We start from the raw sequence: 144,179 nt of genomic DNA, 5'->3' as shown, positions 1-144,179 counted from the left end.
ACACCAGGCAAGACTCCAGGTGCAGGCTATGTAAAGATGCCCCTGAGACAATCCAGCACATAACAGCAGGATGTAAGATGTTAGCAGGCAAGGCATACATGGAACGCCATAACCAAGTGGCCGGCATAGTGTACAGGAACATCTGTGCCGAATACGGCCTGGAAGTCCTGAGGTCAAAATGGGAGATGCACCCAAGGGTGGTGGAGAATGACCGAGCTAAGATCCTGTGGGACTTCCAGATACAGACGGACAAAATGGTGGTGGCTAACCAACCGGACATAGTGGTGGTAGACAAACAGAAGAAGACGGCCGTAGTGATCGATGTACCGGTTCCAAATGGCAGCAACATCAAGAAGAAAGAACATGAGAAACTTGAGAAATACCAAGGGCTCAGAGAAGAGCTCGAGAAAATGTGGAGGGTGAAGGTAACGTTGGTCCCCGTGGTAATCTGAGCACTAGGTGCGGTGACTCCCAAACTAGGCAAGTGGCTCCAGGAGATCCCAGGAACAACATCCAAGATCTCTGTATCTGGAAGTCCCACAGGATCTTAGCTCGGTCATTCTCCACCACCCTTGGGGGCGTCTCCCATTTTGACCTCGGGACTTCCAGGTTATACTTTGCACAGATGTTCCTGTATACTATGCCGGCCACTTGGTTATATACAAAGACCAGGGTGCATCTGTGGTTCACCATAAACCTGCAACAGACAACCTTGAACATGCATTTTTTTATGTAGCAATTATTTGATATTTCATACACATTTCTTTCCAACATAAGGTCTAAGATGGAAAAAGCTTATCATGTAAAAAGATTGATTTCTTTGTCAGGTTATGATTCAAGTTCTTTTTTCTCTTGATGAGCTGTATTGACCAGAAAATTACACTGCAAATCAAGTTCTTCCACATTTATTGATCTCAGCGTGTATTTACAAGAGTGAACGCTATTCCTACTCATGAGGAGAATCCGAAAACAGCACCAAGGTGTGTTTAAATTGGGTTTGTGAAGAGGCTGCATTGATTGGTGATGTCACTGAGCTGAAAAGAAACCTTCTCAGAATCTCTAAATATGTTTGTTGTGAGGTTTGGGTTCAAACCTGTTTTTCACAGGGCCTCTATGACACCTGTTTATGGTTGTGTAATGCCATTTAGGAAGCTAACAGAAGCTAACCCTTTACTTATGTTAAATTAGCATAACTTCGATCTTTCTACTGGGCTGTTTTTTATTTGTTTGCTTATTTTTTGTTTGTCACAGACTCATGATGTATTTTGTTTTGCACCTTTTTTGCACCTTCCCCTTTAAGGATTTTTATTGATCAGGGATGGCAACAACTGCCTGCTGTCTTTCCTTATTGGTAGAGTTTTAATTGCCTATATTTCCTGAAGTTGTATAATGAGAAACACGACAAAATATTAATATCAGAAATGTCTTTTAATAGTTTAGGAGTTAAATTTATTGTGTAATAAGTCACTAAGTCTGTAATAATCCCTGTTTTCACAGCATCGGTTTTTACAGCAGAGAATGTGAAATAATTATATAATTCACTCTCATTTTTCTTGGGTGTAACCTGGTTGTTATTATTGCTGATTACACGAGAATCAGAACTCTGAGCTGAGTAATAAACACGCAGTTCTCTAATATTTCTTATAGCCTTTGATAAAACGTAGTCAAATAGATTTTTGTCATCTTCAAATATTTCTTTGACCATCAGTCAGCCAGTCAGTACTTTAAGCCACACTTCTTCTGATTGAGTTTTCTGTTCACCTACTGTCACTTCAGAAGAATAACTCTCACCTGTGACTGTGACATCACCTTAAATTTCCTGATAATCAGTCCCTGCAGCAGATCTGTGCATTCTTTCTTCTTATTTTCTTGTTTTCTGTTCATCCTTCCCTGCACCTCTACCTTTGCCTGCTCTCTGTGTTTTGTGACCATGAACTTGATTTTTGTGAGTAAAGCTTACTTTTGCTTTCACAAACTGCCTCTCAGGTCCTCTCAGGTCCTCTCAACTAAACTCTGATACACTTTCCAAAAAGCTTCAGTGCTTTTAGCGGATTGATGCTTTTAAACTGGACTGAGCACTTGTTTGCAAAACCACGGTGAGAAATTAACATATAAAAATAAAAAACATAATGCCTTGCATTCATGGTCTTTGTTTTGAGTAAGTGAACAATTTACAGCCTCCAGTGGCTCACTGCCTCTGCAGGAGATAAATTGGCTTAATTTTGTCCATTGCCCAGCCTGCATGGCTCCATTGTAGACTCCAGAAAAAACATAAAACAAGCTACTAGCACACAGATGCCAGTAACTCTTCCTCTATGATACATGAACAATAAAGGAGGATACCAGTAAGTTCCCTTTTTTACTACTTGCTTTATTTAACTTTCAAATCTCAGTAAAGCTTTAGATCACAGCCTGCAATGTACAACATAATTACCCCGGTGTTATGTAGTAATCTTTTGTTCAAACTGTCTACATATGGGAGAAGATGTGAAGGTAACAATTCAGAATTTAACAAAGAACCTACATGGATTTTATGGCTTTTTCCTCTTTTTTTCCTGAATGAGCATTCAGTTATGTACAGTCACAGCAAAATAAGAAAGTACACACTCTTTAACGTCTAAGATTTTTTGCAGCAGGGCGTATGAAAAATAATCTGTTCTTAGCAGGTCTTAACATTAGATAAATGCAACATCAGATGAACAAAAAACATTTTACCCTGTTGTCATTATTTTATGGAAAGAAGCAATGTGTGAAAAACTAAGTACAACCTTACTACTTCCATCAAGAGTATAAGTAACAGACAGGTGCTGCTAAGCAAATGCGCTTGATTAACTGGTCATCAGCAAGTGTGACTACACCGCTCTACAAAAGCAGAGGTTTGGGCAGTTTGCTGAACTGGAACATTCAGGTCCATGTGAGCACAATGCCAAGGACGACATACATCAGTGATGAATTTAGAGGAAAAAGTTGCCACCCATCAATCTGGGAGGGGTTAAGAGGCCATTTCCAAACAATCAGAAGTTCATCATTCTATCCTTAGAAAGATTATTCACAAGTGGAAAACATTCAAGAGAGTTGTGAATCTCCCCAGAGGTTGAAATCCCAGCAAATCCCTCCAAGGTCAGACTGTACAATGCTCAGAGAAACTAATAAGAGCTACGTCTCAGACCCTACAGGCCTCAGCATATTAAATGTTAAAGTTCATGACAATTAGAAAAAAGCTGAACATATATGACCGTTTTGGAAAAGCTACCAGAGAAAGAAAGTGGAGAAAGAACAACAAAAGAACAAAAACAAATAGCTTAGCTTAGCTTGCAAAGTTGTGCCTGAACAAACCACAACAATTCTGGAGGAATGTGCTTTGAACGGATGACACCAAAGTGAGAGATGTTTAGCTGTAATGGCCCGCACTGCGATTGGACAAAACCAAACACAGCATATAAGCACAAATCAAATGTCAAGCATGGTGTTGGAGGACTGATGAGGCTTGTTTTGCAACCACAGGACATGTCACCTTGCTGTCACCTTGAGTCATCCATGAACTCTGTGTATATACCAGAGTATTTTAGAGTCCAGTGTGAGGTCATCTGTCTGATGGCTTGATCAAAACTGGAATGACAATGACAATGACCACATTGCTGGGATCATTGTCAAGGTGTTGCAATGGCCCAGAAAACTTCTTCAACCTGATTGACATGCTGTGGTGGGATCTCATGAGAGCTGTGCATAAATAAATGACCTGAAGCAATCCAGTTAAGAAGACTGGGCCAAAATGACTCCACTGTGATCTGAGAGATTATTATTTCAAATTATTGTCTCTAAAGGCGGTCTTAAAGACTATCAAATCATTATTTGGTGTTCTTAATTCATCACACATTGCTTCTGTATTCTAGAAATAGTTTTTCTTTAATTAATTTTATGGCCTGCTATTATGTCGTAATAGGTAAAACTTTAGAACAAGCAGAGGATTTATGCTGTTTTTAGTGCAACCAAGCAATGATGTGAACGCTGGGAGTAAGCTAGAAATAAATTTGTATCGTACTCATTAATTTTACAAGTGGTTGCCAGTCAGTACCATTACAGACAACAATATGACCATAAAACAGACCCAGCTGTGAAGATTGACTTCTCATCTCACCGATGATCATCAAGAGGCAGACCGCATTATTCGTTTATATTGCCAGGATACTTAAAATAATTTTAATAATTTAAAGTATACAGTATATTCATTTCCAACAAAGGTCCAGGGGAAACTATATTTTCATGCATCTTGTCGGCTGCTGAAGACTGCCTTAGCTTTTTTCAACACATTACTTCATTACAATTCCTCATGGCAGATTACACCCACCCTCGATAAGATGTTTTCGGTGTAATTAAAAACTATTTTCAAGTGTTTTCAGTATTGAACATTTTTCCACAACTCTTATAGTCAGCCAGCATTAAAGTTCCTAAAGCTGTAATTTCCCCTTGTTTTATCTCTGTGCACAGCCCCGTTTATCAAGGTGAATCAATTTAAATATATCAAGATAAAACAGAAGGTTTGGATAACAACACATATGTATGATTAATATACTTCTGTAAGAGAAAAGTGTGTAGTTTGTTTACTTTGTTCCTTGATGCCAGCAAAATCAAAACCTTTTCTAGTTATAGAAGAGATCTCAGATGTTGTTCGTGGGTTCTGCTGGAGCCACTCGCCTAATATATAACTCTCTATATGTATGTAGATCTCTAGTTTTATGTAGTCTTCTTGTTACATTACATATAGCTTAATTTACTTCTCTCTCTCCAATTGGTATCTTAAAACTTACAACATTTTTTTAGATACCTGCTCATGAGATTAGCTACTGTTGTAACTAATTGTCTTGTACTGTTACTGATTCAAGCATTCCTTTCTACTCAGAAACAAATATTAGCTTAATGACAGCCTTCTTTTAATGCACTCCTAGCACTAAAGCCTGCTATGACACTAGCTGTTACACATATATTTATATATGCCACCACATATATTCTAAATGGTGTAGCAAGGTTATTTATCAGATCATTAAGACAATCACTGATCTAAAGTCTTTTACATCACTATGATTTTTGAAAAAAAATAAGGAAGGAGTAAAAAACACACAATGAACTTAATTACAGAACATTTTTAATGGACACGGAAATCATCTGACCTTTATGAATCATCATGGACGCTGTTTACTTGGAAATACAGTGGGAGAAATAATTCTTTGATCCCCTGCTGAATTTGAAAGTTTGCTCACTTACAAATAAATTAACCGTCTTTAATTTTTTTGGTAGTTTAATTTTAATGGAGAAAGACAGAATAGCAACCAAAAATCCAGAAGGAAAATCCACATTTAATCATCCATCTATTAAAATAAAACTATCATAAAAATTAGAATCTTAAGTTTTTTTGTAAGTGAACAAACCTACAAATAGTAATTCTCAAAGTCTGTATGTTTGTTGCAGATTGTCTCTAAACAGATACCGAAGTTCCTTTTTGATATCTGTTTATATACAAGAAATGTATTATTAATTAATTAAGCACAAGTTTTTCTTTAAACAATGAACCCTGGAGGATGTTCTGCATTATTGATTATTTCTTAAATGCTTGTGGTGTGGTCTTGGAGAAGGCATTTGACCATGTCCCTCGGGGAGTCCTGTGGGAGGTGCTGCAGGAGTATGGGGTGTCTGGCTCATTGCTACGGGCCATTCGATCCCTATACAACCGTTGCAAGAGCTTGGTTCGCATTGCCGGCAATAAGTCGGACTCGTTCCCGGTGGGTGATGGGCTCCGCCAGGGCTGCCCTTTGTCACCGATTCTGTTCATAATTTTTATGGACAGGATTTCTAGGCGCAGCCAAGTGGCGGAGGGTTTTCACTTTGGTGGCCTCAGAATCTCGTCTCTGCTTTTGGCGGATGATGTGGTTCTGTTGGCTTCATCGGGTGATGACCACCAGCTCGCACAGGAACGGTTCGCAGCCGAGTGTGAAGCAGCGGGAATGAGGATCAGCACCTCCAAATCTGAGGCCATGGTTCTCAGCCGGAAAAGGGTGGAGTGCCCACTCCGGGTCGGGGATGAGTTCCTGCCTCAAGTGGAGGAGTTCAAGTATCTCGGGGTCTTGTTCGCGAGTGATGGGAGAAGGGAGCCGGAGATCGACAGATGGATTGGTTCTGCGGCCGCAGTGATGCGAAGCTCTCAATTTACCGGTCGATCTACGTCCCTACCTTCACCTATGGCCACGAGCTGTGGGTAGTGACCGAAAGGACGAGATCGCGGATACAAGCGGCTATTAAAGGGCCAAGAAAGAGTGCAGTATTAGATCTTACTGGAATAATACAGATATAAGTACCCTTTGTGACAGTTTAAAGTTGATTGATGATCATACAAAATAATCTAAAGCCACAAATAGACGTCGTTAATACCGTTTTTTTATTTTATCCAAAAACTGATGATCATCACTGATCACTGATTAACACATCAAAACAACTGTTGTGTGATTGATTGTTGTTGTCATTTGGCGCTATATAAAAAATAAAAATTGAACTGAATTGAATTTGTGAGTCTTTTATTTATAAACCAAAAATAAGAGGTCTTATACACATAAACAGACATGAGCACAACATAAAATCACAGGAAAGGTCGAGAACGGTTGCTTTCCTCCTTCATACTTGGTTCATGTTGTAGCAATCATTTTTAGTTTGGAGCTAATAAGCTGTTTAGAACTTACTAAGCTGGTTAGTACAGCTTTAGGGTGTTTTATTATGTGAATATACTTCAGTATAATAAGATGCCAAATAAAATAATTAGTCTGTCACAATATGTGACCTGGATAAAAAAAAACTATTTAGAAAATTGCAGAAAAAATACTCATCTACACTGAAAATTAAAATTATAATTACAAGCTAAAACCTCAGATAACTGTAATGTAATTAAGAGGGAAAGGTTATCTCAGGTCACCAAACCTCCATCCAAGTATGTAAAAAGTCTATTATAACAGAGCTTGCTCTTGGTTATAATGGACATTATGAGCACAGGCGGAGGTTTTTTAATTGTTCTTTTGACCTTTTTAGATTAAAACTGATCCTGCTTTTTTTTCCTGGCAGCTTTTTTGTAGATATAATCAACCTTTTGTCCTAATGTCAACATTATGTTTAATAAAAAGAAGAGCAGTATTACAAGTGAGGTAATGCTCAACAGTGCAAAATAAAAATCATGGGAAAAATTAAACACAAATAATAAGTGATAATGAAAAAGAAAACATTAAAGTCGGTAAATAAAAAGCAAAGTGATAAAGATTACACTGACTTGCACAAAAAACTGTGCTGTGGTATAATATTGATTATAAAAGGTTCGTTTTGAGTAACAGCTAACATAAACATCACAATTCATGCTGAAAACTTGGGTTGGCTTGTGGTGTAAAGTATAGTTGTGTTTATATATCATAAATTAAAGTATGGTTTAGTTTTACATAGATACTTATATACTCTATATGGGCAAAAGTATCAGGTCACACCTCTTAATCTTTGAGTTCGGGGGTTTTTGTTCCCTTTGTCACAGCTTTATAAAATCAAGCAGCTAGCTGTGCACGCTGCAGGTGGGCCGTTGTAAAGCAGGAATGTCAAACTCATTTTACATTGTGGGCCACATATTTCAGTTCAATTCAGTTTTGTTTATATAGTGCCAAATCACACTATATGTGATTTGGCACATATATAGTGCCAAATCACAACAACAGTCGCCTCCACGCGATCTTAAATGGGCCGGAACAGTAAAACTACATGATATATTAGTGTGTGTGTAAAATAAAATTTTTGCTAGTTTACTGTGGACACATGAATTAACAGTAACTTTAAGTCATTTGATTGTTTTTCTATTAGGTAATTTCTTTTATGTCGTATGAAAGGCAGTGAGGGTGGCAGTCTTTATCAACAGGAAAACCTGTAAAAATTAAAAGTTCAAAATCTATCTGTACACTCCTTCACCTTTCTATAGCTGTCCAGTTCAAGTCTTTAGCATCATAAATAGTTTACAGAAGCTCAAGTGTGATACTGTAACATAATGCCACCATTTCAAGAGGTTAATCTGTTTTGTCAAATCTTTATATTCCACAATCAGTGACAGATTGTGTAAACTTACAGAGTACAGAGGAGCTCAGGGCATTAAAGATTTAATAAATGCAGAGCTCCAAACCTCCCCTGGCATTAACATCTGCACAAACACTGTGTGCTGGCAGCTTCGTGTATGGGTTTCCGTGCCTGAGCAACTCCTGTAGATGCAACTCATAGGTGGTCCAGGACTTTTGTTCATACAGTGGATACAATTCAAAAACCAACTTGTAGTGTTGATATATTGAATAAAATAATATTAGATCTTCCCTGTAACGGATGGTTATTTCATCATTTATATGTAATTCATGTTGCAAAACTAATAACAGGGTGAGGAGTAAATATTTGTTGTTACTGTTACAAATACTTACAAATGCTGTTGTGGGCCTGACAGGGAGAACCTTAGGTAATGTTAAAAATGACGGATAGTGATAAATATGGGCTTATAGTATTTACTTGATATGGATTTACTCATATATATTTTACAATTAGATCCAGTTGCTTGCCTCTGTGATCTGATGAATGCTGGACAAGAGCCGTCAGTGCTGCACTCTCTAAACCTAACAAATGTTCCCCCAACAGAAGGCTAGTAATATTTGTTTTGATTTTGTCAATAAGACAGAGCAGTCTGTCTTCTCCAAACACATTCGTTGTCAGAGTAATGCAGTGCTAACATTTCTCCCTTAATTTCCTTGAGCAATATGAGGAGAACAGCTTCAAAACAAGACATTTTGTTTAAATGGCCACCAAGTTACCACTGCTGACAAAGGTGCAATCCATCAGCACTGAAAAACTGCATAAACACATCTGTCACCCTTTTTCATGAACGTGTCGCTATTAATCACATTCCCTCGCCGTATTGTGGACGATGTAATCAATTATTACTGCTATATATTATCATTAATGGACACTTTAAAAAAAAAACTTGCATGAAATTAGTCTTTTTCCAGAAGGAGAGATATAAGTGCGAGAATGGTTTGAAGAATAACTGAATTAATTTGACATGGTGCGGACAATAAGTCGAAAAAATCATTGATAAAACTTCACAGTAAGCGTTCATTAGAAATATGAGCATGATGTGGTCTGAATACTGATAGAGGAAAAAATGTGAAGAGCTATATCAGACAATAAGGCACATGGAGTGGATACAGTGATGACCTTGGTTGAGGTACCAGTAGTTCTGAAAAAAGCTGAAGCTAAATGGATCGGAAGGTAAAGAAGTGACACTGAATCGTTTCACACAGTCTTCATCAGGGAATAGTTTGCTTAGTAGATGTTCAAATTTATTTTCTGTCCCTCTCACTCTTCAGATTTTTCCATCATATGGCAGCTTAAAAGTTCATTCTTGATCAGAGACATTACAGTGCTGCTTTAGGTCATTGTCTATCTATTTATTTAATTTTGTCACGATCCTGGGTCTCTGAGCCAGCGTTTTCAGTTTACGTGTTGAGTTCTTAAGTTATTCCTTTATTATGTTGAGTAATTGGATTATATTTTGGTTGCCTTTAGTTTCATTATGTTTCACTTAGGTCTTCTATGTTAGTCTGTCATATTTCTTGTCTTCTTGTCAATGTTGTGAAGTTGTATTGTCATTTCTGCTTTGCATTCTGTTTCCTGTTTTATTTTGAAGGTCTGTGTCCTATGTCAGTGTAGTCAGCTTTGCTTCCTTTGTCTCCTTATGTCAGATTAGTGTCAGCTGTTTCCCCATGTGTTTCCACTTCCCCCTAATCACCCTTGTGTGTATTTAGTCTGTGTGTTTCTGTTCATTCTTTGTCGGGTTGTCTGTTGTTCATGTCATGTTCCCCATGCCATCTAAGGCTATGGCCACACGTACCCGGGTATTTTTGAAAATGGAGATTTTCCGTTTTTGTTTTTAAAAAACATCCCGTCCACACGTGCAGTTTTGAAAAAATATCTCCGTCCACATGTAAACGCCAAAAACGAAGGCAAACGCTGTTATGAACATGCCAAAGCAACAGGCGGCGATATAATCCGAACCGTGTGGAAATGTTGGCCAATCAGAATTCTAGAAGCCAGGGCGGGAAAGAGTACAGAAAGATGGCGAATAGAAGTAAGACTGAGTCGTACGTGTGGACAGACCATGAGGTGGAATTATTCCTCGACCTAACACTGGAAATACGGGGAAATACGCTGACATTCACGCTCTTTTTTTTTAGAGCAGTACCCCTGTGAAAAGTCACAAGAATTTCCTCATCGCACGGAGGATATAACCAGGGCCATCATCACCACCAAGCTGAAGGCAATAAGGGGGAAGTATAGGCAAGGCATGCCTTACTATATTTTGGTAGCCCAATTATAGATGCCTTTAGCACATTTCAAGTTTGACCTAGTAAAGACGCAGCTTAGCTTAATTTCATGTTGGTGTTGAATCCCTACTTCAAAAATGTTGTGGCGTTGAAAGCAGAGGGAAAGAAAACACCTAACTTAAAATATTTAAGTACAGCACTTAAGTAAATATTAATCTTGTTGTTCCACCACTGATCTATTGTGGTTAATTTGTTTTTCATTATTTTATTCTACCTTTTGTCAAGGCAAAACTCAAGGGCCACAGACAGGACAGACTTAAAAGAAGACTTTCAACTGAGACACAGCTGCTGAATGTTGCTGAGGTGGACATACAGATGAAGAAAAGAATTCTGGATATAATGGAGACATCTGAGAGGCGAGCGTCTGAACATTACAGTAAATTATCAGTCACTCTTGAGAGACTTACAAGTTCAATTGCAGATGGATTTTCACTGCTAAGACAAGCCATGCATCCACCACCACTACCTTTCAACATGCCACCACTACCTCTCCTGACTCTCTCCCCTTCTGATGTCATGCAGTCAGCTCTGTGGTAAGTCTGTGTGGCTGGCTGGTTGTCCTTGTCCTGCTGAATTACTTCAGTGACTGTATTCTCATCCATCATGTCTTTGTTGGCCTCACAGTAGTTATGGAGCACAAAACAAGCATAAATAACAAGGGGAAGTTCATTTAGATTAATGTCCATTGGCCTCCGCAATGCTCCAAACCGTGCTTTCAGTCTGCCAAAAGCACATTCAATGACCATTCGAGCTCGACATAAGCATAGTCCAAAATACTGTTCCTGAGCAGTGCTTCCCCCGTTGGCGTACTCTTTCATTAGGTAAGGAAGCAATGGATATGCTGGATCCCCAATAAGAAAAACTGGAATTGCCTCCTCATGTTCCACAATTTGTTTTTTTGAAGAGGGAATCCTGCCAGTCTTCAAATGTGTGTTCAGTGTGGAATTTGCGTCATGTACACTGCCTGGCCATTTCACCACAACATCAATAAATGAATAACTATGGTCACAGGTGGCTTGTATGTGCAGAGAAAACCTCCCCTTCCTGTTAACATAGTCCATAGAATTCGTGGATGGTTGCTTTATTTCCACAGGGGTCCCATCCACAGCACCAATACACTGAGGAATTCCATAGGCTCGGTAAAAACCTGCTACAAGTTCCTCTACTTTGGACTCTGTGAGTGGTAACTGTATAAACACAGGCCCCAAGTGAACAGTAATTGTCGTGCAAACTTGTCATATTATTTTCGACACCACTTGCCTTGATAGCCCGAAAGCGTTTGCAGTCTTTCGTAACCTCCCCTCATCAGCCAAATAATACAGTGTGCATGCCACCTTTTTTACAACGCTAACGGGCCGTGACCGAAATATTTTGGGTCCTCTTTACAAATTCCTACAGTGTGCTTCCACATACTGTGACAAATTTGGTATATCTTCAAGACAAAAGGTGTTAAGATATGCATATAGAGTGAATTTCTACTTATATTTTTAAGTAAATCTACAAAAAAAATAAAAGTCTTGAGATATCAACCCTGATAAGTATATCAAATAAAATAATCTGCGTCATTTTTGGCCAGTTTATACGATACTTATGTGTTTGCTAGATCAGTTTCACAGCTGATAGTCAATGTAAATCCAAACCAAAATGCACTCTTTAAGAACCTAAGTGACATCATTAAATTATTTATTTATTGGTCTTTGTTACAATGAGCTTTTAGTGGATTCAAAGATTGTAAAGTGACTAAAAAACGCTCCCCAGAACGACATCCTCGTGAATGGGGTTGTGTTACTGTTATATGGGGCAACTGGCACGTACAGCAGCAGATTATATGATATCATTGACTGAAACTATAGTGTCATCTTCCGGTATGCACCGTATGGCTTGTCTCCTTTCGATTTTTTGAAGGACACCAGGCCAGCTGTAGGAAATGTGAATCCCTAACATAAATAAACAAATAAAATAAAATAATGTGGTGTTAAGATATTTTAATTAAAACACAGAAATATGAGATGGTAAATTTATCAAAAGGGCAGAAATTTCAAACTTTACTGAACTTCAGAAATAAATGTTCTCATTTTAAATTTAATGTCATTTACATTTCTAGTCTCATTTTGATCATGTAAACTAAGTTATAAAAGCTGTGAGAGCCCTGGTAAAGATTGGCTTAATTATTCCCTACCGCATGTCTTTAATTAAACTGGGCCACCTGACCCTCTGTTTCTAGCGTGAGTGTTGATATAATGTAGAACATAAAGTACCGAGGGAGATTGTGGGGTGATGCACAGAAACATTTAGTCCATTAAGAGCTTGATAATGTTTCTGTTAGTCCATTACAGGTTTGCCCATGTGTATATGTGGAAAAAGTCAAAGCTTCATGTGGGACCAAAATCTGTTGTGATTTAATGCCACTGCAGCTTGCACCATCCCACATCAGCACTCGTTTCCGCATACTTGTTCTCACTGCGTCACTTTTTTAAAAGGACAAAATGTCCTTGCAGAAGCACAAGTGTCCATGTCCCTGTTTTAATTATAGATTAATGTAGTGCCTCTGCACAAGCCCGAGTTTGGATAATACAAAAAACTTGAATGGAAGTGTAAGACTTTGTTCCAGGCTCACAAAAGTACACACACAGACACGGTCCTAGTTAGGGTTTGAGAAGAGTTTCGAAAGGTGGCAAAAACAACGGTTGAATGAAAATGTGTGACCGGGGTTGTTAGCAGGTGCAAATCTCTGCAAATCTGTTTTTGTGCACCTGGCAGAGGCTGATAATGGTCGGCCTCTTTAGAGCATTTTAATCTGTGTTCCTGAGAAATTACTACTTGCCTGTCATCAGCACACTGTGTACTTAGGCCACCTGTGTGGTCATCAAAATGTTTCAATGAGAAAGTTTAAACTAAACTCTTTAAAGGTAAAGTATATATGAAAAGGCAACAAATCCAAATGCCATGAAAATTTCTACACACATCCACTGTTCCGAGATAACGACTCCTAATGTCTTTTCCCTCACTGTGTCACCGTAAGATAAACAAATACAATTTCTTAATCAGAAACTTTGATTTATGACTAAATAAAAATGTCAACATTGCCGCTGTGACGTTCTTTGCATGCTGGTGTTTTTGATAAAAGCCAAGAACTAGAGCCTCAAAAAGTCCCCGAGTCCTGTTAAAAGAGATTCTTTATGTGCAACATCCGTGATTAGAGCCAACCGAGGCTACAAAAATGCAACAAAAGAAAAGACGTTACTTAGGTCAAAATGTGATATGAGTGAGTCACTGTAGATTTTTCCCCATTTGCTCTGTCACTGGTGCAGCCTTTTATCAGCCTCCGGAAATACTTTGGCTGGCGCTTTCATGCCAGTCTCTGCTGCCTTCTGCATTTCACTGGGGACAAGTTGTAGATCAAATTTCTGCTTACTCTGGACAATCAATCTTCAGCAGCAAGTAGGGATCCTTTCTTATCTCACTGAGCTTAGTAATGAAAAAAAGACTAGTCAGTGCTGATAGAGTAGCCTATGTATAATTTCTACAGTGCTGTGGTGTTCCCCCTATTTCTGACTACCTTCACAAGCTTCTGTCTTCCCATTTATCTCTGGTGTTGTTTTAATTTAGATGCTAGTGGTTGTTTTCCTTTCATGGAGTCTAATTCTCTTTTAATAAGGTTAAAACACTTGAGCGACGTCACGGATGCTTGATCTTGAAGAGCTCTCATCAATCTGCAACAACGACTTTCCAAATGTTCAGAAACTTTTCACAAGGCAAAGAAAACATGACTGATTTCTTCCAGTGGTAAAACAACAAAACTACAAGCTTCGCTTTGCATATATGTACACAATTTGATTAATATGGTTACGAGGCTGCCTCCTCCACTCCATGTATTTGCAAAAGCTGCTTTGTGTACGTGTCCAGTTGTTAAATCCAGCTCGGCTTACTGGTCTGTACAGCCGTGATGCGATCGATATCACTGACTCTACAAAGGTGCTTTTCCTGTGTCTCTGCTTACTTGTCCACTATCTCCAAACATAATTGCCGGATTTGCAAGAGTGACTGTGTAAAGCCACATTTATACTGTGCTGTCCAAACAGTCCGTCTGATACAGCTACACATATTTGTTCCTGTTGTTTGTATTGAGCTGTTTGCCAGGACACAAGCATACTGAATCTGAGTAAACAGCAGAACTCCAGCTAAAAAATGATGATGAAAACAGACTGTGACTGTGGAGCTGCGCTACAATCAAAGTGTTCATGTAACAACTTCGCCAAGGAAATAATCAAGGCAGTAAAGTGCAGCAGACAATGTCAAACAGCTCCATGATGTTAAAAAAAGGCTGTACATTTAGTAATTCTGCATGAGTCTGTAAATTCTCATGCAGGGCAGGCATCTTTATTGGTCTAGTGGTCTGAGTACTCAGTGCCCTCTACAGCTACCCGTCTGAAAAAATACCTTCTGCCAGATAATGTTAAGCATGAAATTGCTATCTGCTTTGAAAGAGTCATCTTTTCTGACTTTCTGAGTTGCAGTAAATGAAATTGAGTGATGAAGCCATATGGATACATGTTTTTTGTCCTAATATGTGATTGGCTGGACAAAGTTTACAAGTTTATGAAATGTATCTGTATATAAAATATTAAATAACATCTTTGACAGCACAAATCTTCTGTGATGTTTCATCGTCGGGTAGAAGACCTATAATTTTTATGTCATTAAAATATCTAATCAAAACATGTCCTTTGTGTTTTGTTAGGTAACACACTGGTGCCTGTTAAATCTTTTTGACATCTGATTAAAAATTCTTCCTGCAGTTTTAAGGTGTCATACACTGTAAAAAAAATCTGAGCAAAAGTTATTAAAAGCAAAGTTTCTATAAAGCTTCTACAGCTGCCATTTAGTATACTTTATAAAGTACTACAGAGCACAGGAGGTGACATAGAGAAAGAAAAACAATATTCAAGGACATGGTTTACTACATTAAGTGCATGCAGTAGCAATTTGTGTGCTCAATGTAGTGAAGCATGAAAATGTTATTGCTTAGGAAAATTATTCATAGGTTTAAACCTCTCAGACAAAACCTAATATGCAAAAAACTGTTAAAATCTCAGTAAGAGGAATGTGTCTAGGGTTTGCAGGGGATGGTCCAAAAAAGAGAAAACTGTCCAGTGAGTGGCAGTTCTCTGGGTGAAGATGCCGTGTTGATGTCACAGGTCAGAGGAGAAATGGCTTTGATCTGATAGTAAGGCAATAATAACTCAAATAACCATCCGTTACAACCCAGATATGCAAAAGAACATCTGTGAATGTGCAGGATACCGAACCTTGAAGCAGGAGAAGAAGACCACACAGAATACCAATCCTGTCAGCTAAGAGCACCGAGACTTCAAATTGCACAGGTTCACCAAAATTCATTCAACAGAACGAGTCTTGATTTCAGTAGGATTCAGAATTTGGCCTAAACAGCATGAAAGTGTGGATCCAACCTGTGTAGCATTTCTGGTCCAGTTTGGTGGTGATGGTGTAATGGTGCAGGGGATTTTCTGGTACACTTTGGACCTTTAATACCAACTGAGCATCATTTAAACATCACAGCCCACCCAAGTATTGTTTCCGACCATGTCTTTAATATGACAGTGTATGATCTTCTGATGGCATCTTCCAGCAGGCTGACACACCATTTCACAACTCAAACCATCTGAAACTGGTTTCTTGAATGTGACAATGAGTTCAACTTATATGGCCTCCACAGTCACCAGATCTCAATAAAATGGAGTACCTTTGGGATGCGGTGGAACAGGAGATTCATGGATCTGCGGCAATTACGTGAAAATCTCTGACGAGTGTTTTCAGCACTTTGTGAAATCTATGCCACAACGAATAATGGCAGTTCTGAAGACAAAATAAGGTCAACCTGATATGAGCAAGGTGTATCTGATGAAGTGACCTTGAGTCTATTTAGAGTGTATATAATATAAGTTTGCACTCATATAGTATAGTGCTATTTTACATGTCAATAATCTGAACAAACATGTAAATTCTTTTAAAAATAGACACTGTATGTCTTTTATTTATTCAACTGATTGAGTAAATAAAGTTTCATTATTAGAATTAATTTTGTTTTAGAAGCCCTTTGTTTGTGAACATAGGTTATACAATATAACAGTAGACCTCTGGTAAGTGAATTAAATGACATTACAAAGGTTATTGAAACTTTTCCCAATTAAAATTATGCTAAAATCCTCCAAAACAAAATATTATAATAACAGACAGGAGGCTTTGATGTGTCATGTGATGTGATTTTGGTGACATTACATTGTGAGACTAAAGTTGCATATTTTCATAAATTCAGATTTGCACTTTGTTGCACTTGGTAGCTGATTCCTGCACACTTGTCTCAAAAACAGGTGAAGATTTACCGTTACTACAAATTTTATTTGTCAAACCCGCAGGCTGGCTCATCCTGATAAAAACTAAGTGGTTGCTTGTGGTTCGAAAAAGGTGTTGTGTTTGAATAATGTTTTCCTTATGAGTTATTGATCTGAGAAGTTCAAACATATGAGTGTGTTTCCCATAGGTGCAGTGTGCTTCAGGCTTTGAGGAAAAAGACTGGTTTGTTATGCCGCCTCTCTGTATTTACACTTATTAGCTCAAATGTACCAAAATGTGGCAACAAGGTGTTTTTTTTCTCAGGCAGAATCTTATGTTGTAGAGTCATATTAACATCAGACAGATTTAGTGCCTCCCAACAACAAATATTCTTCTCTCTTTAGACAGTATTTGGCAGAGTAAGTTATTTAACTTGGATGCAGTGTAATTATTTATTTAATAAGTATATGCAGTTTAATACCATTTGACAGGCAGGTTGTTTAAGGTGAGGAAGTCACACTGACAAAGCAGAAGCCACCTGGGACAAAGCTGACCCTCAGTCAGAAAGATCACCAGCATAAACACTCAGAAACCTGCTGTGAATAATAAAACTTCAGGACAGAAACTTTTTCCTCACTAGCAGAAAGGTTAAAAAAATTGAAGGTTAAACATCATTAGCTTCTAAGAAGAGGTTAGACACCTCTGCTTAGTGAGCCAAGAATCTCAGCTAAGTTAGGCCAGAAACCAACGTGTATTTCTGTCTTTGAAAAAAAGAAAGACAGAACGAAAAACAAAAAGTACTAGCATTAGTGAAGTCGAATAGCTAGAACACTAGTTATTAGTTATGTATTTGTTGTAATTTCTTTGACTTGAATTTAGGCCTTTATTTCACACGGTAATATTAGGGTTGATCTGAAATTCATACTGACCCAAACACACAGCCAGAATCATAAAAAACTATCTTTAGACTCCCACAACAGATGGTAGGACTCCTCTGGGATTACGTGAAGAGCCCGAGGACACTGACACAGCCTAAATCCACAGACAGACTGTGGCAGGTCCTCTTAGATCCTCAGAACAACCTGCCTGTGAAGTTCACTGTAGAAGTCTGTGCGAGAGTATCTGAGAAGTGGTGACAGAACAAATAGTCGGTCTCTGCAAAATACTGACTGAATATGATTTCTTTTATTTTCTGTTCTATTTTTTCTGTTACTGCATCTTATACAAATGATCAATACAAATAATCAATGGCATTTAATATAATTGACTTAAACATTATTCTGAATAAATTTCTGTTGTCTGGAGTGGATTACTGTTACTGACAGACAGAAGGACAGGTGAAACAAGGCAATGATACCAAGGTTTTTATCAGCTTATGATGCTACTTCTTTTCTTTGCTTCTTTTGTTTTTACAGATATCGTTGCCAAAGCTTAGCGTTAAAAGGCTGTGTGATGTGTCTCCAGCAGCTGAAAAATCCATCCCTAAACTTCGGTCTATTATACTCCCTCTGGCACAAACAGACCTCCACCTACGCTTTGCTTCATATCAACGTGCCTGACATTTTGCAGTGTTTGACTGACGCTTTATCTCTGCCGCAGACTTTGTCTGAAGGGATGGTGTCAAGATTATGCCAATTTCCCATCTTATGTCAGGACAGTGAGATGTGGAATAAATTCTAACTAAGGAACTAAATGAAAATAAAGTCTATTGTTTACCGACTGGAAAAAAGTTTGCGTACATTTACTGGCAGAGATTTAGATTTATGGAAGCACTTAAAAAACATCCACCGTAAGTAGAAAGCTTTTCCCCACTGCAAGCATTCATCAAATAATGATGCAAAAGTGATGGTTCTTTATTGTCTTGTTAAACTGAGATAAACATTACCAGTAATAAAGAAATTGGGGTTTCGCAGCTACAATATCAAACTGTGGGTATATTAAAGGTATTGGTGTCTAAGAGCACATTAAGATTCAAGCAGTCACTTCAGAATGCTTTGAATACCTTTGATCATCTGTTCACATATGAATACAAAATATTAGCAGATCTTGTGATGCCATAAACTTTGTGAGAGAGAAACACAGCATTCATTTTTGTTTTACTTTATTTTGATTTATCACTGCCAGTGTTACAACCATGTTTCCATGGGCTTTGGTATAAATCTGGTATAAATAGACAGTTGTTGCTTTGGATGTAGGCTGGGGCAGCTGTGGTTTAGGTAAATGGGATGGTTTGAAATCTGGCTCCACTAGTCTGCATGTATCCTTGGGCAAGATGCTGAATCCTGAGTTTCAGCTATTGAAGTGTGTGTATGAATGTTAGGCAAAACACTTAGGCGTAGAAAAATGTACTTTTATAAATGTATGTGAGTGAGACTTGTAGTAAGAAACTACTTTGAGTGATGAGATTGAGTAGAAAAGCGCTATATTAGTACAAATGGTTTACTACTTATTTCAGGTTACTTTCACACCTCTTACAGCATTAATTTTTATGAATGATTTTATGAAAACTGAGAAAAAGATCTGCATCTGAAACATGAAGTTATGAAGAGACTCTAATGTCTCAGTGCCTTTTCTTTTCTCTTATTCTGTTCCATTTAAAGATGCAATAGACATGTCCAGTCAAAACAATATTTTAAAAGCAAAGTTTTTTATGCCATGCAAATTAATTTAATGCACATATATTGTATATAATCAAAATGACCGTGAAATTATTTATTATTTTTGAAGGATTTCCTTATTTTGCGATTCCTCTGAGGGCATTTTTTTTAATGTAATGTCAGTGTAACTGGAAATCGAATATTTTTAATATGCACATTTAAAGAAACCCTAGCACTCAGACAGTAATATGCAATTTCGCCCAGTTATTGGTTTGAACATAGTATTCCTGAATTAGATACCCAATACAGCAGAAACATATCAAATAAATTAGAAATGGGAATGGCATGTAACAAAGTGTCCCTGTCTGACATGAACCTATCTAAAACTCCATCTCCATTGGATCTCCCATCTCAGCTTGGAGAAGATGTAAAAATGATTTGGTTGCAGGTTTTTTGTTTTTTTTGTTTTTAACAGAACACAGATGTGTTTTTCATGCTGCTCTCTCTTGTACTTAAGACGTTGTGAGGACTCAAAATGCTGGGGAAAATAAGTTATATTAAAAATTTGGACATTGACAATAAAAAATCTGGACCCACCCTATGTTCTAGGGCAGAGGTCGGTAACCTTTACTAACACCAGAGACATTTGCATTAGAAATTGTTTTATGAAGCCACAAAACATATTTTACCTTTACAATGAACATGACACAGCCCATTAACTGTAATTTAGCCATTTAACATAACTAATAGTTGGAACTATTTGCTTACCACATGTCACCACTCTGCAGTGGGCAAATTGTGATTATTTGGTACTTTAATATTTCTTAACATTTAACATTTTATTTTTCTTGGAGCTGTTTTGTTGCATTTTTGAATTCATAACCCCAAAATATTGAAATATTGTTTTCTAACTATTTACTTATTTTTTTTACAAACAACAACAAAAGAAAATACAAAAGAGTAGCTTTAAAGCTATTAAGCCCATTTTGTGTTTGTGCAAATGGATCACAATAAGTAAACATATAGTGGTAAGTAAGTAAGTAAGTAAATTTTTATTTATATGGCACATTTCTAGATAAAAAGATCACAAAGTGCTTCACAAAGTATAAAATAAAAACAGACAAAAGTTAACCAATCTCCCTTGGTTTTCAGCCTTGTATGCTGAAAAACAAGTAGGCCCTGATCACATGACCTCAGGGACCTCCTAGGGACATAGGGCTGTAAAAGTTCAATGATGTAGGCTGGTGCTTGTCCTTGAAGAGCTTTAAAGGTCAGAACCAATATCTTAAAATGGACTCTGAATTCAACGGGGAGCCAGTGCAGCTGTATAAGCAACGGTGTTACATGAGAGTACTCAGATGTTTTTGTTACAAGCCTTGCTGCAGCATTTTGGACAATCTGCAGACGCTTCAGGGAGTTTCTGTTTAGACATGTAAACAGTGAATTACAGTAGTCCAATCATGATGAAATGAATGCATGAATAACAATCTCCAGTTCAGTATAAGATACTATAGGGCTCAATTTAGACGTGAAGATTTGACGTGAACATCCAGAGTAAGAGCAGAATCAAAGGTTACCCTGAGGTTCCTGATAGACAATTTCACAAATGTTGAAAGAGGACCAAGAGCATTCATTATGTTAGGTACATGTCTGTCCGGAGCACATACAAGGACTTCAGTCTTTTCTTCATTAAGTTGGAGGAAGTTGTCAGCCATCCAACCTTTGATGGATTCTAAGCACTCGTTTAGAGTCTGCAGCTTAGAAACATCTTAAGATAAGATAAGATAGGATAAGATAGAACTTTATTAATCCCTCGGGTGGGTTCCTCTGGGAAATTCGATTTCCAAAAAGCACAGCACCGACAGAAGTTACAGTTACAGAATATTATATATATATATATATATATATATATATATATATATATATATATATATATATATATATATATATATTAGGGGTGCAACGATATTCGTATCGATATTGAACCGTTCGATATAGTGCTTTCGGTTCGGTACGCATATGTATCGAACAATACAACATTTGTAATTTATTTTATCAATTTTCCTTCTGACGATGCTGTCTGTGTGGAGCGCTCAGTGAATCTGTGTTCGACTACTCCGCCTAGGCTGCACTGTCCAGCGCAGATCCACTGAGCGCTCAACACAGACAGCATAGTCAGAAGGAAGAGCGCAGGGCAAGCTAGCGAGATAGAAGTTAAGCTCTCCTTGCAACAGGCAAGTTGAACCTCATTCAGATCTGGCGTTTGGAATTATTTTGGTTTTCATGTGACGTATGACCCTGAAGGTAAGCGAGTCATGGACTAAAGTAAAACAGTATGTTGGATGTGCCATGCAATGCTCAATTACATTGGTGTGAACTAGTGTGCTAGCGCAGTTAGCTCGTTAACGTGTTGGCCGTCTAGCCCCATGCACAGAGCGATCGGCGGTAGCTCGTTAACGGAGATTTGCCGTGTTGTGGCGTTAAGGTCATTTCAACGAGATTAACCTGAAAGCACTAGTGGGAACACGACGAATATGACTGCACATTTACGCCGACATCATCCTAGTGCAAAGACAAGTGGAAGCAGACAAAAAAAAGCAAGCATGCTACTAACTTTAGCCGAGTCATTTAGACAGCTGTTAGCACATGATTCTCCTTATGCTGCTGAGAATATAGCCCAGAAGAAGCGGATAGTATAGCTCTTATTTTGGAAAGAGCCATTTCTCTGTAATAAACTCTCTTTTCCAAAGATGAGTGATTCCTCAATCAGATACAGGGCTTGCAATATCGCTAGCCCGACGTCCCGGAGCTAGCGATTTTTTCAGTCGGGCTACCAAAATCTATCTCTTCCCTGCCCGTCGGGCTATTGTAGGAAAAATATATGTCAATGCTTTTGCATTCTTTCAGAAATGTAGCTGGGTAATTATGTCATTGGCATCGGTGAGCCACTGTCAATATGTGACATATTGAAATCGCGTTTGAATTTGCGCTTGTTTTTTTGCTTTCACTTTGCAATCGTGCGAACTGTGTATAGAGAGCGACAGTACTGATCTGTGAGTGATGATCATTTGTGCACCAATTCCTCTGACATGGTCTTATTAATCGTTAGCTTACTATGCAAACATGACAAGTGAAATCTCCCGCAGCAAGCTTAAACATGTGAGAGGTTGATCGCGCAGAGAATCGCTGAGCTTATGTGAGTGAGTGTGTAAAAGCATTTCAGTTCTGCTGAGCCAAATAAGACAGGTCAGGGTGAAGAAGTGACAGCCAAAGAAAAGCTTACCACAAAACGGAGAAGTTATGACAAATCAACCCGTTCTCACTCCCAAAGCGTAACATTTTACGCTAGGTGACAAATCGTCACCATATTACGTTTTCGGCTACCCACCACGTTCCTAAATGACGACCTCGGAAAAAGAGGGAATATGAGAACCGTCTGGACTGAACCTACACATGTTCGCTCTTTTTCTTCAAATCGCTTAGAAACACGCTATTTAACATCATTAAAGTCCTGGTTAAGGTCAGGAATAAGGTTATGGTCAGGGCTAGGGATAAGGTTAGGTTTAGGGCTGGAATACAGGGCTGGAACGTCTATTACCGCGGGAGCGTCATTGCACTGGATTCCAGCCATAACCCGCCGCGTACCATAAGAACGCCGAAGGTCTCCTTTCGTGTTCCTCAGGAACGCCGCGGGACGTGACAAAACGTCGACATGTTACGCCTCGGGAGTGAGAACGCTCTGGACAAATCAGACTATAAGGCAAAAAGAAAGTGCAGCTTTATGGTTTCATGGACAAAAGAATTTCTGTGGCTGCAATATGATGAGCTAAATAACCAGGGCTGCACATAAGTGGTCCGCAGGTGCGCATTCGCTGTCAAAATAAAAAACACGCACAAGGGTTAGGGTTAAATTTAAAAACTGTACTTTTGAGTTAAAATATATATTTATAATTTTAATAAATGACAAATTAAAAATGCATGAACATTTTTTTGTATCGAAAAAATATCGAACCGTGACACCAAAGTATCGAACCGAACCGAACCGTGAATTTTGTGTATCGTTGCACCCCTAATATATATATATATATATATATATATATACACACACACACATACACAAACATATATAAATACAGAGACTAATATAAATAAAATGTACGAAGGGGATAAATAGAATAAATAGGAATAAATAGGAATAAGGTTTAAAATTCAGGAATTCAGGTTTAAAAGAAATATATAACTGGATGTCAGGTCATGAACAATAAAACAAACAAAATCAAGTTTTAATTAAATTTTGATTAAAAGTGCAGCCACAGATAAAGAATACCAATGAAATGAAAGGAAAAAAACTGTCTCTCATTGTTAATTTGGAGATTCAGAATATGAGGGAAATATCTGTATGCAAATCCTTAGAACAGGTTTAAAACCTCTAGGTCCTGTAACTCACAGAGTGAAGGTGACCATACCTTCAGTAAATATACTACTACTATACTACTAATGTATCTTATTTGAAGGGGGTCCAGTGAGAAGATGTGACTGAATTTTCAAGGAAGGAACCAAAACTCTGATGTGTACCTCCATTTTTTTTTGTAAATTCATATCCTAGAATTCTCTTCCAAGCTGGAAAAGTGGTACGGACGGCATGGTGTTCGGAAAGATGTGCTTCACCTGTAAGTTTTTGCTGAATGTGTGCTGGCTGCCATCATTTAAATGACAGTCTCGCAAAGCACTATAGCAGACGCTGCAGGTGGAGGAGGCATTCGGCTCTCAGCTCAATATTCCTTGAAAAACACAGAATTGTGCCGAATAATTATAATTTTGTTTAGATTTATGTCACAATCGTCACTTAGAACCATTTCAGGTGCATCATTTCTATTTATGACTGTTTTTGTATATAACTCTAGCTGTGTATGTCACACTGGTTTAGATTTGTTTTAGATATACGTTACCAAACTTCCAGGATATTCCTGCAAACACTTTGGTATACCAGGTAAACACTTCCCATCCAAAGGTAACAGGATTGGTTTTTCTGTGGCATTTGATGCTAACCTTTCTGAATTAGCCCTAAGATCAGTGTCATGTGATTATATGGTCTTGAGTTCATCTCATCTGTTGTATGTTTTGCTTTTTAGAAACACGCTGTGCTTCCTGGATCTGAACTGAATCAAATCATGCCTGAAAAATTTCCTAAAGAACAGGCTATGATGTTCCTTTGACTATAATAAGAAGCTGGCTCATCTCCTTGGATTTTCTTCCTGACCTTGATCCTGTCTGAAGGATCTTTGTTTAGTTTCTTTTAAACTTTACTAAGATTTGGAAAACAAAGACACTTTTTTTGCTGGGTAATTTTTTAGTAGATACAGTCTCTTAGAAGATTATATAATTGCCAACAAAATTAATGTGAAAATAATCATGCTGCACTTAGTTTCCAGCCAGAATCTGGATCAGTCTGGAGAATCCAAAATAGAGAGAAATATTAAATAGAAAAATTAAATATTCCATGTCAAATATATATATATTCTATACGTTCTTAGGACTTGGTGCCCAATCTTATAGTGTTGATCTGATGATGATCACTCCCCCCTTGCCATTGCATTTATGTTGTACCTCAGTAATCTCTAGTTGTAATAGCAACTACCAAGACAGGTGTTGCAGGTAATATTTATTAAGTGAGTTTCAGAATAATTGTGTGAAAGTTAGATGCTTAAATTCTTAGAACCTGGGTAAAATAGTGGAAAATGAAACACTGAATTCCAGGTCTGATCTGTAAATATAAAGACATCTGGTATCTTTAATTAAAAAGGAAAAAAAAAGTTAGAGTTATAAAAGTTATAAAAATATCTATCTGGCCAGTGTCTAATATCAATGTCAGTAAAGTGTGTGTGTGTGTGTGTGTGTGTGTGTGTGTGTGTGTGTGTGTGTGTGTGTGTGTGTGTGTGTGTGTGTGTGTGTGTGTGTGTGTGTGTTATTGGGTTTCACCATGGATACAGCAGATATTGTTCCAGTGGCTGTGAATCATTCTGTCAGACTAAATGAGCTGTCTGATAATTAGGGTTACTACATCAGCATGCAGTCATTGTTCAGACAGCTCCATCTCTCAGCTTTCTGTCTCTTTCCCATTCCACTCTCCTTCCACATTCACACAAGTTGTTAATTAAATTTCTTTATTTAGGTTGCCCATTGTTTCACTAATACGAATTTCAGGGTTTGATAAGGTATCGTGTGCCGACCAATTCATGACCAATCTCATGTCCACTGACGACAGCAAGTTTAACTACCCCCAAGTCCAAGAAAAGAAGTCAACAGCATCAACAGCAGACGTGCACAGCAGAATGAGCCAAGTGGCAATTGCAAATACATCACTTTTGTGGTGCCTTTATAAGAAGTCTAACAATAGTACAAAGGCCAGTTTCCATCACTTTCAAACAGCGATCCTAACCATGCTCGTTCATGGCCACGAAACCTTGGCCTTAATGAAACAAGATCCTTCAGTGTTTCAGAAATGGCTGCAGATTGGGGGGAAATCTACTACACTGATTTCTGTGGAGCCAACAGTCTGCTTATTGGTGTGTCAAATGAAACACACCAAAGAAAACATGGACCAATTAGATCAGGGATGACTTGAAGTGCCGATAATTCGATCTCAGCACACTAGAACTAATACCATTAATAGAAAGGCTTGGAAGACTGGGAGCCACAGTGGTGTCCTAACTATGTGGTCAACCACCTGGACCAGTTGCTTGCTAGAGCTGTGGCAGAGAAGAAGACACAGTATTGTAGCATTAAAATATGATGTATGACATGTGTATAAAGGAAAAAAATATGCCATTGGTTTCAGAGGTTGGAAGTAAGTAGAAAAAAAAATACTTTGTTACTCTACTTAAGTACAGTTTTCAATTATCTGTACTTTACTTGAGTAGGTTTTGTTTCTGACTACTTTTTACTTTTACTCTCTACATTTTTAAACAAATATCTTTACTCTCTACTCCTTAAATTCAAATTCAAAACAGGCTCTTTACTTTTTCTTTAATGCATTTGAGAGAAGTTATTATTTCACCTCCAAACATCAAACCAATTTGAGCCTAAACAGGAACACATGAAAGACAGTCCTGTACCCCCAGTAATCACCAGACGATGTCGCATAAAAAGAGACGACGTGTACCAAAGTCTATCAGTGCAAAGAACATCAGCAAACACACAAACGGTTTGTGTGCAGTTTGTCACATGGTGTGTTGGTCAGACACGGCTCATGCTCAGAATTAGGTTACATGACATGTAACAGTGACTTTAGCTGATGATGCTGAGATCCATTGACTGACTTCCAACTATCTAGAAAAAGCATAAACAGTGTACTGTCAGTGTAGAGGATGGAAAGCATACGGGACAACTCACGAAACATCTGCCCGCATCTGGTTTAATTAAGTTGTGGTTCAGCTTGAAGATATGCAAGGCTTATTTGAGAGTTTAAAAATGTGTTAGGTAGGATGTAGAATTATTGTAGAGACACTGACACTGCCCTGGATGCAATAAAGGCCTGAGTGTGTCATGAATTTTGGAGTAGATTTCTAGGAGGCCCTCCCCCACTTTGAACTGTGAAAGTAAGACAAAGAGAAGTTAATGTCGAGTGGAAATTCCCCAGTGGAGACCTGGGTGGGGGTCTCAGTGTTTGTAATATGCTAACTCTGTTTTCTCTGTTGTGCAGAGGAATTTGGTGTAGCTTAGGTGAGGAGATTACTTTTATGACCGGCAGGAAGTCACGTACGCAGACACACACACACACACACACACACACACACACACACACACACACACACACACACACACACACACACACAGTGCTTAAACTGTTACACTCACACATCCACACGCACACTCACTCACGTGCACTCACACATACACACAGGTACGCACATACATTCACTCACGTGCACTCACATAGACATACAGGTACGCGCACACACAGGCACTCACGTGCTCGTGCATACACACAGACACAGAGTTTGCAGCACACCATGGGAGTTTTATGATGTGGTCACTTCTATAAAGCTGGCTGTAACAAACAAAGGAGTGGAAAATCTGCAGAGGGACACCAGCCTGGCACATCTCCCCTTCTAGAAGATGCATGCTTAAATGAAGATGAATAAAGATGAATAAAGGTTTTGTGAAAATGACTACTGAGCTCCGGTGGCGTCTCTGGATGCCCGAGGAATAAAAAGAACCGGGGTGAAACTGATTTCGTAACAGTCAGCTGGGGTCAGCTGATCAGAGCCGACACACTAAAAAAATCTACTGGAGCTCTTAATAGAAATGATTTTGACTTATGATTCTTTTCCCCACACTGAGCCATTACAGCCAATCTAACCCCCCTGCTGAATCCAATTTAACCCCTGACTGTACTGACTGACTGTTTAGAGGCAAAGTCACCCTCTACAATGTAGGCAACAGAAAATAATTCTCCTTCTTTTTCTTCAGATTCAAGCTGAGTATAACTGAATTTTTTTTTTAAAGTTAGACTAAAGTTGTATTCCCATCTAGTCAGATTATTTTATCATTATGTTAATATTGCACAAGGTTCAGTTAGCTTTGAACAAAAATAGAAAGATCCTCCAAAGAATTTGTACTTCTACTTAAGTACAGAATGTCTGTACTTCTGTACTTTTGTCAACTCTGATTGGTTTGATTCTTATAGGTGCTTCTCTTCAGACAGATGGAAAATTTAAAAGATTTTATTTCAGTATGCTGAAGTTGTAGCACAGATGGCTTCATAAATAACAAGTATTATAGAAATGCAGCATTCTCCTTTTTTAAAACGTGTCTTTTTTTTAAATTATGCCTCAGACAATCAGTAATATAAAAATAACTACAGCCTGTATAATCACCAGTGACTTCTCAGACCACACCTATTAATGACCAAACAATTAGACCTTATGCTCCCCTTCTGGCGCTCTTTCACTCAACACTCTGCTGTGAGAGCATGCTTCCAGCACATTTTGATCTCAGTTTTACACCTACAAGTTTCGTGACAGACAGACACAAACAAACTTATAAACACCTACCAAAGTACTCAAAACCATCGTACACCGTACACAAACACACACAAGGTTAAAACAATACCAGCGCCGTTGTCGTGCCTGGTAAATATTTGCAAGGAGTGCTTGGATAAGTGGGGGCATATAATTTGATTTGTGGGTTATGAAATTGTTGCATAGTAATTGACTGAAATTGCATCTCAAGTGGATGTTTTGCTAGAAGCAACATCTTAGCCTTCGTATATCCATTTACAAACAACTCATCTCTCACTTGTCCTTCCATAAGTAAGAGGAATTAAGTTAATCCCCTTTCAAAACACTCAAATAGCAAGGATACAAACATTTTCATAAAACCTTACTAGACACAGAAAACACAATGAAAGCTGGAAGCAAAATGGTCTACATATTTTCTTTCTACAAGCAAATAATGCTCTCTCAATGACATAGACAAATACATGACTGTGGACCGTGTAGGAAAACCAGAGAACATCCACACGAGCACGGGGAGTATATGCAAAATCCGCACAGAAAGGATCAAGCCAACCGCCGGGTGATCGTGCTAACAGCTGCATCCATGTGCCTCCCTCCAGCGAGTGCCATTAGGAGTGAATTGCATTGATGTTAAACTTACATTATCTGTTGTCTAGTCCAGTGGTCTAAGAAATAAGAGGCCTTGTCTCCTTCACTTTATTACCCAGCTCCGCTATACTTTGCTCGCTAGCTTAAGTTCCCTTTCAATCTAATCAGCAAGGTAAACCAGCAGATTTATTCGTTTAATCTCATATTCATTTTTCCTGCTACTGCTATGATAAATCACAGGTGCTGGGTGAGTGGAAATGACAGTAAATGGAGGGAATGAAAGAGAGTTGTCAAGTCTGTGACACATGGGGATGCAGCAGTCAGAAACACTTTTCTTTGCAAGCTCCTTTGACTACGATGACCTGAATGACTGAGAACCTTCACAGACATATCTTACCTGTAGGTGATTGCGTGCCTCTGTTTTTCAGTTCCCTCCTGTGTCCAGTCCTTAATCAGCCCTTAATATATACATAAGGTCCTGTCTTTACTTGTTGTGTTGTACTGTTTATGGTTCTTACTTTGTTTCTCTGTGTTTTCTTCTTTATTTGTCCCAATAGTTTATGAATTTTACCCTTTTTGGATCATTTGTTGTTTAAACGTAGAAATCAGCTTTTATAAAGAGCTTGATTTTTGTTAACTGATCTGCTTAACTGTCCACATGGTTACATTGTGACACTGCTACTCATTTATCAGATCCCAAAATTTTATTCAGATGAATTTAATAAATTCATGTATATTAGAGGTAACAAGGACCAACCAGAACTAAAATTCTAGACTGACAATTAACACCTTTGCTAAGATTTATTGTCATTTATTGTACTGCCATAAAATACAGCTTCAACCCTGTCTTCCCCGTGTCTTGGAGAACCCAGAGAGAACACAAGCACAGGGAGACCCAGCCAACTCAACTCATATTATACTGCTCAAAAACCAAAAAAAAAAAAACAAACCCAAGGGAAGACTTGAATAACACATCTGATCTTTACAAATAAAACATTCAAGTTAAAAGTCTTTACTTACATAACTTGTGTAATTAACAGTCAGTGTAAGCCAAAATCATCAAATCTTTAAAGATTTGAGTCAAAATTTTGCCAGAAATCAAATAAAAGTGCTCTTTTAAATTCCTTTGTAAATTTTATACACCCCAAAAAAGTGATGCAGCTTACCATCTGATTAGGCAAATTAGTTTCCAAAGCTTGAGGGCTGAATAATACTGTGAAACTTTTATTATTTTACACGATGCTCCAGTAATGGAGCACTGCCTGAACTAAATCCTGATCTGATCATTAATTCTACTATATTTTCGTCTTCCTCAGAAACACTTGGTCACTGCCATTATTCATTATTTTTCACGGAAATCTGAAAAATTCTTTTAAATTGTGATTTAAGTTTTAACCAGTTTAAGTCATTTCTGCTGTTAACAAGCTATTCTTAAGCCTGCAGGTTCTTAAGCCTGTAGGTTTTTATGTCACGCCATTTATGCCATTTGTCAGCTTATTGGAACAGGACAGGCAGGAAAAATAAACAAATATAGGAAGTACAAATAAAATCAAATCTGAAATATACTCAATAAAATTATAAATGGTTTAACAGGAACACAAAATTTTACAAAATGTAAATAGAGAAAGATATAGACAAGGATGTAGAGTATGTCGATAATTTCTCCACGAAAATAAGAGTCACTGAATGATTTACGCATTTGCCTAACAAGCGATCAATCCTGGGAGGAGGTTGTATCAGGGAAGGCATAACAATGTGCCAAATCAAACATGCAGCACTACCTGCTGTGGTGACCACATTTTGAATAAGGGAGCGACTGAAAGTATTCTTAATTCCTATGAATTAAGAACATCAGTGTACACAGAAATCCTTGTGTTACCTATGGGCTTACCTATGTGCTCAAATGTGGTCTGTGATTTACCGTCTCATAAGGTAAGGCACAGAGTCCTTGTACCTGTTGTTTTTATGCAGCCTGACAGTCAAAGATAGTGGTAATATAGCGGTTCTGAAAAAAACAGTAGAGAACGGAAGCATGGCAGTAAAAGAAATGAATAAATGAAATCGAATGTCATTTATCAAGCAACAAGGTAGATTGTAGTTTCACACCAGCAAGCTGTAGTGCACAATTTGTGCTGTTCTAGTGTTCATTTTATTCTGTTTTCAGCTATAAAATATGCTGTGTTTGTGATGTTTGGATAATAGATACCCATCTTTTCCTGTTCTTCCATTTAGTTACACCGAGAGAGAAACCGAGAGCACAGGGCACCAATATGTGAATGGTAAACAAGCTTCATATGAGGATGAAATCCTGGGGGATTCTATGGAAAGTAACTGCCTCTACTTAGATAAACAGCAGTGAATCCAGAACAGGAGGGAATGTAGACTGAGGGGGAGGGAAGCAAGCATGGGGAGAGATGTAAGCTCTCCAAGTCCAGTGCTCCATTATTCAACAATGATAGTTGTCACATGTAAAACGGCCGGTTAAAGAGCTAAACAACAGATCATTGAAGATTTTCAATGTGCAAAAATTGGCTGTTATGATGAGCCAATGAGCTGCCTGTTGTCTCAATTACAACTTTTTTTTTTAAGATCTTATTTTTTATTCAATAAAGCTGCATTGTCAGACGGCACCATTTGTTAGTCTTGACAACAGATCATAATAATAAAGCAAAAACATTTGTGCATGTGAGCCCGACGGTGGCTGTCTTGTGCTGAAGACGATTGTGGCAGATGAGCATTGTTCTGCTCATTCATAGGCTTTTAAATGCATCCTTGTTTTCCTCAATAAGATTTCATCTGTGGCACCTATCAACTGATGTTGCCTAACCTCTTGTTAAGCTTGATAGAAGTCAGTCTACAAATTACAGTCTGTACAATAATTCTGTTTTCTTTTTCTTCCAGCTGCCTCCTTTAGGGTTCGCCACAGTGGATCATCTGCCTCCATCTTACCCCATCACCTGATCCTCCTTCATCACACCAGCCCTCTGCAGGTCCTCTTTCACTAAATCCATGAATCTTATTTGAGATTTTCCACTTTTCCTTCTGGCAGGCAGCTTCATATTCAGCATACTTTTTCCAATATATCCACTACCCCTCCTCTGCACATGTCTAACTGTCTCCAAACTGCTGAGCCTGAGCTGTGTCTCTGATATATTCATTTCTAATCTGATCTGACCATCTTCAACTCTGCCAGCTTCATATTCAGCCCTGGTCTTTTTATATGGTTCAAAATACAAGATAAATATAAGCTATATGATGATTCTGTGTCTGCAGCTCTATGTGTGAGGGTCTGCTTTCTGCATAATGGCAGGGCCAACAATGCCAAAAACATGACTAGTATTAGTATAATAATTAGTATATGCACTTATAAGCATGCTGTATCTGTATACATAAAAATACATAATGAGCTTTTCTCATTATACTTACAGTGTTGATTTTATTACATTAATTGTAGTAATGGACTGGCTATAATTGGATTATATGGTCTACTAAATGTATTACACTGTCAGTGTAGCCAATCCTCCTGCATCACTCCAGAAATGGCAGTGCCAAGCAGCTGAAGGATCCACCAGCACCACTTTGATTGAAAAGGCTCTTCTGGATAGAAACCTTGTAAGATATATCCTAAGGACACAATCTACCCCAATTTTTTTCACTAGCAGCACCATGAGGTTGAGGTTTTAATTTGTAAAAATGCTTCGATATGTAACCAAAATTATACAAAATAACAAATAGGCCTCCAATTTCGGATCCAGCTCGAAGCAATTCTCAGCCAAAATGCATTCTCAAAGAGCCAATCTTCCTCTTTTTCTCCCCCCCCCCCCCCCAATTATTCCTTCAGCCGAAGTTGCTTTTCTTTAATTTATCCATGTACTATTTTGTGTTTTGCTGGCATTCTTTATAATAAATCAAAACCACTGATGTTTCCAAGACCTTGAATGTGACGTGAGCCATACAAAACTCCACCGTACATCAGTATCTGCTCTACTATTTTGTTTTTCCAAAGACCTGAATTCATAAGTAACTTCATCAAAAACCAGCAATTTAAAATGAAGAGTGTTTGGCGCTGGATGCCGGATGCCCAGAGACCTTTTTTTAAAAACCACTTGTGTTATGAATGCTGAATGTCAGCATATCTGGCTGCTAATAAGCTGCATTTTCTGAGGTAAGTACAACTGCAGGAGGAGGAGAAAAATGCTGCCATAACTGTAATTGCCAGGATTTTCAGGCACATTTTCCCCCAGTTGGCTCATTGTTATTCAACCCATGTTACTCAGCATCAAAGGTTTGACGCACAAATGGATGACGTCACATAATAAACATTTCTCTGCACAATCAACAGGAACCAACTGATAAGAGAAAGTCAGCTATGCTTGCAGACACACAAGCCAAGGAGACTTTGATTAAAACTGGCCAGTGCTGTCAAAAGTGGCCAGTTTTAACCAAAACATGTGACCTGAATTGTGGACTTTTCACACAACATGTAAATAATGTTCAGGTCTTATATTATTTACTGTTTGGGGGATGCCTTAGTTTTTTAATTGTTGCACTTGCATCTCTCTTATCTGCCTGATCACTCGGCCACATCTGGATAAAATACCGGAGGCCCGCTGATGTCTAGAGCAACAAATATTGGGAATATAAAAGCAATAAAAGATTAATAGTTTATCCTGGATTTTCCCATTTGTATACTTTTAACGAGACTGGCACACACTCCATTTGATTGGCTTATTGGCCTTACAAATAATTTTGTCATCCTGCCAAGCTTTGCCTTTGTGGCCAAGGATGTGCTGTAAAGATGAAAGCACAATAATTCTGAGACCTTACTTGCTACAGCTCTTTCAGCTTTCACAATTACTCAACCACACAAGGGTAGTTACTGCAGTTATATAGCTGTAATTCTGTCAGAACTTAGTCTGGAGTAGAATGAACTAAGCTTTAGAGCGAGCACAGGTGACCTCATCTAACACAAAGACATCAATTATTTCAATTTATGATATTCTTGGAATTGAGCACATAAATGTTTTAATTTCAGTTTCCAAGCAATACCGTTCACTGGCAGATTTCACAAAAACTGTGGAGTAAAAAACATAACATTATACTGTGCAAAAGTCTTGAGCCAAACCTCTTTTTTTTTTTTTTTTTAAATATTTTGCTTCCAAAAAGGCTAATTTGTTATTTTTAAAATAGTCCCGAGGAATAGTTTTCCATTTCTGGAGAATTTAAAAGTTTCCCTTTGGAAATTGGCTGCTTTTTCACTCATTTTCACTCCAGTTCTCATGCCTGATCATTTTAAGAGAAATGTGTTTCTATGTTAAGCCACCTAACACTGATGTATGAATCACTCCATAAAAAAGGCACCTAAATCATGGGATGAACCAGTATTCTGTCTACATATAACATATAAATCCCAATTTTAAACTGTATCTTTTAGCACTGTTTTTAAGTGTTTATTTAGTTGAATCTACTAAAAATGTCAAAGGTATCACAGTTTCATAGGCATAAAATAATATTTTTGCACCAACAAAGTGGCATGCTATTGGCGCATATCCCGGGATGGTGTTAATCAATTTACTGCTCAATTTTAATTAATTAATGTCCATCCATCCATCCATTCACTTCCGCTTATCCTTTTCAGGGTCGCGGGGGGCGCTGGAGCCTATCCCAGCTGTCATAGGGCGAGAGGCGGGGTACACCCTGGACAGGTCGCCAGTCTGTCGCAAGGCCAACACACAGGGACAAACAACCATTCGCACTCACATTCATTTGCACATTCACACCTAGTGACAATTTGGGTTATCCAATTAACCTATCCCCACAAGCTGCATGTCTTTGGACGGTGGGAGGAAGCCGGAGTACCCGGAGGGAACCCACGCAAACATGGGGAGAACATGCAAACTCCACACAGAAAGACCCCGGCCTGATGTTGGAATTGAACTCAGGACCTTCTTGCTGTGCGGCAACAGTGCTAACCACCGTGCCACCGTGCTGCCCAATTAATTAATTAATTAATTAATTAATGTAATTTATTTATATAGCACCAAATCACAACAAATGCCACAAGGCCCTTTGTACTGAAAGCTTAAGACTCTAACAATCAAACGACATTGACGCCTCATCAGAAATGGCTCAGAGGAAGAGTGGCTGTCAAGAAACCTTTTTAAAGAAGGGAAATGGGAGAAAGGGGTGTGGTATGCTAAATTACACAAGACCTGTGTTGAAAATCAGTGGCAACAGGTTAATCCAAATTGATCCAAATTTGAAATTTTTGGTTCAAATCATCATCTGTATGTAAGGACGGGGTCAGGAAAGAAGTATAATGTGGAGTATCTACAGTAATCTGTAAAACTTTGTGGAGGCTCAGTGAAGCATAAGATTTTGATCCACAATGCAGATCTCCAACCCAACTGATCGCAAACGGATTCATTTTTCAGCATGACAATGATCCCAAACACACTGTCAATGCAGAAAAAGCATACCTGGATAGAAAAACACACAGTGCCACACTATCAGTCATGGACTGGCCGTCACCAGAGCCCAGACCTCAACATTACTGAAGCAGTGTGGGATCATCTTTATAGAGAACAGAACAAAAGACAACAAATGCAAAAGCCAACATCTAGAGAAAAGCTTTGAATGTCCTTCATGAAACCTGGAAATCTATTAATGAAGTATACTTACAGATATTGCAAGAAAGCTTGCCTAGGGAAGTTCAGGCTATGTTGAAAAGTAAACAAATCGTGACTTTCAAATTCATTAGAATTGTACAAACTCCGTTTTTGCTTCATATACTGTGATTCCACGGATGACTGCCTAAATTTGGTGCCTTATCTTTGACCCAAGGAATGGAAATGGCAGCCCAGATAAGCTACAGAGAAAGGTTCACATTTTGCTCCACGATAAATATGATTCAAAGGTTAAAATATTTATTTGATTTCCATTGTTTAGCTTTGATCTTTTTACCAAAGATTTCTCTATGACTGAAAAAAATGTAAAAATGTAAATAGCTCAATATTATTTAATCTGTTGTTCCTACCCAGTTCTGAAGCTAACTTATCATTCTATACAGAACTTAATAGTAAATAGAGACTTCAGTATGGTTACAATATGATGTATGATTCCTAAAAGGCTGCTGTATATAACGAAAGCAGCCTTTAATACCTTAGAATCTGGTCAGGTCAGTGGAAAGCAGCTGGATTCAAAATAAAGCTCCCTTACAGAAAATCAGCAAGGCTACCAAGGGACTGTGTAGTTTTCTGCTTGTGTGGTTCTATGTAAGTTGCAACCACTGGTGAAATTAAAGGTCAACACCAAAGCATAATATACCCTCTTAGATATTCTTTTTTTTTTCAATGTCTAAAAGACCTTTTTCAAAAAGAGAATGAGACCCCTGTTGTGTAAGACTGGCTACAAATGCAACATAGTTGAATTCAGCTCTGATTCTGGGAAAACAACTGAAAGCAAAAAGAGCTTCAATGATATTCAATACTCAGGCTTTTTAAATGGGAGGAGAAAGGCTCTTATGCGAGGCTGAAATTCTAGCCTCACTGTAGGTATTTTTGTACATGTGAAGCAGAGGCACTGTGACATACAAACATTGTGTAACCGGGTCAAAATGTGCTGCTTAAATTGGATGGATTGTTTTGGGTTTTTGTTTATTTTTATTATTTCTTTAGGAATCTATAGCACCCGATTTCTGTCTTTCACTTCATGCACAATAAAAGATGTTTCTCAAATCATTATATTTGTACTAATAAGTCAGACTTTATTAATAGACTCTCTCCAATGTGTTTTTCAGTGCCCATGAAACACAAAGGAAACCTCATAAATACGGTCCTCATTTCATAGTGTTTAAATCACTTGTTATATTAAAGCATTTTGTTCATGAATGGGAATATTATGAACAAGCAGAGCTGTATAAATGCTATTTCAATGATATTTGTATTCAATTTGCAGTATGATTCATCTGCACTTTTTCTCTTTCGATTTGGTTTTTGCACTTCTTTCTCTGCACTGTCCTTCTTATTTGAGTCTAAAGGGGGAATACATTGATGTGTAGGTCCAACAAGAATATACTGTATGTCTGACACCGCTTTAATAACGTCCAACCTGCCAGGTTGGTTGTGTCAGTGCTGGCGAAACCTTGTTATCAGTTAGACACGGTCAAGACAGACATGAAGTTTTCACACAATCGCTCATCAAACCTCGTGCTATACTATCTCCCCTAAACATCATCCTTGCTGGTAGAATTAGATAGCTTTGCAGCCCACACAAACACCCTCTCTCTCTCATACACACATACGCACACATGCACAGACAGATGAAATCAATGGCTACTTTCCCCTACATCAGGAAGTACTGTACAGTAGGTGGCCAATGGAGGAGTCCGCCCACTCACAGGATATTCAATTGCACACATGTAGAAACTCATCCTCTCTGTATCTCACTCATGTTCGCCTGAGATCAACTACATTTACAGATACAGCTTTGGGCAAGAAGTGCTTGTGTGTGCACGCCCACACATGTAGACTTGACATCGAAACACGCACACAAACCCTCCCTCTCTGTCACATGGAAACACTTTAGGATTTGAGCCACGCAGAGATGCTCAAAAGACACAGATAGATTTATGAATGAACTGTGAGGATATGTGCATTTCTGTCTTTTCTCAGAAATGTGCACTGAATATTTTACTTCTAGCTCAGCGAAAGATTTCATGTGATAAATATATGGATCTGATATTTGCAGACGTGGTAAATAAATAAAGTGCATTTAATTGAGTACTGTACTGAATTCACTCAAGTAAATCTATTATAGGCTACTTTGCACTACCTCTTGACTGCTGAACATTTCAAGGGCCCATATTACTACATGCATTAACAAGAAGTACTCTGAGAGCCCAAACCTACCTCAAGGTAGCTCACTCTCTTTGCAGTATTTATTTTTAAGGGAATAATACTGTGTTTTGTATATATCATTTTATTTTCTTTGTTCTTTTTAAATGTACTTTAAGAGGTTTGCAGTGCGGTAAAAACAAGTACAAAGTGCAGACTTTTGCATGTAGGAGTTGGTAATGGATATTAGGTATTGATTTGTAAATGAGTGGACATGAATAACTTAAGTTTATTATATAATGCAGCATATTTCTAACTAACTAGGCAGCTCATCCTCGTCCTCTTGACAACACATTTTTAAAGATATGATATATTTTGGGGTCAGCTTGAAAGAAAGACAGATGTGAAATGTAAAAATGAGATCAGACTTCAAATGTGACATAACATTTGGATATGGCCTAAAATGTGATATTTAGAATCCCCATACAAGAGTATCATTTGGTAAATGTTGCCAATAGAAACAAAGGCAGTAGAATTTTAATTTTAAAGATAAAAGATAATTTATGAAAGTTTGACCTTAGTTTCCTTTGAAGAAGCAGTCGGAGGTCCAAAGGAACATGATGTTTAGAATCCCCATATGTCTATATACTGTCAGTACAAATGTTAGCAGTAAGAAACATATTTTTAAACGGCTATAGCATTATTATCACTTTGACCTTCAGATCAATCTATTGCCCTTGAAGGAGAGGTCAGAGGTCAAATATGGCATGATGTTTACAATATTTATGTTGACAATCCACACCACACTCCTAGTTGACCTTGAACACCTCAGTGGATGTAAGTCAAATTTTAATGAATTGTTAACATGACCCAACTTTTTCTAGAATTCATTCAAAAGCTATCATGTTTCCAGGCAGACAGAATAACATGCACGCATGCAAATGATACCAATTCGCATTGCTGGAAACTGCAGCTGGTGGAAACCAGCTGCAGTTTCTGCTTTGTAAATAGATGCTTCATCGCTAACAATTCGTATTGTACTAAAATTAACAAATAAATGATTAAGCTTTATTTTTTTATCTACATCAAATGCCACTTTAAAGCAATGTTGCTTTTTTGTTGTACTTTATTCTGAATATTATATTCTTTTGATTCCACTGACATAAAATGTTAATACAGAGAGACAGACTACAGTCACGTTCACATCAATTTAGAATCACCAGTTAACCTAATCAAACTAAATGCATCTCTTTGGACTGTTGAAGGCAGCTGGAGTACCTGGAGAGAGAGTCCAGGGAAACATGGGGAGAACATGCAAACTCCACACACCAAGGCCCAGGTGGAGTCAACCGCATGACCTTTTGCTATTAGACAACAGCGCTAACCACAGTGCCACTGTGCTGCAGCAGAAGAGAATGAATGGATGGATAGACTTTTACCCATAACAGAACACCTGTATAAAGTGACATTGCTCTTTTTAAAGATCTGAGAGCTTGCACCCATTGATATTGGAATTCTACATCCTTTGAAAATAAGAAAGCATCAGGTAAGAAAGCATGCAGTCGAGGGTGCAATGAATATGAAGGAGGGAAAAGGAGGTAGAATATTAACCACAGACCTTCAGTCCATCTCCTTCAGGCTTTGCACTAAATAGAGAGAAATATTCTCATTAGGACAATGAGAAATACATATATCAAATATAGCTGTCACTTCTACTGTGGAGGATCTGTAGGGGAAAAAGTGTGTCACAGGCAGTTCGTCTTGTAGATGTGCTGTGTAGCTTTTGCAGAACAGATTTATCCCATGTGCAGCAGCTTCTCTACAAAATTAATAACATGTAATGGATTCTTAGGAGAGGAAGAGGATTGATGACTGTGAAGCCAGTGTAAGAAAATTCATTGTGTAGTGTATTTTTAGAAGTCTACATTACAAATATCGCATCTTAGTTCCACTGCAGTTTCACATAGCAGAGAGTCACACAGAAGAATGTTGCTGAAACAGATGGTTTCCTGGTTACCTAAGTGGGAAAGGTCGGTGACACTTTCCAGCCCTCTTCTTACCCTTGTGTCATGTAGTTGCTGTATGTCTATTTATTTATTTATTTGAAGAAGAGACGATGGCACAGATTTGAGCTTGAAAAGGAGGTGAAGGAATGGTTGACACTAATGGTGTGTGATGGTGGAAATTGGACCATGATTGGTAGCGAGACGTCAGGCTGACAGTGTGTATGTCTTCTGTGGGACCTTTCTGGTAGTGATGAATTGTTGTCTGACTCATTGTTATTTCAGGTGATGAAACCTGTCAAGATGGGCTGGCCTGGAAGCTAGAAGGAACAAGTTGACGGAATAGGCTGTGAATAGAGTCAGAAGTGATATTTTTACTTTCTTCCACCTTAGTGTACAACAAATGGGGACAATTTAAATAGTAATGGTGGTGGAAACATGCATACCTGTTTTACAGGCTATTTTGTAGTACAGTGTTGCTGTCATGTTAATTCAGGTCTTTTCAGTTTGATTCACATATAGTGCCAATTCAGGACAATAGTTGCTTTATATTATATTATATTAGATTATATTAGATTAGATTAGATTAGATTAGAGGATTAGGACATAGAACAGGAAATATGTTTTTTGACCTGCTGTGCTAAGTGGTTTCCTGGTAGTTTGCCCTAATGTGTAGGAGAAATATCTCTGCACATAACACTCAATATGCGCACACATATTAATAGATGTTAGGAAAATTAGCTCACTAAAATAGAATATAATAGAAATGGAAAGGTTAGATGGTTTTGGGCTGATAAAGGAATCTTTCCCTTTATGGTCCTGAATATTTAGATTTATACTAACACTAGTAAGAATTCCATTTTTAGATCCCTTTAAGTTACAGGGTATAGCAATGATGTGGGCAATACCTGATCATGTTGAAGAAACAATCATTTCAGCTAAACCACCCATGATTAATATAAAAAATTAGATGATAATAATAATAAAAACATCCACTTAGTTCATAAAATACTGAAAAGTTAACCGTGATTAGCCTGCTTCTGAGCTGAAGCATGGCTGCAGTAAATGCATTTACCACCCAGCGCTAATTGCCTCAGGTGTGCTGCTGATTGTAGTGTTAGCCTAGCAGCGAACGGCCACATATTTTGCTCATATTTTTGATTTCTTTAGAAAATTTCGTCAACTTTCTTTCTTTTCTTTTGTGTGTCTGTGGTTTACTTATGATTTGTTTCCACTTGTATCACCGTGTAGAACAATGTATACAGCCCTTAACCTCTCGACTTCGGACGACTTCAACATGTCAGAGTTTGACTCTCAGAGACAGCAGGAGCTCTCCCACCGCTCCGTCAAAATAAGCATAATAATCGTTTTGGGCGTCGTGGTCACGTTGGGAAACATTGCAGTTCTCCTGGCTATTACTTCCTCAGTGTCCGGCTGGTCGAGAAACTCTCGGTACTTTCTCCTCTCGCTCACTGCAGCAGACTCTGCGTTCGGACTGCTGGTCATGCCCTTGAACCTTTGGGTGAGTCTGCTAAAGGATTACACTGAAGGTCCAGATGGTTTTTGTCACCTTGTGGCCTTTTGCAATGCCACCGTCTACTCCACCTGCATGTACACACTGGCCATGATAAGCCTGGAGAGGTACATTGCGGTGTTTTACCCGCTTCAGTACTCATCTCTGCTGACAAGGAAAAGGACGCTGTTTCTGATTGCCTTCGCCTGGTGCTTTCCTCCCATTTTACTCTCGCCGATATCATTACCAGATGGCATCATCCAAGTTCATTTTTCCACCGCATCACTGGTCTGCAATCCATCTTACTCTACAAATATTGGATACTCCCTAAGCTTGACATGTGTAATATTTTTCCCTTGCTCCATCATCATGACATTTGCAAACCTAAAAGTCTGGTGTGCAGCCAAGAGACAGAGGTTAAAACTGCGCAAATATGACAGCGCGCGGCGCAGTAGGCTCAATGTGCCTTCCAGAGTGCTTGTGCCTGTGATGGGAGCCTACTACATCTGCTGGACTCCCTGCATGGCAGCAATGATCTACAATGGTAAGCAAAACCTCACTAGATACGTAAAGTGAGTGTGTGAGGATGGTGGATGATTTTCTTCTACCATCCTCATTTCATATATGAATATATCCCATGTAATATAGTCGGTTTATGTCTATAATTGTGGCATTTACTGGGACAAAATATCTGAGAACTACTCATATAACTGGCTTATTTTGTAGCAAGCTTTGCTTTTTTAGGTTTAGATAGTCTTTGATTATATAAGCTTAACTGGAAGAGGTAAACTTCACATGTACTTGTTTGTCTTGGTGTATTTCTTATTTGTGGTTTCAAAGGCCGTAAGAGAATTCAAAAGTAAGTATTTGAATGTGTTTATTAAAAATTGTATTAGATGGCTATTGATAGGTCCATTTCCCTTTAAAAAAATATTTTTGTTATTATTATTATTGTAAATAAAAAGCTGATTTGGGGCCAGTTATATGACTCAGACCTTTTTTGACTTTTCTCATTTACCCCAGCCATGTGCTGTCTTGGAGTAGTCACAACTGAAAAGTCACAGCTGAATATTTTTAGTAGTGAAGACCTTTTCCACAGAGTGCTGCAAATGATCTGATATTGGATGAATATCCTGTGAAACGAAGCCGACGGTTTAGCTTAATCTTTAAAGTGTGCTGCTGTCTAAATGCTGGTTTCACTGCAGTTTCCACCTGATCAGTGAATTTTGTATTTTCAGGTCAAGACTACAAATGTTAGTTTGATGGGTTATATCATTGCTTTCAGGGGTAAGGCAAGCACCTCCAAAGCAGACTTTTTTTAGTTTCTCTCATAATGCCAAGTGAAATATCCCCAGCTCCGTCTCAGGAGGTTCCTTTTGCAGTTATACTAACACTAATTATACTAACACTTTTAGGAATTTGTGTCACCCCATGAAGGGCCTCTGGTGTGAAAATTAGACAAAGAAAACATACAGAGCTACTTGCTCTGTAAAAAGGGAGCAGGTCAAAGTAGCCGCTGTCTTTTGCTAGGTACGTTGTTTTCACTTTGTTGATACTTGCCTTAACACTCATTGTTTTCTGCCTTACAGCAGTCACAGGTAGCAGTATACCAGAGTGGATTGAGTTTGTAGTGGTCTGGCTACCAACTTCCAATGGTTTCCTCAACTGCATCTTCTATTTCTGGATAAACCGAAACTTTCGCAAGAAATTCTGTCTAGTCCTTCAGAAACTAGCTCTGGCCCTCTGCCCTGAATTGGCCAGAACTTTTGGGTGTTGCACCACATCAAAGATGCAGTTTGCATCAGGAATTCTGGATAACAACAACAGTGTCCATGGGCGTTCCTCCAGTGTGTCATCTACCTGCACCTTGCTGTCTGTGGCTTAAGACCTAAAGAGCACCACCGGCATGGACACAAACATGGCCAGCAACCTCTGTACTGTGCTGCATTGTCTGACTGAGCTAGACAACTGAAGCCATGTTCTGACATAGTTCCATACAAGGTAATGAGGGTGAGAACTAAGCTTTAAAAGGGTCGCAGTACGAATGATTTGGTTATGATAGCAAACATTTAAAATTTCCTCTCTGCAGATTAAATCCAAATTTGCGATATCTTGATTGTAATATATTTTTTATCAAACTTCAGAATCAGTGTTCAGTTGACTGGAGCATGAATTTAGAACGGCTTTGGATTTTTTCTTTTACTTATTCACACTGCTGCAGAGATTTAATTTACAATTAGAGACAGTGTCTTTAAAACCACCTTTTATTTGTTTTATAACCAACCAACAAAGTTCTCTGTGCTCCCAAAAATTGACATTACATACAGTGATATAATCAGTCTTTCAGTGTCAGCCTGTTTAAACCTGTTGCACAGGTCACGATTAGCGAATTAGTTCGTTTTAAATTCTCTCTATATGAAACATTTCTGAACATCAGTATCTGATAATAAGCACACTGAAGGACTGAAACCATCTACCTCTTCTTCAATTTAAACTGTGCATCAAATACCTTGGCATATAACAGCTTGGAGAAGCTAACCTTTAAGTCACAGCTTTTCAGTGGGCGCAAGGAGGAAAGTAATTAAGCATCTATACTGTAGAAAGGTCACCACATTTGTGCTGGGAAGAGATAACTTGGATAAGATCTGAGGCTATGGTTGTTTACTTTGAGATATTAAGTCTAAGATCTTCCTCACACTATCTGCACTAAAGTTTTTGTCATGTTATCGGTTTATGTACATTTACAATGAATCGAGATTAGAATTCAGAAATTCCGTAACGTTTTATGCAGTTAATTTTAGCCTTTAGGTTTTCTGCTTGAGTTACATCATTGAAGTTTGTGCAAGGGCAAATGGAGGATCAAAAGTGTCACAAAATTGAAGTTAAAAAAGAAAAGAAAATCTGAATAACGTAATATTAACCTTTTGTATGTATATTGTTTGTGATTGAAAAATTCCTGATTATAAAAGAATTTATGTATTGATATATGGATAATTTATGAAATAAAGCATGATGCCTGTGAGTTGTTTCTTTTCAAGTCTTCAGTTTGAGTTTGATATTTACAGATGTATCATTGCAGAACTGAAATAAAGTTATAGTGAAAAATGTTTGCTGATCCTTTAGCATATATTTTTTTCTAGCTATGCGTGGTCTGATGCTCTACATCAGCATTGTTAGCTTCCAGTTAACATCTCTCTGCTTCTCTATGCTGTGGTATATAATAAATGCTAAACTGTACTATATGCTGTCAATGTTTTACCTGTTAATGTTTTTGTTTCAACTCATTGAAGTAGAGTAGCATTTTGCACTCGCTAGCTGTCTCACTCTCTCTGCCCTGTGACAGCCGGGATAGGCTCCAGCCCCCCCCCCAAAAAAAGGATCAGTGGAAGAGGATGGATGCATGGATACCTAGCTTTCCTCAGTAAGAGGACTAACTAATGAAGATACAAGTTTGGTTTGTTTGATATAAATTATGCATTTTTTTAAAATTTTATTTTGGAGGGTTAAAACAAATTAATGATGATTAAGTATAGCCTAGTCTATTATTTCAGTGGGAATTCTTTGTTTGAAGTGGTAATATTGAAGCAGTATGGCAAACCTGGATGATTAACAAGCTCAAAATGAAAATTCTTGTTTGTGGTCATTAGATAAACGTTCTTTTCACCCAGAGAAGAACTCGGCAAGTTAGTCTATGCACAAAAAAATGATACGCCATTCTATTTTGGTAATATTTTCACTGTTTTATACTTCTGGGCAAATTTTTGAATAATATGAGATGGATTATGTTAATTGCTACCTACCAGTGTCATGTTAGATAACAGGTTGAGCTGTAGATCCGGAGCTTTTAAAAAAAATAAATAAATAAAATAAGCAGAAAATGATCCTTTGGCTTATGCATAATAGATGGATACAAGTTCGACTGATATTATGCCCAGTATTGCTCATGACAAAGGGCACAAAAATGAAACAACAGCTCGATACATGCATAATGAAGGGAGCAAACTGTGAGGCAGCTGCAAGTGGTCCCATAAGTAGTTTTGCAAAGAATGATGTTAGAAAAAAACCCAACATGACCTGATGAATCTCATGTCATGTGAAACCATCTCAGCATCTAAGACTTTGTGTCCATACGGCTCCACCTGAGCTGTCCTTCTGATATACACATTTTTAATGTTGTCGATTTTGGTCTCTCCTAAGGAAGATCTTAACGTCTTCAACTTCACCGAATCCTGCTCGGTGTCTTTTTTTACAGCACCACTAAATCTAAAACATACATGATGGAGTCTCACTACCATCTCATATTGCTGCATAATACATAAACTCAGGCCTGGGTGAATTTAGTGATTTCATCAGCAGGTGTCCTTTACAAAAGAATGAAGTTCTTCTTCAGCTAGAGTTGAATGTTTTTGATGAACCTAGACAAGTTTTAAAATTTTTAAATTCTTTCTGACATTGGTTCTCTGCATGTTTTTGTCACTCATCTCTCTGTGCACAAGAACAGGATTTTAATGTCCTTCTTTGTTAAGTCACACTAAAAACGTTTTCTATGAATATGTGACCCTTTCAGCTAACTCAAACCCTGTCAGAGATCAGGTGTATTCCCGCATTACCCAGAAGTGATTTTCGTAGCATCTGAGGTGTTTGCCAAGCTGGTCTCTTAAGACACTGAAGTGTTGTGCATTAGAAGCCTCAGTTCTTCTTAAGCCTTACTGCTGCCAGAAATGACAGGTGATTTGGTTTGGGGAATGGTGATTGTCTTAGGGATTCACACGCAGTATATTCATACAGACACCATATGTCATCTTATAAGAGCTTATCATTCTCTCTGGTCATAATTCCTGCCACAACAAGAAGTGGCTTCACTGGTCTTTGCTGAAAAGGTGATAAAATATCTAATATCTAGCTAGACAGAACACGGATCCCAATAAAGTCCAATGCATTGCTTCTATGGCTTTGGAAGTACAGTGCTTGAGACAATACTGTCAAAAGCTCCCTATTATAAAAATATTTTAATCTGTTGTTCATCTGCATTAGCCTCACTGCAGTTTTGTAAGCAGAATATTTTTACATTTTACTTTAAACTATTAACATTTTAAAGGCTTTAAGGGTATTACATGTTCAAACACCCTCTATCACACCCTGTTATTGTGTTTCTTTGCCCATAAACATTTGGAGATGTATGCTACAGAACTGTGTTTATGAAAATGAGAGAACTAGAGAGATTAATGATTTTAATATATACTTTGTAATGCTGTACCCACAATATTAAACTGCATGTTTAATATTATGTAGGTCTCTAGTGTGCTGTCAAAATGGCTCTGAGTAGCGGAGAAATAGACTTGTGACCTCTGGGGATACCCTCATCTGGTATTGAGACATTGACAGCTGATCTATCGGGTATTATAAGTTGCTGGAGGATGCCGACATGGACTGGGTTTGCTCCACTGCATCCCATGTATGCTCAAATGGAAGATGGTGAGGTTTAGAAGCTAGGTTAACACCTTGGATCCCCCTTGGGACAGGTGCAATGGGCACCACATCTGGATGGAGGCTGCTGCTGTAAGAGAGTATGGTTGGCATGATGGGTTTGCTGGTCTGGACCAGTACCACACACATCATTTTTAGGTGTGTGATACATGTCAAAGAAATGTCCACATATTTCCTGGCAGAACATTTCACAGGCACAGAATAATCGCTGGTCTTCATTTTTAATGTAACTGGTTGTAAAGTTGGAGCTGAATGGTGTATAGTTTCACTGTTTCTGGCAAATGCTTAATCCAAGACTTGGCATATTATCATCTTGACATGGTACTGCCATCTTGTGTTTCTACTAAGTATAACATGGCAAAAAAATGTATCTATATTTATATAGAGAGGGATCAATATGTCTATAATATTGCACAAAAGCAATTGGTATAATTTTATACCGTTGGATTTCTTTTCTGTTTCAGGATTTAACGTTTCTGTCCTACTAATTTTAAGTTTCATGAAGCCCAATACCAGTGTTACATGCACTATTCACGTAGCATTGGAGTCCTTTTTAAATAAACTACAACAGCATTTTGGTTTCTTGAAACAAGCCATACATTTATTTACTTAAGGAATGTGATTCTTTAATGAAAACCTGATTTAAAAGGATAAATCAACAGGCACGGATTTATGCTTCATGTGGCGTGTACTCTAAACTGTGACGGCTCTTGTGGAGATTGTAGACAGAGAAAAAACATCTTTCATTTCAATCACCCTTCCTGCTCTTTTCCACCTTTCACGCTCCCGGCAAAAAGTAGCTACACTATATATAGTAGTTACACTATAAACTGCCTATGAGAAAATCAAATAAAAGTACCCGCCTGGAATTTTAAATTAAATCACAATGGGGCCATGATTACATTTCTAAGAGATACTATAACATTTTCTCTCACCTCTATATAAAAAAATTAAATGACTTCATGTTATAAATCTGTTGCTTATCACACTGGGCTACAGTGTTAGATTATAAGGGTTTTAATGGCATCTTTCCAAGGTAGTTGTGATGTTTGGTCATAATTTGAACCTATGAAAGAGCTGCTGCTGTTGTTTAATAGCAGTTATAATTGTAAATGTTTACCAATTATCATTATTTAAACAGCACTAGTCGGAGGTATGAGGAACGATTTGCTAATATAACTGTGGTAAACACATAGCATACAAAGCTGCATTCAGTAAAGCTGCCTTATTTAATGATAAGGCCTTTTCAGAGGCTACCATTTAAGGTGCCAGTTGAAACAGAAGTATGTGTCTGTACTGCATGTTGCCTGACTTCTTGTTTTTGGGCTGTTTCCATGTTCCGAGCATCCTCCTAGCACTCAACAATAACTGAGGTCCAGCTTTTGGCTTGAAAGAACCCATTTGGCCATGTGAAGAGTGGAACTTTCCAAGAATCAAATTGCTTCAAACCCTTCATCAGAAAGCATGCCTCATCCACACAGTGCCCATTGACTGAAATGGCTTTTCTTTCACCACACTCCAATGTATCAAGAGCAAAAGCTAATTTATTATCGAGCAGGATTTACCAGTGGCCCTAATGTGACACTGAAACATTTGTCGAGGAAATAGCAATCAGCAAAGGAATTAATTTTCTAGTATTTTGTATATTAAATCAGAACCTAAAAGTTGTGACGTTTTAGAGCCTTTACTGTGATGATAACATGTTTTAGCTTGTTTTGGGGTTCTTTCTTTCATTTTTCTCTATTTGGCCTTTTTTAAAATTTCGTTTAGACTTTTTGCTTTTAATTCAGCTTAGTTTCAACCACTTTCCAGAGTGTGTTTGCTCTAGTTTTTGAAAATGTTTCGTTTTTGTTTTGTTTCATTCTTCATTTCAGTCTTCATTAATAAATATTATATGGAGGGAAAAATTTTCTAGCAGAATTTAGGAAAATCAGTGCAAGTACTACAATAAAAACAGAACTTTTTGAAAGCAATTGACTACGTCTTGTAGACATCCAAGGTTACATAAGGGCAGTTAAATAAAATTTCTTATTTACCAAAGTAGCAAAAACTAAAACTAAGGATGTGTGTGTGTGCATGTATATATATATAGTTTAAATGTTATTTCCCAACTAGTTTTAGTTTTTATTTTAGATTTAGTTAAGTCAGTTCTATATATATATATGTGCTTTAACCATGGTGATTTTTGCAGTAGGAGTAAGATGAGAGTGTGAGTGCATCAGGGATCTGTTCTCAGCCCCTTCTTGTTTGCAGACTGACAGTTGAGGTCAGGCAGGAGTCTCTGTGGCCTTTGATGTTCATAAACAACACTAATCTTTACAAAGAGTAGGGAGCAGGTGGAAGAGAGCCTGGAAAGGTGGCAGTGTGCACTCGAGAGATGAGGAATGAAAGACGGTTGAAACGAGACAGAATACATGCAGTGAAGCAAGAAGTAGTGGTAGTGAAGGTCGACGAGTTTGACTACCTAAAGAGGCGTGACCTGCTACGATGCATAGTTTGGAGATGGTGGCACTGACAAAATGACAGGAGGCTGAGCTGAAGATGTCAAGATGTTCACTGGGAGTGACCAGGATGGACAAGATGAGTACATCAGAGTGGTAGGGAGACAGTTATAGTCGAGATGGTTTGGGCACGTGCAAAGAAGAGCGGGTGGATACACTGGACAAAGGATGTTGAATATAGAGACGGCAGGCAGGAGGGAAAGTCACAAATCACACAAATTAAAAGAAAAAAAAAAAAAAAGGAAACAGAAAACCTATATACATAAACCCTGATTTACATTTAATTATTTTCAGGAAGTAGTGACTGGCGAATTGCACGTCAAGGCCCATTTTATTGATAGTTTCAAAGAAAGGAAATGGCAGGTAAAATGTATAACAATGATATGTATTCATCTTATCTTTTATAATCAACAAACTTATTTTTGACATCTGCAGTTTTGTACTCGCATGTAAAAATAGCAGCAAGTTCATTCAGAACCTTTGAAATGACAGCTGACATCAATTTGTCTCTATTTGGAAAAAACTTTTTAATTACCATGAAATAAATTTAAATAAAGAATTTGAAAGCTTACCAAAACATATTTAACAAGACCAAATTAGCAACCTAGACAAAGGTTTAATAAATCAAATCAATAACAAATATAGGCCACAAATAATCATTAAACAGGGAAAGACAACTAAATGTAGACTGAAAGATACCCATCTATAGGTCAAATGCCAAACCCACTGATTATAGCCAAAGCTGCTACACAAGAAACACAGACCAGATTTTAAACTCTGCTGAATCAGCTGCTTGTGCCATTCACCCAAAACTTAAAGTTCAGATGCGTTACAATGAACAAAAGCTGTGAAAAAGCACTGGTTAAATAACAAACGGCATAGCAGAGGGAACATTAACAACTTGAAATAGAAATGAACTTTCTTTCAAGGGTATTCTGTCATTCCCTGTCATCTATTATACCTGGGTAATAAGTTGCATTGTATTTCTCTCTACATTTAAATGATTAGGTCATTTGAACGTGTATAAATTCCTGAAAAGAGAACATTGGCAGAAAGGGACAACTCCAAAAACAAATCAATGATGCAATATAATTAACTGCGATTTTCAAAAAGGATCCAACACAGACTTGAAAATGCATTCATAAAAGTGGAAAGATTATGAGTTTGCAACCGAGTGATAAAAGCAATCAAGCATTGCCTAACAGCTGAACTGTGCATAAAGGAGTGAATAAAATAAACCCTTTTATTGAGAGCTAACTGGCTATTCTGACTTTATTAAACCCAAGAAAATGCACTGGAGGTTATGCAAGTTATTATCCAATAAAAAAAGAAGAAGAAAAAAGAAACAGGCTGGAGGCTCGCTTCATCATCGCCCTGCATAACCTCTCCTTCAGCCTACCTATAGCTGGCGTAATGAAGATTCAAACTGCAGAACATGCATATGAAAGTTTAGGGTAAAGACAACACGTGACATTTATGACAACTGGCACAGTGAAGAAAGCAAAGGCTGACAATTTCATAAAGTCTCTGCCCAACTATCTATTTGGTGCACCAAGTAGACGGACAAGGACAAAAACACTTAATCAAACTACTCTCTCCACTCTTCTTGCTGCTGAGGACGTTCACACTACCGCGCGTGTCCAGGGTGAGGAGGTTTTGGTCAAACATTTCAAGGCCTCCAAGATGAAAAGACAGGGATGAAAACATGACGTCGCCACTCAAGAGGACCTCTGCTCAAAAATGAAGTAGCGATACACGATACCAATAACAACAACAGCAACAGCAGGTAACAACCAAATGGCCCAGGAGCTGCTGAAAAAAAAAAAATTACACAAACGTTAATTTGAAAACATTTTCATTTATACAGATATAAGGTGTCATTGCACTCGCCCCTCTGAAACAGTACAAAGAGAGCCTGAGACACATTCATCAGAATGACTAACCTGCTTCCCTCAGACTTTGCGACTTCTGCTTTCTACAGCACAAAATTGAAAAAAGGAGAAACACAAGTTGTGGAACAATGTGGAAAAGTCCAAATACAGTATCGTTTCATGGTGCATGGAACAGCCAATTTACCTTTGCAGTGTCCTTTTTTCTGTCATCCTATGAAGGAAAACAAAAGAAATCATATGATCGTTTTGTGATGCTGAGTAGAATTAAATAAATAAATACTGAAATTTATGTAACCATCAAGTGGGACTGGTGAAAGAACCAGAAGGCTAATTATCCCTCAAACATTCATTGATTTGTTGCAAGTGGAATCCACCAATTAAAAGTGATAATTTGAATACGGTTTGTGTGGTGTGCTGCCAGTTTCTATTAAAAGACAAAGAAACCAGCTCAGCGATTTTAATTATGTGGGAACCTAAGCAAAAGTCATCTGAACAGGAAGACAGCAGGAAACTTTCTTCAAACTCTGCAACTTCCTGTTGCACTGGAATGTTCATCTGGAGATAAGCTGGATTAATTTGCAGCAGTCCAAATTAAACAATTAATCACATGAACTGGACATCTTCCTATTTTTATTTTTGCAAGGCTGACCAGTCTTTTTTTTCTACAGCCATTTTCTTGTGGCGTTAAAATGAGCAGCTCACACAAACTGTTTTGTAAAAGACCCATAAAGATTGATTTTACAAATAGCTTTCACATTTGAAGTCTAAAGAGACTTTATATGTGAAAGCACTGGATTTGTCTAACTGAAACTGCTGGAGATTCATTAGCACTCAGTGGAAGTACAATGGATAAACAACAGTATGAACAGAAAATCTATCATCTAATGGTATAATTATGGTAAATTAGTAAATTTAACCATGTTTTAAAGTATATTATAAATATTGTGAAACTGTTGGGTGTATAATAGAGTGGCTGATAAGCTACACTAAATTTCCAACAAGCATAACATAAAATATTGTTACTCATGTTTAATTGGATAATATTTTTATTGTATTTTTCTGATGCTTTTTATATTTATGCTGTGATCTCTCTAGTTTCAGTATTTCTTTATGCTCGAATTGCTCAAAACCAAATTACTGCCTCACAGGAAACAGAAAATGTGAACATTAGACTGAATGTGATATAGGAACTTAAATAGAGAGCTACTGCTCATGTGATAGACTTGGAAACAAATCAGTTTCCACCCACTTTTACGTCATCTTATACACGACACCATCTGGAGGTGACTCCAAACAACTTAGGTGCAAATGACTCAATCTTGTGACATTATTTAGTTACTCTGTTTGATTTGGAAGGGTTTAGGCAACAATAATAACAAAGACATAATAATAAAGACATTTAACTTCAGTAATTGAAAGATTGGTTTAGACGTGTGAAAGAAACACTACAGGCAGACAGGCAGTCTTTCCTCCTTACCTCGTGAAGCTCCCCAATGTAATACTGCTGGAGCATCTCCCTGGCATCCGAGGAGTGACCCACATCCTCGAAGCTCTCTGTGGCATCTGCACCCGCCTGCTCCAGTAAAACCTCCTCACCTCCTGGATGCTAAAATCAAAAGTGGTTGACCTGGTTACTCTGAAGCACCTGACATGCACAACTGTTTTAGTATACTTGTTTAAGTTATGAATAATGACAGTATTACAGCTGAAATCACAGACAAAACAGTGAAATGCACTAATATTATAGTCTTCCAGTGTTGGAATGCATACATGGTTGGAAAAGACGCACCCCGGGACATTCTCAGCCATTAGCTGGCATTCCCAGACCTCAACTCAACATTACTTACAGAAATTACAAGAACATATTAGAGTGAGTTTTCAAGATTGATACAACTATTTAAACTCTATTTTCCGTAATTTACAAACCTGCACCTACTCCCCATTTTACTATCAAAATACAAAGATTGAGGGGTGGCTATAGACGTTTGCACAGTACTGTTCAAAGACGTACCACTCTAGGAGCTAATTTTGTTACTTAAGCAAAAAGGTTTTTTTTTGTTTGTTTGTTTGTTTTTTACACAACATGCAACTTTTAACTTCCAGAGTTTTTACACATTTTAGCCAGATAAAGGATTTTATCACAACCAGCCCACTGATTTATAAATCACATTTTTATCAGCTGTGTTTATAAAGCTATAAACATTCAGCCCAAATCGTCTGAAGAACTATCATCGGACAGGGCTAGCTACTACTTGTTAACCAAACTTAGCTAATCTATCCTACAACATTTGGACACCCTTGCAGAAGAAATGATAAAACAATAAGAAGGTTCTTTAAAGTAGGCCAGTCGTAATTGTAGATTATTTATACTGGCGGTTTTGAGTTTAGGATTGGGTCGTTAGCAGCAAATTAGCCGAAGACAATTTGCAAAGCTTACACGTCAACACGTAACGATAAGGATCACGCTCATCCTGCACTTCCAGGAAGCCCAGACAAATGGCAAAACCAAGGGGTTCACGAAGAAGAATTAATAACGACTACTTTAATGACAAAGCATGAGCTACTAGTCAACAGAAAGTCTTTCTTACCTCTTCAAGGAAACTTGAAATGTCATATACTTTATCGTGGATGATAAGCCATGTGTCGTTGCTCATATTATGTACTCTTACGTCTTCTAACGTGTAACATTTTACGCCATCGTCTACTGTTTCGCAATTTTGCTCAACACTGGAGTTACCAGCTTCACTATTCGCGTTAGTGAGATTTTCTTCATTTTCCTCTCCCATTGTAACGTCAGTGCGACTGAGCGACTAGCTAACCTTAGCTTCTCTTAAACCTTAGCTATGGACGTAAAGATGGCTATAGCTATGTGTGCTGTTTGATTAGGCTCGAAAAGCCCCTGATAACACCGCAGGAAAAAAAAGTTAAAAGAAACACAATTTCAGTGCTGAGCAATTATATGTTACGAAAGCATTAGATACCCTAAACCGGTATCAGCAGACATGTGAAACGAACCAATGCCACCGTGTGTTGTTTGACCGTCGGGGCAGTAACCAAAGAAACTGTCACTTTCTCAGCAGTGACCAATCAGGTCGCCCAACTGATGATCACGAGACCATGGCGCAAGCCAAGGTTGTCAAGTGTGCGCTGTCATTGTGCATGTAAGGGACTCCGGTGACATAACATGTGTTTTACCCATTTTATCTGCGCTTAGATAACACTTTCTTTGTCCCGGTAAATACTGCAGACATTTTTTTTTCAAAAAGATTTTATTTCATTTCCAAAGTTCCTTGGCAGGTTTATACTCCTTGGTACTCTCTGAATAGGAATTTTTATATTTGGTATTTTTCCTAATTCTTTTCTGTTTTTTTAAAAACCCGGATACAACCCACAGCGACACTATGTTATCTGCCTGTTGATAAACCCTGTGAAGCACATACTGATAGATCACCCACAGTGTGCTTGTTAACCCTTTTTTGGGACACTTGTCTTAGGTCAAATCTTAGACATGGGTTTTTACTAAGCTGAAGAAAATCTTTAGCCAAACTAACCCCAAAGTTTCAGTATTTCCACTTATGCCTTTGCATCAAAAACACGTTTGTTGTAAGTTCAAACTTTATCATAATCATTTGTATAGTCATTGGACAATGCTCGTCAACACCATAGTTTACTTTTTGGGAATTTTTTGTGCTTTTACCAAAACTCTGCTGTTTATTTTATTGTATCAAGGTACTCTTTTCTATTTTCGTTTCCAAAGTTATTTTTCTACTTCATTTTTCTTGACATTTACACTCTTTCCTCGCCTGTAACTCTTATTATTATTATAATAAATATATAAATATGGGTAAAGTAAATAAAAGTAAATAAATATTTTTTCGCAATTACATTTTAGAACTGTGGGATGATATGTTTAGATACAGCTCATGTAGAAAATAAATGAAAAGGAACTTCTAGATTAATACGGATACAAGCTTAAAAGGGGGTTAGAAAGAGAAAAAGAAAACAAATGCAGGCCAAAGAAGCTAAAGGGGTGTTATGTAACCTTTACTTAATGGGGGCTTAGCACTTTTCTTATTTTTATTTCTTTTTTGTTTTTTATTTAAGTGTTTGTCTTATAGTATGTTTCGCATTGAGTACCGCAGCAATTTCCTAACGTTGTAAATCTGCTCAACATCTGGCAATAAACCCTTTTCTGATTCTGAACATAAAATATAGAAAAAAATATAAGAGATGTAGTAATCACTTCAAACCAGAAGCGGCGCTTTTTCATATGTACGGTTTGGTATCGCCGTACAAAGAAGAAAAAGAAGAAGAAGAAGGATTGTGGGATTGCAATGGCTGCTCCCTCATCTGTAAACATACGCGTTGAGTTTACGAAAACCGATCGTTAATCGTTTTCTCTGACGCCATTAGTGGTGGTTTTGTGATTCATTTTGTGGTCCATAAGTTGGCCCCAGATGTTTACGTTCATGTGAGAGTGTTTGTATTTTACGCTGACAGAAACACGCGGCATTTTTGCGCCTTCTCGTCTGGACACTAGCAGCTCGAAGGCTAGCCGAGGCTAGCCGCTCAGTCTGAGGTATGTGATAGTTTTTTTTAAATGAAACTCTTACCCACGAGCTCTTTTATGGAGCAATGTTAGCTGCGTAAATATAATGCGTAGAGCTCACGTAAGCATGTTACCAACTACAGCGGAAGCGTATAGAGCCTCAAGTTAGATTTTGATACTATTAATGTGATAGGTACTAATACATATGTGACTTATTTCCCACCAAAGATTTATTTATTTCATTTTGGATCGGGGTAAAAAGTTATTATTGCTACTTCATATCCTGGAGGGTTTTTTTTTCCCAAACATCAGTAGTTGGTCAATAAGTAAATAATTTAAATGTTATTACTCTGTGGTTTGGATTATTGATTGGAGCCTAGCTTGGACTCTGAGTATGACTGTGAAATGACGGCCTATCGATACAGTGCTGTGAAAAAGTATTTGTCTCCTTCCTGGTAAATATAACCCGAGTAAATACACACGATTGGAGTTGAATCCAATCGAGATGCTTTGCCAGGTGGCTGAATTAAAACAGTTCTGGACAGAAGTGTGTGCACGGTGATTCTTCTGGGATGATGTGAAAGACTCATTAGTAGTTATCACAAGCACTTGAGGCAATTACTTTTTTACACAGGACCAGGTTAACTTTTTTCCTTAATAAGTAAAATCATCATTTAAAATTTAGTTTGATGATCTGCAACATAAAAGTGTAATAAATATGCAAAAAAAAAAAACCTGAGATAGAATGTAATTATGTTATCAATGGTGATATCACCAGCGAAGATTACTAGCACTCCTCATATCATAACTTCTTCACAGATAATGGATGATGACGTGTCAATGCATAGGCTGGAAGGATCCGATCCGACCGTTCAAGTTGGAGGTCTGATTGTAAAGAAGAAGAGCGCTGCTGCAGAGCCCCATGTATTTCGGGCACCCACTCCACGCACATCTTTACTGGGCTTGGATCTTCTGGCAGCACAGAAAAGGAAGGAGCGTGAGACTAAGGAACAAGCAGATTCTAGCAGTGATGACAGGAGTAGCAAGAAGTCAAAGGTTTCCTCCTACAAAGACTGGGAGGAAGGTAAAAGTGACTCTGGATCTGATGAAGAAGACAGTGATGACAATAGCACTGCTAAAAAAGAGAGGTAAGTGTGAGCACTCTACAAAGAATAGATAGAAAGGTATTCCATTCATTTTATGAGCTTAAAAAGCTTTCATTGTGGCTTGTGGAAAAAGTTTTTACAATGTGCTGTTTTATAGTTTATTCGTATATGGGATCGTGACTTGGAAATGTTGCAGAGAGCAAAAAGTCACGGTGTACTTGACTGAGGAATTCTCATCAGAAATGCTATAATGTAATTGAGAATCTTTTATTTTTGTCTCGCTAGCAGGAAGTATCGTGTGACTGGTTCAGAGACGCCCTCAAACCCTGGAGGTGTCAGCGAAGAGTTCAGACGCAGACACCAGCAGAGGGAGAAGGAGAGGCGCGAGCATGGAGTCTATGCCTCTTCTAAAGAGGACAGAAACAGAGAGAGAGACCGAGAAAGGAGTAGAGATAAGGGCAGAGACCGACGCAGTGAAAGAGGTGACTCCATAAATCATTTGGTTTTCTAATAGTCATTAAAATTGACTTTTGGTTTTAGTCCATCCATCATGATTTTAGTGTGATATTTTTTTTTCCTTTTTTTAGTATTTGTAAGAAAGAACCACTCAAAACTCTGGATATTCCATTGTTTTTTTTGGTTTGTTTTTTTGTTTCAACGTTGTAGATCAGGTGATAATGAAAGCAAATATTAGATCAGTTGAGGATGCTGAGATTCCTTTGCTTTTGTCTGTTAGATGACCGCGAGAGCGGCTATAGCCGTGGCAGCAGCAGCAGTCGGTCGGAGCGTTGGGAGCGCAGTGAGAGGAGTGAACGCTCACAGAGGGATGGGTGGTCCGATCGCATCAGCCGGGGCAGTAAGAGAGATGAACCCCAAACTCCACAGAGTCGTCCCAGAGGTTGTTTTGCTTTTATTTGAATTTGTTTTATTGCCATGTACAAAATGTTGTGTATTCAACTTGATCACTTACCTTCTTTTGTTTTTACATAGATTCTTTCACTCCCTCCCGCTCCAACTGGGATGAGGATGACAGTGGTTTTGGCAGCTCAAGGCATTCCCAGTGGGAATCTCCTTCCCCTGCCCCGTCTCACAGAGAGTCCGACCGCTCGGAAAGAAGCCAACGCTCTGGCCGAGAAAGTGAGAGAAGGGACAGGTGAGCAACTGTCGTGTATTGTAGCTTACATTTTTGTGACTCAGGACCTGTAATTTTTATTTCTTTCTTTGTACTGATCAAAACTGATATTATATATGTGACCCCACACAGAATACAATATATTGAATTGCATTTAGAATTATCTTCAGCTCTAAATGTTATCTGGCAGCATGGCTATTTGTATTTTATAAAAAATATAATTCGCAGCTCTTTGCTGCGTATCACCAAGTGTTATGATCATACTGTTATCATCAGTTTCTTAGAGGCTTTTGTAAATATGATTGCACTTTGTGTGAAATGCTTAACTGCCACTCGATGCTAACATCATTTATTTGCTTTTAGATCAGTTAGATCAGGTCGTTATCCTGACGACACGCCCCTGCCTACCCCATCCTATAAGTATAATGAATGGGCCAATGACCGAAAGCATTTGGGGTCCACACCTCGTTTATCACAAGGAAAAGGTACTGTTAAAAAATTGAACCTTCATTCAACATTTATAGTATGCCGGAGAAATTTAATTTCTTTGTCTTTTCTTCAGGGAGGAAAGAAGAAGGTGGTGCAGGAATTATGTTTGATAATGAGAACGAGAAAGAACAGTGGGAGGAAGACCAGAAGGTGAGTACTAAATTATCACTCCTTCATGCCTCATACATAAGCATTTTTTTTCTGTTATCTGATTATTTAACTGAAATTACAGCAAGCTGACAGAGACTGGTACATGATGGATGAAGGCTATGATGAGTTCCACAACCCTTTTACTTCCACCTCTGACGACTACATAAAGAAGAGAGAGCAGATACTTCAGAAGCAGACTCAAAAAAGAATATCTGCCCAGAAACGACAGATCAATGAGGTACAACCATTCTGCTTCAATATTTACCAAAATCAGAACTGTACACCTGCATGCAGTGGCAAATCTTCTGTGTATCTGCATACATGACTTGCCACTGCATGCAGGTGACCTTTGTGTGTGTGCATGTCTTTTAATAATAGTAATAATAATAATAATACATTTTATTTAAAAGCGCCTTTCAGAACACTCAAGGACGCAGAATAATAAAAGCAACATAAAAGCAAGCAGTTTACACAATCATAAAAGAATAAGCGATAAAACAAATTTCAAATAGCAGAGTGGAGAGGTTATGTGGAATAAGCTATTTTGAACAAATGAGTTTTGAGTTGGGTCTTAAAGAGAGAGATGGAAGAGATATTTCCAGAGTTGAGGAGCAGAGCAGCTGAAAGCCCTGCTCCCCATGGTGGCAAGACGGGGGGAAGGGACAGAGCGAGAAAGGGAAGAAGAAGGTCTAAGACACCGAGATGGGGCGGTGATCTTGTGTGGGCATACCTTTGTAAGAGGCTGTGATTCTTGTTAAAGGATAACGAACGGTGGGAGACCAATCGAATGCTGACCAGTGGTGTGGTGCAAAGGTTGGAAGTGGATGAAGATTTTGAGGAGGACAATGCCGCCAAGGTTCACCTGCTGGTTCATAACCTGGTCCCTCCCTTCCTGGATGGAAGAATAGTCTTCACTAAACAGGTAAAGCCTCTCATCATTAACATTTCCAATCTCTGAGATGTTATATTTGTCTCATGATTACGCTTGAGGAATTTCTTATCAATTTTAGTGTCAATATGTGCGTGTTTGTCCTCCCGCAGCCAGAACCTGTCATCCCTGTGAAAGATCCTACTTCTGATATGGCCATCATCTCTAGAAAGGGCAGCCAGCTGGTCCGTAAACATCGTGAGCAGAAAGAGCGAAAGAAGGTATGCTGGGCATGCAATTCCACTCAGACAGGTTCACAGAAAAGGATTTAGTGACCCTGCCTCAGACTTCATACTGAGGCTAGTTCAGTCTGAGAATGGTAATGGCATTTAGTGCAATGCACAATATAACTTAGTGTGCAAAAGTATGTAAAGCTGCTGCAGGATTCCTTGCCCTTTTGAACACTGAAGACATTTCTTTATAACTGGCTTTGGTTTTGGGATTGTTGTGTCATGCTGCAGAATGAACGTGGGACTGATGGGACACCTGCCTCATGGAATTACAAAATAAAGACTCTAGACATCTAAAATGCCTGAAAGTGTTGCACAGTAGATATATTATATAATAATAATATGATAATAACAGATCTATGATCATATTACAGATTCCTGATTGTACTAATGTAATCTGTTAAATGCCCTATTGTGCAAGCTGTCATATACATTGTGTAGTTTGGTATTGCACAGTTGTGTAGGAAGCCACATACGATCCAAATCTCTAACAAATGAAATTAATATGTAAATGAATTGTGATAGGCTTACGAACGCATGTCTTATGCTACTGTTGTCCAACATTCCTTCATTAAATGAATAATCACAATATTTTAATTCGTGTCGGTGTGAGGAATAAATCATTAATGAGGCAAAACTATTGGATGACTCTGACACCAGATGCTGTATTCACTCTTTTTCTGATCTGAATATGTGTACCTGCCCTTAATTATGTTTTCAGGCACAGCACAAACACTGGGAATTGGCAGGCACCAAGTTGGGGGATATCATGGGTATTAAGAAGACGGAGGATGAAGACATGCCAGGGGGCAAAGCTGTAGGAGAGGACGGCAAAGTAGATTACAGGTGAGCTGACAGACATTTTCTCTATTAATAATCTGGCTTGTAGCATTGAAGTCTAGTGTTTGTCTGATCTACTGTATTCATTTTTTTGTTGTTTGCTTTACAGAGCAGAGCAAAAATTTGCAGACCACATGAAAGAGAAGAGCGAGGCCAGCAGTGAATTTGCTAAGAAGAAGAGCATTCTGGAGCAGAGACAGTACCTGCCTATCTTTGCAGTCAGACAGCAGCTTCTTAATATCATAAGGTATTGATACCAAGACTATGTTGGTTGTTTTCCACCTTTAAAATGTGTTTGACATTAAAAGACAGAGGGATGTGGGTGATTGGCTGTTTGGACAAATATTTGTTTATACTCATCAACTAAGCAGTTTATTTGATTTTCTTACTATTTAATGGATGGTGGAATTAGTTACAAGAAACCCGCATTAAAACTGAGAGGAGTTCTTTGAATATAACCTTCAATTTTTAATTGTGTTTACTGCAAACTGCAGGGACAACAGCATAGTGATTGTTGTTGGGGAAACCGGCAGTGGGAAGACCACCCAGCTGACCCAGTACCTGCACGAGGATGGCTACACCAGATACGGCATGGTGGGTTGCACTCAGCCCAGAAGAGTGGCTGCCATGAGCGTGGCCAAGAGAGTCAGCGAGGAGATCGGCACCAACCTCGGAGAGGAGGTAAAGCCAACACACTGGAGCCATCTTGCATATTCTGTGTAACACTGCCATCTAGTGGGCAGGAGGAAAATATCAGGTTTGTTAGCGACCTGGAATGTGGTAGTGAATGAAATAATCAACTTCAAGTGCTGAAAAATAGTAGTAGGTAAAGGGAGAACCTATGTTTTTAGAGGGTTTAAAATAATTCTGTTTTACTTCTGTCAGTAGGTACTATCTTTGCTTTAATTGCTTCCCCCCTTTCATTTTTATTAAAATGAATATCTGTGCATGTCACACAGGAGTATTGGGTTAGTGGTCATTCTCTCACATTTTTTTTTTTTTTCAGTTTCACTTGATTATTTTGACAATGTTTCCTCTAGGTTGGTTACGCAATCCGATTTGAGGACTGTACATCTGAGAAAACTCTGATAAAGTACATGACAGATGGAATCCTGCTCAGGGAGTCACTGAGGGAGTCGGACCTGGACCACTACAGTGCTGTTATAATGGACGAAGCTCACGAGCGCTCACTGAATACTGACGTGCTGTTCGGTCTGCTGCGTGAGGTCGGTACAACATACTTTTATGAGAAGAATACTCGATGATGTCAAGCAAGCTCTTCACTTCTGTTTGCTTTTCCTATCAGGTTGTATCTCGGCGCACCGATTTGAAACTCATAGTTACGTCTGCAACCATGGATTCTGACAAGTTTGCATCATTTTTTGGCAACGTACCTATATTCCATATTCCAGGGAGAACATTTCCAGTTGACATTTTGTTTAGCAAGGTATGTTTATGATTTTATTCCTTATTTCGGGTATAAGAGCCTTTCTGTGAACCTTGTATCATACGGGTAATAAATGTAAATTAGGTTGCCATATTTTTACCTCAACATGAAGCTGTCAGTTTATGAAATACAACTAGTTTATATATTATGCAAAGTCTGGATGATTTGTTGTGTGTGGTGCTTTGTAGACACCTCAGGAGGACTATGTGGAGGCAGCTGTGAAGCAAGCATTGCAGATTCACCTCAGTGGGCTGTTGGGAGACATCCTCATTTTTATGCCTGGGCAAGAGGACATTGAAGTAAGCAACATGACCGTGATATATATATTTCTTGTTTGGTTTGTGTGCTCTCACCAAACTTATTCTAGTTTTAGTAAAAAAAGAGAAAAGCAGAATTTTTGAGAAAACTAACTGAATCAATTTTGTGAACTTGGAAAACTAAACTAACTAAAATAAAATAAAAACATAGAGGAAATGTCTTAGTTTTAGAGTCTGGTAAAGTTTTCAGTATTTCCTTGTTATTGCAGGTGACATCGGATCAGATTGTGGAGCGTTTGGAAGACTTGGAAAATGCTCCTGCTCTAGCTGTGCTTCCCATTTACTCTCAGCTTCCATCTGACCTCCAGGCCAAGATCTTCCAGAAGGTTTTTATCACTTGTGAATTAATTCAAATAAACATTTTACGCAAACTAATAACCTTCAGCTGATTAATTTTCTTTCGTCGCTTGCTAGGCTCCAGATGGTGTGAGAAAATGCATAGTCGCTACAAACATCGCAGAGACGTCCCTCACTGTGGATGGCATCATGTTTGTTGTGGATTCAGGCTATTGCAAACTTAAGGTAGCTCAATCCCACTGAAGATATTTTTATTACTGTACAGTATTTAAGGAAAGTGACACCATTGATATTTACTTCCCTTTTTTTCCCTATTCAAAAGGTTTTTAATCCTCGCATTGGAATGGACGCGCTCCAGGTTTATCCTATTAGCCAAGCTAATGCCAACCAGCGTGCTGGTCGAGCAGGACGTACAGGACCAGGGCAATGTTACAGGTAATATTCAGGCCCTTGTCTGCTTTATGCACACTCGGTATTTGTGCAGACACATTCACATGGCACATTACAGAATTTCTGAGCTGGAATTAGTGCATAGTTTACAGTTTTAGCAGTTTTGTTTTTTTAACTCAGGCTTTTTCTTGTTTTCAATACTGAAAGTCTCTTGATCCTTTAAGAGGGAAGATATTCTCATTCTGCCTGCTTTAAAACCCTCTCACAGTAACTACGTGCAATCCGGTTCCACATTACAATTGTAAATGTATTTTTGGCTGAATGGCACATATTCAGAAACAAACCACCCGGGGTTAGAGTCAGGCTTTTATTCTGCTCCTGCTTGTCTAAAAAGTTTGCATCATTCTGGTTGAAATGTTAATGTGTTCACAAATTGTGTTCATGTGTGTTGTGGCCATGCCTTCAAGACAGACAGAGGCAGCAAAGGAGGGAGAGTGCCAGAAGCCTAATCTCTGGAGGATTTCATGCAGTTTGACTGTTTGTACGGCAGGAAAGGAGATCCTTTTAGAGGTTTTACTTGACCTCTCGCTCTTTGGATATATTATAACTTATTATAACATATTATAGAGACTTGCTGACGTGCCTACACATAGTGAAGCATTTTGTATTTGAAATGAGCTGTGAGGCCCACGTATGCTGAGATAAATCCTACCCACCTGCTCTTAACACACAAGCTCACAAAAATATACAAAGAATCGGTTTTGGAACAGCTTTACACGGCGCAGTCGAGGCGTTTGAGCAGCTGCGGATGTGAGAGCGCACAGAGAGATTCACGGTGATTTACTCAGCTCGTGTGGAGAATTCCCTGTTCAAAGATCCTTTGAGCGTGTGTGGGTGCCTGCAGTAGGCACCCACACACGCTCAAATCCCTCAATGTTCAAATCATCCTGTAATTATAAGCACCTACACCAGACTGCTGTAATTGCTGAAAGAGATACTTTAACCCATGCTCAGGAAGTTTCCCTGAATTCTAACTTATGGAGTTTCCCTTTGCAGTCGTTCTACAGTCGGGTCCATAAATATTTGGATAGTGACACTTTCTTTGCCTCTGTACATCACCACAGTGGACTTTCAATAAGATAAAATGTAGACTTTTGCTTTCATTCAAAGGGTTTGATAAAAAATTATTGCAATAACTGTTTAGGAATTCGAGACCAAGTTAGAGAATAAGTTCACTGAAAGGAGTATCATGACCGGTTGAGGCCTGTTCCCTCGTGGTTTAACGACTGAAGGATGTTAGGCTGAAAACAAAAAACTAAATAAACCTTTAAGAGACAGCAGAAACTTTAGGAGGGGTCAAATCAACAATTTGCTATGTTCTTAAAAATAATGATTATACTGACCAGATCAGCAGCTTCACAACATCTAACAAAGTCAAAAACACCATCAAGTAGGTGGGGGTATCAGGAGTTTCCTTGATGAGGTGCAGACCACTGTTTAAAGTCAAGAATGGGAAATCCAGATTAGAGTTTGCCATAAAACATTTAAAAGAGCCCGCACAGTTCTAGGAAAAAAAATGTAACAGATAAAAGCAAAATTAACTTGTTCACAAATCATGGGAAGAGAAGGGAAAAGGAAACATCTTCAAACTGTGTGAAAATGACTGAATTGTAATTGCAGTTCATGTAAAAAAATAAATAATGAAAATCTTCCAAATTAAAGCTGGAAGTCTGCATTTCAGTTATTTGACTGTGTGATTTAAAAATGGCACGCAGTGGCTTGTTTTACAGTCCAAAAGCTTACGGACCTGACTGTATGCTCGGTACTTTCCTAATGACGCGTGTCCACATAATAAGATGAGCATATTTCATCTTCTCCGTTCAAGCTCTCAGTTTGCTTCAAAAACAAGCAAACCAGTTTGACCGTTACTCTGTGTCTCCTCCGCCCGAACAGGCTGTACACTCAGAGCGCCTTTAAGAACGAGATGCTGACCACCACCATACCAGAGATCCAGAGAACCAACTTGGCCAACGTAGTCCTGCTGTTAAAGTCTCTGGGTGTTCAGGATTTGCTCCTTTTCCACTTCATGGATCCACCACCTGAGGATAACATGCTCAACTCCATGTACCAGCTCTGGATCTTGGGAGCTTTGGACAACACAGGTTTGTGTCTAGTGTCCAACCGGAAATCCTCCCCCCATTTAAATTGATTTCTAGTACGTCGACTTTTAAAAAAAGCGTACAATTATTATATTACAAGTATTATATTTTCCGATTAGTGATGACATAAAATAAAACTAAGTCTAAATGTATTTCTATATCCTCCATCTGTGTTAAATGGACATGTAAAATTATATACCAAATTTGTTGTAGCAGGCTGGACTTAGCCCAGGTCAGTCGTTTTTTCCAGTAGGGCCAAACAATATAAATCATTTTCCTGACGTGATGATAGAGGATATTGGGTATTTAGGAATTGCATTTCCCCTCTGAGCGCTGCTTTGAGCTGATACATAGTGATTGTGACACCCCAAACAGGCACGAGACCGGCTTCTGTAAAGGATGCTGCATTGATAGTGCAGACGCTGCAAACAGGCCTGGAGGAGACAGTTGTGAGGTTTAGCCAGTGGAGTAATTGCCTAGTAACTGATCCTGTGTTTGATTTGACTGGTCGGGTCTCATTTTGGTCTCATCCTTAGCCAGATTCCAGGGGATTTGGGGATAAGGGGGGACTTTTGATGATTCCCTGTATGGTGTGTTAACAGCAGATTATCTCTGATTAAGGCTTACCTGCCCCAAACTGGCTTCTCTGCTACTCTGCTTTTCCTCCTCGTAAGCTTCTTAGACTCTTTCGTCTAATCATTTAAATCAGAAACTGCAAAGTTTTTTGATCTCACACTCTATTTTTTTCCCCTACAAGTATTCTCAGCTGTCAGCAGTTCATTCTACTCTCTCACAGTGAAAGATAAATAAGTGTCACACAATGCTGCCTTCTCCCTTACGCCAGCAGGCTTTTGATGGAAAAGCAGCTTATCCACTCATCTTAATACTTGTCCCTCCTACATTCTTTACATGTCATGTACGTTTATATTGCACACACGCTGAGTTTGTCACGGTGTCCTCTGTCGTCCTTTCAGGAGCTTTGACACCAACGGGACGTCTGATGGTGGAGTTTCCGCTTGACCCCGCCCTCTCTAAGATGCTGATAGTGTCCTGTGACATGGGCTGCAGTGCTGACATTCTCATCATCGTCTCCATGTTGTCTGTGCCAGCCATCTTTTACAGACCTAAGGTACAACGCCTTTTTTTTTTAATTTTTAAGAATGTGATTTGTTGTTTTTTTCTCGAAAATAAATATGAGCTCCCGTCACATGACTTCTTGAATGTGAAAAGGTTTGCTCTAAGAAGCAAATGATGACATGAGAATCGCATCAAAAGCCTGACATCTGCACTGTTTTAGTATATTTTGGTCCATGTAAAGCCCAGGGAGCTCTTCGGAGTTTAAAAGCTTTCCTTTTTTTTCCCCTTTCGTATCGTGCACTGTTCTGGCTCACTCTTAGCACCCTCATGGCATTATTTTTAGTTGTTGCCTTTTCAGTGGAAAAGCTAATTCACTGTACCAGACAGAAGACAGACACAGTTGGTGACTAGCAGCTTAAAAGTCTGATAATTCCCTCAGGAATTAGTGGAGACTTAAAAAAACAAACAAAACAAAAGTAAAGGAGAAAGTGAAGAAAATGAATGTTGGACTGTGCTACGTGGTGGGGAACATAACTCCATCCAAACAAATTTGACATATAATATTACGTTTCTGCTACACGCTGGTTAGCTGTTACATTTTTAAACACTAATAAACACTTTTAAATATTAAACTCTGTCTGTGCGTTTTTTACAGGGTCGTGAGGAGGAGAGTGACCAGGTGAGGGAGAAGTTCTCAGTCCCCGAGAGTGACCACCTCACCTACCTTAATGTGTACATGCAGTGGAAGAACAACAATTACTCTAGCATCTGGTGCAACGAGCACTTCATCCACACCAAGGCCATGCGCAAGGTCAGACTTGCACTGCTTCACCTATTCTCTCGTTCACTTTGCACTTGTAAACTCTGCTATATGAATATTGTGCAGTTTTAATGGTTAATAGTGTCAAGTTTGCTGTTTGGGCAAAGTTTAAATCCTGTGAGATTTTCAGGGTGTTACATTATTGCAATGATATGTATTTTTAAAACAATCGTAAGCAGCCAGGTTGGACTTGTTTTGTCTGTTGGGGTCTACCTCCAATAAATCCGGTGTTTGTGCAGGTGCGTGAGGTACGCTCCCAGTTGAAGGACATCATGGTGCAGCAGAGGATGAACCTGGTTTCCTGTGGTTCAGACTGGGACATCATCAGAAAATGCATCTGTGCTGCTTACTTCCACCAGGCTGCCAAGCTCAAGGTACTTTCTTCACTTACGGTTTCCTTCAGTTAATATGTTACACCTGGTGGCGACTGGTTGTGGCAGATTTATAGCAGCATAATTACAGAGTGGTGAAATATCCCCCCTGGCCTCCCATTAATACAGCGGTAAAATCTGAAAGGAAATTTAAAATCATGACTATATAATCAAGGTTCTCAGTTTGACTTATGTGTAGGCAGCTAACCCAAGCAATCATAGTAATGCTGGATATACTTTAAATTAATTTTCCTGCTGTCCAACCCAGGTGGAGAAGCAAATTAGCCCAGATGACCTGCTTTGCTCTGACCTTATAGTGCAAACATAGACAGAGGCACACTGCAGGAACCAGGATCCTGAACATTTAATTTATTTATGCATGTGTTTGCTCCCAGGGCATTGGGGAATATGTGAATGTGAGGACAGGTATGCCATGTCACCTCCATCCTACCAGCTCCCTGTTTGGTATGGGCTACACTCCCGACTACATCATCTACCACGAGCTCGTAATGACCACAAAGGTAAGAAGACTGACTGCTGCATATTTTTGGCAAAAAACAGTTGATGGTTTTTAATGTTGCTGATGTTAACTTGTGCTTTGTGTTGCAGGAGTACATGCAGTGTGTGACTGCAGTGGATGGAGAGTGGCTAGCAGAACTGGGACCCATGTTTTATAGCATCAAACATGCTGGAAAAAGCAGACAGGTAAGTCAAGAAATGGGTGGAGCAGCATGCAGGTGGATGCTGGGGTTGTGGAAGGGGTGAAAGAGCAGGCGGCTCTGACAGGAAGGTCAGAAGGAGAGGTGGGAAATTTTGTGTAAATATAAAATATACATTTTTGTGTTGTTTTTGTTTTGACCCCTCAGATTTACTTTGTAACCCGTAGCTGTGGTCCTTATCAGCTTTTCGGTGTGGTGGCAACTTTTCTTAAAAAAAAGATTTTTTTAGACTCAGGAGTAACGTAGTTTCCATCCTAGTTGTGGAGCACTGGACTGGCTCTTTATTCACCTCAAAGTTGCGTGAGAGAGCGTGGGAGTTTGCCCAACCAGTCTACATGTGTTTTGTGGACCGTGTCCCTGTGAGCATGGCTGACTGCCCCGTTGCTATGAACCATTTATTCCCTGTTCAGTCGTAGTGAGAGCTTGGTTTGCGTCGCCAGCAGTAAATCGGATCCTTTCCCATCAGGCCTGCCCTCGTTCATAACTTTTATGGATAGAAATCCTAGTCGCAGCCAAGTGGTGTCAACTTTGACAGACTTAGGATCATGTCTCTGCTCTTCGCAGATGATGTGGTTATCCCAGCCACTACAGTGTAAAGTGGCTGGGATAAGAATTGGCACCTCCAAAGATTTATTTTTAGGGTTTACCTTTATTTTATATTTTTAGCAGCAAAGAGGAGAAGAGAAAGATGGGCAGAGAAAGCAGGGGAAGACATGCAGCCAAGGGCTGCAGGTCAGACTGGAATCCAGGCCCACTGCATTTCAGCTGTAGGGCATTCGGGCACCTGCTCAACCAGTGAGCTAAATCAGCATCCAGCACCTACAAGTCTGAGTCCATGTTCCTCGGGTAGATTGCTCACTCTGATTAGGGGATGAGCTGTTGCCCCAAATGGAGGAGTTTCTGTGGCAGGCCTCACAAGTGAGGGGATAGGGAGGCGTGAGATTGACACCTTATGAACACAAGCTCAAAAAAAATTAGATTATGGATACAATCGGCAAAAATGAGCTTCCTCTGAAGGTGGCTGGGGAATAGAGAGGGGGTGAGGGACTCAGAGTTGCTACATCTCAACATCGAAACCAGCCAGTTGAGGTGTGTTGGGCATTTGACGAGGCTGCCTTCTGGACGCCTTCCAGGTGAGGTGTTTCTGGCCGTAGTGGAAGAAGGCCCCCGGGGCAGAGCAGCATATGCTGGAAAAGTTAACCCCTCAGCTGGTTTCGGAACGCCTTGGAGTGCCTCCGGATGAGCTGGAGAAGTTGGCCTGGGAGAATGAGGTCCAGCACCTCCCTCTGGATAAGCGGCAGTGGTAGACAGGTGGAGTCACTTGTTCCAACCTGGAAATATCCTCAGGCAGAAAGACAGATCTATAAGTGAAACGAACTAGACTTACCTGCACCATAAAATTCTCTTCTCAGAAGAGCGGAGACTGTTAATAGCACTGATTTTAGAATAACATGTTAACATTGACTTGTGCATGTAAACATTTCTGTATTCTTCTTTTTAAACCATTTGTCCGTGTTCGACTTGTAGGAGAACCGTCGCAGGGCCAAGGAGGAGATCACCAACATGGAGGAGGAGATGGCCATGGCCGAGGAGCAGCTGCGAGCTCGTCGAGAAGAGCAGGAGAAGAAGAACAACGTCGGCAGCGTGAGGTAAGGCGGCAACAAATCTCCCCTCCTTTTGGTTCTCTACACGGGCCTCGTCCAACAATAGTTCCCTGTGGCCCTCATTTTCCATACACAGTCAAGATTAGAAATGTTTAATTTACCTACCCTGCTGCCAATCCCCTATCTCCACCCCTCCCTCCCTCCCTCTACTCCACCTTTCTCACTCTTCATGATGAGCTTTTCTCACCTCTGGTCCCTCCAGACGAGACAAAAAGAAATAATATTGACTCCTGGCTGACCCCCATTACTGCAGCAATTTAAATTGTGCCATAGCAGAACAGAGAAAGGAGGGGAATGTTCATTTTCAAATTAGACCAAAAAAATTAATTTCACACCCATCTCCGAGCTTTACATAGAGAAATAGGGTTATAAAGACAAATTTAAAAAAGTCCCTTTATTGTTAATTAATCAGCTGGTTTTTCTGTCTCGAGCTTTTAGTGTGGCCACATCTGTGACAGATATGTTGAAAATAATCACACTCGAGGTATAGGATTAAGAATCAGATTTAAGAAGAGGAAGCTGGGCGTGTGATAATGAAGTTGAAGGCTCTCCTGGGCTCGTGGCTGTCTTTGTCCTCTGGCGGGCCTCACGAGCGTCTCCTCTCTGAGTTCAGTGTGACTGGGATGAAATATGTTGTCGGGCGTGCTTTCGAGTGGCAGCTGCTTATCACCCGTCTCCCTGCTCAGCAGCGCAGATCACTGCTGTGAATTAGTAAACAGCCCTGTTGCTTGTGTTGTGTATAAATGGGGAGCATTGAGTGTTTTTGGAGCCTGTGTGTTTGTTCTATATGAAATGCTTAAGAGACAACGCAACAAGTTTTAACTCCAATGGTTAGCACCATCTCTCTGTGTGGAGTTTGCATGTTCTCCTTGTGTGGCTTCCTCCCACAGTATACACGGAGTCAGGTGAATCAGCGATTCTCAATTAACTTGAGGTGTGAATGGAGTGTGACTGGTCGGTTCTGTCTGTGTTAGCCCTGCAACAGACTGGCAACCTCTGCAGGGTGTATCCTGCACCTCACACTAAGACAGAAGAAGAAAGTGGTTGGATGGTCTTGTTTTCAGAAATAGAGATTTTGACAGTTTTATTCTGTAATGTGCTTGGTCTTCTTATGAATTCTACTCCCCCCCCCCCCCCTAAAAATCCTAAATATTAAATACATTTCAAAAGAAAAGTCTCAGCTTCCTGTTGACACATTAGGTTGAAAAGCATTTAGTAATAGTAAAGTGTAAATTGCACTTTCCAGCAGGTTCGAGTTACCACTTCTGCTGTTTGAGAGCGGGGAGCATTTAATAAACAAACAATATTTATCAGACAAACTGAACATGTGGTAAAAATCTAATTGAGTGCACTAATAGATGTAGTTATCTGTCATATAGTGCAGTTGCACACCAGTCAGCAGTGATTACATTTTAAAACTTTACATAACATTAAAAATTAGCTGGAACATGTTAGATCAAGTATTCAGATATATTTAGTCCTTTAGGAATGGTCAGTGGGCCAGCTGACACTACACTAAAAAAAAGCATATCACTGTTATAAAACATGCACCACCAGTCAGACATTCATGTTCATTGAGCTTAATGGAGCTACTGGAAGCGTTTGTGTTAAGGGAAGCACAACATTTTCTCCCAAAGTGACCGGTAAGCCAGAGAGCAGGGACAGATTGACAGGAGGAGGTTATGGCCTGATTGTTGTAATTGCTGCAGGTGTGTGTGTGTTAGCAGGAGGAAGGCACGAGAGAAGTGTCAGTGTCACACTGCTGTAATTAAAGATGATAGATTGCACTGTCAGAGGCGTCAGGCTCTACGTCCCGCTCTGTCTTTTCATTCATTCTCCTCTTCACGCAGCTTTAAAAAACCCAGCTCTTTTAACCCAGAGTAGGAAACATTCAGTGTTGACCAAACACCGCAATAAGGAATAAAGCTCCTGTTGTGTATGTTGCCACAGGAAGTAACTTGTCTGCACCTGCTTCTCTCTCCTGATTCAGGGCGGTGAAAATCTGCACGCCAGGAAGGAAAGAAGAGGTCCCCATGACACCCAGACACACCCCCGCCCGCTTCGGACTGTAAAACGGCTTCTGGAAGTAAGAAGCTCCCGATCCATTTCCGCTTCTAAGCAGTCACTGTCATCGAGGCTCGGACCACACCAGCAAAAGCAAAAACAGAGCAGCTTTCAACCATTTCTTCCTCCCAGTGTGGCCGTCAGCTGCAGTTCATGTTCAGACCACTAGAGTGAGAACTTGTATAAGGCACAAGACTCGGAGACTAGCTGGGTTGATCAGAAAGCCTCCCTCCACCTCCATCACCTTCACTAGCTGTTTCCATGATGCATTTTAAGGAAAAAGGACTGTGCTGTTTTCTTTCTTTCTGTTCCCCCATAAACAGTATTTATATGTGCTTATTATTGAAAGGCTTTTAGAGAGGTGTTGACAATAATTGTACCTCCACTAAAAACTCAAACGTAATTTTCTATATTCCTGACGGTATTGTCAGAGTGCAGCTGATAAATGGTAAGCTGATGTAAGTGTTACGTGTCTTCATGTCCTTGTATTTACTAGTTCTTGCAGTGTTGTGACTTGAACGACACGTGCCACCTTGAAGTGCTCCTCTACAGACAGAAGCACTATTGAAAATGTACTTGTGGCACGAGTGTCTACTGACTCTACAGTTGTATTGTCATACGCCCTAATACTCACATGCAGGCTTAGGCAATTGACCTTTTTTAACTCCTGTTGACCTTGTTCCAACAACGTACTGTGGCTAATCATCGCTTCATTATTTCACCACGCTGGATTAAATATATAAACGGTGTCACTGTTATGGCAAACATTACCTTTTTGGTTTTCCTTGAAACAGATGTTCAGAAATGCTCATATGCCTTTGTTGGTGTGCACCTTCCTCTTTACCCTCAGCTGATCAGAATGCCATGCAGCTTCACATAGACTGGTGTGTCGGTTTTTCGTCCTTTTACGTGAAACTCAGCTTATGTTTCTTTTTCTTTCTACATATTTTACAAATGAAAATAAACATTAGCAATTTTAATTTTTTTTTTAAATCCAGTGTAGTTCTGATGCATTTTCTGCACATTCATGCAAAACATTGGTTGGTTTTGCAGTGCTGTGAATAATGATTTGATAAGTGAAAATGATGCAACTCAGTTTTTGCTTATGTATCTATTAAAACTAAGTGGCAAACAATTAATTTAGAAGTCATTAACTATGATCATAAAGCATGTCCGCCGTTAAATCAGGTTCCACACCCAGAGGTTGGGCACTGAAAAGGTAACAATGTTCTCTGTTAACCAACCAGTTGAGTCTTTATTAATATTTTTCATCATATTTTATCAAAAAATACTCCAAAAGTCACAAAGAAGAAGTTTGAGAAGAAGATGACCGGGAGGAGACGACCACAACTGGAAAAGTTTGCCAAGTGTTAATAAGGAAGCATCCAAAAAAGCTTAGGTAACAGCTGATTAAAACAAACTGGAGGCTCAGAGGTTTGTCTGCACGTTGTCCAACTACCCAAACGCAGCCACATTGCTGATGATGCGAAATTTCCCCCGTCAGCTTCACATTTAAGAACTGAGGTGAGTGAAACTGATCAAAGGGAAACAAAGTGAAAGCCTCACATCTACATGTGTGCTGATATGTTTTGGATGAAGAGCTGGGCAATTAAAGCTGTATGTAAATCTTCAGGTTACAAGACTGTTGAACAACGCCTTGGATGGAGAGCCAGCGTCTTTATCACAGTCACACTTAGATTTTTTTTTTCCCTTGTTTTTTCATGTTTCTTAGAGGAAACCTTTCCTGCCAGCTGGCATCAATGTGCAAGGAAAGACGAAACGAAGCTCTGTCTGCTTGTGAATTCTACAAATGCCAGCAGTGTTTTCCCTCTCAGCTGACTTCCTTTTCCACAGGCCTTTCTTGTTGGTCAGTGATCGTCTGTCTCACTGTAACTCTAATGCAAATAAGCAATATTATGAGTCCCCTCAATCCCCTCATTTCTCCAAGTCATCTTGATTGAGTGTGGCAGGTGGAGGAGGGGATGGATATAATGGACTCCACCAACTTTAATGAGACAAATCTCAGCTATGGGCTGACATTTTGAAATTGTCCTTGTGAATGACAGTGTCAGCAGTCACCTTTACTAAAGCTTTCCAGGGACGGTGCCTGTAATGATGGAGGAATTAAAATGGCCTCCAAGGCGCTGCATGTAGGAGCCACAGGATTAGGGCGTAAAGCCACGCCTCTTAAACAGGCTCTCCTGCCACACCCCGAATAAAGCAGACGCCTTTTCATGGAAGTAGCTCATCCTCCACGGACTGTACATCGTCACCCCGAGATGTGATGGAGGGATTATGTTAGCTGTTGACCACTGTGAGATTTGTTGAGATGAGCTGTCTCTCACATTAACTGCCCCGCCCTCGCCTTCCCCTCAGTCGAGCGTCTGGTGGCTGACAGGGACAAGCTCCGCTGTCATTACAAACTTAATAAGAGCAGAAGTGAGATTGATGAGAAAAACAGAGGCATCAACTGCTCTTTTAATTAACTCTTGTCCCATAATGGTACCAGGACAAAGACACTGAGCAAAGAATGAGACATTTTCTTTCTCCTTCTACCTCTTTCTGTTTTGTTGCCTCGCTCACCCACAATAATGAACAGCCTTCTGGGACCCAATTACATCCAAGGCTGCATTAGGAACACAGCAGGCCCAGTGGAAACTTCAGCTGAGTTTTCCCTCCCCCCACCCTGCCTCCACACACTGTTACCCTGCTGGAGATGGCCTTCACTTGATTGAATTTTGAATGTTACGCACCCCACACCTCACCCCCATTTTCTGTAGTCCCTTACCTTCAACAGCTCTGAACCCACATGTGGTTTGTGATGGAAACAGGAGGCAATGTATGCTTGTTGTTAACCGTCCTTCACTTTAAAATGGCTTTCGCAGAGTGCCTTTGTATGCAATGCAAATGGGCAGCGGCAATTGATGCACAAAAGCCTGTTTGTGTCTAGTGTCCCTGTAAGAAACTGGAAAAAAAAAAGAGAGAAGAGATTTAAAATAAATGACCTGTGGTGTCTTTAAACTACGCAACCATCGATTTGCTGTGATTTTTATTCGTTTATTTTTACAGCTATTCACGTTAGCGCCAAAGATCATGCCAAATTAGTTGTAATTGGGGGGGGTTTTCAGCACAAAAAAAGGGTTTTTAATCAGTTGCAAATCATTTTTTTCCACTAATTGCTATGATTATAGCAAAAATACTTACTTTTGCTATAAAATTCAGTTTAAATGATGTTTAATGTCAAGAATGTCATACGTGACATGGCCTGCTCCAAAATAACAGGTGTCATTTACAACATGAAAATGGTAAACAAGCTCAGTAATGGCTGAACTCAGCCCTAGTGCAATGGTGCTAAATGCTAAGTGCCAGCGTGATGCTGGGAGGATGTTTACCAAGTTCACCATGTTATGTTTGGGTTTTGACTCTCCTAATGATAACGTGAGTAGATTAGTTTATGTTGGACAATTCAAAAATAATTTCATACTTTAACTATATATTGTTATTATATATTATTTATAGTCGCTCAAAGGCAGCTTGGATCGTCTCCAGTCCCCCCATGACCCCCAGTTGGATAAGTGGAAGAGGATGGATGGAACCCTTCACTTTATCCTTTGTCTTTTAGCTCGTTTCCACCTCGCTTTCAGCCAGCCAAGTAGGTGGGGCTTCTTTGCTCCCAGTTAGAGTTCATCATAGAGATCCTAAAAACAATGGGGGGCCAAGACTGATCTCCCTCACTATTTGAAACACTATGTTCAATATGAGCACCTCCAATGTAATAGTTATACAGGCAGAACTGTGCAAAACTCTCGAGTCACCTTCATTTCTTTATATTTTGCTCCAAAGGGTCCAAAGTTTTTCTTTGAACATTGGATGCTTGTTTATTCATTTTCAGACCACTCTTGTACCTGACCATTTTAGACCTTTTTAAGCCACTTAACACGGACCTGTGAATCATTCAAGCATAAAAAGGGATCCAACTCGAGGGATGAACCAGTGTTGTCATTACGTGAAACTGTGCACACACAAAAAACAATTTTAAATAGCATGTTCAGGCACTTTGATATTAGTAGTAACTAAACACATGATGAAAATCGGTGCCAATTTTGAATCAAAATTTGAAATTTTTGGTTCAGATCACTGTCAGCCCATGAAGACAGTCAGGAGAGAGATACAACAGCACGTATTTGAAAAATGAATCAAAAGCACAAAAGGTCCTCTCGAACCAAATCAATGGACAAATGAACTCATACATGTGACCATCTTCAAGTGGCCATGAATGCACTGGCTAGATGTTTGAGTTCCTCTTTGTGTAAAAACACAATTACTATATAATTGGTCCATTTGCGGTGTTGACATTCCTGCACACAGATATTCACAGACAGGGCGACAGGACCTTTGTAGGTTATGTGCATGTTATAGTTACATTTGAAAGCCTGTAAATACAATCCTTTGGGAGATCCATGTTATTAATAACAATTATTGGTCTTCTTTAGTTTCCTCAGACACCTTAAGCGTTGCATATGCTGGAAAGAATGTTGTCCATTGATTTGACCAAGACAAGAACTGATGATGTCCTCTTGGTGTAAAGCAGGAGTGAAACCTTCCATATTGCCAGTGAGTGAAAATCTTACCAAGGAAAATCTATTCGAGCTCACGCTGCATCCTCAATGATGCTCTCTGACAAATCAAAGGAAAGATGGACACAATCGGTTTGGAATGACTGAGCGGTGCAGGACTACGGTAGAAGATTCAGTTTCGGTGGGTGAAGGTTTTTTTTTTTTTTTTTAAAGAGGGTGTTTTAATACTTTTATAGTAATGAAATTACCTTTAAACAGACTAACTTTTTTAAAGAGCGTTATTTATTTTTTAATTTTGGTGAAGCCAACTTAAATATTACCATTGAAACAAAAATATTTGCTAACAGAAGCAAATGGTGAGAAATTTAAGTGTTGCGGCATCGAGTGATGTTTTTACTGGTCCATTGTCTTATCCCTAACCAGCACTTTGTGTATACTGTACTACCATGCTTGGTCTAGATCCCTGTGGACTGCATGGCTACTAACAGCTCATCCACTATTGCTTAGGGGTTATATTTTATTCTAGAAGAAAGACTTTATACTGTCAAACTCAGACATCCCATGTGATTGAAGGCCGATGGGCATGGAACTCTCAGAGCTGCCCTCAAAGCTGCAACAATGCCTGCTTGTGGTGGGTGGAGTGGAAGAACAAAGGCAGACTTGTTACGGTTTAGATGCCTTTATTATTCTTTTATTTGGATGCAATTTCTTGTCTATCTGGGTACACTCATTAAGATTTTGGAGTTTGGCTTGTGGGTCTATTGCTCTAGGAGAAGATGCTTTTTGTGACTCCAAACAAAAGTGCTACACTTTTATAGAAAACAGTGTAAAGAAACTTAACCATGAAATATAGATTATTATTACTTTAAGCCAATAATTTGTTCAACTTAACAACACGAAAAATGTCATTCAGGACATTCTGACTAGGAAAGGAAAGAAACACATCAAACATTATAAACATTTATATTCCACCTTTATAGTCTGGTATTACAGAATTGTTGAACTATTTACTTTAAATAGGTAGTGTATACGATTGAAAAAAAAAATCATTAAGATGTTAAAGGCCCCTCACATTGGAGTGATGCAGTCTGTCCATTTCAAGAATTGCCTTCTTAAGGGTGAAGTAACTTCAAGGACAAGCTCTTCAGCTGAACCTCCATCCAGCTGCCATGACTGCTGGCTGCTGGATGGACAAATGCTGGCAAAGGTTTTCGCAGTGATGCTCCTCCTCCCTCGGCTCTCTGCTCTGCTAACCGAAAACTGCAAAAGCACAAGAAAGAGACATACATATACAATCAGACTTCTCATTAAGGATCCAGTGTTTTCAGAGCCTGAACTGTATTTCTCCCTCAAAAATACGGAGTCCTGGCTTCTGCTGCTTCACTTTTTTTTTTTAGTCTTACCAAAATAAATGACCCAACTGTGAGAGTACCTCATCATTAAAAGAGGCAAAAATTCTCAAGTGTTAAATGCTCAGCTACATAAAACTTCTTTCAGCTACTTCCTTGTCACAGTAACTCACATGTTTGATTTTATACAGATGTTTGTGCCAGGTAACCTCCCTGACACAGCTCTTCCATGGATTTTTGTCTCCTTCGGGTCTCAAACCAGAGATCTTTTGAATGTGTGAACCACTACTCTGTGGAGAGTTACTCAGGAACATAACAAGGGCGTTATTTTTTAAATTATTATTACATGACAATGAATCATCCTGTAGTAGATACGCAAACAATCTGTGTACCCTTCTCTTTGTGTTGATTCATGCTCAACCATCCAGGCAAGGAAATCCAAAGAGTTGTTCATCCAGACGTAGCGTTTTCTGAAAACGCTACATCTAGATGAACAGAATCAACCCTTCTGTTTGTTTCACGCCAAATGATACTTCATATGCATTACTAAGCTCTGCCAGTCACGTCTTTTTAAGCCTGTCACTTGCACAAATCTTATTCTCAAGTGACCCAGCAGCACAGCACGTAAGCCTCCAGCAGGTGCTGTGTCACCGAGGCCTGGTCGATATACAGTAGCTGAAGGGAGAAAACATCGACTGTCAGCTGACTAAATTACAAGAGCTAACATCCGTCTGTAACAATGCTGTCCAAATCCCCAATCAGCAATCACTTGTTATGGTTCTTTTTGTGTCAAAACACTCCCTCATTACACGACTGGACAAAAAGGTTGATGGCTTTCTCATTTGTAAAACAGGTCTCTAACCAGATGGAAATTCTAACCAAATGCAAATTTGCTCTGCTTATTCTGGCCAAGTTTCGACAGCGTCCCAATCCCTCTTAAGCTTCTTGTTGACCGCGTCTGCCAACTTTGTGTACACAATTGGCTCCTCAGCTATCCCAACTGCATTGTTAATGTCTGCCCTTTTGTACTGCTCAATTCCACCAGAATAAACAGAATCGCACGTGCAAAATTATTTTCCAACACAGATAATTAGCTGAAGAAACAATCCCGACTATGAATAATAACGTGCCTCGGTAACATTATAACTTTTAAGCATGGGAAAAGGAGGAATTTGAATGCCAAGGGAAATGAGCTTATCAAATAAAGCTTGAAAATGTGCAGTGAATGAAATGAGTCAATCATTTTAATGTGAGATGGGAGCCCTGAGGAGAATAAATAAGCAATCGTCACATCACGCAGGGAGAACAAATGAGCATGGTACACAATTAGGCAGGGTCACATTCTGCTAGAGCTGTGAGCGTGGGATGGGCTAATGAGCTGTGTGAGGGAGTGTGTGTCTGTCTGTTTGTGTGAATGTGAAGAGAAAGAAGAAGCAGGAGATGAAATACTAAAAATAAATAAATAAAAATGTTGATGCACAGCGCTCAAAATTCTGATGTGCACACCAAGACAGCCAGACACAAGAGGCAAGTCAGGGGAGAGACAAAGATAAAAGTAAAAGGAGCTGGTGGAGAAACGGGTGGGCTATCAGTTGACTTGGCATCTGGGCAAAGTAGATGTGCAGGTAGACAGAGCAATGGGCAGGTACAGCAGCCAAACAGACAAAAAGAAGAGAAGTGCCTCAGAAGGACCACGGTGCGCCTTTCAAAGGCGACTCATAGTTATTAACTATTCAATCACATAAAGGAGAGCTGAAGGCGTGAAAGGTTGCGGACCGAAGCACTTTTGCTTCAGTGCATTAAGAGCCTGGTCCAGCACTCGGGCTGCGTGAAAGAGAAATAGATTGCCTCCCAGGAAGATGACTGCTCAAAGGAGCTGGATTTTTCTCCTTAATAACAGCAATCTGCTGTGAAAATCTAATCCCAATTTACACTGAATCTAGATAACTTCTGCTCGAAAAGCGCACAATATGAATTTTTCATTCCCTGATATACAAATAAACAGAACAAGCCCCCCATCAATCAGGGGACGCTCTCAAAGTAAGTGAACTGGAATAGCAAATTGTTAATGAATACCGCGCTGCTAGAAATGCACATTTTAAAATAGCACTGCGAGTACATTGTACTGTGCTGAAATGAAAATGCAACTCTTCTAAAGAGTGTAAAACACATTTGATTGTACAGAAATGGGGGGTACGTGACCTTTCTGGTCATAAAAACAGAAAATCTTAAGTGAAATTCTTGCAGTGTTGATAACCATATACAAAAAACAAGCCAAGCGTGGATACTGTCCCTCAATTGAAGTAATAGCTCCGTCTCTGCCATTAAAGTCAGATATGGATGCACCCTTTACCCCCTTCCTCTCCTCCTCGCTGGCCTAATTCCCCCTCCTCAGTGGTGGATAAGAGGGATCAGAAATGCATCCATATGCATGGCAAACTATCTGTAGAGGGGATGTTAGGTCTCAGCCTGGCCAGCTTTCTGAAAGTACTGGTAATGACACTTAATGAAAGCTAGGGAGCTGGAGTATGAGAGGGAAAGCCGTTCACCAGCCCCCCACCCTGCATCCAGACCAGGCCTTCAGACGCCATAAATAAACAAACATGCTGCGTGAGAATAGATGTGCTATTTTCCCAGCTTCTCCCATGCCATTCCATCCCTTATTTATCTATGTATTATTATTCCCTGTATTTCTGCTTCGCTTTTAAGACCAGCTCTGTAATCCCGGCTCCCCGCAGGCATTCTGAATGGCCCGAAACATTAGCTGGACTTTGCTCCAGTAACCCCGCAGCCCCTAATGGGCTCAGTTTTGCATTTGTACTCTCCTGCTCTCCACAAATACGCACAAATGCACAGCTGTCCAACCTAAACTCAGTCAAGGTTCTGATGTGTCATACATCTCCTCACATTACTAATCACTCTACTTACTCTACCTTCCCTAATGGATTGGCAAAAACCCCCTTCTAGCCCTAGTTAAGCTGTCATCTTCTTAATTGTACTAGATGGCATTCAAAGTAGTGCTTGTGGCTCATGTGATACATTTGATATGGAGGAGTGGAGAAGAGATGGATAGAGAGGGCACTCTGCAGTGATGCCCGTGTAGAGGAGGGCGGTGGGGTTCAAAGTAAACACAAGGAATGAAGGGATAGAGAGGCTCTTCTTAGCACAAGCCCCTAATCAGTACAGTCAACACATAGCAGATTGGGTTCACATCTTTCTCCCCTCCCTCTGTCCTTCCATCACCAAAAACGTATCCCCTGAATCAGCCCCAATTTCCCTGCTTTCAATTTGAGAGGATGTCAGATAAGAATGTGTTGCAGGCAAATACCGGGCAACACAGACCTGGCTTACTTTGAAGCAAGGTGATATTGGTTGAGAAAAATGAAATGAGGCTTCATCTGGGAGATACCATTCCAGCACCAAATAACTATTTCCCAAGCAACACATAAAATTCATATTATATTTAGGGAATAACCCAAGTTTCCATGGTGATAGCTGAGTGACATGTTTACTTAAAGCCTCCTATGGGGTCCTGGGGAACACTAAGAGCGACCAACACTCATCTGTCTGTCTGGCAAGAGGAGAGAATGTCCTTGGGTTAGTTGTGGGGGAAAAGTTTGCCAACTCTGGAGGCTCAAACTGCATCAGGAATGTGAGACCTCTTCCGCCGCCTTTCCATGTCCTCTGATCACCACCTGTCCCTTTGCCACTCTTAACATTTCCCAGCTACAAATGTGTCTTCAGTGTTAACAAGCTTTAGCCATCAGTCAAGGCTGGGCCACACAAGTGAGGTGCACACAAAGTGGGTAGAGGGGTAGATTAGTGGAGTGGGGGGAGTGCTAAACATGGCTGTATGTAAAGGAGAGCCGGAGACAGAAATATGCTGGGGCTGCATTAGCAGCAGGACCCAGAGGCACCACCCATGGGGGAGGCAGACTTCAAACACTGTTGTGCAGGCTGTTCTGGGCTCTCGGGCTGCTGATTTCACAGCCGGGAAAAACACAGACCATTAGTCACACCAACACACTGAGGCCTATGCTAATCCCAGAACAAGAAAAAATCAACATGACAGCCAATAAAATCTGGGGAGTTATACAGCATCTTTGTTTTTCCAGTTTGTGTGATGTGCTGGTGAGTGTTTCTATTGACCCACGTTTCAGATGAGCCACTCCAGGAACACTCGTGCTCCATCTGAAAGCTTGCTTCTTTGTCACTGACACCGTCTCTGGAGTCAACCGGAGCAAAAGCAGAGAGGGGCTTGTATAGATTTGCTGCCCCTCATTTTGAAGAGAAATGGGGTCTTTGCAAGGAGTATCATTTTCAGCCGGTCGTGGGCCGTCTCACATTTGAGTTTGCAATGTCTTGGTTGTCAGCTCAGAGAGAGGATGTAGAGGAAAGGAAGCACACTAACTTGCGGAGGGATATTCTGGCAGGGGTGGTGCTCGGACAACCATACCAACAACTTTTGCTCAAGTTTTTAATGGAAAACACTAAAAGGTCTTGTTTGTCGGTGAAGCAAATCAGGTGTCAGCTGATATCATGCTGCTGAACTCTATTTACTGCAATACCTGTTATATAGAGTATCAGCTAAAGTGTAGCTCAACACCAGGCTCACCGTATGACCTCTTCTGATTTATTTCTGTTTCACATACTGAAGCTGCAATATCTGGCGTAAAAAGGCTATTTAAGGTAGTTCGATTAAGTGTTTACTTTATATGCTCGTAGTTACCGATCCTTCACAGCTTAAGCCAAATCAAAATCACCTCTTTTTCTTTACATCTATATCAAATTTAAACCCAGTAAGAATAGACTGTTATGTAGATACCATATTGACCCAACTGTTTAATGCTTTATGGGGGAGGGAGTGAAAAGTGGAGCTGGCCTTCATTTCTAGAGAAAGTTCACATTTTATATAATGTCAGAAGTTTCCAAGACAAAATAAGTACAATTATTCAGAAGTATTGGAATTAAAAAAAAAAAGAACAAAAAGAAAAAACCCCCAATGAGATTTCAAACTGGGGCCTTTCTTCTGTGAAGTTTGCATGGATTCTCTCTAGGGACCCAGGCTTTCTCCTACATTTCAAAGGAAGCTTAGGTTAATTGGTGATTCTAAATTGGCCATAGGTGTGAGTGTGAATGGTCATCTGTTGGCCCTGCTACAGAATGGAAACCTCTTCAGGTTGTCGCCGACCTCTTGCCTTGCGGCAACTAGGATGAGCTCCAGCCTCCTGCGACCCTGAATTTGATAAGCAGAAGGAAACAGATGGATAGATGTACCTAGGTCTTCTCCTCTGCTGTCTTCTCATTGAGCGTAGCTTTGACCTCAATTTGCCGATTCCCCGCCCTCTTGCAGGTGAACCTGTAAACACAAAGAAAAAGGTGCACTGATTTTCTGTTTCAACTGAGAATAAACCACATAAATATAACTTTCCTATCTCTACTTTCTCTCTCTTGGCGTAGACTAGTTCTTTGCTCCTTTAGTTTCAGTGCCAGCTTTTCATTTGTTTGCCTGCAGCAACGTTGGGATGCGATAAAATGTGCATTAGCTATTGTTGGGATAAAAACCAATTACTACGAAAGTTCAGAAAGATCTTAAGAGTAGGAGTGTTTAATAAAGAAGACTTGGTTAAATTTCAGGACTGACTGGGTGACAGTGGAAAGCTTCTTGTGGACACGAGAACAGTCTAATGCAACACAAAACCTCTACCTTGTACTGGGACTGAGACAGAGGAAGCGAGAGATGGGGAGTAAAGGACAAAGGCAGTAGGAGGCAAGTAAAATATAAAAATCCCAAGGAGCTGTTTGAATAGCAGTGATGCTGCTCTGCAGTACCCTTGGGGTTTTTTTTTGGTTTTTTTCCTCAGACTCAAGCCTGTGAAGTCTTATAAATAAGGCACAAAGAGGCACAAAGGAGCATTTAGAAAAACTGGTTATGATGTGGACTGAGAAGACCTACAGTGATAAGAGTGACATTAAGGGCATAGCTGAGTCTGGGAGATGCTATCATTACCTTTATTAAAATGACACACAACTCCCACACTGCCAGCAGTGCAGCAACCAGACCTGGCCTGGTAGCTGCACTGCATGTTTAAAACTGCAAGACCCAAATCAATGCGAGAGAATAATGAATAAAAATTATCAACAAAAAACTAGTACAGCAACAGACTTTAACTGAGTGCAAGTGTCATGTTTTTATAGCAGGATTAACAAGAGAATGCTGGTATACAAAATAAACTAACATTAGTAGTAATTTGGTGTTGTGCACAGGGAACACAATGAAGCACGAGCATGTCTCAAGGGCCATCAACTCTTTAATGCTTTTGCACCAACACACTGACTCCTTTAGCACACGGATAATAACCATTTTTAAAGTAATGTTAATACTTCTTTATTATTTTAAACTGATATATACACAGCTATTTTTTTTTTTTAATCTGCAAACCCAGGGCGTGGAGCTCGACTGAGTTTTCCAAGGTTTCAGAAAGAAGGATCCTGTCCGAGTTACCGTCAATACTGGACAATCCCTCTCCACCATCTCTCTCATGTTGCACAGCACCTTAAACAAAAGAACTCATTTAACCACAATGCATCACAGAACGCCACGAGAAATCACTCCTATCTGCGGCCATTGAACTTTGTAAGTCCTCCTCCTTTTCACTTGTATTAGTCGATACTCAACATAGCACTGTTTTGACTTTGAAATGTTTGAATAGTTCTTTATTTAAGCATCTGTAAGAAAACATTTTCTTTCTTCTGTGATTAAATGAGTATTCTGATTGAATCTGATTAATGAATGTCACATATTAGTTGGCATTTTAAACTATGATCCTAGTTTTGACTTCCTTTAAAGACTTCTTTTGTTATAATAGCCTTTAATAGACTTTAAGGCAAAAATCTATCCACAGCCTGTCAGTAGCCATCCTGATGTGTCACTCATTTGCTGAGCTTCAGCCTCCGCATCATCATCTCCTGCTATTCAGAGAGTCAGTGGCTGTGAGCACACCAGCGCCATCACAATGACCTTTCCACAAGCCCAGGGAGCACGCAAAGCAGAGGAAAGGCAATAAAAGTAATGAAAGAAGCAAAGGCAATTAAAGTGGTATGTGTGAGGGGAGTGTGGCGGAGATGAGCCTAACTGGAGGCGGGCCTGGAATCAACTACAGCTCTATATCCCCCGTAATCCCTATGTGATCGCAGAGCAACCCTGGTGTGCTCCCAGTCTGATCATCCTCTTGCAGCATTCACCAGCTAATCCGTGAAAAAGGACAGCCGTGCACATACACGCCACATGCACACACATTAAAGTCACAACATGTATGCACATACCATTGACGTAACTGTTACAGTCTGACACAATATGCACTAAACAAAGTAAGGAAGCTGTTAAAAATATATTACCCAAACACACACACACACACACACACACACACACACACACACACACACACACACACACACACACACGTTTAGTTGTACTCTCTCTCTCCCGCCCTCTGCGGCACAGTGCTTCCTCACGGCCAGTGAGAATCATTAATGCCCTTCCTCTGATGCTGCCACACAACCAACAGCAATTATTTCTAAAAGCAAAAAGTGAAAACAGCTAACACACAAATGTACACAGCACATAATCATTATTTTGTTGTTGTTGTTGTTGTTGTTGGGCTGGCTGTGTGGGGTTGACGAGGTGGCAGAAGCTTGGACTTAATTTTCTCTAACGGAGTTTACTGACCGCAAAATGACAAGGATGCTTTTGCTAAACTAATTAAGAGGCTGCAGAGCTGCTTTTACCATGTGACATTGACAGCACTTAAGGAAGCTGACGCCAGGCCTTCCAGATAAGCCGGAGATGTGCTCCTGGGCTCAGGACTCGGCGCGCGCGCGCGCACACACACACACACACACACACACACACACACACACACACACACACGTGGAGGAAATAAAATACATGCGTCTAAAATCATGCATGGAGTCACCAACATGGATATAAAGAATGGCACTGAAGAGCAAAGAGCAAGTAACAATGTGTACAACAAAAAAAAGTCCAGACCAAAACAAATATAAAACTAACAAAACAAATACAAATGCAGCACTGAGGTCTCCGGTGGACTGAAACCATGCGCTCTTCAGCTGTTAATGTGGGGGGGGAAAAAAACCATTTAATACTACTGCTCATTTACGCCTTGAGCCCAGAAAAAGACCTCATTATCTTATCAGCTTTAGGAATACACAGAAGGGCAAAGCTACGATTCTCCCCTTTTCTTGACAACAGAATCTGATCTTGCCTGCAGTGTACAATTAGTGAACAGAGTGACCTGTGGAGGCCTACTTGAAACAGGCTGTGCGGTCCGCGCTAATGACCAAAATGCTCTGCAAGGGGCTGGCATCGTGCCCCTCCATCAGCTCTGGCCATCTTAAAAAGATACCGCTGTTGAGAGAAACGAGACGAGACTCCTTTTCTTTGCTATTATAAAGCACTCACATCATTGCTGTGCTTGGGGCTCGTAGGGCACTGGCAGCTCAAGGTGCTGCTTAAAGAAGGGAGAGCTGGTGTGTAACTAGACCTGATCAGTATCAGCTGTGGTCCTGGCTGCTTGGATGCTGAGAGCAGTTCTGGGCGAGTGCGATTGCTCTGAATCGTCATGTTAGAGTCAGCTGGTGGTCTGTATTTTGATCACCTCTTTAGTTTTAAGCTAGCCCTCTCCTGCTGGCCTTCGCTCTCAGCTGGAAAATCCTTTGCTGCAGATGAGACGTAACACGGGGAAGACTCGACACCCCACGATTCTTCTCTGCCTCTCACTCAGACAGGCCAATTTATAAGGTACATCTTAAACTCCAATGCAATCACACAACAGCTTCCGCATTAATTTTACTAAGCCAAGGTGAATATGGTTACCACATGAAAGGTTTATTCATTTTAAGCTCCAGTGTATGAATAGAATAGAATATTGTCATTGCACATGTACAACAAAAATATGGGTGCTCCATGCCAACTGTGCAGGAATAAATTATAAATAATAAAACTGCAGGAATAGATAACAAACAGGAAAAATAGAAATAGAGGAATATATACAAAACTAGAGAAAGGCAGGGTATCCAAAAGTTGTTCTAGATTTCTCAAAATTAAGCCTGTCTTGAAATTATAAAAGCCATTCTCCAAGCAGTGAATGACTAAGATAAGCAGACTCAAAATTGGGTTTGTCTCTTCCTAAATTGGATCATTTGATTTAAAAAAAGAAAAAATTAAAAAAAATAAAAATAAATAAAAAAAAAACCTGGAACAAAAGGAAAGATTTACATTTTCAGAGGTACATTTTTGTGGCTCTGCTTTGTACCTTTGCTTGCAGCTGAACCATACCAACCTCTGGATGGCACTCTGCAGCTCTATGACACACTCCCGGAGACTTCTTACATTCCTCTACCAGCTACAGAAAGAGATAATGGATGGCTGTCAGTTACGCACCTCTGTCCTCATCTCCCCTAATCAGCTCTCTCATCTCATGGAGCCAGAATCCCGGAGTTTCACAAAGGACTAAGTTTTACAGTCACGTTCCATCTTAACTCTGTGGCGAACATTTTAAGCGCATAGGTGGGCAGATGAAAGATACCCCTTATATGCATGAAAGAGATCAAATTGGGATTAAGGAGATTAATTTCTGATGGTAATTGAGAGAAAAACTTTTTCATCAGATTTATCCAACTTTCCAAAAGATGTCAAATGTGGTGTGATTTAATTTGCTAACAGATGAATGGTTGGTAAATTGCTGTGCTTCAGGCTTGTGTCCCTTTGGTTGGTGTTAAATCATATATCGTCAAATTTCATGACTTCAGAAAATCTGACTCATTTCTCTTGGCTTCCTCTGGGGTTAAAAAATAATTACTAGTTTTGAAACACAAATTCAGACTGAAACTAATTCAATTTGGGAGCATGGCTGGAGGGTGACTGTGAGTGGTGTATAAATGGTTCTAGCTAGGCTTCAATCAGAAGACGAGCATGGGGAAACAATCCCCCTTCAGAGATCACAAAACGACCTTGGAAATCAAACAGTGCAGACACTCGGATGCGACCGTATGGCTCGCCATATGGTGAACGTCATCAATGGATAAACACATAAATACAGACAACATTGTTTGTCACAAAAGTGGTAAATTGTCAGGACTGTCTCTTTATGTTTGCAAGCAATTAGTTTCACAGATGGCGTTGGAGTTGGGACGTTGTCTGAAGCTGCGATTTGCTGCCAATACTGCAACAAGATCAGCTAAGTCATGTTACTGCAAAGTGGAAGTGAAGTAGCAGTCCACATAAAGTTACAGAGCAGGCCGACAAGCGCTGAGGCGTATAGTGTGTAAAAGTCAACAATGCTCTGAGTTCGGAACATTCTCTGCCATCAACATCAGCGCAAAAACTGTAAGCCAGGAGCTTCACGGCAGACTTTTCCATGGCTGAGGAGCTCCTCTATGTGTAATAAGTATATCCAGTTCTTTTGTCCATATAGTGCTTATCCTGTACCATTGAAGCCTCATATTGTTCCAGTAAACAGACACTACATGCAAATCAAACAGCTCAATTCCAAATCATTTAGTTTTTAACTTAAAATAAAAGAACAGGCCATGAACCTGCTTTTTAATTAGATGTCAAGTTTTGGTTTTTTTTTAATAAAAATGTTTAACTCTTAAACAGCTAATGAAATATTTCTGGCAAACCCCTTTAAATAATGTCTGCATTTCAATTATGTCTTGGTTGTTTGATTTAAAAATACTACGGTACTCTTAAGTCCTAGTAGATGTACCAATGGCAGGAATTTTAAAATCCTGTGTCGCTTCATTCTGAAGTCATTACATTCATAAGACTTTCAGAAAACTTGACCTATGATGTTAAGGTTGAGGTCATTGAGATTCACACTCCTCTGAGACTTAGTAGATAGACCTATTGTCCTAGATGACTTGCTTCTCAGGTTATCACAAACTTGGGTGTCCATGCTGCCTCCCTGCTCACTGGATGCGATTTGCTTCCCACATGTCGCACCAAAGCTGACGGCTGGATAACTTTGGAGGGGCTCCAAATGCCTAGTTAACGTGTTATTACCAGGTCATACGTTAATCGATGGTATCCTGCACGGTCATTGTTTTTTTGCCTGGAAGTTGAGAAAAGTTTATTTCGGTTCCTGCTCGCTTTATGTTGCTAACAGTTATTTCGCCTGCAGCCACGTAAAGTCACCAATGTCATTAACTTTCTTCTGTGGCTACTCGCCTCGTTGTTGTGACTTGGTTCCGGTTTGGATGCAGCTTTAGCAAACAAAAACTTCATAACTCCAGTAAGACAGCACATAAAGTCACTGTCTTCTTCATTTGTCCCTCTGTCCCATTTTAGTGATTATTCTGACCCGTTATTCCTGTTGCCTGGCTTGTTTTCAGTACATAAGTACATCCTTTAAATTTAGAAACAGCATTTGGATTAAAATGATTTAAAGTAATTGTGTACTGTATGTGGAAATATCACAAGGAACTGGAAAAAACTGGGGGGGGAAAATGCACACATTACTGAAAGGAAACCCAAAGCTAAACACCGCAAAGGAGGAGTGATTCAAATCCTCGGTTCAAAAGCCAATATTGCCACAATTAATGGAGCAGAAGAGGAAAAAGATTTAAATCCTGATAAGATTCAAGCAGATAAAACATGCACAGCCAAACCAACTGTGTGTTTACAGAGCAGTACACTGAGACACTTGCTTCAATCAATATATTGATGCTTTGTAATAGGCTCTAAATGACTCAGGCTCAAGACTGCTGGGCAGCAAACCTCACAGCTTCTGCTTCTGCACTTGATTTCGGCACAGACATAAAAGACTACCTGAAATTGCTTTGAAATACTAAACATTGTCAAACAGCAAATTACAAAAAAAAAAAAAAGTTTGTTGACTCAAATTACAAAAATGCCAGTGGCAGAGTGGAAGTGTCAAAGACTGTCCCATAACACACTGCAAGTTGATTTGATTCCCATGAGTGCCATACTGAACTGTGATTGGTTCTCTGTCAAACTGATGATACATTGATCCTTAACTGTCATGCACATAGGATGAGATTATTTGCTCAATCATTCAAAGTGTGTCTGACAAAGGTTCTCCATGATAGACTAGCAACATGTCCAGCCTGTACCCCACCTGTTGCCCTATGACAGTGGGTACAGGCTCCACCAATTAAGAAAATCGATGGATGAAAGGTTAACATTAAACATGTGCTATTTCCCTGCCTGAAGACAAACTTGAGTGTGTTCTAGTTGCTTAGGTATATTGTCTTTCACTGAAGTTTCTTTGTGCTTGGTCCCTAAAAAGGATACGACAAGATGCTTCTAATGTGAGCTTAATAAACATTGATTGCAGTGATCCCAGACTGTAAACACTAAACAGTATATGAAAGCAGCTGCACAGTTTATTTTGTTATACCAAAAGGAAGGTAGACAAACATTAGGACATCTCCATTTTTATACACAGGAGATCAATATTTTCACTGGATAAGTACAAATGATCCCTGGGAATTAAATAAAACATCATTTCACCAGAACTGGAAATGCAAGCTGGAACCTGCACGTTCTGTGAGCCTTACTGGAAATTAATATGATGGAGCAAAAACATTTTAAGCAGGAATGTGACCATAACTCTTAGGGTTAGGGCAACAGCCATGTACACAAAAAAAACCTAAAGACAATAATTTCTTTTTAACAGTAAGCCCAACTTTACTCAATACTGACAAATCAAGATCTTAAAATTAACTTCGTTCACGCATCTCTTAATTGATTTCTTCTCTATTGAGCCCAACCACAGGAATTAAGTGCTGTAAGTATGTCGTGCATGGAACTAAATCAATACAGCGCAGTGTGTGTGTGTGTGTGCGTGTGACTGAAACAGACAATGTTTTAACATTTATTGAGTCTTTTTTAAATAACTCTGCCCATAATGATATTGTGTACCAGATGTGTGCTATTTTTTTGATGATCATGTGTCACCGGAGGCTGAATTAAAAAAGTATGTGCAAGTGCTCTGACCAGGATCTCTTCACCAGGTGAAGAAATGGATTAAATATAAGAGAGTATGCAAACTCAGTGGCCTCTCTCCCTCCAACACGAGTCCTCGTGTTGGAGGGAGAGACAATTTAGAGCCCTTAAAAACCCACAGAGACTAATTTTGAGGAAAAAGGCTAGTGAGCCTTCTGCAAAGCCCATTTCTGTTTTCAGCTTTACTTCTAGATTTCCTATCATTTAGCTATGGAGGAGTTTAGAAAGCACTTCTATCACAATATGCTGTGTCACTGACCGTGTACGCAAGCGTCAGGAGCTACTGGTGGTGAAGGATACTCTGGGAAAAGCCTGGAGCTTTTCCAATGCTCACCTCCCTGTCTTCCATTGACAAGCGAGGTGAAGTAACAGCTAATCGATGGCTAGTGAATTCCCTGTGCACCCCCCTCGCCGAGCTGATCAATATTACTGGCAATTAGAATCCCCTATCTGCATGGCTGCAGGGACCTTGGGGTGGCTCACCAGCCCACAAACACCCAATTTAGTCCTCAGCCTATCACTTAATTACTAAATCCTTCTTAATGCCTATTGGCAGGTGGTGAGCATACTCACAGCAGCCCCGGTCGGTGATTGAACACGAGACCTTTGGCAAGGTGCTGGTTAAGATGCTCGTGTCCCGCTTCAGCTGGACAGTTAAACATCTGATTTCACACGGGGGTTCCGACCCTAAATGATCCGCCTATTGAGTGACTGGCCCACACACATACATGGATGGTTTGGAATGGGATGAATGGTGGTGGTGGTGGGTGTGGGGGGAATGGGGAATATTATGAGTCACAGTGGTAGCACAACAGTCTGCCACAGATCCGTGAGATCCACAGCAGAAACCTCAAGTACTTTACAGTAAGATCATTTCCTCCTGTTTTTCTTACTAAGTAGGAATAAAATAAGATATAAATGAAATGTAATCTCAAGATAATACTGCATGAAATACAGCATACCTGCAGCTTCACAGTTAATGCCCTGGAGCTACTCAGTTGTCATAACTTCTGCCAGCTCCTCTTGTGGCTGCTGATGCTGACAACAAAGACCTCTCCCACCTGTCATGCAAATCCCTGTTTAGATGTACATCTACAAAAGAAATGTATACAAAAATTAATGTATAGAACCTTTCACTCGAACACATATCCTAGATAAACATTTGTCATTGCTGGAAACCTTTTCGTGGATAACACTTAAAAAGGTGGTTTCCAAAGTCTTTACAAAAAATTCACTGACCTGTTTTAAACAGACCCCCAACCTGGTGCATTTACCTTTTGAAATAATTCAGTATCTGTTTGACCACAGCTTCAGTGTCTTTATTTGCATATATATTTCTTTTTCCATGTGCACCATTGCATTAGGAGGATAGGCATATTTTGTATATACGAAGAATGCATTACCTAAAAAAGGCCCCAACTGAAACTCATGGGACATTTCCATGCCAGTGATCAGCTGGGGCATCACTCAGGTGAATGTTTCTCACAAAATATTAAAACCAGGGTTGGAGACAAGCTGAGTGGACACAAAACTTATCACTGTCATTCGCTTCCCTTATCCCCAAGTCCCCAGCTTCTAACATGATCAATCATCCTCTCTGTTTCAATGTCTTTGTCATTACTTTATTTGGGAGTTTAATAGCTTCTTTTAAAGAAAAACCTCTCCACTAAGACAGGATAGTAAGTTATTGATATAAATAAGTTACAGAAGATTCTAGAACAACATGAAATGTGATGTGTCACAACTGACCTAAACACATAAGCATACTGCCTTGGACCACTGCAGATTTGACACAAACTACTGGGAACTATATGACAACATTTTCTCAAACAGAAATGAGCTGCACTGCCTTTCCTGACCTGGGTCTTTGCAGGGGTCTTGTCTGAGCTTCTGTGCAAACCTCAGTGGGTTGACAGTAGAATATGTTGTGCCACTGTGTGTTGCATCAATGGAGTACTCCCAATCAGGCCTCTTTGCTTTTGCTACTGTGCATGCACAGCTCTTTTCTATAGAAACGCTACTGTCTTCAACAGATCCATGAGTCTGCTCCCTCATTCCATCCACTGCACTCCTGCGGAGGAAGTGAGAGGACATAATGAGTATAGTGTGTCAGAGTGCATGTGTGTGAGTTAATTGCTCAATTCATTTGGAGGTAAGGTGCCCAGTTGGTACCTGCCTCACTGGTTAGGCTATTGCTCCTTGTGCTAACCCTCTCATCTAGAACTGTTACCTCCATTTGACTGCACTGCCCCTTAACAGGACCTCTGCCTGCAGCCGATCCCCTTTTCTCTTTAAGGTGCCTGAGCAAATGTAACCTCTTACAATTTTTGAGGATAGAAAGTAGTTCGATAAGAAGCTCTTCTTTTTTTGGCAAATGTCAGTCTACCTGCCAGACAGCTGTCTTTACCTGAATCTGGACACTTCCACTCAGGTGGCCCTGCGTTTGCACGATGCGTACTCCACTGCTGGATGCCTTGAGCACACCTCTGGGGGAGAGCCTGCGTACACACGCACGCACGCACGCACGCACGCACGCACGCACGCACGCGCACACGCACACGCACACGCACACGCACACACACACACACACAAACACAAGGAGCTGTCACTTTCCTGTCACATAACCATGGAAATGGCCTGAGGTGAAGTGAGGACAGGTGCCCTGAGCTTTACAAATTCTCTTGAAGGACAGAGCAGAGGAGCGCCTTCCTTCTTCCACCCCCAAGCTATCTCCACACCTGCTGAACTGCACTCACTCAGTTACCTGCCCCTAATTTGGTATTTCCACAAAGATGACATATGTATCAGGCAGAGCAGGAAATGTCCTGGGCAGGGAGAGAACAGCTTTCTGACAGGTGTCACCTCCAATCTGCACAGGCCTGCTTCTGATGTGTTAACTATTCAATTAACCATCACATCACACTGAGTGGGTGCCAGCACCTAATTACCTATGAGACCCTTGCCTGTGAATGGGCTGAAATACGTGTGTGCGTGTATGACAGGTCACATATCATGTTACTGTTAACCACCTCATGATTCACATAGAATATATGTAGATTTTTTTTTATGTGTGTGTGTGTGTGTGTGTGTGTGTGTGTGTGTGTGTGTGTGTGTGTGTGTGTGTGTGTGTGTATACTCCTTTCCATCCTTGGTTGCTTCCCAGCCTCATCATCGTTACACCTCTTAGCACCAACTAAATACTGCAAGAAAAGAGCCTTTTTGCTCAGAGTAAAATATGAGTGCAAACATTAAATGAAAATAAAAACAGTATCATTTAGCCCGTGTATTAAAATTACTCCTGTCGTGTGGCCCCTTCATCTCACACCATTAAAATAACGAGGTGTCACCGAGCTCTGCTTCCACAGCTCCGATGTTGACACCCATCAAGACAAATCTATATTTCATGGCCACTTACAGATGTATAAATAGCCAAATGAGGTGTGCTAACCATCTATAAAATGGCACTAAAAGGTTGCCAGAGGATGGCGAGTGTCATGAGGCAGTTGCGCTGGTAATCAATCTGAGGTGAGAGGAGAGGAAAGGGAAGAAGAGGAGAGGAATGGGCTGCACTGCATGGCTATGAGCAGAGGTGCAAGGCGGCGCAACAAGCAGGGCAGTAAATCACATCTGCACGGTACGCTCGCCCCACTGACACACAGCCACTTCAACTGACACGGGGCTTGCTCGACAGCCTGATGGATCACCACACTACACTCCATTAAAGGCAAACGGGCACGACGAGCACTGACACAACAAACAATTAGTCACTGCTGTGGGCATGGTCTTAAAATGCTGAGGGCCTTTCCCAGTGATGGGCACAAACCACCCTTATTTGGCATGGAAGAGCATTAAGTCCTTGTTATTGTAATACTAATAAAATAGAAGTGTTGGAATACGGTATAAAAATGATAATTGATAATTATACAGTCATTCAAATGCTTTACAGTAGAAACAAAGAACTGGACTGTTAAAAGGAACTCTGAATATATGGATACTACAAAAGGAAACCAGACACAATATAGATATTACATCTATGGTACAGAGGATATGTTAAAGGAGGTACAGTGACAATAACTGCAATAATACAAACTTTGTCAGATTGGTAAACACAGTCACTGGCCACTTCATTAGTTACACCTTGCTGGTAGCAGGCTGGACCCACTTTTGCTTTCAGATATGCCCTAATCCTCACGGCACAGATTCAACTAGGTACTGGAAACATTGCTCAGACTTTAGTGAATCCATGATGCAAATTTCCTATTGGACACCGAAGGTGGTATATTGCACTGAGATCTGATGACTATGAAGGGCAATGTAGCACAGTGAACGCATTGTTATATTTATGAAATCAGTTTGAGATGATTTGAGGTTTATGACATGGCACATTATCCTGCTGGAAGCAGCTATTAGAAGATGGATAGATGATAATAAAAGGACAGACACGGTGAGCAGCAATACTCAGATAGGCTGTGGGGTTTGAACTATACTCAGTTGGTACTTAAGGACTTCAAGTCTTGCCAAGCAAATATCTCCCACAACATTACATGACCACAAACAACTTGAACTGTTGATACAAGGCAGGATGGATCCATGCTGGTGTCTCACCCAGCACCTGAATCTCACAGCAGAGAATGAAACTTATCAACCCAATCTTCTATTGCCCAACTTTGGTTAGCCCATTCAAATTGTAGCCACACTTTGTTTGTAGTTAACAAGAGTGTCACCCAGTGTGGTCTTCCGCTGCTGTAGCCCATCTACAATATTTAAAGGTTTGACATTCATAGATGCTCTTCTGCATTCCTTAGTTGTGACAAGTGGTTATTTGAGTTACTACTACAGCAGCTCGAAGCAGCCTGGCCATTCTCCTCCTATCTCTGACATCAACAAGGCATTTTCCCCCAGAGAAGTGCTGCTCACTCGCTATTTTCTCTTTTCACACCATTAAACTCAAGAGATGGTCGTGTGGGAAAATCCCAGCAGATGAGTACTTTCTGTAATACCCAGACCGTCTGGCTTCAACAACCACACCAAATGTTTAAAATCACTTAAATCATCTTTCTTTCCCATTCTGATGCTCAGTGTTGACCATGTCTACATGCCTAAATGCACAGAGTTGCAGCCATATGAGTGTCTGTGTTAATAAGCAATTGAAACAGGTACATTAGGTATATCCAGCACTCCTTGTTAAAAATCTTCTTTTATATTTTGTTATCATCACAACTGTTTAACTGTGTTGGATTCATATGAAAACAAAGGAACAATGTTTCAGTATTCTTAATAAGGTCTTGCATTTGACGGAGATATCCGGATACTCTTCTTACAAGAAGAGTCTGTTTATTAGGCTTGTAGGTTAGAAGAAAATGACTGTGAATGTAAGTATGTGAGAAGCTGCAGTTCCACACTTCAATCACAGATGGAGGTGAGCTCCAGATTAGACCTATAGCCACCTCGACCTTCTCTCCTACTGGTCTCTACCATCATCTTTCTCCCTCAGCATGACGTTCCACTTTAGACCATCCATGCGCTGAGATGATGCCTCCTCGTTGTCTCGCTACAGGCTTGTGTATGTGCAGATACTCCTACAGTAGATAAAGCCAGTGATGCATACAAATGTATGCACAGAAAACCTGCAGTTCAGTCTCCATCTCTCATATATTTTCAGCGCATGCAGTTTAAGTTGTCACTTATAAAAACATTGTTTTAAACTTTTTGTAGCTCAAAGTCTTTCTGTAATACATCTCCATACATGCATCTCCCATACTCTGAAGATACCCTCTGTTACACGAAGATATGAAAGACCACAGAAGACAACTAAAGCGGCTGATCATAGAATTATTTCCATGGTTAAGAAAACGTCACAACACAACCAAGTCAAGAACACTAGCAGAGGTAGGCATCACATTGTCAAGGTCTACAGAGATACAATGAAAACATCGAAAAGAACCTGACTAATAGGGATGGAAGGCAGGAGGAAGAAAGAAAAGCTGATACAATGTAGTATCACAATCTTTTTGCATGGCAATATTATATCAATACAGGGACACTAATTATAAATAATTTCTTACATAAATTGCAAATTACATGTTTTAGTAGTATCCATCTATCCACTTATCCTTTTCAGGGTTGCAGGGGGTGCTGGAGCCTATCCCAGCTGTCATAGGGCGAGAGCCGGGGCACACCCTTGACAGGTCGCCAGTCTGTCGCAGGGCTAACACACAGAGACAGACAACCATTCACGCTCACATTCACTCACGCATTCACACCTATGGGCAATTTGGATTAATCAATTAACCTATCCCCACAAGCTGCATGTCTTTGGACTGTGGGAGGAAGCTGGAGTACCCGGAGGGAACCCACGCAAACATGGGGAGAACATGCAAATACCTGATGGCGGAATTGAACTCAGGACCTTCTTGCTGTGCGGCAACAGTGCTAACCACCGTGCCGCCCAATCTTTTAGTAGTAGAATAATAAAATTCATGCAAGACAGAGGCACTTGATAAAGAAATTTTGAAAAAAAAAAAAGCTGTCCATGTTTAAATCAAACATATGGACTTAGTTTGGAATTTTTAACCAAGAAAGGAACAACAGAGACAGATATGACACATGGGATTTACAATGAGTGTTGTACCAAAGTAAAACTAGGAATATTACGAAGATGAACACCCATCTCGTGCACCAATGTTAGACAGTAACATAAAGTTAAGCCAAGGAAGTAACACAAAGCATGGACATCACACTGTTTGGATTCATATGACTATAAACAGCTCATTATCTCAGAGGACTGGTGACTGCTGCCTGTTGCTGAAAATACCCATAACAGTGTTCCACATGTTTGTGTTAATTTAGGATGGACTCATTCGTAAAATAAACAGATCAGTCTGTCAAGCGCATAACAAACATACATGACAGCTTTTAATGACAGCTTTGTTCAGACTGACTGCTTAGCAACCTTTAGCAGCAATAAAAATGACTGAAGTGAGAGGAACTGACCGAGAACTTCATCCTTTCAGATAAAACAGACAGACAAAACTCACCTTTGGGGATATGCTTTGCAGCTGATGACATCAGAATATATCTCAATATGTTATTGCAATACTCAGCATATAACTAAATGCTTAAAATTACAATAACACTGTACTGTAAGTTAAATTTTGTGATGATATCATATCAATATGAAAAGAATGGATGAGGGGAAAAACTGCCCCTGATCCAAAGCTTACCACACCTGTCAAATCTGCTGGAGGTCATGTCATGGCCATTTATGATTGGGTCAATGGAGTTTATTGATGATGTATGTGCTGAAACAAGTAGCAAGTGAATTCTGAAGTCAGTATGCTACAGACCTGCAAAAATGAGAAGCAACTGAAGTTGGCTGCAACAAAGTTGGCTGCGTGGCAGGGGATTTTAAGGGACACTTGGTGATGTCCATGGCTTACAGACTTTGAGAAGTCACTGACTTCAAATGATTTGTATCCAAGAAAGAATCTTTTAATTAAACTGATATTCTTTTGTCCAATTACTTTTGCGCTCCTGAAAATGGATTAATACATTTACAAATGTCTGTAATTCCCAAAATGTTCATGCAATGCTTTTGTTGTATCCTTTGAAATAAAGCTGAAAGTCTGTACTTCAATCACATCTTGATTATTTGATTTAAAATCCACTGCAGAGGCAAAATTACAAATATTTTCTAATTGTCCAGGTGGTTACAGAACTAACTGCATCATCTCCAGAAAGGTGCCAAATGCCACCTCAAACATCTGCCTTTACACACAGCTTCTGTTCATTATACTGTTGCTTACAAACACACCGTTCCTTCCCTTCAGCCCAATTAATGAGCAGTAACCTTTTTATCAAAATTACAAGCATTCATGAAATGACCAGATCACGTCTAAACACTAATTTTTAAGACCTGGAATTCCACCTTTTGTTTTTAGACAGGAATTCAACTGGTAACTTACTGGGAATGGTAGTATTTTTAACTCCTTATTTTTATTGTTCAATGTGCCATTTATGAAAGCGGCAAGCTAATCTCATACCTGGAGGCACATTGCAGATGCACTCTGGGTATTATGGTGTATCACTGGGTCCTTGAGAACAAAAGGATACTTTCACACATGCAAGACTGGCACTTGTAGAGCTTTTGGAGCTCCGGGGAACTGTTTAGCATCCGTGTCTCATGTCTTTCTCTAGAGCCCGCATATGGCTTTTCTATCTGAGAGAGAGAGGGGCACAGAGGTCAACTTTAACTGGCTTACAGGCTGCTGAAAAAAGACAAGTCTATCCTTAGGTTTGTCAGGGCCACATATTACTCTGTGCCGAACAGAAACTTTAAGGCTTGCAGTCTGTTTATCTGCCTGTAACGGTCACCTAGCTATCGGTTAGTCTTTGCAGTCCCATTCAGAGAGATCGCTACTATAACGCACCCCACCATTAAGACGACTTTGCTTGTTCACATTGTCACTCCAGCGTGTGCTTTCAGGTGGCGCGCTGACATGCCAGAATCGAGACGTAACACAGCATCTATCTCTATGTTGGCTCTGCTTGCATCAAAGTGAAACAACATTTTTGCTCCATTCTAGCTCTTCACCTTTCACACAGACCAGCAGATGTAGGTGCAACTGCCCCACCTTGAACACACCATGGAAAAGGGCTTCTCTGTGCTTGCCACACATAAATAGAGCTGTGCTACCATGGGCTTCTTATTGCAGAAATGTGTCTAAGATGCTTGTAGCTCACTGTGTGTTTCTCCTTTCTGCCTCCTGCTGGTAGGATCATCACAGCTCCAACAGAAAAACCTATGGGACAGCATGTGTGAGTGTGTGCCGTACTCCTGTATGTGTGTGTTTTGCACTGGTGCAGCTGGTGGGATAGAATGCAAGCACCAGTGGGGTTTCAGAGAGAGACAGATGTGTACCTACCATCTTCCTACAGCTCCGTTGCCACTTTAATGACACCGGCTCTAGTGTACATTAGATTATTAGACTCCAGAGTACAATATCCCAGACTGGATAATATTGTTTTTCCTCTGGCTGATGATGCATTACAAAAATAAGGAATGGTGTAACAGATGTCTCTCGGGGTAAAAATAATAAATCACACAGACTTGTAACATGGTCGAGAAAAAATGCGCCCACAAACACACCCACATCCATGAAACACTTCAGTGATTCATTTACTCTCTTTATTCCAACTGAGCAGCAAGCCAGGAGAGAGGAAATGAGACAGAGAAATGGAGGGGAAAAAGCAATTAGTTTGCATTTAACTTGCAAACATCATTAAGGCGTTGGTACTAATTGTGTTGTTTTAAACAGGCGAAATTTCATAATGACTTCATTAGCAACTCACTCTAATGATGACTCCTAGGGTTTAGCGAGAAAGAGGAATAAATACAGGGAGGCAACGAGTGAAGATGTGTGTATGTTTGTTCATGAAAGTGCGACGAGACAGGGGAAAGAACAAACGGACTGAGGCTGAATCACCGTTTAGACACAAAGAAAATGATACATGCAAAAAAAAAAAAGTCACCACCGTGGGCTGAACAGGATAAACAGAATAATAAAAGCAGAACAGATGCGGCTAAAGAGGTGTGTGTATATGAAGGTGTTTCTAAAGCTGTGTGCGTGTCCTCTGTAATGCAGGACGCGACTGCTGGAAAAGGGAAGAGGTCTAATCCATAATAAGGTGGCTCGCTGCATGGCTGCATACATTACTGCAAACATTACTGCATCAATCAGTACTAAGCTGCAGTGTAATTTTCTGACTCCCTATTTCTCTCCCTACCTCATCACAAAGACAACACCCCATGGCTATTTCTGATGAGATTCAGAGGTGGAGAGAGGGAATGAGGGTGAGGAGGAGGGGGTGTTTATGTGGAGCAACCTCTTCTCCTCTCCTCTCCTCTCCTCTATCCAGCCCCCTGATTAATTTTCAACTAGATTGCTTGGCCGGCAGTATTATTAGCATAAAATTTCCATGGATTAAGCCCGGCTATGAAACCCTTTCATCAAGCTGCTTGTCTAACACAAAATTTCAAATCTCATTTTGTTTCTAATATCATTTTCATACTAGGGGTGTGATGAGTAGAGGGTCTAAAATGTGGATGGAGTAAGGCTGCTGACGAGGTAGTGAAGGGAAGGGGGGGGGGGGGGGGGGTTCAAAGATAAACAGAGTCATCAATCAAAATTAAAAAGAGCCCAGGGTTTGGAATGAGATCTCATACAAGCAGGCACACGTATGCACTCGTGTGTCTGCATGTGTGCAGGCCTGTATTTAACATGCAGCTGGCCTATCAGCCAAGGTGAGGGCCAGATGAATAGGTGAGGTGGTGAGTGTAGGTTTAATCTGAGCTCAGACAAAAGAAAACACGTGTCATGATCTTAATTCCTCATCCTCTGGCGGTTTATGTCACTGTTGTTTACTTCTGTGACCACGCACGGCACCGCCACACCTCTGCAAACTCTTAAAATGCCTGTCAGAGTGCTGGTGTTTGACAGCCACCACAATAAATAATTCTTGATTATAAAAATATGCAGCGCTGTCAAAGCCCCGCGTCGTACCATTAATTATGAAAAACAAGGAAGGAGAGCGGCAGGGGGTTATTTTAATAAGGATACTGAATCAATGCAATTTAATCAATCCGAGCTAATTAAAAAAAAAAAACTATATTGTGAAACAATCAAGGTGTATAAACATTATTAAAATAAATGAACTGTGCTAAAAGAAGCGTGCTCTAATTAAATGATACAAATTGTCATTCCATGGTTGTAGTTAGTTTGCTGACACCTTGGAGAAAAGACTGTGACACACCCGACCAGCCTCGTGCCGTCCACTCCTTCTGCATCCTTAACACTAATCATTACACTAAGGCCATATGGTAAATCTTGCCTTGGCTAGATGGCACATTTTCTCTACATTTGGTCATTTGAAAAGAAGTGGATCATATGTGTATGTGCACCCAAAGATGGTGAACTGTCCATACACACACACATAATTATTTAGACCAGCGGTCCCCAACCTTTTTTGCGCCACGGACCGGTTTGTGCCCGACAATATTTTCACGGACCGCAGATAAATACAACAAAATAAAACTAGTACCGGTACCGAAAAAAAAAAGATTTATTTACAACACACGTGAAAAGACCCAGGAAAACAGAGTTAATGAAAAAAACGATAACAAAATAACGCTAAAAACCGATAAAAACCCTGAAAACCATACATTTCACACCTGAGCCTCAACTCTCGCGGCCCGGTACCAAACAACTCCGGTCCGTGGCCCGGGGGTTGGGGACCCCTGATTTAGACAATTAAGATCATTTCACCTCATCTTTTAACTCAATGTATTTCTCTACAGGACAATTTTTTACTTTAAATTTTTTACAATCAGCATTTCTTTCAGATGGTTGAAGTGTAATAAAGAAAGTGTTATAAAAATGTGTATGAAACTATCAAAAACTGTGAGAATAAGTATGAAAAAGACAATGTAATCCCATAGTTTAATTATTCCACATATGTATGTGTTGTTGGAATAAAACTTTAAAAACAACAGTCTGTTTTTTTCACATTTTCACATACTTGTATTGACTTTCTTTGACCATAATAAAATGAAAACGGAAAAGTTGTACGCTGTTTTGCAGAGGACAATGTTCAGTTGTTATTTGAACATTGTAACGCTTAATGAACTGAAAATGCAATATTTTGTATTTCTAATTATGCTGCGTCACAACGAATGCTATGCTTCTGTGCCAAGCCGTAGAGTTTCCAATCAACCTATCAAGATGTGATTTAACACAAAAGTTTCAGTTTTAACAAAATATTGTGTTAACTGTTTGCAGCTGTTTTTAGACAGTCCTCCATTTTCAGAGGTTCAAAAATAATTAGACAAAGTAACGTCACCAAACTGTGCATTTCCTCTTTCGCTCTCCTAGGCCTTTACTGCAGCTGCCTTTAATTCGTGCTTGGTTTTGGGGTTTCTCTGCCCTACGCTTTATATTTAATAACAAAAAACACTCTATTGCTGAGAAATGCTTTTGTGTCATTATCCATTTGCACGCTAAAGCTCCGTATAGTCAGTTTTTTCGGGCCCTAGCTGAATCAGAGGAGACAGCATAGCCCTGTACCCTTCAGAATTCCTCACATCATCAATAAACACCAGTGATGTGCTTCAATAGGCAACCGTACATTCTAATATTGAGAGCTTGAAAAAAAGAAGGCAACTCGACTTCTTTAGGTTTGTGAAAATGTTTCACTTTCCATCAAACAACTGCATATGCAGTGAAGTGAAGTGAGGAGTGTTCAGATTTCTATATGGGAGAAACCAAACAGCCACTCCGCAAACACACGGCGCAACATAGAAGAGCTTTGAGATCCCTTCCCAGGTACTTCAGCTCCCGCTCACACCTTGCCTCAGGTGACTGAATAGGTCCCGTGCTAGGTTGAGGCGAGGTCTCAGTGGTTTCACCCTCAACCCCCGGTGATGGTAAAGCCCTACACCTTTTTTCACACCAGGGCTTATGTGATGACTCACTGATCAACAGTGAGGCAACAACCCTCAGGACCAACTCCAAATGGGACAACCTTCACTACAGGTGAAATACCTGGGACTCTCCAACATTTCTTTTAGAACTGAAGCTTGGATTAGAGGTGAAATGTTTTCACCAGCCTGAAGTAGTTGCCTTCTTTTTTTCCAAGCTTTCAAGAATATATGACAAACACAGACATGTTAATGTCATAACACTGCTTCAACCATTGTTAACCCATGATATGGTATCAGGTCAAGTCTGGAGGAGGTAGGTTTTATGAATGTAACAAGATATAAACCACCTGTTACACTAAAGACCAAGAAGGTCATATTAAGAAAGAGAACACAATACCTTTCCTGGTGGAGCTTCTCCAGTTTCTGTCCAGTTCCCATTTGCAGGATTAACATGTTCACTGAAAACTCCTACTACACTGTTTGCACTGCAATCCAAACACACAAACAAATGACTCAAGGCCACAGTGCTGCCAAAACAAACAAGTGATCAGTGAATATGATTATGGATGGGATTATGGATGGGATTATGGATGCACAGTGACACACCCATGCAGAACAGTTGCTCTTGTTATATTTAACGCTAATTGGAATTCTATGTCCATGAGCAGTTTGTGACATGGAGCTCAAGTCCGTGGTGCAGAGGCACAAACATGCGTGCCTGCTTGCCCGCACACAAGAACACACTTATTTAATGTTCAGTGATTCGTTATCACTTATCAGGAATAATTGCTGCATGTTTGTGCAACTGTGAAATTGAACAAAATCCCACTCCATATAATTAAAGAAAACACAGTGAGCACACAATAATACTGAGAGGCCAGGAGAGCGTGAAGGCACGAATACAACCAAAGGCAAACACGGCCTATTATGTTCTTTCTCTATCTGAACCTCAGACTCGGATCCAACCTGTGGAGTCTTGTCAGGGTGTTCGTGAAATGTGATTTCTTCACCTATCACTGTGTATGTTACATTACCTCAGCTGTCTGAACAAGCTCCGTTTGGAAAAAAAAAACGTTCTCCTTCTCTTGTGTTTCTGACGCTCTTTTCATCTTTTAGCTTCCACCTACTTGTCTCACTTCCTTTCTGTCTTTTTCTGTCTGCTTGCATGAAAATGACTTCCTCTGTTGAGTCCAAGGAAACACCACATAAAGCAATTACTAACAAGCCTGATGTGCAAGCCCCTCCTTTCCCTTTGTGTAGGGCAGGGATAGAGTGGGGCCAAGTGCCCTTCAGCAAAAATGAATTTTCCAATTTCAGTTAGTTCTTCCATGAATAAATAAACAAATGAATAATTGAAAGGAGCAACATAAATAAATAACATCACAAACATTTCACCAGTACTCATAAGTATTCCGGAGATAACTTGGGCTGCATGCTAATGATAAAAACAGTACATGTAGCAGGTTGAGATGCATTATTCACCGCTCTGCTTTAAGCAAAATTATATAAATAAAAATCTTTCATGGAACTCAAAACATCTTCTCAGCATTGAAGTGACAGGCCGGTCCCATTTATAACACACAAGGACACTGTGGAAAACAAATAACTGACCAATCAGCTGCAGGCTGGAATAAAGAAATAAATAAAAAAAACTGGCAGCTGTTGATAGGTTCTCCAAGATTCCAGAAAGCTGTCGAAAGAAATAAAAGAATTCTTCCAAGTACTAAGAAAGAGGGAAAAAATTCAAAGTATTCCAACATAAATGGTGACAAGGTGAATTCTAATCCTGAACAGTTATTGAAATATTTGGACATTAAAAAAAAAAAAAAAGCCATTTTCAGTTACTGACAGAGATCGTCTACACAGAATTGATTTATATGTGAATTCAATTCCGTGAGCAACATTGCATCAGAGGATCTGAACTGAAAGATGGTGATTTCTAGCGTAATGGTTCCATTCTTGGTTGGAAAAAGCCTCGTTTGTAAAGGCATTTCCGACCGAATCCAAGCAGCGCCACACACACTCACCAGAGAGCACAACAAATCTGTGCGTGCTATAAAAAGCCGATGTGAGATATGGAATGAGAACCCAATGCACAGATGCCATAAGCAGGTCTGGTAATAAGAACAGACTGAGGCAAGGGTTATAGAATGATAAATCATTCAAAACACAGAGTCGCAGCAGCGTGACACAGGTTGTAGCAAAGTCCTGGATTATGAATAAAAATATCTGGCTTAAAACCACCGTGTTGTTGTTGGCACAAAGGCGATTAATCACTTTTTTGAAAGAAAGTCAGATGGCGCAAAACTACTGTGAGATAATAAACACCAGTTTTGGTGGGTTTTTTGGAGACCCTGGAAATATCAGTCTGACAGAAATGTCTTACAGCAAGCTACACTTAACTGCTTTAGGAAGCCCATGGATGCAACTTGTGGCCTTCGAGCACAAGGAAAAAACAAGTCAGCTGACCTTGCGATTACCTTTTTTGCTATTTATTTCATATGGGTATGTCCAGAGTTTCCTAATAACTCTGTTAAGTTTGTCAAAGTTTCAAGCAGTTTCATGTGTACCGGTACATAAAAAAAATAAAAATAAATAAATAGCGAATAATGTCAGGATATAAACTAAGTGAATAGTTAGTGTCCAACTAATGCACTCAGTAAACTAAGTCCAGATCAATTCTGGCTCATTCTGCTAATGTCCTACTCAACAGAAAAAGTGGCAAAGGTGCGAATCACATGAAAGCGGTCTTGAATGAGGATTTAAACACAGATTACCAATCTTAATGCGTTAGAATAAAGAACAGCACATCAGCAAACACGGTGGGAGGATGGCCTTTGTCCTCTGTGTGACTCGTTTCTATAAAGCTCATTAAGGGATACTGTTAACATGCTTCCTAAGCACAAACTGTTAATTAAAAACACAGGGCTAATATGCATTTTAACACCACACTTTTGAATGCCACGGAGGGGGAAAAAAAAATCTAATTTTCTCCATGGTTCTGCTGATTGCAGGCTGAAGCGTTGCTGAAGTTAATTACAACCCTGTGATCTGATGTGATGAAGGGGTGACTGCACGGCACGCTGCCACAAGCTCTCCTCCCTCCACCCCACGACTGCAATCACCCTGAGTCTGCTCATCGTTATTGCATTACCACAATACCCATCTCATCCAGACTGAAGGTTCTGCCCTGTTGTTATCTCCTTTTTGTCTCTTTCTCTCACAGTCTTCATCTCTGTCACTAACATGTCCTACAGTCAGGGGTCACAAGGTTTAGGCTCTTGCAGACACAAGTCAATGCAAGAGATATTTTTTTAATCCTGCAGCTTCCTCCGTATTTAGTTCACAGTTATCTTTCACAATCTAGCAAGTTGGGCTAAAAAACCTGAAAACATGAAGGAGTTTACAATACAATACAATAACAATGCGGCTGTTAGGTGGTGTCTCGAGCCTAAATCTGTCTACAGACGTCCATAGTCTGTGAACTGTGCTGCCCTCACGTCACAGTGTGCTGCTGCGACATTAAAACAACACGTCTGTAACAGGTCTGATAAGTTTTCACTAAAAGACAGTCGGGGGGGGGGGGGGGGGGGGGGGAGGTTTATGAAGTGACAAACTCACACAGTGACAGGATCAGCCCATAAAAGTCCATGCGAATGAAATGAACGAGTGTTTGCTGGGTGTGAAAATATACTACGGCACACACCTCTGTAGACCCTTCTATTAATCAACCTGTCCACACTTTGTTTTGAGAGTAATCTCGTCCAACCACCAGAGAAGCACTCAGCAGTAAGTGGCGCTTGGCTGTGCTTTGAAGGCCGTGGTTTATTGCCATCCCAAAGCACGGCAAGACTGTGTTGTAAAAACACATCATCTCAGGGCTCAACACTTGCCTCCAGTTATGCACTTCACACGTGGTGATCTAGCGTGGGGCCTGAAGAACTCCTACACCATTCCTGCCCTTAGCGGTGCTATCACAGTTAGATATGTAATAAGCCTTCATTCGTTTCCAATATTCCAAAATTCAAAGCAAATAAAGTGCTAAAATATTTACAATGACACTGTGCTGTGTGGTGGGAGAGTACAGACAAGCTGGGTGTGGAGGATGGAGTGCTGAGATAAAGCTCAGCGCAAATATGTCCATCTCTGTAATACAGAGCAGCCAGGGGCTAATGAACATTAGCCACCAGTTCATTCCTGACATTAAAGAGCCTACTGTTTTAGGAAAATAAGGCTGGGCTGACCGCAGACACAGAGTTTTAACACAAGAGAATATATAATACTGACCTGACATTTCAAATCAAGTTAAATTTCATGCTGGAAGGAGTGAAGCACCCTGTCAGATGTTGTTGGCGAAACATAATGGAGGTCTGAAGAATAGTTTGCTGTTAAACTTCCTATCTTTCACATCCTTGACAGCGGAGATTATTTTGTACCAAAGTGCAGCAATGTACGTCTGAATGCAACATCCGACCTTCAAGAATGCAAAGCTTAAATGTTTCTGAATGTACCACTGATGAAAAGAGCCTCCGACCACTGGCTTATAGGTGACACAGCTGCAGTTCCTCTTAAAGCAGAAATACTATTATGTTCTCAAAAGGAGGAGGTCTTTGGGTTAAGGCTTGAAGGTCCATAGCACTCCTAGCCTTTTTCTAGATATCCTATTAAAGATCAACCAAAAGAAATGATTAACTGAGGGTAAAGGTACACATGAGCACTTGTACATAGTGGCAAAGCCTTTGCTCTCTACTGAGGAAAACAGTCACGCGAGTGTATGTGTATTCACATATGAGTGTGCTTTCGGTCAATAGGAGGGCCAGCGACCTTTCTTTGCACCACTTGCCTCTCATCCTCCAGCAGTATCTTTGGCCCGTCTAGCTCCACCTGTAGCTCAGAAATCTCGTCTTTGTTCTGCCTCTTTTGCCTCCTTCTGCACAACAACACAGACAGGAGAGAGGGAGCAGAGGTGAGGCGTGCGGGGAATTGAAGCTGTCTGTTTTTAAAGGTGTCAGCACACCTAACTTTTGCATAATACATATCACACCTCAGAGATGATCCATTAGCAGGTTACAGCAAAAGAGCCGAGCAATAAACTGATGAGATATGGCTCCAACAGACACACAAATACACACACACACACAATATCCTCCATTTTTAGAGCCAGATGAGAGGGTGGGATTGTCCCTGCGGTGTAGCCTCGTGTGTGGCTGCATTTAAAACCACTTTTACTTCTGGGCTCTGACCCTACACTGCCTCCAGAGAAAGTGCAAAAGACAAAGTGTGCGATAGAAGGAAAAAAGAGAGAAATAGAGCAAAAGATGAAGACAGAGAGAGAGCCAGACTGAAAAAGGGAAAAAGCAAGCCACCACACCCCTCTGTACTTCCAGACACTGATTTATAATTTTAATATCTCTAATTTCCACAGCAGTGCCCATTTTCCAAATGTCATTTTCCAATTTATGTCAAACCGTGTGACCATTTTTCTTAATACAGCTTATGACAAGCTCGGTGGCAAGGCGGATATGCAATTCAGATTGAGTGTTTTACAGGCACAGCAGTAGACACACTAGGGTGTTTGTGTGTTTATCTTTATCAGTGTCTGCTCAGTATTTTGAAGGGGAAGCACTGAGAGCGTTATACACTCGGGAAAAATTGGGTTTGCTACAAAATATGTGCCTTCGGGGAAGAAAACCATAATTCTGCCATAAATCTAATTATTACAGTTATCATAATAAGAATTATGATGGTGGCAATGATAATGTATTAAAATATGCATTAACGTTAAGAGCTTGAAATGGAATGTGGGCTGGCTTTATGGCCGTTACATGAATATTGATGTTAATTAAAACAGAACCTCTCTTTTTATGTAACACTCCATCTTGTTGTAATGGTAAGAGTTGTACATGGTGGCGAGTCGGATGGAGATGAAGTCATTACTGGCTGGTTTGCCCCACAGAGGCAGTCTGGAGCTCCTCTTTGATGTGCTAGGGTCTTTCCAGGCAACCTCTAATCTCTGTGTGTTAATCTGGATTTTCCCATCATACGTTGAAGACTGCAACTGAAAATTAACGGTTGGGGGAAAAAACCCTCAAAAGCAAAACTAACTTTTCTCGAGGTTGGTCACAAAAATTACTGCAAAATATTTAAGCAGCCACACGCATGATTTTCAATGTTTTGATATAACATTTAGCAGTTTTAATGATGGCTACGTCACTGATCTATGAGCCATTCAAGCATTTAACTGAAGAGATGAACCAGTGTTGTGTCTCCACACAAAACAACTCTACTGTTTTGTTGTAAGCAGTCTGTCAAAGAAAAAAAACAAAACACAAACTGGTTCATGTTTCTTTAACCGCCACAAATGAAAGAATATGAGGTATAAAAAAAGAACTCCCAAAGAACTATTACTTGAAAACTTGGCATGTCTTGGCTTTGAGTTCAGTCTGTTCTTAAAGAAACTGAGGGGACTGGACAAGTGTCAGGCTTAAATCAATCCATCTATAGCAGATTAACAGTATCTGAAAGTCATGTTGTTAAGAAAGAGGAAAAAATCCAAATGCAAAAAGACCTGATACAGGACCAGAGGGTTTATCTGACCCTTCAGATGATCCATTTACTCTTCACTGATGCCTCATCAGAAATGGTCTCAGTGGAAGGGTTGCTATTTCCATTCTTAAGGAAGGAAGCAAGTAAAGGCTCAGGCCAAATTACACAAGAAATGTAGGTCTCATGGATTGATAAATCCAGATATGAAGTTTTCAGTTTGTAATCTTTATTAATATATATACAGAGAGGAGGTTAGGAGATAAGTACAACAGTGAGTATCTACAGACATCTATAAAACACCGCTCTGTCTTGGTTTTCGGTGCATTTCAGTCAGTAGTTTTAGAGATCTTGCGACTGTCAGATTTGATTCACCATGTAGCACCATCTAAACACCATCTGATTTATAAAGGCTTCATTTGTAAGTATAACAATGATCCCAAACCTGGATAAAAAGTCATGGATTGGCCTCCCCACAGCCCAGACCTCAGTATTACTGAAGCAGTGTGGGATCATCTTCAAGGAGAACAGAACAAAAGGCAGACAACATCCAAAGAAGCGCTTTGAATGCCCTTCAAGAAGCCCAAATAATTATTTCTGACTACAAGAAAGCTTGGCTAAGAGAGGCTGTGCTCATCGTACCACACATTGACTTTCGGGCATTTTAAAATTGTATGTTTTAAGAAATTGAGCTATATATTTTCCTGGGTGGCTCAGGAAATATTCACAGGTGTGTAGGTCTAGAAAGTCAATCCCATTTAATAACTGTTTTATATGCATTTTATGTTTTAACAATAATTCTGGGTTTTTATGGTAATAGTTTTAGTTTTAGCAGTTTTAATACTTTCTGCTTTTTCTAGTTGTCTTACTTTCTTTAATTGCATGTACTTCTTTGACTTTATATAATTAAAGAAATTTCTTCTCTATTTTCTAGCCACCCTTAAACCCACTAAACTGTGAATTAAAACACAATTTCATGTTGGGGTGTATAGTGAATATTAATATACTGTATGCAAAATAAATGTGCTTACTGCCAGCTGCTTGTTGGTAAATTGACATGCGTGTGAAAAAAGGACATTTAGTGAGCAGAAATAAATAAAATTTCTTCATTACGTCTCATAATTCCTTCAAATGGTCTTGCAGTTTTGATACGTCATGTAATGATGTACTGGTACTTCCATTAAATGATAAAGGAGAAAGTAAATTGCTTTTATAATAAAACCAGCTTGGGGAATCTGTAACAACAGTGTAAAGAGGCCACAAGACAATTAAATGCTTATGAGAATTACCTCATTAAGGTTGACATTCTCCACATCCAAGACTACTTGTATATACATTCCTTGAAATGACACCTGACTCCAGGCTGGTGGCTCCTCAGTGTTGCTGGGTTAAAGACAAGCCCAAACAACAGTTCTTGATCAGTCTACAAAAGCCAAAGAACTGCTGTGGCTTCAAGCATGTTTAAAAGCATTAATAATAGGTGGGATCTAAGTAATAGAATAAGGACTTTCTATGGCATTGTGGTGTTACGATCTGCTTATGGTAATCTAAACAGTCTCACCTCTATCCCTCATCTCCCCTCTGAGCCAAACACTTATCGACGCTCTGAGTAGCGGCCCGCCAGCACATGTTCCCAACTATTGAAAAAAAAGGGTAAAAATAACAGGAACAAGTTGTCGGAAATGAAATTTCAATTCATCCAGTCCCTTTATACACTGGTGCGAGAGCCTGTCGTTGAGAGGGAGGGATCAATAGTGTTTAGACAGCGGGGCAGATTTTCTAAGCGCTGGATCAATAGGAAGGAGAGAGGAAAAAATACCCTGGCTTTTCTCTGGCTGTTGTAGTAAATACGAACAAATCAGTGGCCTTAGGCTAAACGGATTGACCAGCTGTTTCCGAGTTCTGTGTTGTAAATAAAGATCCATTCTGAGGTGCGTAACTGAGGCTCAAAGGCAAAAGTGTCACTATTCAGGTTGGGCCTGCACAGGTTGTGCTGGACCACACAAGTGTCCTGATCAGAAGGTGAGGAAGGCCAGGGAACAGAGGACAAGCCAGAGAGCAGAGGACAGCGAATCACAATAACTTATTAGGGTAGCTCAAACAACCTTTCATACGATTTAAACTTCAATAATTACATACACGGGGAGAACATAGTTACTTTCTTTCTTTATTTTATACATCTGGTTAAGTTTGAAATGTCCAACTTTTGCCACTTTTTATCTAGACCTTCACTGCATTACATAGCACTGAAGTGGGAGGCATTTTTCCACATGTGTTGCACATTTTATTGCCTTCTGAGAAGCATAGCAATACTCCGCTTCACTAATTTGAAATTCTATTGGTGCATTTACTCTTCCTTTCAATCACAAATAAATGTGGGAATGGCAATTTTATTTCTAAAGCACATTTTATTACAAACAAGCTCAGAAGACGTGAAATTTTTACCTCTACTTGCATGTGCCAGCGTCTCTCTCCCATCCGGTAATAAACATTGTACTGCTTCTGCAATGGAAATAGAACATATATTTATAACACAAGTACATAAATATAATCCAAACACCACACAAGTTTGTTGCACTCGTTGGTTTAGCTCTAGAGACAGTGCGGCCATTTTTTATTTATTCATTCATTTATTTAACTGTAGGATCAACAACTACTCGTCCTACATCATTTTACTTACATAATGAAATAAATAAATAACACAGTACTAGTTCTTAATATTATTTTGCAAACCAATAAGTTTAAGCAGGTGTACTGTTTCAAGCTGTATATTCACATTTCCTAGGACATTTACATTTCAGTTTCAATAAAAACGGGTGTTATGCAACTTTGTAACACTGATGATATAAAATGGAGACAGAAAGCAGCACTTCTACAAAAAAAAAAATCACTATTATGCTTTGCAAGTATATGACTAACAAAGAGTGACAGAAGAAAACATAAAAACACAATATTTCGACTGATTAAAATAAAAGCTACTACATGAGGAATGTACAGACTGGTTCATGACCTAGGCATCTATGGCAGGTTAAATATCTCCACCAATATACTGAGCTAATCAAGGGGGTGAGATCCTGACAGGATGACTGATGGCCCGATTGCTTTGCACCACCTCTGGACTTATTAAAGAAAAACACCACAGGCCATGCTTTCACAAAACTCATTGGTCAACCACAGTGGAGAAAGTGATGGGTGAAATTCATCACTAAAAACTATCGAGCCCAAACAAAACACACATTGGGGCACAGAACTACACAAGAACCTCTGGTCATCAGGGTACTGATTGCCTTCAGACTCGGGGAGAAGACACTTTAAAGGACATGAGTGTAGGGAAAAGGATGGCTGCCGAGTCTCGCCGCAGGGTTCACAAGGAAAAATAGAAGAAAGAATTCTTAGACTTTGCTCTGCAGCACTTGGAAACACCATTCGTTCCTCAGAAGAAATGTGGCTCAAATTCCCTTCCTCCAAACATTTTCTTATGCTCAGAAGAGTAACTGTTGAAACTTTATCAAACCGACGCCTGGAGAAAGGAAACCATATATAACCACATTCTCTTTCACTACACCAATCATATTGTTTACTAAGGTATCTTTTTACTGTAAGAAATGCACAAAGACATCACAGAAAACATGCTGTAGAACCGCTGGAACGTAACAGTCACACAATCTTCACGAGAATACATAAACAGAGCAGCTAGACATGTTGTACAACTCATTTGAGGGTAATTTCACAGTGTAATTGAGGCTTTGTGTGTATATGCGCCTGTTTGCAAGTGCTGCCTTTCACTGATTAAGGTGACCTTAGATTGTGCACTTACCGAATCTCGGGCTGAGCAGCAGAGGTTAGAGCACAACTCATTGGCTTCCTGAACACATTACCTTAATGATGCCATTCCTCACGCCTCCATTTCAACACATTTAGAGATGGAGCAGTTACATCGTCTATTAAGACATTCAAATGTCTCCCCTAGCTATTTACCCACTGCTCGAGCACAAAAGGGTAGCCCGAATTAACTGTGACAGCGCTGACTCGTTTCCCTTTCCAAACAGACAAAATACATAGAAAAAGTCATCATGCGGGAAAGGTCATTAAAAATTTAGATTACAGCTTCCTTGCTTTCCCGAAAACCCTTGTCTTTCTCTGCCTGTTAATGGGATTGTTTTAATATTAAAGTGTTCATTATGACAGATTGTGAGGCTGACTCTCAATGCTGCTTGTTTTCCTGTTCCTGGCATGTGATCAAACCTCATTTACCCGACTGGGGGATTGAATGAAATGTGCGATTATTAACCCTGTGTCTGCCTCTGGAGGACGGGGTGGATGTTTGCCTCCTACACATTTTATCTTTTGGTGCACCTGAGTTTAAGCTGTTGCCGTTTCCTCTGTTCTGTGAATATTTGTGAAAGATTTTTTTTTTTAAAATGCCTTTAAACACACAAAATGCATATAAAGTCTGCCAGAAATGTATTTTTCTTCTTCAGTTCTTGTGGAGGTTACTGTCCAATGAGCAGCACATCCCCAGTGAGTGGTCTTTAATGTGCTCATGCCCCAGCAGACTACCTGCTCCATATTCTGGCCCGAGTAAGCAGCTTCCCCCTCCTGTTTTGAGGTATTTGGGGGTATTTTTGGGAGGAGACAAGGGCTATTGAAAGTGTTTATGTTCCTGGCTTGTACAGAGGGGTCTAATGTGTAACACAGAGCACTTCAGTATTCAGACGCCTGGGGCTATTCTCTAAGTGGTCTTTACTTTGAAAACACAGGTGCCCTCCAGGGCTTGATGAGTGGTTGTTGTGTGCATGTGTGTCCATGTATGAGGAAGCAGTAAGCTGGGAGGGCAGATAAAGGGGCCGCACTGTTTTATCCATACATCATCACTCCATGTTATAATTTGATTCAGTATGGTGGTCTTGCAGAAAGCCCTATGCTATTATCTTTAATAATGCAAGAAGGGATTAGGTACTCACTCTCTTCTGATAAATACAGACAAATCAGTTAATTCCACTGACACTCCCCACCAACTGCCACAACGCAGGCACCAGTCCAACTCTCTGATTTGTTTTCTTTTGCTCTATAAAGCAGAATAGTTTAGTTTTTATGTCCTCCTCTAAACCAAAACCATACAGTGCACAAAAGATTTGTTATTGTTACAGAAAACTGTAACATAACTTAGATTTTGATATTTGAAAATCTAATGAGGTCTGGAGGGATCTCATAAATTAGAAAAATAAAGCTGCGCATGCTTCGCTGGTGCCGCTGCATAAAGAAACAGCAACATTTTTCATAAAATTAATAGGAGAGGTTTGACACGTCTCTCGCTATAATTACCAGTCAGGCAACCATGACCAAACAAGAAAATGCATTTTATGCCATACTGTAATATAAACATGCAGCTGTCGTGTAAATACAGCATGACTGCACACATATTCTGACAGTGCCCTAGCGGAAAAGTAGTTTAAATGAGGATAATGAAACAAAATATGAGTTGGCTATGCATTTCACAGAGTTTATGGTGTCAGTGGGTCCAATGCTGATGGAAAGGCCTCATGGCCATTTTAAAGGCAATAGACCACTTAGCAGATCTCAGCTGGTCCTGATGCCGGCAACCTTGATAATGAGGAGCAGCTGGAGCAACAGTCATTAGACCTAGCCATCTCCACCTTCAGGAACTATCTTTTATTTCCATAAAACCTTTTATCCATTTCTGTCGCTGCTGCTATACTGTCTAACACCGACCCAGGGCCATTAATGACTACAGCAGTATAGTAAATGTCATTACATAGCTTGTCTCATCAATACTTCTAAAAACAGAACATCAATGGCAAAAAGAGGCACAGCAGATATAATATGTTTCTGGTGGTGTCACAATCTTGTAGGTCTAATTAAGCTGGAGTTCAGCAGAAAGGCAGCATGAGAGGAGAAGAGGGAAGGAGAGGGTGACCCAATTAAAACCAAATCGAAACTCAGATTCACTCTTCAGTGTGGCTCACGCACAGACTGAGTGGGAATCTGTGAAAACAAGGAGAACAAGCTTTATTAGTCCCTAAAAAGCTCTGTTGCTACATTAATATTCCAGTCTAATGAAAGCTTAGTTTTCCCCATTTCCCTACACTTGCCTGTCAGTGTTCAGTTCATAAATATTTTCTTATTATGATCGTGACGGGTTTTTTTTCCCCAGATATGAAAAAAATAAATAAAATTCAGAGCCAATTATCAGAATGACAGGTGAAATGGGAGCGTGCTGAGAAGAAATGAAGGGTTGCCATGGTGATATAGCAAAGAATCATAGTGGATACTGTATGTGTGGTCACGTGACCGATGTCTGGCTGAACTGCAGCTACGCTCGGGCCCCTGCACACCAAAGGACACTTAACCTCAATCGCTGGTAGCAATCGCAGGCCGATCAAACTGAATTTATTGGCTATTTCTGTCTCCGGGTCAGACCGCCGTAGTGCCTGCAGACTCGACCGCATCCAAATTCAGAACGTTCTCAAACCTTTTGACTAATGACAGCTTTAGAGGGCTGGGTACAGAGCTAAGGCATGTTCATGTATGCATTTATAGAATCTACATGAGGAAAAAAAAAGTCATCTGAGTTTTTATATAAATCACAAAAACCTCTGCAGAGATGTAAACTATAAAATTATGGTTATGGTTTTGATGGAGTTACATTTAGGTAAAAAGAGAAAGGCTTTTGTCGGTGAATTTTGTAAAAATATCTGTATGTTCTGATTTAAGAGACTACAGTCCTGAGATAAAGTATTTGCTGTATTTCTGAGTTTGTCACACTTAAATGTTTCAGATGATCAGAAAATTCTGATATCAGACAAAGAAAACATGAGTAAATACAAAAGCTGGTTTATAAATGAAGATTTCATTTATTAAGGGGAAAAAGTTATCCAAACTTTCCTGGCCCTGTGTCAAAAAGTAACTGCCCCCTAAACCTAACAACTGGTTTTGCCACTCTTGGCAGCAAAAAGTGCAACAAAGAGTTTGGCAGCGCGTTATTCACATTGCTGTGGGGGAATTTTAGCCCACTCTTATTTGGAGACTTGCTTAAATTTGGCCACATTGGAGGGTTGTAAAGTATGAAGAGCCTGTTTAAGGTCACGCCTAATCATCTCAATCAGATTCAAATCTGAGCTAGACTACTCTAAAACCTTCTTTTTGTTTTTTTAGCCACCAGAGGTAGACCTGCTTCAGATCAGTGTCCAACTGGAGAACGCAAGTGAGTTTGAGCTTCAAGGCACAAACTGATAGCCAAATGTCTCCTTTAGGATTTCCTGATAGAGAGCAAAATTCATGGTTCCATCAATTACGGAAAGTCGTCTCCTTCTTGAAGCAGCAAAGCAGCTCCAGACCATCACACTTCCACCACCGTGTTTGACTACTGGTATGACGTTCTTTATATGAAAATAAATTAACTGTAATTAACCACATTTTTTTTGAAAGCTGAGTTCAATTCCACTAGCCAAATCTACACCTGCTTACTACCAGACCAGTTGAATTAACTAATCACTTAAACAGATCCTCTCAGACAAAAAGGAAGAAGGCTAAAAGATCTAAAAAAAAAAAACCCTAAAAAAAACCCCAACACATCATCCTATGATCTAAAGAAACTCCAGAAAACACGAGAAACAAAGTTACTGACATCTATCAATGTTGAAAGGGGTATAAAGCCATTTTCAGGGCTTTGTGACTCCAGCGAATCACAGTGAAAGCCTTTATCTACGAATGGAAAAAACTTGGAACAGGGGTAAATCTTCCCAGGAGTCGCTGGCCTACATTTATGCACAAATGACTCACCCAGGAGGTCACAAACAAAACCAGAACAACATTTAAAGAACAGCAGGCCTCACTGGTCTGAGTTAAGGTCGGTGTTCAACAATTAGAGAGAGATTGGGGCAGCAACGGCATCCATGGGAGAGCTCCAAGGTGAAACCCACTGCTGACCAAAAAGAAAACAAAGGCTCGTATCACATAAATAAAAACAATAAATTTAGGAAAATATTCTGTGGACTTACAAGACAAAGGTTAACCTTTTGTTGAAGGCTTGAGTCCTGTTACATCTGGCATAAAAATGACACAGCATTTCATAAAAAGAACATCATACCAACAGTCAACACGGTGGTGGTAGTGTGATGGTCTGGAGTTTCTTAAGACCAACACGGCTAACTGATGGAACCATAAATTTTGCTCTCTAACAGAAAGGTTTTGGAGTGGTGTATTCAAAGCCCAGAGTTAAATCATATTTACTCATATTTAATTGACCTTAAATAGGTCGTTCGTAGTTGAAAAACCTGAAATAAAACAATTCTGCAAAGAAAAGTGGGGTAAAATTCCTCCACAGTGATGTGAAATATTCATTGCGGTTCTTGCTGCCAAGGATCACACAACCAGTTATTAGGTTTAGGGGGCAATTACTTTTGATACAGGGTCAGGTAGGTTTAGTTTGAGCTTTTTGTCCTTAATAAATGAAATCATTGTTTAAAAACTGCACTTTATATTCACTAAGATCATCCCTGTCTAATATTGGAATTAGTTTGATGATCTGAAACATGTGTGACAAATATGCAAAGACATCAGGAAGGGGCAACTACTTTATCACAGCACTGAATATATGTGTGTATTTGTGAACTGTGTCCCACTCTGTGATCCCCTTATTAAGAATACAAACCTCTATGCATGGACAAGGATTAATATTTGAGAATGTGTAAAATGGAATTGGAAATGAAATGACTTGGATCAAAAGTTAATTAAGAAGCACCTTGCACAAATATATCTTTTTAGATTGCGCCTGCTCTAACGGTGCTTTAGCATGTAAGGCTTAAACCAGTCTAACTGAACCAGTCACCAGCAGACTTGCATTAAAACTGCTCTAAAACTAGAACAGAACCACATGCTGGTGTTTCAGTCTTTGTATCTGCCTCAATGGAAAGACAAAGTCTGCTTGAGGATGCACTTAAAGTGCTATTTTTTCATACTGAATCACTTAATACAAAGGAAAAGAGTGAAGCTCAGAAGCAGCGTGGTAGGTTTTTAAAAATAACTCATTATTACCATATTTATAATTTTAGAATATGTATGCACTTTATTAAAAGTCATTCAAAAGTGAAATTCAACATACAGAAATGCAGATGTGCCACTGATAATGATGCCAGAGTGAAGTGTGTGGAACAGAAATTATACAAATAAATGAATAAAAAAAAATCATCCAACCAGAGCAATTATGGATCTAATCAGAGCTTTCTGCATGAAGGTACAGTTCTCCTATCTCGCTCCCATTTGCATCATAACACAGTGTGCAATATTAATTTCCGAGTTTACTGCTTATTGGAAGTGCAAACTATGAAAGCCATTAAGGCTCCAAATAGGAAAGCAATTTGCTGTCACATGGATTCGGCTCTATTAAAAAGAAAAATCTTGTTAACCATTTGGAATTAGAGTCATTTGGCAAAAGGCATTCTGCAGCACTCCAGTAAAATAAGTAATTATGCTTCTCTTCCTTCTGTCCCTCTCTTTCATTTGCACAGGCAAGGTGGGGAGCGGTGGATGGGGAGAGCGACTGGATGCAAAGGTAATTAAACTTGTTGGCTATCTGTTTGGATAATGTAAGGATCAGGCCAGTTGAGAGCCTTGGAGGCAAAAGCAAGATGAGAAACACATCTATTTTTCTTTTTCAGTCTGCCAGCCCCCAGGTTTACTTTCGTCTGGTCCATATATCACCTATCCCACAATCTAAGCAGGCAAGCAGCCATTAAGAAGAAAAAAACAAACAAACTAGATGTGACTATTCCTCAGTTTACTTCAGTTTCATTCAGGTTCCAACTGAGTAAAATCTCAGCAGTTCTCAATTGTGAGTAGCTTACTATTTAAATTAAACCATCTCCACAGGTCTTGATGTGTTTGCCGTAAACATAATGCGTACTTTAAATTCTGCATGTTACATATATTTGTCATTTCTGCCGTAACTTTTCTTTGTTTTGAGAAAAACCAACGCAGCTAAATTGGGATCCAATAACAACATAGTTGGAATTCTTTTTTGCTGTTGTGTATATATACCAAACAGCCATGAGAACAAAACTATCCTTTTAATTAGGTCCTTATTGTAATGCCAACATATGATCTCTGGGATGCCCTGTGGGTTCTGAGGTGGTGCTTCCATAGATCAGACTGGTTCCGACATGTCCAACAAATGCATAATAACGTTGCGATCTGGATAGTTTGACTGCTATTACCGAGTCTGATTGTATGTCCAATAGAAAATTTGGGCCCATACAGGTTACACAAATCTGAGTCTGAATACAGTAGAAAAAAGCCCTGCAGGTAGCTCAATTGTGGAAAAGCTCCAACACTATGAGTCTGATGTTGCTTTTCTATAACACGCAACTGTCCAAAAAAAATACAGCAGCACTGACAAAGAGGAACTGAGAAGCCCAATGACGGATCAGATAATTGGAACTGAAATCAGTTCTCGCTTCCCACCCCCATCACTTGGGCCCTTTCTTGTTTTTCAACAGTTTTTCTATACGCTACTCTTGGAGAGTCGGAAAAGGATCCATTTATTTGATAATGATGATGGGTGGAGAGCACTGTTGGTCCAAAATCTTTTCTTTGAGTTCTCTTGGTAATTGTGATTGTCACTGCAAATATTCCCCGTCGTTTTGATATTAATGCAACCATTCACCCCATGGTAGTTTTTTCCTGTAGAATGAGGCATCATTACCCTGAACTTAAGCATTACAGTTAGTTCTGCTGGGTTGTATCAGTGTCCAGTAGACTTATTTTTGCTTTTAGTAATTTTTTATCCCCCTGCTATGATCTAAATACAAAAATTCCTAGGTTTGGTTTAGGAAAAGGATTCTGGTGAAGTTTTGGTGTGAGACTGGGCAACTTCACTTATTCTATCAAATCATTTACACTTCAAAACATGTAATCTGCCCACAGGTTCCTAACCCTTTGCTTGGCTGATCATCAAGAGAAGCTCCAAACGCTTTAATTTCTATGCCAACCAGACTCATTTCAAGTCAGCTGTTACCCTGAACCTGTCATGGTCCTGGGTCGGTGACCCAGCGCTTTTAGTTATCATTTTCTAGTTTATGATGATGATGATTATTATTGTTTGAGTTCTGTGTGTTATATTTGGTCTGCCTTTGAGTCTGTCTCTGTCTATGGTGTCACCCCATCTGTTTGTGAATCTGTCTGTTTAGTTCAATGTCTTGCCTGGTTCCATGTGTCTGAGTTTCCTGTTTTATTGTGAAGGTTTGTGTCATATGTGAGTGTGCTCAGTTACGTTTCCCCTGTCTCGTCAGCTGTGATTTCTCCCAGGTGTGTTCCCCTTCTGTCTCTCATCCCTTGATTACTGCCGTCTGTGTATTTAAGCCCTGTGTTTCTCTGTGTCAGTGTCGCGTCGTACCCTCAACTAGCTGTGTGTTCTGCTTCTATGTCCCTAGTGTTTGGTCTCCTGCTCCAGTTTAGTGTTTCCTTCCAGTGTTTCAGTCCTTGGTTCCTCTGTTCTGACTTTTGGTTTTCTTTTGGTGAGTTTAGTTTGTACGAGGTTTTTCCCAGCAATAAAGCTGCGCCTTAAGTTTCACTTCCGTGTCTGAGTTCTGCATTTTGGGTCCACCACTCCTGCTTGCCTGCCACACAGCGATTCATGACAGAACCTTTGGTTTAGCAGTATTTTCTGGATACTATCATAACCTCTTAATCATCATTATTCCAGTTCAATAGTTACTCTACTGATGGCTCCCTCACTCCTCCATGAGACTGAAAACAAAAAATAAAAAAATAAAATAAAGGCGATTTATGGGGTGGCATGTTTAGCCTCAAAGGTGTTTTATGGTTGGACCTGGAGGGCCTATTTAGGAAGCACTGCGTGCTCTGTCCTGACCACAGGTATTGATCGTCAGCAATGGCCATGGCGTGGCTGACTAGTTAAAGCCCTGCATGTGCCCTCACGGGGAGATGAAAATGAGGCCTTTGTGTGTAATGATCTGTGTATGAGCAGGGAGGGGAGGCCACAGAGACAGAGGAGGAGAAATTAAATCATTCCTTTGCTCTTTCAGGAGAGGCACTGCACCAAGCCATGCTTGGCTGCTTAATGTGGGATCTGTTTTTGAGAGGAAAATTAAAAAGAGCGAAAGAAGGGAGTTAGAGAGCAGAGAAAAGAGAGATAAATGGCTGGATGTGGAAAAAGTAAATGAGAGCATCCTGATTCGGGGAGCTGTGTGTGGATGTCCCTAATGGGGTAGGCTGATGTGTGTTGTCTGGTAGCTGACCACCACAGTTACAACTACGGTTACACTGGCCTCTACCGATCTCACACCAGGCCCTGCCAGCATAGAGATGAACGCACTCAATGGCAATTAGCAGAAAACGCTGGTGCATAACAAGTGCAGTGGAGACGCTGGTCTAATTTGAGAAGGGGTGAAACGATGGATAAAATGCTTTTAATCATATGAGGCATGTTCTTGTCTGTGAGGCTCTGGAGAGCCAAGAGAGAAGATACACATGGTTGTGAAGCCACACAAGTCTCACAATAGAGAAAAAAAAAGCACTTCCTCAAATTGGTCAGTTTGCAAACAGCCAGGTTGGGAGAGCTGTGCTACATCTCTACGTTACTGTGAAGTCATTAGTCACAAAAAAAAGAAAAAAAAAAGAACAAATATTGATTCACTCGATTCCACTGTGAATATGACGTTTATTGATGGGCTAAATTCATGAGTAGTCTACAAGACATGTGAATTGGACAATCAAGCAGTGTCAAAATGACTGGAAAAATAGGCGTAGTTTGGGAAAAGAGTGGCACTTCCTTTACAACAGTTGAATGAATCACCTTAAAGCACAGTGATGGTAGGTGTGAAGGCGCCAATCATTGACAACAACTGACACTGTACTGTATTCAATGCTGTAAGTAAAAGGATTCAAAAGATTTTTGTGGCACATCCTGAACAAACAGAACCAAAAAAGGCAAGAAAATAGGCTGGAAAACTTTATCCTCTTCCTTGAGTGAAACACTACTGATTTGGGGTTTTTAACCTTGTCATCTCTTAACAAAAAAAAAAAAGAAAAAAGAAAAGAAAAAAACAACAACTGTGGAAACTGAACTGCTAGGGTTGCACAAGACCCTCTGCATGACCCCCATCCTCAAAGCCTCTAACATCCACCCCACAGGGGCGAGTGCCTGTTCATTTTACCTCACAGGCCTCATTAACGCAGCCCTCTGCCATCATTAAGACGTTTGTGGTTAAATTAATTGAAAGACAGATTAAAAATAAATTAAGAAAAATGCGTTGCAGAATGCCTACGTGCACTTCATAAATCACCGGGGCAAAGCCAGGAGCCGGCTTCCCATAATTAACTGCAGACTATTTATTTTATCCTGACGGTATAAATTAGAATTCAGACGCACAGATTATATTAGGGCTGTCTGCCATGCGGAACTGCTGAGGGGTGTGCAGAATATTTTAAGGATACAAAGAGGAGAACAGAGAGAGAGAAGAAGAGAGGGAGAGATAATACGTAGAAAGGCAAACAATATGTAAATGCATACAAAAGCAGAAAGATAACATTTGCATCCCATAGAAAAAGAATTTACTCAGGCAGTGCATAAAGAAACAGCAGACAAAGTAATTAACAACGGCAATCAAATGCATGATTAAATGAAACAACAAATGCCTGATTAAATGAACTGTGCCAATTGTTCCATCGACTCCTCGTCAGTAAGAGCAGGATACAAATTCAGCTGCAAGTTTAACCAACGCTCCTTGTATACACCGGTGATCAGTAATAGAGATTGTGACATAATACTGGCTAGCCCTTCTCCTCATTCTTCCCTGCCGTTTTCCACCCTCCTGTACTCCAACCTGACCACTTCATATGCAAATGAAAACTAAACCTCATCTGCCAGTCAGTCTCAAACACCCCCCACAGACGCACTTGTGTCTTAGTCTCTCTGTTGCTATCTGTTCGTCTCTCTATGCTACAGTCAGTACTAGCCACACACTGCCTCCTCGTGGGCACAGTGCCCAGGCTGGCATGAAGCCAGACCTGCTCTGCCACACTGGACTGGCAAAATGCTGCCCCTCTCTCTCTCCACACTCCAGATTCCCCACACATCCTTTCATCAGAATGCCTGTGGCCCTCTCCTCTTCCTTTCCCCGTCTTTATTCTGCACCACAGCTGAGATCAACACTTTGAAAGTGTGCCCTCCAACCACCCAGAGAAAAATAATGCTACCACTAGCACTGCCAGGGAAGAAATAAAGAGCTCACACATTTGAATGCTTGGCTATTATGTAATCACATTGAAGGCAAAACCTAGTTATCTATAAACAATATTACATCAAGGCAGCGTATCAGGTATTAGGTGCATAGTAGGGGGATATGAACAGGCAGTGTGAGCCCTGAGATGTATTCAGCTTTGTACGTTTTTATGAATCAACACAAAGAAGCAACTTGATCGTCCTTGTTTGGTTTGACTGTACACTTCTAGGTACGACAATATGATGCGGGACTATTTTTGATTAAAAAAATAAAATATAATGTTCACAGCTGCCCATAGCCAGTGGTATATAGAGGCTGAATTTAAAGACAGAAGATATTTAAATAATGATAATAGTCCATGTAAAAAAAAAAAAATAAAATAAAAAAAAAAGTACACTTCTTCTAATAAAAAGTGGCAAAAGAAAAATTTTATGTCAGCAAAAGTGTATGCAAGTTAGCAGCTGCCATTTGATTTCACAAGTGGTGCAATAAAAACTGTCTTTTCTACAGTCAGCTTCAAAAATCAATTCATACAGACTGGATCATACTTTTATGTCATGTCTGCAGCGGACTCCCTGATTTTGTTATAGTTATTGTAGTTTCCCACTGCACCTTCAAATTTCCTGCTACCTGTTTCCCACTCGCTGTTGATGTTTTTAAACTCATCACAAGTGAGCGAAGAGGAAATTCTGGCATTTATAACTGGACACAATAACAAAATTAGGTAGTGCATCTTTAAGAGGGTTCCCCCCCCCATTGTCTCTGCAAGTCTGCAAGTTTCCCACTGTGACAGCCTCTCAGAGGGAGACTTGTGCACCGTGCTGCTCTCAGCACAGAATCCATTTAAATCCTACTGTTTCACAGGGTTAGATCTACTTCCCCTCTGAGCATAATGTCAATTTCAGCCATGTGTGTGTGTTGTATATTTGTGTTTTGATTTTGGAGAGTTCTATATTTTTCCAGGACTACTGGAGGGGGGGAAGGCGGGTAGAGGTGGAGGGGGGAAGGCGGGTAGAGGTAAAGGTAGAAAACAGCAAGTCGTGATCAAACTGTGCCGATGGTGGCTGGTTTGCTGGCTGGCTCGGTGTCAGTTATGCGAGGTGTATTTTAAGTGCACACATTGCACGAACCAATCACTTGATCAGCTACCAACATTGCTGGAAATGCTACATGAATTACCGAAACTTTACCCGGTCGTCGTTTGCAAGGCTTATATCCCAAAATACTAAGAAGGGTTTTAACAGTCATAGCACGAAAAAACAACCAGTCTGCCTCAGATGTATAATTTGGTTTCCCCGGTGAGTAAAAAGCCTTGGAGGCGAGTGCATACGCAGCAGTCATGTTTGTTAAGATACATGGCTAGAGTCGGCCTTTCTTCTTAAGCACCAGAAAAACCAGTAAATCACCAGCAAAGAAAATAAATATATACTTATTACATTCTGCACACTGCATATATTCACCTCCTTAACATATTGCACAGGCACAGTATAAATGTGCAGTGCTGCACATGGGCAAAAACATGCCATGAAAAATGACAGCAGGGAGGGGTAACTGCAGACCTGGAATATAATGGTGCGGTGGAGCGGAGGAGAAATAATCATACCTAGTGGTGGGGGGAAAGGGGGTGGGGCGGCAGGAGGAGCAATAGGAAGATGAGCCTGTGCCCTGTAGCAGGGAAATGGAGTTCCACTGCTCTGCTGCTAGACGCCTGATTCCCCAATAACGCTGCAAAAGAACTCCCTTTAGCATAAAGCAACAGCAGGCAGCATCTGTACTCAAGAAATACATTTCCCTAACACTTCATAACCACACGACGCACATATTCATGCTGCAACACAGACCATGTATTTAAAGCCGATACTGCGGTGTCATTTGAAAAAAGACAAAACATGCTTAATAAAAATCAAAGTAAACTATCAGACAAATTGCAGCAGTGACACTGATATTCCAGCTGGCATCAATCCTTCATAGAAAGATACAAATCAGTCAGCAGTTCCCTCGAAGGCCTTTAGGTGTCTCTCTTTCACTTCGCATTGCCCAAGCACTCTCTCTCACTGAACGGGGCTCCTCTACTCCCATCTGCACATAATATATACACCATCATTTGAAAATGGCAGCTTTTTGAAAATTCACCTTGATTATCAGACATTAAAAGTGACTTCTCCAGAGCTGAGTGTCTGGCTAGGGGGATGGCTGCAGACAGCAGAACAATGCAGCAGGCTTGGTATTAATGCCTGGCTGTGGTGTGCAGGGAGGAGAGAGGAGCCAGCCCTTTGTTCTCTCCTACAGCCAATTATTTTTTACGTGTGCCTCTTTTCACAACAACAAGAGAGAATTTAATTTTAATGCACTCTCTGGAAAGAAGGGGGGGGGGGAGCATCTAGCTACACTATTCTTAAACAGAGATGGAGACTAGCGTCAGCAGTTAAGTATATATGCACACAATTCTGCATGAGGCAGAGACGGATGACAGGGGCAACAAGAATGACATCAACCCAAACACGCACAGCAGCATGAATCCTCTCATGCAATATGCTAAAACACACACACAGCCTCAGTCCCGAATCCATACCAAAACACAAGCGTATGCAGCCCCACCCTTACGAAACAAAGACCAAAATAAAAATACCCTAAAACACCATTATTTCATTATACAGCATAATGGTGCCGCTGGAAGGTGGGGAGGGTTGCATATTAGCATGTGCATACCCAGGACATGATGATAAAAAAGCATGCTGTATAAAAAAAAAAAATATAAATATATATATATATATATATATATATAAAAAAATATAGCAAGGATTCCTGATCAAATGGCATGAAAAATAAAAACCTAGGATCGTTGTTGGAAGGTATGTGGCCAAATATTTTTCTAATTGGAAGGGCACTTTATCTTGCTGTCAGAGAAGCAGTAAAAAGCAGCGCTGTTCCCAGAAGGAGAGGAGCACAGCTTGCTGGCCTTTTATTAGTGCTGGAGCTCTGATATATGCCTCTGCTGTGGGCTTTCATCAGGAACCTGCACCTAAACACATAAACAGACGCGCACATACACGCAAAGCATAGTTACAAAGCAGCCAGTTTGCGGAAAACCCATCTCAACTACTGTTAAAGAATTCAGCTGTTATATTTTATAATGTCCAATCAGCATACACTCTAAAGTAAATTACAGCCAAAAACTTTTCTACAACTAACTGATGATGCCAACAGTAACTGGGAGCATTGTTCAGGTTTACAGTGATAATCAAAAAATAAATAAATAAATGAGTTTAAACAAAAACAAAAAAACAAAAATGAATTCAAATCCAAAAACAACAGAGCAGTGTGAGCACATAAACGTCTCTGTGCAACCACTGTAAAATGGTAGTGCAGTAACCCAGCAGTGTAAAAATGATTAAGTCACTAGAGAATAAAAGATCACAAAATAAAGCAAACACACAGAAGCACTACAGCACAAACTCTTAAATATGCAGTTCATGCATATTTTTTTTCTACACAGAAGCACTAAAAAAAAATAAAAAAAAACCAAAACAGACTCATACTGACAGACGCACGGGCACATACAAAGACAGTACGACGGGCGCACACACACACACACAAACAGAACACATGCACAGGCACGCACATACAGCCACACTAACACCACACTGGCTAAATTAAATTTCAGTCCTTGGGCAGACAACTAAACTGCTTGTGTGTGGGACCTACTCTACAGCACAGCAAAGCCAATTCTCAGGAGACGGCGAAATTAAAGGGCAGAATCCTGCCTGTTTATGGTTCTCACTCTCTTCTTCTCTCAATCAAATGTTTTATTAGCAATCATTGGTCCTAAAAGTCATGTTCTTGGGAGGCAGCTGGCATGATGACAGCAGCTGCTGGACAGACAATACCACTTCAGCACAAACCGCTCCTAATTATTTACAACTGCGCGAGAAGCCAGAGAAAATCTCTAATTAACCACAAGACAGCCGTGTGACGAAGGGTTATCCATCCTGGTGCTTCTGTCATGTAAATGTTTTCAGAGAATATCAAATGCAGTTTAAATAATCGTCAAAACTGAGTGTGCATATTAGCTGCAAGTAGCAGCTAACCAAGCAGAACATGTATAGCAGTTCATACAAAAGCCCAGCAGGCCAGAGAGTGTCTGGCTGAGCCAAGAGTAAATATAAAAAAAACCCAACAACAACAACCCGAGAAACCGCAATGGGAATAATAATGTGAACAAAACACTACAATAAAATAAGGCTATATGGAGGATGCCCTAACACAGAAAATCACTATTTTGACTCTCTTGTGTAAGCAGCTGGGAGAACTGTACCTGCTGAATAAGGCAGCCTTGTTGGGCACTCTGCATGTCATGCTAAGGTCTTTGCTCAAGTCTGAAGTCAGAAGAAAGCAAAACAATTAGATTTCTACTGTCCTTGCTTTACAACAACAACTTTTATTTTATATTTTACTTTCTTACAAAATGCATTTATGGAGATTTTCCAATCCCTGTTGCATTGTTAGATGCTATAAATCTATTTAAATTAATTCAGTGGTTATTTTCACTTAAAGGAAAAATAAAGGAAAATGAACATGCGGTATGAAAAAAAAAAGAGGCAAACACAGTGGGTTATGTTTGTTATGTTAACCATCTGTATGTGAAAGTACATACATATGTATGCACATTCACATGCACGCGATGACCTCCTCGATTTGCCTGTATATTGTATCACTGAGGCATCTCTTTCCCCCTCCAACCCCCACCTTTCACTACTCTTCTCTCCTTTGGTGTCTGGAAGCAGTAATCTGTTCCTGAGCTAGCGCTGCTGGGATTAGGCAGCGACTGGAGATAGGATATATGCGTCATTAAAGCAGGAGGGCACAGTGTTGCAGCAGCACAGACAAAGTCAACAAAGGTGACACGAAGACGGAGGAGACGAATACCAGAAACCCACATGTGCCCACACACGTGTAAAGAAAAAAAAAAAAAAATGCACATGTGCGTGAATGAAAACAAAACCTCTACTGTATGCCTGCAACAGTGTGCACGCATAAAATCCTCTTTTCTCTCACATACAATTTCCTAAACCTCCAGTGAATAAAATAATGCAGTGTTGCCATAATGGATAACTGAGAGAGAGGCAATGCACTAAACCTAAGGAACTAATGTGAAGACATGTACAGTATGTATTGCTGTAGACATCACAAATAACTATGAATATTCTGTGCATGTCCAGGATGACGACACAGGAAAAATATTCAACATCATTTTAGATGCCAGAATTAGATTTATGACCTGTTTAAGTAAAATATAACATATTTCCTGTAAAATTAGCAGTAAAATTACAATTTACCTCTGTTTTAAAATGCTTTTTTAATAAGAAAATTGCTCCCAATCTGTCCCTCTTATCCTGGCACTGTATAACTCCGTCATATCTTTGCGGTAGCTAATCCTCATCGTCCTTACATTCGAGCCCCACTAGGGGACTTTCTGCAGTCTTTCTCCCAAGCCGTTACAACTGAACAACAAACTCACTTAAGTGCAAAATGACAGTTGCAGTTCATAGTCTGTGATCTATTTGGAATTACTAGGACTTCTTAGGATGTTTATCTGAATCACTTAAGCTGTGCCATATCATATTTTCCGCAAAAATACCTATATAGTTTTTTTTTGCAATAGGAAAATATTGTATTGCGAAATCATCATAGTAATGGCATACCCTTAAGTTCCCTAAAGCATACAACAATTGAAAAACCCAGGCATGTCTGAGAGAGCCACAAGAGCCACGTCTCAGCCTCCAATGACTATTCAGAACCTAACAATGAGCTACTTCCACAATCTCCAACAAAGTACTTTGCAAAATATGCAAGAAAACCGTTTCTACTGAAGGTGGAAACAACAAACTTGTTTCACCAGTTGAGGCAAAAACACACCGTCAAGTACAAGCAGGCTATGGAGGAGGAGATGCTAACAGCTGGTGATGTGCAACCTAAATGTGAACAAATGACCGACTGTCGCTGTGGCACTCACTAGCTGCACTCCATATGACAGGAAGCGCAAACAGAGTATGGAAATTTATGATGTGGGAACGTGGTGGAAAAACAGGGCTTTAAGCAGCTGGTTAAAAAGCTCGACCCAAGACACGGCATCGCAGGTAGAAAATATTTTTCTATTATTTTATTATGTGACAATACTGTGCAGCTTCTGAAGAGATACAAGGTTAAGTTAGTTATTGTTAAGCAGTTCATTTATATTTTTACTTAAAACTTAGAGGGAAAACATTACTTAGGCTACTTTTACGCTTGACTTATGTTCTGCCACCAGATATAATGCTGTCGCCACTATTGCACTATAATGCAGCTGCTGCTGGCACCTTGTTTCAATAGATTCATATTTCAAATTAGGAAGTGTGTCGTCAATGACAGTAACTCAATGGAAAAGAAAGATACACTTCATTTACTCACACTGCTGCTGCCTGCAAGCTGCGAACATCAATAACATTTTTTGTTTTTTCAGAAATATTGTATCTCGAATTTTATTCAAATATCAATACGATCTTGAGGTTATATCGTCCAAACCTATAAGTCTAGCTATAAGTCTAAGACTTATAACTATATAAGTCACAATCATAGAAAGTGTTTCCTGGAAGTCATCACTTAATGAGTACAGAGTAATCACTGACAGCGCAGGCAGAAAAAGCATGTGAACTTCTCTCCTGCTGTTTTCTCCAAAAGCTATTTGGAGTAAGGTGTTCCAGTTACTGAGGTGCTCTAATAGAAAAGAATCGGAAAAGAAATTGTTTTGGATGAATTTCCCTGAAATTCTAACTGTTTAGGTCTAATCTCATTATACGTTTTAACATGATTTACTCCGTGGCCAATTTTTCTCTTACAAAATTGCTTCCTTGAATTATTTTGATTTCTAAAGATAACTGAAGTAAGCATGACTTGTATGAGAAACATGCAACTTGGGATGGGATGGGATGTTTTCATTGAGTAAATCATAGTATTCCTATGTGATATTCAACATGTACATTTTATTAAGTTTTTCTATTTTTCAAGTGTTCAAATGTTTCAAATTTGTGAGACCACTTAAATGTTCTACAACACGTCTGGAGTTATTTTTTATGGATCAAAGAAAAAGATTTACCTTTAAGAAAAAGAGCCTGCAGATCACCAGCCCCACCAGCAAAACACCACCTGTTAAAGAGGAACCACCATGTTTTAGAGCTCCTTTGCTATCTTATCGCCTGGATGCCCTGCAATCAGCGAGGGAAAAGTGAATATCAAGAAATTTTTACAGGAGGATGACATAGTAGTAGTCCACGGCCAGAAGGTTGGAGGAGGTTGGTGATGCAGTAAGACATAACAAAAATATAAATATAATAACATTTTTTTTTTAAAAAGAGAAAAGAATAGAATGGATAAAAAAGAAAATTTGTGTTTTGAAATGTCAACTCAGAGTTCTGACCTTAAACTAACTGAAATGCTGTGGCATGACCGGAAGAAGGCTTTTTGGTCAAGACACCCAGAAATATTCATGAGCACAGCTGAACAGTTTTGTAGTGAGAAATGGTTGAAAATCCCACCATGTCATTGTTTAACTCTGATAATAAGCTACAAGAAACAAATGATGGCGATACTGCTGCTAAAGAAGGTTAAAAAAAAACCCACACTTTTTACAGATTGCACTGCAGTTGCTTGATGTATTCACTAAAGAACAACTATTTGTTTTACAAGTTTACTCATACTACATTAGTCTATAATCGTGATTTAAATGATAATCAGACCCGATTTTATCACTAATTACTGGAGAAATTCTGGTCATTGTAAAATGTTCTCAAAAACTTCCTTGCAGTTGTCTTTAAAAACTGGATGAAAAAAACATGGCTGTCTACAAACAGAAAGGCGGGGGAATACTGTATTATTCTGATATCCTGAGAGTGCGACCTGGTGATTTACTCCAGTCAATGAAAATTAATGGCAATCTCATCAATGTACCTGCCAGTTCCTGACAGAGTAAATGCCTGTTTTAAATGGAAAAAGTCACAAACATTACACTCATGTGCGATTTAAAATCTAATTTCAGTGTAATCTTCCTCAATGAAAAACCAAGGGCATTAAAATGAAGTTGTCCTGGTCCTTTTCATTACAACAGCACAATCAGACAAACAGTGAGGGAAATGACAAATAGATGAGGTGGAAAGTGGAAATGCTGGTTTTTCTATATCTTATCTAGTAGCAATGGCTGAGGCGTTTGAAGCCACCAAGAAATACAGAATACATACAAAAAGGTGAATATTTTGTAAGTATTTTGCAAAGTGTGCATTATTTATTGTTTTTCAACCCTTACCACATTTTTTATAACAATGGAAACAGTTTTAACCACGTGTCTCAAACTGTGAGCTACTAGAATTTTTTCTCTTTTTTTTAAATGTATGAATGATGAATTGCTGCTACAGTTTTAAACAAAGTAAAATAAAGCAAACTGATTATTATTGCACTGATAGCTTCTCTTCAGCATTTTAAAATACTCGTGTTTCACACCCTGTGGAAATTCTGTCATTACCGTTTGGTCTACAGAGAAACTAAAACTTCTATTCCTCTGTTCAGACTATCATAATACATCTAGAGCCGATTGGAACTTTGATTGCAAGCACCTCTTTGAGCTACTCGTGCAAAGGTTTGGCTAATGCATATCTGCACAGCTGACAATGAATCATTTTGTTATAGGCTTCACTGAACGAACAGCTTGGCTGCTGTTGCTGAACTTTTTGTTCGTGCTCAGGGGATACTTTCTGTAAAACAGCTCATGTTTCTATACAGGTTTTCACTGGCAAATGAATGCAACAGGTTAGTAGAGAAAACTGGTAAATGTAGTTTTGCAATGAAAGAGATGCAAAATCCCAGATTAAAAATAACCAGAAGAGAACTCAGTGACTAAAAGTTTTCTAAAGAACAATACAGTGCATGGTCAGCATCCTGTTAAATTACAGGCAGATATTAGCCTCACTTTGAACCTCGTATGTATTACCAATAGATTCAGGTATAACCATCCATTCACCACTTGCAACAATTTTCATTTTCAGAATTTGGCAGGAGAGCAGATTGCACTGCAAAACTCGTGCTGAACTTCTTTCTCAAAAATACTATAAGGCAGGTTTTTAATATTTCCTGTATGCTCATGCTGCTGCAAATAACCTAGAATCTGGGAGAAATTCCATGTATTCATTGATGAGGCTTGGCTATCTAAGCTCACAAGATGTACTGAGAAAAAAAAAGTATTAATAGAACAAAAAAAATAATACAAATAAGAAACTCCCAACTTCTCACTCTAAAAAAATTTCACACTCAGTCCTTGTCAAGAAATACCTGTGATTGGTCAAAGACTATTGTGAAAGGCCACATTTTTCTAAAGCCTGAAAACTGATGCAAGAGGAGATGCTGGAGTCTAAAACCAAACACAAAAAAAGATCTATCCATGTTTTAACTAATGAAAAAACAGAAAAATATGGTGAATAGTAAAAAATCGTTTGTAAGTCTTTTGTAATTAGCAACATTTTTATTCTTTCAGCATTTTGAAAGTAACATCAGAAGAGCAAGTAAATCTTACCCCTGTAACCCAAATCTATGCTAATACATGCGAGGCTCTTACTAAGGCTAGACGAGCACTAAATATTGCCAGATTCGTCTATGAAAGCGTAAGTCCAATGTTAAACTAGCCAAGTATAAAACAGCTAAAGCAAGCAGTATAATCTCATATCACAGCCTGTTTTCTGAAAATTGTTAAGTCTGTGTATTCCTGCACAAGGGGATGTATTCAGAAGCATGTGCATGGAGCGTGCTGGTCAGAAACTATGGTGGTGAATTCTTCAAGATCTGACCTGAGAGCTCCACTTCTGCTGCTTACACTCCATTAGTGCTTCGATTCTCTGCTCCCATTTGCACCAGGCACCCATTACCTGCAGCTGACAAAGAGAAAAGATGGTGTCAATGTACTGCAGAATATTACAATTCAAATGACCTATACAAAACAGCACAAGTGCATGTCTTTGACATTTGATATTTGGTTCTCATCCTCTGTATATGACTGACAGCGTTTGTTTCAAACGTTAATACAATTAAATCCGATTTGAAAACAAACAAACTTAGCACATTTGCGTTTGGTTGATTATTTCTTTGTTGTAACAATGCTTCTTTGCAAGAATCTGGAAAATGCATTTGTAGGCATAGAGCAGAGTTGAGTATGTGGGTTGTGCCCATTAAAATCTTCTCTGCCAATGCCAAACAGCTTGTTTGGTGTCATTTATTGGATTAGATGATTGACGTCTGAAGAAACGGAACATAATGGCAATTTAATATTTTATTCATTTAACAAACAGGGACATATGGAAGAACCATACATAGCCACAACAGTCTGGCACCTCCTCCACATGCTGGTGACCAGCTTGGTCACACAATGCTGCTCGATGACGTTTGTTGCAAGTCAGCGAATGTTTTTGTGCTAGTCACTATGGCTCAAACAGCATGCCCAAGCTGATCCCACAAGTGTTGAGTGGGGTTGAAGTCAGGACTGGAGACAGGCCATTCAATCCTCTTCACTCCCAGATTCTGGAGGTAGTTTCTGATAAACCCTGCCCTGTGGGGACAAGTGTTGTCATCTAGGAAGATAGAGTTCGGTCCAAGACTGTGGAGATATGGGATTTATACTGGTTTCAGTCTCTCATTTCGATAAGTCTCTGCATTGAGATTGCTGCCGAAGATAGAATTTGGATTCGGTGCTGAAGTTAACGTTCCCCCCCATGTTTAGGTGTCAGTGCACATGTTGGCAACACCAGCACAAAAGGGCCAGATAGTGAGAGGCAATGGCAGACCTCCTGGCAGTCCTGTGAGACCGGAGTTTGGCTGTGTGCACTCTTTTCTGGGTTGTCTGGGTGGAGACTCGTCGGCCATATTATCTTGCAAACCTTGACTGTAAATCTATAGAAGTCTGCCTAGGGTTCCCAAGTTCTGAGAGGGTGAGGAAACAGTCTTGTTGTAGTGCTGTCTTCTTGGGACACTTTGCGGCTTGTCTCTGACATCCCCTGTTATATGGAACTTAGCCTTCATTTTGGAGATGGTACTAAAGCTTACTCCAAGTAATGCTACAACTTGGTTTTGAGGAACTGTAGCTTGAAGTTGCCTTATGGTATGGCCCTAACCAGGTCAGTCAATATGATGTTAAGATGTTTGGCAATGGCAGAGACGATTTGGCAAGTTTTTCATGAGTGCAACCCAAACACTCAACTCTGTTGCTTAACCCATAAATGCATTTTCCTTACAAATGTGGCACCATTTACGGGGAAATAAACAGGCCTTTCAACAGTATAATATTTATTCCCATGAAACATTTTTACAACAAAGATAAAAAAAAATTCTTTACTTTTTGTGCTAAGCTCATAGTATTGATTTCTATTTATTCTACCGTAACCCTATAAAAACTGATTTCAAGTTTAATTCAGTTTAGTTCCTAATGGACATAATTAAATCTACAGCAGCCAAGAATCTAGTGAGCAAAAAACGCCAGAATTTCAAAATAGACAGCCTGCAGTTCCCCTACACCACTAACAGATCAGCCCAGGCAGGTGCTTAATTTGACTAAAATTGAATTGGTGGTCAGATTTCCTTCTTTTTTTAATCCAGTCTTCCAGATGAAACTAATCTGCTTAATCAACTGGGATAGGCCAGTGTAGCGAGTCGTGACTTACACCGTCTAAAACCTAAAAACATACCCCAGAGGAGCTGCTGGAGTCTGGATTCCCTCTCAGACTACATGAATTAAAATACGTTTTATCTTTTTTTGATGAAATGATGAATGTGTTACATGTTTTAATTCCAGAAACAAATGACAGTATGTTACTCATATTGTGTTTCAATGAGAGAGACTAAAGGATTTGATAATCATGAGTGAAATGGTGGGGGATTATTATGGTCAATGATGGCTGTAAGAGTAGTATGAAAACAAAGAAATTACGGGGAGCAGGTAAAACAAACAACAACAACAACGTTTCCAGCTGAAAACACTTAAAGTATGACCATACAATACAAACAGTCTGTCTCCTGAAGATTAGCAACAAGTGAAACAGTCCCCTCAGAACAGTCAGCGAATTAAGATATTTTTTTTTTCTTAAATTTGTATAGTTTTTTATTTTTAGAGGTGGCAAGAAGCATTTTATTCTCTATGGCTTAGAGAATAAAACCAAAGGCATCCATAAAATCCAGAAAGTTGGCTGCATATATTTGTGAATTTGACTATTTGCCAAAATGCTTGTTGATTCCACTGCTACGGTATTTATCTTCTATATTATATGCAACTGTTTGTGAGAAAAATTGCACTCTGCATGAATACATTTAAATTTAAAGTTAAAAAAATTTGCATTCTTAAAATAACGTGCTTTTTAGTCCTATAAATATACAAACACTTTATTTCCACAGCAAAGCTACACAAGTCTAGGTCAGATGACATCAGAAAACTGCATTTAATCAATATGAAGCAACAATGGGATGCAAATTATTCAATGTGCTTATCGAAATGTTGTTCTTCTTTAAAAAATGACACAGATAGGTACATGAAGCATAATGGGTTTGAGTCTGAGGCCTACTGGGAAAAAAAATTACACAAAAAACCTTTGCTTAGCAGGGAACACTATACCTGATTGTGCCGCTCCTGGGCCTGCTGAGTTGGACTCTGTAGCTGCTTCTAATTTTGCTGCATACGACTGTTCCTCTCGAGATCCAGTCAGCTCTCGTGTAGGTCGGGCAGCAACTGAGAGATCCTTGCTTCAGGATGTCCAGCTACTAAACCACAAAGGAGGCAGGGCGCCGAGAAGAAGGGAAAAATCAATCGAGTGCACAGAGACTACACTGTCTGTGCAGCCAAACTGTTCACTCTGTAGCTAAGGCTAAAATGCACCATGGTTCCGATTCTCCAAGGTAGATACTCACATGCAGGCAGAATCCTGTGCTTCTTGGGCAGGCCTATGGCTTTGCTAATTCTGTCATGACTATAGCAGAGGATGAAGCTTCATTTTCTTATTTAAATCTAATGCCTCTTTAAACAAACATTTCAAATGCACACACCGAATTAGTAAACAATGCAATCCAATGGCTTAGATGGAACCTTAGTCGCTGCATTGCCTTAGTCTTCAAAAAGGACAAGGCTAAAACTGTCTGAGCAAAGATTCTGTCACACAAAAGATTTCTGAACAAAATAACTTTTAGAAGATAACACAACAGTGTTTAAGTGTAACAATATGTGGAAATCCTGAAGCAACACACAAAACACAACTGCTTCAGCATGAAGTCTCGCAAGGATAAGACAGACTGTAAAACAGGACACAAACAAACATTTCCCTGACCAGTAAGAGTGGCAACCATATTAAACAGGCCGCTAATTAGTATAACCTTCTTGTGCTAAATCACAAGAGGTGAAGGCAAGGAGGGGGGAGAGAGAAAGAAAGAGAGAGAGCAAGAGAGTGAGAGAGCAAGAGAAAGAGAGGAAGAGGAGGGAGCTTGGGTGAAAGGAAGGGAGGATAGCAAACGGAAGACAAACAAACCTAGATCGTAGGCTTTAGACCAGTCTGCCTGATGCTGCTGCAGTGTCGCTGATGCAGAGGGAGTCCCAAGCAAGATGGAGACTCAAACAAGACCCAGGACAAACCATACAGAATACTCCATGAAACCAATCAAAAACAAGAATTAAAAAAATATTTTATCCCCATTCCTTTTTCTCGACGAAGCTCTGATCTCATCTCACTGTCCATTATTGCTTCTCGGAACAAGTCAAACAAGTCTGACGGTTATTCCTAAATTAAAGATAAAAATTATGCAGAAATCCATTTCACGAAATCGCTTAAAACGTGTCTCATCCGTTAGCACTCTCTTTCTGTGTGCGATCCACACCGATAACCCTGGTCTTGCTTTCTTTCTCTCACAATCGCTCCCTCTCTCTCTATTCTCCCCTCCTAAACTGATCAATACTTCATTTAAATCATGACATTAGCACACTACTACAGGAAAAAGAGGGCGAGAACAAATACAAACGAGCATCTTATTTTAAGCGACACAGTAAAGGATGTTTTATGTCCGAGGACTTCAAGATATGTTGAAAATATAATGCGAAAAACCGAGTACATGCAAGAGTATGGGTTGTACTGCTGTTTTGATTTGAGGTCCAGAGCCTCACACTGATCAATACACATTTAAATTGAGGCTGAGAGAACCATCACAATATCTCATCTCATCAGAACAAGGCAAACATACTATCCCAATTATCATCTCAAATGACTAGTGTCAGGGGACACCAGTCGGATGCTGATAGAGGCATATTTCATATTTATTCAGCAGAATTTTTACATTAGCACCTGAGCGCATAATTGCCTAATATATATGCACACTCACACTTTTATCTATTCACATAATTCACAATGAGCACAATCAATACTGCCCTTTCCATACTGCACCACACTCATAAAGTGCGTCTGCATTAGATCATATAATAAGCCGTTCACAAAACCCCAAGCAAGACTGACTAATTTCCTGGCGCTCACTGAAATTGTGAGCCATAGCAACTGGCTAATCTTCCCGTGCGTCATTAAACCCGGATATTTACCTGAGCAGCCTCGGAGTCACGGGCCTGATGACAGGAGCAGCACATGCTGTTTCAGTCTGTGGACAGTCTCATCCCTGCTGAGTGGCTGAGCAGGGGACGACCAGATCCGGATTTCTCCATTCCGAACATGGGTGAAGAGAGCCGAGAACACAAGAAAAAAGAGAAGAGACAGAGGCATACCGTAAGCCCAACACTAGGCGGGATGTGGTAGAAAGCCAAAGTCGATCAGTCAGGCGAACAGCACTTACATATAGTCTGGCGCCAATGTTGACCAATGAGCAATTAGGTAGACAAGACTAAAGTTATTGATCGGGGGTTCAGGCTCTTTTCTCTGGGCTAACTAGCCTGCCTGAGGTTGTGTGATGGCTGCTACAGATGTGGACTACAACACAGAGAAACACAGTACAAGAGAAAGTGGGAGGAAGGGCAGGGCAGGTCTTTTCCTCCCCAGGCCTTAAGCCTTTGAGTTAGACAACAGACATAATCATTTAGACTGCTATTGATTGCCACAGGCTTAATAAGGCTTTGCATCAAGCAGTCACATACAAAAAGAAAAGGCACTTAGAAGAATCCAAACATCCAATCAAAGATATTATAGAAAGCAAACAGCTACTGTCACTGATAGTTTGCTAACACTGTGAGTGTTGTGTTTCTAATTTCCAGGAGAGAGATTTAAGTCAAGAAACCGGAGATCGTTCCCCAATACTTAAAGTTGGGAGTAAAGAAACAGAAGAGAAGTTGCATTTTAAGGTCTGTAGGTTCTAATAAGTTACCTTCAAAAGACTTAGCTTCAAATTGATAACATGACAGTACACCTTTACCACATTCAGGATAACACCACAAGATGTAAATGTATTTTATGAACTTCATAATATCAGTGGAGCTTTCCCACAAAAACAGATGACATAGAATCTCAGAGGTATTTCAACAATGATATCATTTTGGCCTCTGTACACCACCGCAGTGGATTTTAAATGAAATTGCCAAGATGTGATTAAAGTGCACTTTAAGCTTTAATTAAAGGGATTTAATGAAAGTATTACATTAACTGTTAAAAAAACCTACAGACATTTTATATATAATCCTAGAGTTTCTAATTTTTTCAAAAGTAAAATATAAGGATTGTTTTAAGTAACTAGATTACAATCTTTTGCAGTCAATGACTGCCTGAAGTCTAGAACCCATGCTGGATTTCCGCCAGTAGTTTTCACTTGCTATAAAACCTCTCTATTTACATTAATGAAGACATCTACTAATCGTAGACAATTGTGATAATTATATGCCTTAAAGTGTTCTATACTTTGACGGATGTTGTAAAGGGATTTTTCTTAATCAAGGAAAGAATTCTGCGATCATCTAGTTTTTAGCCGTTTTCTCCACTGTATCTTTTCAAGAAGGTACCAGATTGTTGATTTGGGTTTTCAGCCTAATCATCTCTGCCATCACTTGCATCCACATCTATATTATAACCTCCTACTGAGGGTTCCAGTGTAAAGCTATGAAAAACAAGTTCAACACTTTGAATCAACTCTAAATATTCTAGCATCTTAATTAATAACAGAATAATGAGGGAACCGGTCATATGTTGCCATAAAGCTCTCAAACCCCTTGAACTGGGGCTGGACCATATCACAGCTACCAGGGCGAGAGGTGGGGTACACCCATGGCCATCTTGACTTACTGATCCTAAAATCGATCTCATCACTCTCATACCTTTCTGATCTTTTAAATTGGTACATTCCTGCAAGATCACTGAGGTCTGCGGATCAATTGCTCCTGGCTGTCCCGAGGTCCAGATTAAAGCACAGAGGAGATCGGGCCTTTGCTGTGACTGCTCCTAAACTGTGAAATGAACTGCCCCTTCACATCAGAACCTCCCCAACATTGGACACTTTTAAAACCCATTTGAAAACCCACTTTTATTCCCTGGCTTTTAAATCAGAATGAGTTTGTATTACTATTTTTTTTTTAAATTTCTCACTCAAATCTTCTAATTTTATGATTCTTTTTCTTAACTCTTATCATATCTCCCTATGTTTTTATTTCTTTTAATTGTCTTAATTATACAGCACCTTGGTCAACAGTTGTTGTTTTAAATGTGCTATACAAATAAATCTGACTTTGACTAAAATCCATTGGAGACAAAATGACAAAAAAAAGTGTCATTGTCCAAAAACCTGTGAGTGTATGCTAACTGTGTATGCTAACTGCTAAGCAAAACAAAAACAAAACATTCACGCAACATCTGCAAAAAAAAAAAAAAATCACTGACACAGGTACTTTGGCTTTTATTTATCTGTATGAGTGTCTTTTATGTTTTTCTTTCTTTCTTAATTTTTTAATAGAATTTACCAGCAAAGCTGTTAAGCAAGGGAAAGTTAGAGCTAATGGTATTATAGCAAATACCACTATCCAACAGTAAGGTAATTCCATTTGCTCAGCCCATATAGCTGTATTACCACAAAGCACTTTAATTCACTACATTGAAAGCAACCAAAATCATACTTTGCCTGCTCACTTGAGTTTGTTTTTCCTTTCTTATACAATTTCAGCAGCAGGGCATTATAAACCTGTTCACTGCCATATATGTCTTGCAAAGAACTAGGAAACACATTGAAAGAAATGATTTCAAAAACACATTTCTGTCCAACTTCCCTTCTTAATAGACAACAAGACTATAAAGGCTGATCCATCCCTCTCTTTTGGCATTTGATTTAGCCATATTATTAGATGCCTTTATTATTTTATTATTTATTTCTATCCATCCATCTGTACATCTTTCAATGCCAAGGACAAATCAAGACTACTGAACAGGATTTTAAGAATGAGTATTTTAGGAAGAGGGGTACGATTGAAAAACATAATTGTAAAATATGGCCATACAAATGTTTCTGTTATCCTTTTAGCAGATAAGATTATCATGTTCATTAAGAAGATGATACTGAGTGGTTGTTAAATATTTGCCAGAATGAACAAGCATTATATGCAGAGGTAATGTTTTCCTCTTTTGTTGTCGCGTGTGCCTTTATATACACTCCTTTCTTGCTTTTTGAAAATCAATTCCGCTATTTCAAAAGAGAGAGGCATGATAATGAAAGGGCACATAAAAAAAACTCTGAGGCAATTGCTCATTCCTCACACCTTCCATTTCCTCTGCATCAGAAGGACACCTTTAATATTTGGACTTTCAACGTCACTCTAGGCTAAATCCCTAGCAACCACCATAGCAACATACTCTCAGTTCAACGTGAAATGCATAGTAAGTTCCCTGCTGCCACCAGCCAGTGGAAAGAAAAAGAAAGCTGAAAAAAAAAAACATAGATATGGTTGAAAGACCAAAATTAAGTGGCTCAGAAAAGATATAACAATAGCACAGAAATATTCATATCAATAATCACACATGATCAGATTGAGTGAAGTCAATCCCCCCCCCCCCCCCCCCCCCCGCATATACCAGTTCTTAAGTATAGCACTGCTGCTAAGCAGAGGGTGCTATGGTTTGTGTGACTGTGTGTGTGCTTTTGATTTTTGATTGTTTTTTCCAGCTCATCTGGATAATCATCAGACACTTCCTCAAAAATAAATAAATAAATAAATAAATCCCCATGTATGCAATGTGTGAGTAAACCTGTATAAATGTAGGGTATTTAATCCGTATTTTATTTGTGCATAGCTTAAAATATTCATATCATATGTTAATTAAAATATCATAACAATATGATATAAGAATATTTTTGTGTACAGATATCGTATCGATACAGAGACATCAAATATCGATATGGCTGCATCTCAGAGAGACTGCCAGAGTCTTCATCAATCAGCACAACTCAAGGGGACACACCTGGGTGCCAGCTGGTTCTATTCTGGTGATATTCACAGATCACAGACTGCTTAACAATCTCATTCTGCAGCAAAAAAAAAGTAACTGCTATAAGATAATAACCTTATCTTACTGGACAAAACAGATATTGACAAAGATTATCTTTGCAGACATAATTTGCAGTTTAAAAAAAGGTAATAAAATACAATATTTTTCATTGCTATGCTTAGCATTTTGCAAAAGGTTAAAATTGTGTGTTGAGTCCCACCTCTATGTTTAACCTCTAGAACTAGTATATCACCCTGAACAATATTTTTAAATTTTTAAACTTAAGTTGCTGCTTGGAGATCCGATGCCCAAAAGGAACATTTTTAAGGGACGGGGCTAAAAGTCCAGTCAAGGGGTAACAGGAGCAAAACTTTCTGTTGTTAATCAAGAAAACTGATTCCTAAGGGTGATTTGTTCTATGATACGTGTCATCAACACTTCAGTAAACAATAATCTAACCAACATACCATGTGTCATTCTTCTACAGCCACTGTACTTTCACACTATGCAAAAGTCTTGGATAAAATAGTTCTGCTCATGACTCTTTAAATGGACCTTTAACAAAATTAGATGCTTTCCTGTTTCCTATTTTCTTTAAAACTATGTACCTCATCTTGTTTCTTATCAATCACAAGTTGTTAACCACTGAGCCCACCTTGGATAATCCTCCTTTCTGAAACATAGATTTACAAAACTGAGTTAATTCTTTATTTCATATGGCCCAAAATAAATGACCGAGACCATAAAACTCAACAGGAAAGTATTCATAGAGATCGTGTCAGGAACCCTGGTTTCCCATGGGCTTTTATAGGACCAGAAGAATTTTTTAACCCCCTGGTGGCCTTTAAAATAATCCATATTTAAGGCACTTCAACATTAAACCTTCTCAGACCCAAAAACTACTTCCATCTTTTATACAGTCTTTGATTTATGTATACATCTATAAACTACCACTTCCTCAGAAACACGTTAGTATCACTATACCTCTATATAAAAGATTCTATGTCCTACAAGAAAGGCCCCTGAGCATTTATTCTAAAGCCCTTATGTAAATGATTAACTCTGACATTGCCTTTTCCAAAGTCCAGGATGAGAAAAGGTGGGTTGGGCCTGAGTCTAATAACCACACCATAAATATTTCTATAATACTAATACAAATAATACTATAAATACTACTACAATACACTGATGGCAAACCACCAGCACAGAGACCTGGGTGAAGAAGGGAGCTCTGTAAAGACAGCTGTCCATGGCAGTGCACTAGGAGGGGCAAAGGGCCTAGCTATCAAAATAAATGATTAATACACAATATATTCTATATACTATAAAATCAGCAGAGAAATCTGATAAAACAAAAATGTAAAAATTTTGATTTTCCCCAAAGTAGTGTTTAAAAAGCATTAAAAATTGCAAAGTTAATTAACATTATAGAAAGTGTCATCAGAG

The 144,179-nt window shown here is 39.6% G+C and overlaps 3 protein-coding genes and 1 long non-coding RNA gene across 6 annotated transcripts; 2 read left to right on the top strand and 2 right to left on the bottom strand.

Annotated features, from left to right (window-relative positions):
* The first annotated feature begins 41,084 nt into the window (after positions 1-41,084).
* Positions 41,085-44,317, top strand: LOC146678646 (histamine H2 receptor). The gene is made up of 2 exons (XM_085411175.1): positions 41,085-41,886; positions 42,932-44,317. The coding sequence occupies exons 1-2, from the start codon at positions 41,085-41,087 to the stop codon at positions 43,225-43,227; spliced, it is 1,098 nt and encodes a 365-aa protein (XP_085267301.1). The 3' UTR covers positions 43,228-44,317.
* A 5,309-nt stretch (positions 44,318-49,626) lies between these two features.
* Positions 49,627-54,271, bottom strand: cyb5b (cytochrome b5 type B). 2 transcript variants are annotated; one of them, XM_085402048.1, is made up of 5 exons: positions 53,811-54,271; positions 52,700-52,828; positions 51,407-51,433; positions 51,274-51,305; positions 49,627-51,139 (listed from the first exon to the last, which is right to left on the bottom strand). In XM_085402048.1, exons 1-5 carry the CDS (start codon positions 54,006-54,008, stop codon positions 51,049-51,051), a joined length of 477 nt encoding a protein of 158 aa, XP_085258174.1. In that variant the 5' UTR covers positions 54,009-54,271; the 3' UTR covers positions 49,627-51,048. The 2 variants fall into 2 exon arrangements, with proteins under 2 accessions (XP_085258174.1, XP_085258167.1); XM_085402041.1 differs by having other exon boundaries at positions 49,627-51,142; positions 53,811-54,270.
* A 1,252-nt stretch (positions 54,272-55,523) lies between these two features.
* On the top strand, positions 55,524-72,964 carry dhx38 (DEAH (Asp-Glu-Ala-His) box polypeptide 38). 2 transcript variants are annotated; one of them, XM_085402030.1, is made up of 27 exons: positions 55,524-55,801; positions 56,591-56,919; positions 57,166-57,359; positions 57,614-57,775; positions 57,868-58,030; positions 58,373-58,494; positions 58,572-58,648; positions 58,731-58,886; positions 59,409-59,570; positions 59,690-59,797; positions 60,528-60,652; positions 60,756-60,893; positions 61,141-61,327; positions 61,687-61,872; positions 61,953-62,093; positions 62,282-62,392; positions 62,620-62,736; positions 62,825-62,932; positions 63,030-63,142; positions 65,051-65,259; positions 66,231-66,385; positions 66,989-67,144; positions 67,393-67,527; positions 67,920-68,045; positions 68,134-68,229; positions 69,771-69,892; positions 71,898-72,964. In XM_085402030.1, the coding sequence occupies exons 2-27, from the start codon at positions 56,594-56,596 to the stop codon at positions 71,977-71,979; spliced, it is 3,777 nt and encodes a 1,258-aa protein (XP_085258156.1). In that variant the 5' UTR covers positions 55,524-55,801; positions 56,591-56,593; the 3' UTR covers positions 71,980-72,964. The 2 variants fall into 2 exon arrangements, with proteins under 2 accessions (XP_085258156.1, XP_085258148.1); XM_085402022.1 differs by having other exon boundaries at positions 57,163-57,359.
* A 4,358-nt stretch (positions 72,965-77,322) lies between these two features.
* On the bottom strand, positions 77,323-138,118 carry LOC146678643 (uncharacterized). The gene is made up of 10 exons (XR_014912398.1): positions 137,811-138,118; positions 136,907-137,049; positions 134,100-134,183; positions 131,366-131,415; positions 112,415-112,471; positions 93,356-93,446; positions 92,808-93,019; positions 91,911-92,040; positions 83,175-83,256; positions 77,323-77,808 (listed from the first exon to the last, which is right to left on the bottom strand). It is a non-coding gene; the product is annotated as an uncharacterized LOC146678643 (long non-coding RNA).
* Positions 138,119-144,179: the final 6,061 nt, after the last annotated feature.

The sequence above is a fragment of the Rhamphochromis longiceps genome, linkage group LG1 (genome assembly GCF_057381845.1).
Source record: "Rhamphochromis longiceps isolate RC_006_pf linkage group LG1, R_longiceps_female_GT1.1, whole genome shotgun sequence".
NCBI classification, from domain to species: Eukaryota; Metazoa; Chordata; class Actinopteri; order Cichliformes; family Cichlidae; genus Rhamphochromis; species Rhamphochromis longiceps.
This window is presented reverse-complemented; position numbering and strand designations above follow the sequence as displayed.

Coding starts and splice junctions, on each gene's coding strand:
- LOC146678646 (XM_085411175.1), top strand. CDS start 41,085: ATGTATACAGCCCTTAACCTCTCGACTTCGGACGACTTCAACATGTCA. Junction 41,887..42,931: donor GGCAGCAATGATCTACAATG/GTAAGCAAAACC, acceptor TCTGCCTTACAG/CAGTCACAGGTAGCAGTATA.
- dhx38 (XM_085402022.1), top strand. CDS start 56,594: ATGGATGATGACGTGTCAATGCATAGGCTGGAAGGATCCGATCCGACC. Junction 59,798..60,527: donor AGCAGAAAGAGCGAAAGAAG/GTATGCTGGGCA, acceptor TTATGTTTTCAG/GCACAGCACAAACACTGGGA. Junction 63,143..65,050: donor GGACCAGGGCAATGTTACAG/GTAATATTCAGG, acceptor CCGCCCGAACAG/GCTGTACACTCAGAGCGCCT.
- cyb5b (XM_085402041.1), bottom strand. CDS start 54,008: ATGGGAGAGGAAAATGAAGAAAATCTCACTAACGCGAATAGTGAAGCT. Junction 51,306..51,406: donor GAAAAAAGGACACTGCAAAG/GTAAATTGGCTG, acceptor TTTGTGCTGTAG/AAAGCAGAAGTCGCAAAGTC. Junction 51,143..51,273: donor GCAAAGTCTGAGGGAAGCAG/GTTAGTCATTCT, acceptor TTTTTTTTTCAG/CAGCTCCTGGGCCATTTGGT.